Below are 144,179 nucleotides of genomic sequence, written 5' to 3'. Positions count from 1 at the left end.
TCTTCTTCCATCGGTCATTCGCTGTCTTGAGCTGGATTTGCCAGGAAAGAGACGCGTTTGCAGAAAGTTTACAGGACCAGCTCTTTGAGGGGGAGACGTGGGAGAAGGAGGTGTGAAGGAAATGACAGTGAGCAGAGGGAAGGGTTAAACTGACATGCATTCACAACAAAAACCTGAACTGATCCCACTGGGAGCCCTGAGTGGTGTTGGCCCTTTAAAGCAGACCCTCTGAGCCATGGGGGGCTGGGCCTTGTACCCTAGCACTGGCCAGTCTCTGGATAGTGTCTTTCTTAGGAAAGGCAACCCTCTCAAGGAGGGCAGCTTTCAGAGAGTGATTCAGCTCAGAGCTGTCAGCCACCAACAATCCCAGTAATGGGGAAAATGAGTGCCAGTATCCTAAAGGGGGCTATTTTGCTGGGCCATCATGTCATGCGCTACACTCCACCCTTGGGCCACCGAGATCTACTTCTTCATTTGCTCCGTTGTGTGAACAAGTCTTTGGAGATTGTTGAGCTCTCTTCTTCTGGGCAAACTCACAAGAAGAAAATTGGTGGTATAAATCCAGCCCCCACCACCACGGTTGCCTTCATGATCTCCCTCCCCTCTTACCCATTCTGGATGCCCCCTGCCTCAAAACAATCATGCTGATTCATGGCTTACCTAGTGAGGGGCCTGAGCTATCTCACCATGGCCTTCTTGGGCCATGGCTGCTGCATTTACCCATTTACTGACAAATCGGGCAAGAAAGGCCACCATAGATCATCTGAGTGACAAATACATTCTTCCCTGCTCCCATTGTACAGTAGCAGCCTACTTCTTGATGATAATCAGAGACGATTGCCAGGGGCCTGAAGTGACCAGCTGGTGCCATAGCTTGAGGTATATGTAACTCTTGCTCTGGCTTCTTCTTGGCAACACTACTCCCTGCCTAGGAACCACAGAGCCCAGAGGTGCCAGATGCTTATTCCTGAAAGGAATGATCTGGGTAGCATGTCACTAACCCCAGTCCACTCTCTGTCCCACAAAACCCTGCTTTATTTTCCCATATGGCACACTTCTTCTGTTCTGTGGTTATCTCATTAGTATTTCTAGTTGTTGTTTGTCTCTAGTTCCGGAATATAAGTGCTTATTCAATTCTATATCCCAATCCCTAATACAGTGCCTGCCTCAGAGGAGATGCTCACTCAATATTGACTGAGTGAATAAATGGTTGAGAGACTGGACTGAACAACATAGTTGTCTAGTCTTCAAGGGCAGACTCTGCTCCCTGCTCTTCTCAGAGCACAGAGCAGTGACTCAAAGAATACTTGATTGACCCGCCTCTCCCCTCTCACAGGTCACTTATGACACTCCAAATGTGAGAGGACTCCCTACCACAATCACCGGCTATTTTCAGTCAGTCTCTTCCTTTCTGGTCTGTTATGATGGTAAGAAGAGGCTAGCTACCTGGGGCTTGCAGTAGTTCCAAAGAAAACCAATCTTCCTCTCTCTGGAAAACCCTAGGAGGTGTCTTCTATACCAGGCTCCAAGGCGACCGCCATCCAGGCTGTGCCAGCTGAGAGCTGTGTGATTACATTTTTTAGTTTTCTGTCTGGAGGTACCTGTAGAAATGATTATTGAGGTATATACAGGAGCTGGAGTCTCTCCTCCCTCCCACAGACACACAAACACAAGTTTCTCCCTCTCCTTCTATGGTTCCATCTTCTCTCATTAGATGACATTCTGGGGCCTTAGAAGATTTCTCTGATACAGACTCTAAGGGGCCTCTTCCAACTAATTAGATTGTGAGCTGGAAGGCTGACTGTGGACTGTGTTAATAATCCTCTGTTCAGGGCTTAACATGCTCATCTAGTTTGACTATTGAAGAGGAAATTCTTTTCTTCTTAAAGAGAGAGAGAGAGCAAGGAAGAGTGCATAAGGGAACAGGTTTTCTCCTTGAGATTCTTTAAGCACGAAGGACAGATGTAATGATGCTCTTCCCTCAGAGGTTTTAGAAGGGTCTGTGTGTGGCTTGGAAAGATAACTCTAAATCACTGGTTGTAACCTTTCTCAATTATGAGTCACTGTCATGATTCCCTTGAGAGGGAAGGAAGGAGGGAAGATCATCCTTTTTATAAGTAAGAAATCTTGGAAAGACAACCTAGTGTAATGGATCTAGAATCAAAGTGGCTACACTCCTTCCTAGCTGTGTGACCTGTCTTGTCAATAGATGACAGGGATTTGGAACCCCCCAGATTTGAATCCTAGCTCTACTACTTATAGCTCTGTGGGTTTGAACAACTTCCCTCTTCTATAAGCCTCAGTACTCTCATCTATAAAATGGGATGATAATAACACTACCTGGGTGTGTTCAGAGCGTTCAGTTAGAAAATAAATGTGAGGGGCACCTGGGTGGCTCAGTGGGTTGAGACGCTGCCTTCGGCTCAGGTCATGATCCCAGGTCCTGGGTTCGAGCCCCGCATCGGGCTTTCTGCTCAGCGGGGAGCCTGCTTCCTCCTCTCTCTCTCTGGCTGCCTCTCTGCCTACTTGTGATTTCTCTCTGTCAAATAAATAAATAAAATCTTTAAAAAAAAAAAGAAAATAAATGTGAAGTGTTAAGCACAATGCCAGGAACGTAACAAATGCTCAAGAATGGGCATTGAATTTCTAATCTGTGAAATGGGATAATAATAGAACCTGCCTCCTGGGATTTGTTGTAAGGTTTCAATGAGATGATGTACCTGGTGATTTGAACAGTACCTGGCATAGTATGTGTCTTGGTCAGCTCAAGCCACCATAACAAAATGCCATATATGGGAGAGAAATTCATTTCTCACAGTTCTGGAGGCGGGGAAGTCCAAGACAGGTTCCAGCAGGATTTAATTCCTAATGAGAGCTCTCTTCCTGTCTTGCAGATGACTGCCTTCTTGTTAAATGCTCACATGGTAAAGAGAGAGAGAGACTGTGCTCTTTGATGTCTCTTCTTACAAGGACATTAACCTGGAAGGGCCAGGGACCCACCCTCATGACTTCAGTTAACCTTAATTATCTCCTAAAGACGCTTGTCCAGACATAGTCACAACAGGGGTTAGGGTTTCAACATATAAACATGGGGGGAAGGGGAGGACACAATTCAGTCAATAGAAGTATGCACTCAATAAACATTAGTTACTGTAATAACATTTTGTATTATTTTTGCCCAAGGAATTGCCCTGGTGCTCAGATCAAACTGACATCTTAAGTCTGTGATTTCAGTAGTCCCTCCACAAAATTTTCTGAATCACTGACTAACTTCCAGCAAAAACCCTTACTGTTCAGAACCATGTTTGTGCTCTTCAGCTGAGTCTGACTCTACTGGGTCTCTGTCCAAATCCCCTCAGACCCACCAAGTCATTTCTGCACACCCCTCCCCCTCTTTGGATACGTTTCTGCCTCTAATAGCCTCCACCCACACCTTCTCTTTGAAGGCCTGTCCCTGGGCTACTGGAAATGTTCTGTCTGCTCAGGCACGCAGCTGTGATTTTCTGGGAACTTACTCCCCCTGTGGTTAAGACAATTTTGAGATATAACTTATATTGCAGGACTTCCTAATGGCATCAGGCTGAAGCGATCCTCCATGAAACTTTGTCTAGAATTGTACTCTTGCTTGGCAGCTTCTCCTTCCCACACCTACCTCCCCAAACCATTACCCGTTCTTGGGTGCCCTTCCTTGATAAATCCCTTGTACACAGGGGTCCTCATTTCAGAGTCCGTTCTGGGGAACCCCACCAAAACATCAACTCAACCCTCAGACCCTCTGTGTCATTGTCCCTGGCCCTCCAAACGCTTCTACATGTATTAACCTAGCAACGCTTCATAATAGCCCCATAGGTAGAGGCATCAATGATACCCATTTTGCAGATAAGAAAAAAAATGATAAAAAGGAAGGTCAAGTCTGTTGCCCAAATTCACACAGCTAGTGAGCAGCCCAGACATATATTGACATTATCTCTTTTTCTACAATTCTTTTCATGTACTCTTTGCCTAGATGTGAACTCTTTAGGGCAGGGACTCCTTTTGGCACCCCAGCAGACTTCTTAGAAGGTAGTATCCATCAGGAGCTTGGGAAATACTGAATGAATGAATGAATGAATGATCTGAATAGCTGTTCAGCAGCTGCCTGGATCTTCCAGATAAGGAAGGTAAATTATTCACCTGCCCAGATGTCTCATCTCATGTTATTCTCTGTTCATCTCAAAGACATCCATAACAGATAACATTCATCCTCATGGCAAAACCTGCAGAGGATTCCAAATCAACTCAATCATAACACCAGTTGCTATTCTCAGAGCTCCACATTACCAGTTCCAGCCACAAACCCATGCTCCAACCTGACAGGTAGGAGGTAATCAGCAGCAGCAATGATAATGATATCCACGGCTTACTGATTGCTTGGTATGTACTAAATACACCTCACTACAGTCCCATGTAGTGTATTCTATCCTTGTCCCCACTTATGAAGGAGGAGAGTAAGGACCAGAGAGCTTAGATTATCTTCCTGATGTCACACAGTGGGTAAGAAAAGGAGCTGGGGGTTAGACCTAGTTTCATCTGGCTCCAAGGCTCATTCTGTTAGCCCTAAGTCTTTAAATTGAGGCCACAGGCCTAAAAAGCCATCAGCTATGCTTTGTTTGACATGAAAAGCGGTTGTCTTTCATTTTTACCTAATTGGCAACATTCTAAAATGTCTATTTCACCAAAGAAAATCTGGAATTTTAGCTTCTCTTGAAAATAATCAGATCTGGTAACTCAGAACCCACATTCCAGCATAGTCATAGTTGACAGAGCTGAATAGAAGCTGGTCCCTTTTAATGGGGCATTATTTATCAAAGGGAAACCCAGAAACAACCTAAACATCCACCCATAGTGGATTGGTTAAGTGAACTGGGTCACATCACTCGGCAGGAATACTATGCAGCCTTTAAAAAGTACGAAAATGACTCGTTTGCAATGTTATTCGTTTAGCATTATTTGAAAGATAATCCTGAGAAAAACACTCAAATGTCCATCAATAGTGACTGGTTAAATAAAAATTGATGGCATATCCATGCAGTAATGGATTACTGTAGAGTGCAAAAAAGAAATGGAAAAGTCCTCTGTATGCTTGATATAGAGAATTCTTCTAGATACATCGTTCAGTTGAAAAAGCAAGGTGAGGAACAACATTTACAGTGTGCAACCTTTTGCAGAAAAATAAAAACATATATGTATCTCTTCTTACATAATCATCAAGAGATTATGGAAGGATACCCAAGAAATGAAGGACATTATCAGTGAGAAGAGTATTCAGATAGGGTGTAGGAATGAAAGAAATCTCTTCACTGTAAACTGTTTGTATTCTTTTTAACCATGTGAATGTATTCCTTGGTAACAGAAATAAATATTTTTAAAATTTTGAATCATGTTATAGAAGTATATTTAACTACATAGGGAAATGCTTTTAATACATAATACAGTTAAGGCGGAAAGGCAGTTTATGAAACAATGTTTGACCTTGAGCAAGTCACATTCCTCTGAACCTCATTTTCTTATCTATAAAATGACAAAAATGATTACCTGCCTCCCAAGGTTGTGGTAAGGATAAGATGAGATCAGGGTAAGAAAAACATAGGTTAATAAAACCCATAGTTGGTGCACCTGGGTGGCTCAGTGGGTTAAAGCCTCTGCCTTCAGCTCAGGTCATGATCTCAAGGTCCTGGGATCGAGCCCCGCATCAGGCTCTCTGCTCAGCAGGGAGCCTGCTTCCCCTCCTTTCTCTGCCTGCCTCTCTGCCTACTTGTGATCTCTCTCTGTCAAATAAATAAATAAAATCTTTTTAAAAAGCCCCATAGTCAATGTTTAATAATTACAGCTACTAATGACCCCATAAAAACAATAGTAGGTTTACATACTGTTAAACATGGTTATCTGTAGGTGGTGGGATGTAGGTGGTTTTATTTTCTTCTTTGTTCTTTTTGAGATTTTCCAATTTTGCCATGAAGAATATACTTTCCTTTTGTAACCATCTCCAAAGAACATCTCCAAGAACAATGGAAATATTATTTGTAAAGTGACAGAACACAATATTTAAAGTATCTTTCAAAACCCTCCCCATCCCTGTCCCAAGTTTACTAGCAGTTGTCGAGAGGTCTGTGCACACAGATCAGCAGAGTATAGATGGCACTCACCAGGGATATCACTGACCCCACTGAGCTGTGGGGTCACAGGTCATCAAAAGAACCACCTAGAAGGTTTATCTGGGGGGACACCCACAGCTAAGGATGCAGACTCCTCCAGGTGGGGATGCTGCACTGACTCAGGCTCCCCTGAGTCACTCCTCAAGATATACCTTCAGACCCCAAACATATGACAATCATAATCACAGACCCTTAACCAAGACCTGAATGCTGACCAGGTGCTTCTCTAAGACCTTAGGTGCATTAATGCAGCTAATCTTCAGGACAGCCCTGAGGTATTACCCCTTCTACAGATTAAGATACTGAAGTACAGAGTAGCTAACTAACTTGCCCAAGACTGAACAGCAAGGAACAGAACTGGTATTTGAACTCCATTAATCTAATTCTAGAGCATGAGTTCATAAACTCTATACTCTGTTTTGAACAATGTTCTTTGGTGGTAAGGTTCTATGAGGAGAACGATTTTGTTTTTGGTAAGAATCAAACATCACTGAAAATGTGATTGATAGATAGATAGATAGATAGATAGATGATAGATGATAGACAGACAGACATCAATCTGGTGAACAAAGCAAGGTATAAATCCAGATATCACAATTGTGGTTAAACCCAAGTGCCATAGAAACTTGTTGCTTTGTGATTGTCATCAACTGGGAATATGAAAGCCGTTTTAATTTCAGGACTGAAATCAGACATTACCATCAGAGCTCCTCTCAAAAATGCTGCCAAATACTTATCCCATCCACTGGCCAGATGTTTATCACACCTTGGGGCAGCCATGCTAACTTTGGACATCTCTGTGAAAACCCATTATCTCAGGGTCTCCCAAGGAGACTGCTTTCTTTTTTTTTTTTTTTTTAAGATTTTATTTATTTGACAGAGAGAGATCACAAGTAGAGAGAGAGAGAAAGAGAGAGAGAGAGAGAGGAGGAAGCAGGCTCCCTGCCCAGCAGAGAGCCCGATGCGGGACTTGATCCCATGACCCTGAGATCATGACCTGAGCTGAAGGCAGAGGCTTAACCCACTGAGCCACCCAGGCAGCCCAGGAGACTGCTTTCTAAAGAAACCCTCATTTGGGACACATAAGTCTTGGTTTGTTGACACAAAAGTACTGTGGGTTCATGTTTGTTCCAGATGTCCAGCCCAGCAGAGGTCACAGTCTGAATAGAATATGGTCCCAGGTCTCTACTCCTGCCCACTGCAGTCAGATCTTGGAAACCGCACGTGTGCATTTTCAGTTGGTCTTGAGGATGGTGGTTTAGCAACCCTGGCTCTCGCAGCTCAGGGCTCTCATCCCAGGTCCCTTCTCTACCTCTCCTGTGCCTCCCATTTCACTTTGAGGGCATTCTCTCAGTGTGAGCTTGTCAGCAGCTGTTGCGGTCACTGGGCTGGTCGTGTACTTCATTTTTTAGCCTGTTAAGTTTAATGCCCCTGTGCTTGGTGAAGTAGAGGGAACGGCTTCTCCTTGTGGCTGTAATGGTGGTTTTAATCTTGTCTCAGAGATTCTACCCAGATACATACATTTTATATTTATTTAATGCATGCTGTGGATTCCTAGATCCAGTTAGCATGGCATAGTTAAATTGGGGGAACTATCAAAGCAGAGAAGCTCTTTCTAATCATTAACCTCCTGGGTACCTTTTGTGGCAAAATTCTGCACCCTCTTCCTGGTTCCCTCAGTCTACACTGGGAATCAGGTAATCAAGGTGTCATCTTTGACTCCCCTTTGTCCCCCTCAAAGTCCATCTACCATTAAGTCCTATTGGTTTATCCTCCAGAATAGATCTCAAACTTATGCACGTACCTCCGTCTGTATCACCACCCCTTCTCTACCACAACTCCTCCCTGGACTGCTACAAACAGCTTCCTAACGGGTCCCCTGCTTCTACTCCTGCTCCTATCCAATCCATTAGACAAATTGCAACCTGAGGAGCTTTTTGAATTAGAAACAGATCATGTAATCTCTCTCCCCTGCTTAAGCTCTTCAGTAGCTCCCCACATGTTTAAAGTCAAGTCCAAGTTTCTTACCACAGTCAACAAAGTCCTGCATAATCTTCCCTGCACAGCTATCTGACCTCCATTGCCATCATTTGCCCTTTGTGCATCATAATTCAGCCACATGCTCTGTTAGGGTTTCCCCAGAAGCAGTCCTTGAGGCAAGAGTTTGGTTCAAGAAGATAATTTGAGAGAAGGTCCCAGGAAGCACAGTAGGGAGAGGGAAAGTGTAAATGAGTAAATGAAAGAGTAAATGAGTGAGTGAGTGGATTACCTCTGTGAACAAATGGGGCTCAGCTCTGCTGGTGACCCTCTGTGTGGACATGCCTCAGAATCACCCCAGTGCAGAGTGAGGAAGCTGGGGGTTTATCCACCATGTCCCATCCTTCTCTGTTGAGATTCATTCTCAGGACATAACTTCCCAGTGCTCTGTCAGGTGTCAGCTGTCCATCCAGGGCTGAAGAATACTCTTGGACAGGAAGCATGACTGCCTGCATAGACAGAAGGGATCTAGTTGGAATACTACTAGCATCTTGTACTTCAGGACTAGTCAGTGTGTGGATCCCCAAACTGGCTACCATCCACAGAATGTAACCAGTCTGTGATAAGATGAGAAGCTTGGGTCAAATGTCAATCAGCTACATCATTAAAACACATGGCTAGGGACACCTGGGTGGCTCAGTGGGTTAAAGCCTCTGCCTTTGGCTCAGGTCATGATCCCAGGGTCCTGGGATCCAGCCCTGCATCAGGCTCTCTGCTCAGCAGGGAGCCTGCTTCCTCCCCTCTCTGCCAAATAAATAAAATCTAAAAAAAAAAAAAAAAAGCAAACCACACACACACATGGCTAGATTCCACTGACATTTTATTCATATTAAGACTTTCTCAATGAAGGAAGCAATGCATTACTGTATACTTTGGGATAGGCTCCTTACCACGTGTCTGGCACAGTCACAGACTGACACTTCAAATAGCCCTGTCTATTATCCTCTGTGTGTTGCAGAGCACTTGGAGTTTATTCCTACCACCTGATCGCTATCCTCACCATTCCCACTGCCTGTTATTTTCCTCTGGGTCCTTCTCAGCCTTCATATGGTTTACATGGCCCCGCCTCAGCAAGACCTCCCTGACTCCCCATGTAAAATATCCACTAATCTGTTATCCTTTGTCACAGCTTCTTGTTCATCTTCCTCAAGGTGCTAATCACAATCTACCTAATCTATTTGTTTATTGGTTGGAATGTTACCCATCTCCTCATTTGAATGTATGTGCAGTTGGGTCAGGAAACTGGCCTGTCTCCTTTGCCATCATAACACCAACACCAAGCACAGGGTCAATGCTCAATAAACAGAATGGATGAATGGATGAATGAATGAATGAATGGATGAATGGATGAATGAATGGATGAATGGATGAATGAATGAATGAATGAATGAATGAATTTGCAGCCAAATCCATTACAACTTTCTTATGAGATATCCTTCAACTGTCAGAAGGTGCTTAGTGTTGATGTGCCCTCCCCTTAGTGTCAAACAAGAACACAGTTCTCCCACAGTCAAATCATGTTCCCATGTGAGACCCCAAATTGCAACTCACCCATTGTGATATCCACATCTTGACTGCAGTGCTCCAGCATCTGACTTCCCAGTCCTAAGCATCTTCTCCATCCCTGAAATGTAGTATACCAATGTACCAATGTCTTTGGAGCAATCTACCTATGTGGTTAAGAGCACTGGCTTAGCAATTAGACACATACAGCTTCAAACCCCAGCCCTGCCCCATGACCAGCTGAGAACTTGGGTGGCTGAGTTCATCCCTGTGAGCCTCAATTTTCTCACCAGGGATGTTGTAGGGATTAGAGCAGGTAACCTGCATCCACAGGGTTTTTCATCCTGGGCACTACTAACATTTTAACTTGAGTAATTATCAAGGGTAGGACTGGGGCCACTGTCCTGTACAATGCAGGATGTCTAGGAGCATCCCTGGTTTCTCCCCACTAAATGCCAGTAGGAACCCTCCCAACATTGTGTGACAACCAAAATATATCTCCAGACATTGAAAATGTCCCCTGGGAGGAAGGGGGTTACAAAATCCCTGCTGGTTGATAGCCACTGGTGTGGAGTCTTTAACTCAGTGCCTGGCAAATTTATTGCACCATGTACCTCAGTTTCCTTACCTGTAAAATGGGCATGAGAATGGTGCCTGATTCATAGACTGGTGTGAGGAGTTAATGAGATAACATAAAGGATGTAAATGGCTAATATAATATGAAGAAGTAAATAAGATAGTACAATGAAGGGGACTTAGCAGAATACCTTACACATGCTAGAGCTTTTAAAACAAAAGGCTACCATGGGAGATGATGGATGTGTTAATTAACTTGATTGTGGGAATCATTTCATAATGCATACATGTATTAAATTGTCACATTGTATTCCTTTTAAAAATCCCATTGTATAACCTAAATCTGTACAATTTTTATTTGTCCATCATACCTTCTTAAAACTGGAGAAACAAGAAACGAAACATGCTGTTTTCTGTAAAGAAAAATGAACAAATAAAATAGCCATTTCTATCATTAAAGCTCAATGACTGGTTGCAGTTACTGCTATTTGCATGAAATTTGTATGAAATCCCTCCTTTAATTACTCTTCTGAGTTCAATCCAATCACCCACATAGTTTTCCCAGCAGACCTTAGTATTCACACTGCATCCCCCAGATCTGGAGTCCTTCCGCTAATCCCCAGTTACTCTGGGCTTCCCAGATGTCAAGATACCAGATCGTCTTCCAAACCCAGTAGGCCTAGCTGTGTACGGAGCCTCATGGTTATATGTCCCACTCAACTTTGGAGCATTTGGTTATTTCGTCTTGGTCACCTAATCTGACAACTTCCACGGAGTCAGAATTTTAAAGACTGGTGGTTGAGCTTCCAGAATACCATTATTCCTGTCCAGTTGAAACTTCTTCATTATTAAGGCTTACACTGGGCATCATATCCAGGTCCAGTTAGAGTATTTTAGAAGACATTGCTGTAAATCAGTTCAAGAAAGCATTTGAGGATGCTGAGATCTTCTTTACATTTTCTCAAGGGCTCAAAGAATGAGACATAGGTGCCAAATAAAGCAAAAGTCTGTAGTCAGACATAAAAAGAGTCACCAAGGAAATGTAACTTTTAAAAAGAAAGGGAGAAAAGTGGTGGTTCCTTATCTTTGGAGACCTTCCAGAATTGAGCAGTTTCAGATTTCCATGTGCTGGAAGGGAGGGCTGGTACCACTGATCTCTGCAGGCCCCTCCCAGTTCCCTGGTTCTCAGCAGCTTAGCCACCCTACATCCCCTCAGGCTCTGTGCATGGGCAAGACCACACTTCTAGCCGTCCAGCCCAATCAGGCACCCAGCCCACCTCCTCTCTGGCCCCTGCTTCAGCTGATTTTTCTACAGAGTTGAACTCCACCCCAATCCCAACCATGGGTAGTGGCTGCCATGGCCATGGAAGAGGTAGGAATGACAGGCCTCCCAAATACAAAATTCCAAATTCATTCACTCAACCAAACAATATCTCCTAAGTGCCTATGCCATGTCTTGTGCCTTATAAACCTCAGGGTTTCCAGAATAAAGCTTCCATTAATTTTTTTTTATTATTTTTTATTTCTTATCAGCGTAACAGTTGTTTTTGCACCACACCCAGTGCTCCATGCAATCCGTGCCCTCCCTAATACCCACCACCTGGCTCCCCCAACCTCCCCCCCCCCCGCCCCCGACGACCCCCGCGGGCGTAGTGCTCCAGCTCCGGGGCTCCCCTGCGTGTCCGAGCGCAGCCGCGTCTGTGGCGCTGCCAGGTTTACCTTTCCAGCTCTTGTATGTTAACGTTCTTGAACTTGCTGTTGGTTCTTCATTGTTTCCGTTCTCCGCCCAAACTCTGTAATCTTTAATTTCCTGAACACGTGCCTTGAAGTCGGCCTCTGAGGGCAGTGTTAATCTTGCCTTCAAAGATTCAAAACCTAGTATATTTAGAGGTCTTACTGTTTACATGCCAAAATGTGACTGAGTTTATATATGTATTTTTTTAATTATTCCTGGTTGGGATCTTTTTAACATTATGGATGTCACTTGTGTCTTAAACAGAATAGGTGGCTCAGCACAGTCTACATTTTGCCTGGAGCTCTACACTTGTGACTGAGCGCCCCAGATGTGTATGGTCTTGTATTGCAGAGTGACTCTCTGTGTCCCTTCTGTGATTTTTGCCATGTTCTTATTGCTCCTTTCTCTGCCACTATCCTCCTCCACCCACCTGCAGTAAGATTTTGCCTGATCTTAACAAACCACCATGTTTAATGAGCATATATAATAGAGCCACAGCTTGGCAGGAACTCTGCCTCACCTCTCTGGCTCTCCAGATGTGCCTTCAGTATGTTCCTCCATCCATGAGCTCCAGGCTGTGGGTAATATAATGATCCCCATTTTACAGATGAAGAATTGAGTTTCAGGTTAAACAACTTGTCTAAAATCACAGTGGTGGAGCCAGAACTCAAACCCAGACTGACCAGTTCACAAGATTTAATCCTTATCCACTCCCAGGATATGCTATACTACTACTGGGCAAGTGTAACCCTAGCTGGGATGATCAGAGACCTGCTAGGCTCTCTCCAAATCTAGATGGTTATGAGTTTAAAAGCAATTGTGTCTAGATACCTCACAGGTATTTCTTGAGCACCTAGTGCTGTCAGAGATATGAGAGAGCACATCAAGTCCTTGAGAAGCTCCCAGTCTCCCTGGGAACACAGGCAGGAATCAGCCAAGGGACATTACCAGTCAGCCCATAAGGAAGGAGCCATAAGGATTCAGAAGGAAAGGTTCAGTGGAACTGAGCCACCTCAACTTAAGGTTCTGCTCTCCACCATGGATGTGCATTCAGCCCTGAATCAGAACACCTGAAAGAGGGATGGGAGGTATGAGTTCCCTGTGACCGAGGCTGCACAGAGACAGGATATGTAGCTCCAAAGATTCTTGCAACCATTCAGTAAATGGTGATGGAACAATTACAGCATGCCAGAGACAGTGCTAGGCACATGGAACAGAACAAGCACGGCCTCAAGGAGCTTGAATTCCAGTGGGGGAGGTAGTCAACAACTAAATAAGCCAGAAAATTAGAGACAGCAAGAGGCAAAACGGGAAAGGAGCTACTTCAAATGTGGAGGAAGAGGTCAGGGATAGTCCTTCCAAAGAGGTGACATGTGAATTAGGGCAGAAAAGATGAGGAGGAACCATGTAAGGAGAGTGTCCAAGCACATGGAAGGGTGTATGAGAAGGCTCTGGGCTCCCCAAGGCCCATGTGGATGAAAGCTCTCTTCCAGCTGGCAGACTTTGCAAGCAGAGCTGCCCACAGGAAAGAAGTGCTACAAGGAGGGCTTGATAGCAAGCAAATAGGCAGCTGTCTCCTGTGTCACTTTGGTGTTAAGAGCTGAGGAGGGGAGAGGGAAGGACAGAAGCTCCAGACGACTGGCTACAACAGACGACCTGAATATTTGGTAATACATACTGATATATTAATTGATAATCATAATGATAAAATAAGAGAGAGACCAGGGAGTGAGGGGGCAATGCTGCTCCTAGCAAAATATGCAGTCTTTTTCAGCTTCAAAAAAGGACAAGGAAAGAACAGCATTCCTCCTTCTTTCTCCTTCCTATGACATGCCTAAGAAGCCCAGGGATGGGTCTCACTACCCACAGTCAGTCTGTCCCTCACCTGTGAGGGCATTCCTGCTGTTTCCAAGTCCCTACTGGGACCCCAGGCATCATGATGCTCACAGGCTTCCCAATTGCTGGAGACATGCTTTCATCCAGCTCTCATGGCAGGTGGATAGTGGGTCTTGGCACCCCTTGACTGTGAGCCCCATGAGCACAGAAGTGGGTCTTAACAATCCTTGTGTTTCCAGCACCTCCCCTGGGGTCTGCTGCATAGCACACACTCCATAAGTATCAGCTGGAAAGAGGAAGGGAAAGACGGAAGAATGGATGGATAGAGAAATAGGTCAATCGTCCAGCTCCAGTCAGACCAAGCTGCTTACAGCTGTTCAGTAAATAACTGATAGACATTGACAAGCAAATGGTAGACCTCAACGAAATACTCATTGTTGCTGGTGGTAGTTGAGTTAGACTTTGAATAACATTTTCTAAAAAATACTGATTCAGAGTACCCAGAACACCTTCTCTGACATTCAGATCAAATAAAAGGACATTGTAGTATAGTGCAAAAAGCATAGGGACCACAGCTGGGGCCCAGGCCCTATCACTACCAGTTTTGTGATCCTATGCATATTTTCATAAGTTTCTGTTTTCTCCTATGGGAAGTGGGAACGAATATGCCTACCCCCAGGTATGGTGGGAATAAAATGCTAATTTTGAAAGCACTTCTGAGTCTTTGTTTTTTTTTTCCAATCACTGTGCATTTATTGGGTACCTACTGTATACCCATCACTAAGAGAGTGCTGAGGAGAAAGATAAAAGACAGTGCCTCTGTTGGGATTTCACAATCTAGCAATTAAAGTAAATCCTTGAAGGGGGATGGTGTTGGCTGATTTTGTGAGTCAGTGTGGCTGGGCCATGGTGCTCAGCTATTTGGTCAAATACTATTCTGGATGTTTCCGTGAAGGTGTTTTTTGGGGTGAGATTAACATTCAAATCAGTGGATTTGAGTAAAGCAGATTGCCCTCTAAAATTGGGAAGGCCTCATTCAATCAGCTGAAGGCCTGAATAAAGACTGATCTCCCTTGATCAAGAGAGAATTCTGCCAGATTTCGAGGCACCTGGCTAACTCAGTCAGTAAAGCATGCGACTTTTGTTCTCAGGGTTGTGAATTCAAACCCCACATTGGGTATAAAGACTACTTAAAAAAAAAAAAAAAAAAAGAACAAAAACAGGAATTCTGCCAGCGGAAAACCTTCAGAATCAAACCACAACTTTACCCTAAGTCTCTAGCCCATCAGTCTACCCCATCAGATTTGGACTTGACAAGTCACATGAACCAATTCCTTAAAATAAAAAAATATAATATATATATATATATATATTTAATATATATTTTTTAATTTATTTTTAAGTGTATATATACATTCTATATATATTTATAGAAATATTCTATATATAGAGAGAGAGAATGTGTGTGTGTATGTGTATGTATATATATATGTATATATATATATATGTATATTTCTCTGGAGATCCCTGGCTAATGCAGGGAACAATAGCACAATAGTGATTTGGATACTCTAAGAATGATTTTTCTGGACTCAGTGCTACAACACTAACACCTGATGGTGATTGCTCCCCCTGGAGGGGTATGAAGAAAGACTCTGGATATTGGAGTGGGGCCCTGGAGGCTAAGTTTCTACTAAGAGACAAGAAAAGATCTCCCAAGTGTCACTTAATGGGATTCTGCTCACGTCCTCATTACATTAGTGGACATAAAGATTTTTATCTGATCCTCTCTCAAATCTTCTCTTTCCGAGGCCTTTTGAGCCTATTGTCTTATTCAAACACTCAGCTGTGCGACCTAAGCAAATCCCCTAACTTCTCTGAGCCTCAGTTTACTCCTTGCTAACAGCCTATTTCATGGGGTCCGGGAAGGCACCCTGTACATTTGAGGATCTTATATTTTTCTGTCGTTATTAAAGTATTAGGGAGATACATCCCCGAAGGAGCATGAGTGACTCTCCTCAGATTTCTGTCCAAGGAAGCAATGGGAGATGGGCTGACATTATAGCATGAACTATGTAAGCTAGCCATCAGGGAAGAGAAATATGTAACTCTTATATTTTGGAGTTTCATTAAAAATAGAGAAGCTCCTGTGGCATTAGTGTGCAAGGGGCAGGAGGATAGAAGAGATGGTATCTTGCATCCCTCCAGGGGCATAGTTGGATACAAAACCTAGATGTCTGCTCCTAAAATTGGCATCAAAAGGAGGACAGGCAGACTGGCTGTTCTTTGACATGGGGAAAGCACTGACCATGGAAGGATGGGAGCCCTCTGACCCACTCTCCCAGCTAAGCAGAAAAGCACGAGTTAATGGAATAGTATCTGGGACACCAAGGATGACCCTGCAGAAAGCCCCACATCAGTCATCAAGTCCATAGACCCTGCCCACAGATTCTTCAGAATCAGGGTGGTCCAATCCAGGGCATTAACTGGCGACCCACCAGCCGCCTGATGCAGGCTGGTCAATCAGGTGAAAAACTTCCTTACTGGGGGTTCTTTACTTACTCAGACCCTGCTGCACCATGGTTCTTTTCCAATAGCCAGTTTTATTGTGCAAAGATGAGGGGAGAATGCCCCATGGATAGAAGAAACCAAATCCCTACAGAATTCAATTGGCTGCTGAAGATTGAAGATTAAAAATATACCAACACATATTGTTTCCTTCATATGAGGAGCAAGCTACTAACTAGACTACCCCAGGGATGTTCCTTAAGTCTCAGGCCAAATTAAAGTCCAGACACACATTAGGGGATGGAAAAGTTCATACGTCCAGAGCCTCAAGCTGGAAAACAAGAAAAACGAAACAAAACAAAACAAAACTGGGGGGTGGGGGGAAGGGAGGGATAGAAAGGCAAGACATTCACGCAAGTACTCGAGCCCAAAGTGGTATTGTGGTAAGACCAGAGGCCTTTGAGCCTCTGAGACCTGGTGTCAAATCTTTGCTCTACCCCCTTATTAGTTTTGCCACCTTGGTCTCCCTGTTTATCTTCTCTTTGCCTATCTGTGTCTATCAAACCTAGAGATACCTACTCCAGGTATCTGGATCAAATCTGATGAAACCTACTTTCTACTCTTCAACACCATGACCATTAGAGAATAGAGGACATCAGTAGCTATCCTGATGCCTGACATATAGGGACTTTCAATAAACAGTCGCTGTTACTATCAATTCACCAGAAATAGTTCTTTATGTTTGCATGCAAACACACTGGATAATTGTTTCACAATCCAGACACACAGCGATGAGATTATAAGCAAAAGAATAACAACACAGCACGCACAGCATAGAACCTCTAATTCTGTGCTACCATTGGTTTACAATTCAACGTTTTCATCTTTATTTCATGCCCAATGCAGAAATGCCTCAAGTTTATTTACCAACTAGACGCTAATGTGCATTCTAAGGGAAATTACCCTCACCAGGATCCGACGGTGGTTGTGAAACGTTAAATAACAAATCACTTAGGGAAAAAAAATTTTTTTGTTGTTTTATAACTGGAAGTTTGTACCTCTTTAAATAAAGATGAGAAGGATAGTGGAGTTCATAAAATAAGTCAGTCAGATGTGTGCTTTGCTCTCTCTAACACATCACTGCAGCTAAGGGTATGCCTATCTCCATTTATCTTAAACTCAACCGAGGCTCCCAGTTCTTGGAAAGGAGACCACAAATGATCAATTACTTCTTAGTGCAAAAAGTCAAAGGCTAAACATATTATTGCTCACCACAGGCCGACCCTAACCTCACAATTAATGCCATAAACAAAAAAGGAAAAAATATAGTTAGGCCTGTGAAGGTACCAGCTTTAGTCTCCAAAGAATTACAAAAGGGAAATGATGACCCCTACTGGTAGGAACTGGAACAGCCAGCCTGCCCAGGGCGCTCAGACAGCTGAGGGCACTGGAGTTCCCCACAGGGGCTTGTTTTGGTAATGAGGCCCACATAGAGTAGGAGGCTCACTGTGAGAAGCAAACGATTGGATTTTCTCATGTAGGGTTAGAGCTGCATTGAATGCTTTGGCTCAGAGTGTGAAGACCCAGGGCAAGCTCCTTAGGGAGCAACACAGATGAGCTTCTCAGCCTGCAGCTCTGTGGTCTGCCGAGGCTGGTGGCAGTGGGTAGTGCTGACACTCCCTATCCCCTTTCCTTACTAGTTGGCCACTCCTGATCTCAAGCGTATAGCTCACTTTCCAGCTTAGAAGATGGAGGCCCCAGTTGCAGATCCGTTAAAATGAGTTTCCTCAGAGAAGAGGAAATCCATGCCCCAGTGAACCAGTGTCTGGGAAACTATGGAAGGGGCATCTGGAGCTCAGAGTGGACAGAACTGACAGTAATCCTCACCAGAGCCACTCAGAGAAACCATCTGTGGTAGTCCATAGTGCTGTTTGTGAAATAGTTGTGCTCTCTACTGTCTAGGCACACAGTGGAATTACATTTCTGTCCTTCCTTGTGGTTGGATAGGACCACGTGAATAGTTCCAGGTAATGCCTTTTGAGCAGAAGTCATGGATGTGAGACCTTCCAAGGCGGGTTCCTTTTTCTACAATAAACAGGGTTCCCCCAGCTCTAATGGGCTATATATATGGTGTGTGTATATATATGGAGTGAGTGTGTGTGTGTGTATGTGTTATACACACCATATAGAAAAATAGAACTTGAGATTCACGGGTTGTTCATTATGCAGCATGATGTAGTTCATCATGACTGACAGCATCCAAGTGCACAGGGAGGAGAACTTTCCACTCAGAAGAATGTTGAAATCCAAAGAGGATTTGTGAGGTAAGTCAAGGTAAGTCAAGGCTTAGCTGTTTCTTGAACTGAGAACTGTAGTCAGGTTGGTTCTTATATTGGTCACACCCTTGCCTTTGTCACATCATGGCACATGTAGAAAATGTTAATTTGTATATGGCACCCCAGAGGTAAACTGAAGAGAAATTGGGGTTATCCACAGAGGCTTTGATGAAAACGTCATTTTATTTTCCTCACATCACAGAATGATAATATGCCAAATAAAATGCAATGTTTTAGGAAATATATTAATTATTGAATTTGACAAACCCACCCTTTAAGATCTCTGCAATGATTTCATTGCAAAACCTGGGCTTAGTTTGGAAAATATAACTTTCTTGCATTACATTTTATCCTTGAAATGGTCACACACAATTCCTGATAAAGACTCGCTAATGATAATCTCTTCAAATTCTTGATAGTCACCATCAATGAGAAAACTTGTACGCACGGATAGTGGGGAAATTTTTAAATTATCTTTACAATCCTAAAATTGTTGAAATTATACTTTAAAAAATCTAATGACTCCTCTGAATGTTTAAATTTCTTGAAATAATGTGTTTTTAATTCGAGCCAACTTTTTCATCTCGAGTATTTTAAAACCAACGAAACTAATCGGCAAAACACAAAAGACGTGAATTGTTGGAGCAATCACCCTGCGGCTAGGTTGGACACCACTGAGAGAATCACCAGCCACAAATGAACAGAAATATCATGACAGGTTGTATATGTGATCTCTTGATATCAGGGCTTCCTCCTGGAGCTGTGATCTCATAGCAGCTCCTTCTGAAACTCCTCATTGCCACACTATTCTCTTCCCTGCCCAGATAGCAAGGCCCTGCATTCCCCACCCTACCCCTGCCCTCAGCGTCTAGTCTTTTCCATGCCCCACCCTCATTAGCCAGCTTTGACCTGCTCTATCACCCCAAGCTCTCCCCTGCCCCAGGACCTTTACACCAGCTATTTCTTACCTTTGCCCACTACATTCTCACCCAGCTAACTTCCATACATGTGTGCACCCCTCAAAATGCCTTCTCTGACCCCCTAATCAAAATATAGTCTCCTGTTACTTACTGTTTTGCATTTGTTATCTCATTTGTAAAAAATGGAAATAAAAATAAGCTGATTTTACATGAAGACTATAGCTACTGCTGCTGTATGGTATATAGAAACGTTGTTAAGAGAGTGGATCCTAAAGTTTCTCAACACAGAGAATGTTTTCCCTTTTCTTTTCTTTTTTTTTTTTTTTCCTTTTCGTTTGATTATATGTGAGAAGATGCATGTTAGCTGAAACTTTTGTGGTCATTCTTTCACAACACATGTAAATCAAGCCATCATGCTGCATGCCTCAAACTGATACATTAATGTACATCATTTATTTCTCAATAAAACTGGAAAAAATAGTATAAGCAGTTGTTTAAAAATAGGCTTGTTTTAGGGAGCAAATGAGATATAACACATGTAAACATGTGCCTGGCTTACAATAAGTGTTTAGTAAATCATCATTGTATCTTTTACTTTTTCTTTGTAGCCTGTTTTGCAATTACAAATAGGTATTTATGTACATATACGTGTTTCCCACTAGACTGTAAACTCCATAAGGCCAGGCAGCATGTCTTTTTTTTTTTTTTTTTTTGGCTACTGTTGTATACCCAAGACCTGGCACAGTCCCTTTATCAGTATGTTTGTTGAATGAATACATGAATTCATCCAATGAGAATGCACTTGGTCGTGGAAGTTCTACACAGTAGAGAATCCACATAAAACTCTATTGGAAGGTGAATCTGAAAAAGCTGAAAATGTTAATGTAAAAATGCATTTGGCCTACTTCCTCTTGCTACTGACCCACTAATCCCACTCCGTCATTCTGCCTTCCTTATTTACCCTTATCCCTTTCTATTTCTGAATCTGTCTCTCTGGCATTCTGTCACTCTATGCTGTGTACCATTCCCATATGGGATCTGATACACACTAAGCCCTCAGTAAATATGTATCAAATAAATGCTAGGAGGGTTGGATGAGTGGATAGAATAATGGACCGATAGGTAGATCATTCAATTAGGTGAGTGAGAGGATGGATGTTGTACTCCCTCCCTCTTGGCATGGAAGAAATTTCTTCTTGTGATTTCAAAGACCACATCCCCCTCCACTGCCCAAATCTCCACCCTGATGCTCCCCTCTTTAATCCAGTGGAAACAGAAGTGGACACTCTCCTTGTAGTTAAGTTAAAACCTAACATGAATCCAGTCTGATGGGCCTGTGACACTCGAGGCTCCATCTGGGCAGCGTCTCCATTGCTCCTAATGGCTAGCCTTGAAATGGAATTACTTCATTCTTCAGAGTAGAGCCGGGCAGTTTTTCCCTCTCTGAACAGTGAGCACATACTGCAAAGACATTCTGCTTCTATAAATATGCTTTTCTAAATGTTAAAGGGTTAGAGCAATTTCCAAAGGTCTCTGCCTCGAAGGAGCCCTCAGATGATATTTCATTGAACTACTTTTGCTTTCAGAAGTGAGGAAACTAAAATGTAAGAAGTGGAAATGCTTCTTGGTTTTATGTCAAAATATAGTCTTCTAGATAAAATAATGGAAAGAGAATTTTCTGTTATTAAACTCAGAAAAGTGAACATAAACAGCTCAACCAAGGAGAACAAAGTATAGGGTTTTTATAAGGAGGGAGAACAATCTCCTTTTAAACTCTAGTTTCAGGGGTGCCTGGGTGGCTCAGTGGGTTAAGCTGCTGCCTTCGGCTCAGGTCATGATCTCAGGGTCCTGGGATTGAGCCCCGCATCGGGATCTCTGCTCAGCAGGGAGCCTGCTTCCTCCTCTCTCTCTCTCTCTGCCTGCCTCTCTGCCTCCTTGTGATCTCTCTCTCTGTCAAATAAATAAATAAAATCTTTAAACTCTAGTTTCAAACCCTTGACAAATGTTGGAGGCACATTGACTGATACAATCACTAGAAATCTCTTTTCCTCCTTTGGCATTCTGAATTAAACATTAAACATAAGCATGTCTGCTGCAAGTTTAAATATTAACTTCTTTCATAATATCCATATGGTGTTTCCAGAGCAAATTCCTTTGAACAAAGGAAACTGAATTTTGTAAGGGTCTAAGAAAGATCACCTATGTGAAGCAAACTCTCTGAAAATGGGCAAATGATCAATTTGTCATTTTGTATTTGTGAAAACATTTGAATGACAATGGGCATATTTTCCACCCAAGTCACATCACGGAGCCAGCAATTAAATCCTCGCTGTTATTCAATGTATTCAAAATGTTCGTGTAATTCCGAATTTGATGTGATGTTCTCTGAAGACAAAGGGGGGCGCGGGTTGCTGGGTCAGCATTCACAGAATGCTGAAAAGAGAAGGTGAATATGAACTGGTTTTCATTACCACGCAAAGCTGCTGTGCACTGCAGAATCCCAGTGGGCACCGTTCTTGGAAACCACAATGTGAACGGCGCCTCCTAGAGTTCCACAGGGAACAACCAGCGTATCTGTACTTGGTACAGTTTGTAGTTGCGTATTGTCTTTTGTTTGGCTACCTCAGGTGGAAATAGCTCTCCAGTTTGAGGGCAACCCAAACTACAGGAATGCAGGACCCCAATTCCCATTACGATCTCCAAAGAAAATACATATTTCCCCTTCCCCACAGCTTGGATGTGGACAAGTCTCAGTCAAAGTAAGCCACCCCGTGCTCTTGCCCAGAACTCTGCATCTAAACACAGTGACATGAAAATCCAGGCTCAGTGGAGATCATCGAGGCAGCATTAGTGGAGTTGAAGGTCCAGCAGTGGTGAGCGGGGACAGGGCCGCCACTGACTACTACTCTAGGGTGCCTGAGTAAGGAGGACATATGGAGGGCTGAGTCCAGTCCATTCTGCTCACCAAGCTGATCCCCCCAGTGTGTGTTGGCAAAGTGGGACTCTTTCTCTAATCTGCTAAATGAATAGCAGTGGTCCTGAGCAGGGGTGTTCAGGAGGGGCACTAGCTGTCTATTCCAGGGTATAATGCTGGCTATGTCCTCAGCTACCCAGCCTCCCTTGTTCCCTGTTACTCAGCCTTCCTGTCAATCCTATGTGTTCCCCTCTATCCTCTTCAAAGTGTCGCTTTTGCTTAAGTTTGCAGGAGTCAATTTCTGTTGTTTACACATCTGTTGTCTGTCCAGCAGAGCCCTGACCGCACGCCCCTTTTTGCCAGCTGATCCTACCTTGCTCTGTCATGGAAGGGCCACTGACAAAGGCCAAAGTTAATAGGGTGTGTGAAATTAGAAAGGAAAAAAAATGTGTTGGAAGAGACCATTATTCCAGTACCCAGATAATAGGAATCCAAGTCCACACAGAGAATTTTTTAAATAAATAGGTATGTTAGCATCTATCCCAAGCCTTTCATTTGGGCAAGATGAAACCCAGAGGAGGCAGGTGAGTTGTTGAAGGTCACCTAGCTAGTTAAGAGCAGGTTCTATAAGCCTCTCTATCTCAGCTGCTTAATTGAATTATTTATGTGGGCACCATGATGTGGCTGGAGTTAAACAAAGAAGGGCATCAATTCTGCTCACCAAGCTGTGCCTAAACGCTCACAAGATGCTTTGCTAAAATCAATTTTGCCTTCAAACTTTAATCCTGGCCAAGAAGCAGAACTCTGATTTATGAAATCTTAAGAACAATGTTGTGAGATGTTTTGAACATTAAAAAATTAAGATTTACAGTATAGGGAAGTGCTCCCTAGAATAAAACAATGAGGACCTTGAAGTTAGAATGGGAGGTGCTGGGAGAAGCAATGAACTGCCCTTCGGACAGTCCTGTGTGTGCATCTTTTCTCCTAGGATAGAACAGAGTCTTTGTTCTGCAAATGCTACAAAAGGTGTGGGAGAGGAGCATGAATGGCAAACACAGGGGCTGATCCAAGTAATATTTTGTTTCAGGGACTCACTTATCTTAATCTTAGTTCACAGGATAGGGAACATCAGGGAAAGAATAAAAAGATATCTTACATTTTCTCCATTAGTGTGCTTTTCAGTGAGAAAATACAAAAATTCATTGGCAAATTTTCCAACTGTTAATCTCATACACGAAGGGTGGGCTGTAGCCCTAATTTAGACATTTGGAAACGGAGGCCTGGAAAGAAGAGCACAGAAGTCACTGTCCCTCTCCCAGAGCTTTATCCAGCAGACCACAACATCCCTATAATTCAGAGGTCAGCAAACTTTTTCTGTAAAAAGCCAGGTGGTAAATATTTTAGGCTATGCAGGCCATATAGTCACAGCTATTCAGTTCTACCAATGGAGTGAAAATGGCCACAAATGTGAACACACGGGAGTGGATGTGTTCCAATAAAACTTTATTTAAAAAATAGTGGGCCCAATTTGCCCCATGGGCCATAATTTGCAGACCACTGCTACTGTTGATCAGAGTGCATCCTCCAACACCCACACCTTCTATCATCACCATCTCTTTAAACTCAGCCTTGAACACCTTTCAAACAGTAACATCATCTCTCAGATCCAGAGGTGGTAATTACTCCGGTAAGAGGCAACATTTCCAGCTTTTCATAAACAACAACAGGCAGAAAGCCATGTTTACGAAAGGGTAAGCCTTTCCAACACATCCACATTGCCGAGACAATCCTTAGTTACCAAGAGGACAAAGGCCCCCCTGGGGGGCCCCCTAACATGCTATAACATGAATAGCATTGCAATTCAATCCACAGAATTAGTATGCAACATCTCATCTCCCCTTGCAAGCATTTTTGCCTGAAAAACCAGGCAGCAGCCTCATAGTGACAGCACGAGAATAACTTGTCATCCTGGTAATGGTCTAACTGCATATAAGTGTCTGTCATAATGAAAATTGGTGTCTTCCATTTCAATTTATTTTGTCAACAATCCAAATAGAGCCCGAATATATCTTCCAACACCAGTGCACGCAGACCAAATAGGGAAGAGAACTTTAAAATGAACCTCATCATCATACGACTAAATATTTACATTAAAAAAGATTCTCTCTTCTGGAAGACATCCCAGATCTACTGTTCTCCCCTGTCAGTACACCTGCAGCTTTTTGTAACTAATTAAGGAACTCCAGAAAACACATTCAAAAGGGCCTCAGCAAACAGATGCACACTCCATTAATTAAACAAGCTGGAGCAATCACCCAGGCTGTAATTGGAAAATGTGCTTCTTTCCTCCATTTTAAGGCAATCATAGTTATTTGCAAATGTTTTTTGATAGTTTCTCAAAAGAGAAAGTCGGCTAGCAGCAGGTTCTGGCTTCCTCTAGCGGGGAGGGGGAGGGGGCAGATGTTTGGGAAAGGCTGGAGGTATGAGGCAGTCACCCAGGTTCACTAATTAGCTCTTCTGCCCCTCCTCTCCCTCCAGAAGACGGTGCTAATGAGAAAAGAAAGTTTAAGTGCTAAAAAAAGAAAGGAGGTCTGTTCATGCTACTCAAAAGCACAAAAATGTTCCCCTGCAGTACATTCTTCAGAGCTCTAATTGAGGTGCACAGTGGTCAGTGTTTGCAGAGGTAACCACAAATGAGTGCCCCCACCCTTAACTGAGTTCACACTGTCTGTAGGGCCAGGGCTGGGAGCAGGAGGAAGGTGGAGAAGGCCACTGGAGGAAGGAGGATGGAGACAAAACAGCATGGAGTCTCTCTTATATTCTTCTCTTTGGGTTCCAGGACATGTTTTAGGGAAGCCATCATCTTAAGTAAAATTCTTTTAGTTGGGGGGTTATGCCAGGATGTATACCAGACCTTACAGATGCCATAACCTCCAGGAGACAGTATTCAGTTTATTAAGCTATTGTTCTCAGCAACACATCCACTTCAATACTCTTCTCTGTGATATGGGACTCAAATTCTCCAACCTAACATCTCCTTTGCCAGCTGGTTTCCTGTTTGGTTCTGATGAGAGAGAGAGAGAGAGAGACAGAAAACCTGGAAGAGGGAGAAGGGATTTGCTCTTTCCTATTTAACTGTTTCCTGTTGGCATCACCCCAGCCATGGCCCTTCATCCCAAGAGCAACACCTGGTCCCATTTTCCTGCTTCTTCCAGCACTCCCAGAAATAACCTCATTGCATCCTACCCACCCACTCAGATATAACAGGTAACAGAACACCTTTCTCAGAGGTATAACTCCCAGTTCCAGAGGGCTGCTGCTCCAAGAATCTAGGTATCGGTAACTACATCTCTTTAACTTTGTTTCTCAAGCCCTAAGAGTAATCTTTGCTTTCTGCAGTTACTATCTTTTGATACTTCAGTGTTCTCTTTTTGCTTTTCAAGTCCATTTAAAGAGAAAACTTAATGTAGAGAAAATTAGTGAGCTTTCCCCCTCTCGACTTGACTCTGACTGACCCCATATTTGATACCAGGACTAACCCTAGGAAATTTATCTTCCATAATGGAATCCTGGGATTGGTCATGGGTTTGGTCATGTGCTTGGACTTGAATGCTGTGCTGAGGTCCCACTGAGAAATAGGATGTTAGTAATAGTAACCTATAGTGGGCAGTGACATCATGATGAATCGAATTATCACCTGTAACTGATTGTGATGGGGTGCCTACTGAAGCAACTGCCTTGCGGGCTAGGTGGCTACTGCAATTGACTCTTAGAGAAATGACAATCACTTCAAAGACCATACCGTGGGATGGTTCCTTCTAAATGCACTGAAGAGAATAAGAAAGAAAATGACCGGGGAGCCAGCATGGCTCAGTGGGTTAAGCCTCTGCCTTCAGCTCAAGTCATGATCTCAGGGTTCTGGGATAGAGACCTACATGGGGCTCTCTGCTCAGCAGGGAGCCTGCTACCCACTTTCTCTCTGCCCTCCTCTGCCTACTTGTGATCTTTCTCTGTCAAAAAAATAAATAAATAAAATCTTAAAAAAAAAAAAAAAGAAAGAAAATTACAAACTAAGGACTTTAAATACTGAGCGAAAGTCATGGTTGGAGAACCAGAGAGCTTTGATGGCAACCCTAAAAGAAATTCTTATTTCTTTTTTTTTAAAAGATTTTATTTATTTATTTGACAGAAAAAGAGAGCACAAGTAGGAAGAGAGGCAGACAAAGAAAGATGGGGAAGCAGGCTCCCCCCCGAACAGAGAGCCCAATGCGGGGCTCGATTCCAGGACCCTGGGATCATGACCTGAGCTGAAAGCAGAGTCTTAACCCACTGAGCCACCCAGGTGCCCCAAAATTCTTATTTCTTGCACATGCAGATCCCACCTCAACAACAACCACCACCCCAAAACTCAATTATGTGAGTTACAGAATTATAATCTTAATTATCAGTTTCACTAAGTCTCATGTAAAAGTTATGACACTGACTGGGAGGGAGTGGAACCCTGGGCTTAAAATAGGGATATCTGGGTGGGTCTAGAGGAAGCAGAGGCACCTGAGCCAAAATTATTTCTGAAGCTCTTTTTCAAAGAAAGGAGCAGCACCTCCTCCCGTATCTAGAAGACTCATCTTCCCCTACTTGAAGACCTTACAAAAAGTTCACCAGCTGTCTGGCAAGGGTATGCCTATTTTCCTCAAGGGTCACTCAGTATTAGTTAACTATTATAGAACAACAAATTCCTGTGAAACTTATTGGCCTAAAGCAATAATAAACTTTTATCACATCTCACAGTATCTCTGAGTCAGAAATTCAGGAGCAGCTTAACTGAGAAATTCTTCTAATGATGTTGTGGTCAAGGTACCAACAAAGGATAAATTGACTGAAAGCTTGACTGTGAACTGGTGGATCTTCTAAAAAGGTGCACCCTCGTGGCTGGAAAATCATTGCTAGCTGTTACAGCAGATGAGGAAATCAGTTCCTCAACACCAGGACCTCTCCACAAGGCTCCTTGGGTGTCCTCACAACATGGTGGCTGGCTCTCCCAAGAGTGAGTGATCCAGCATGGAGTACAGTGAAGCCACAGCACCATCCCCTAGCTGTGCACGGGTGATTAGACCATGGGTGGACACTGACCTAAGAGGTATCTTGGAAGGAAAAGCTCTGCTAAGAAAAAGTGGGGCAGGGGGTAAAGACAAGGTAGCCTTTCAGATTCTATCCCTCAAGAATCTGATCTGGAAACTTTGGTGGCCAAAACCTAAGTTCTAAGGGTACACACACAGAGGGGTGTCCTAAGGCAGCAAAGGCTATAAATGGCCTGAAGTTATCGGAAGCAGGAGACATCAACAGAAGAAAGATATGAGGGTGGGGAATGGCACTGAGGGAATAGAGAGAGGAAGGATGTCAGTAAAATCAGGAATGATAAAGGCAAATATGAGGAGACAGTACATCACCTTAAAATGGCATATCCACAAATTCCAACATAGGGGCCAAAACAATCCTTCAGTAGAAAGGCCTTGAACCCTTCTAGTCCCTGAACTATGCCTCACTCTGACTGTCTGATAGCTCCTGGGACAAGTCTGCCATATATATCCTCTTAGGAAAACCTCAGTGCTATAGTAATCTTTACAGGTTCTCTTCCTTGCACTAAAATAGTAAAATGAGCTAGGGCTTATAACTTGCATTATTTGCAAGTAACTCCAGGGTGCAAATAACGTAACTTTGAGTTTACACAGATCTCTCATAGCCCATTGGCACCAAGTCCTACAGCAGCCCAGAGAGGGAGGAGCAGTACAGAGTGAAGAAATTGGCGCGTTCACCCAACGAGCAAGGTAAGTCAAGGCAGACTTACCATATCCAGTTCTTCCTCTGAGTCCAGTGCTCTTTCTTTTGTCACCATATAAATACTACCAGATACATACACAGAGGAACTGCAGGGGAAGCTCTGACCCACTGAGTACCCTCCATGTGAAGAGCACCATGCCAGCAGTTCAGAAACAGCAGTGAATAGAAGAAAGAGGCCTGCCTCCTGCAGCTTCCATTCATGTGTGTGGTCATGTGAGGCTAACCACAGGTGTAAAGTGAATCCTGGAAGCCCATCACGAAATGTGCCCTATTATTCTGCAACTTCATTTCAAAATGTCCTGCACACACATACAGTTTTACTTATTTATACACACGATTGCTATAATTGTATGTCATCATCATTATACAGTCTGTACAATTCAAACCAGAATCCGTTTACTGAATATAATACTTCAAGCCTCAGTTGCTTCACCTGAAGAATAGGAATAATAATGGTGCCTGCCTCACAGTACTGTTATGAAGACTCAAGGAAAGGAACATGTAAATCGCTCAGAACAACATCTGACACATGGTAAGTATGTATTTTTTCAGTAGCGGAAGTCACATGATTGAGATAACAATTAATAAAATTTTTACTATTGAAACTTAAAATGTAATCCTCTCCTATGAAACTTGAACTATTACTATTGTTCCTCAAAAATATGTTTTTCTCAAGGAGGCAAGAGAAAAAACTGGGCTAGAAGCCCAGGCAGAACTAATTCAAATCTGCCTGTCACTTGTTGTGGGTCTTTGGGTCAGCCACTGCACCTCTCTGAACTTACCTACGAAAGGGAGTGTAGTAACATTCACATCCTCTAGTTTGTTGTGAGAACTGAGTGGAGCATTGCATTTAGTACTGAGACTGGTACGCAGTAAACACTGAATAAGCAATTCCTACTGTTGTCCTAGTCATCATCATCATTTCTCTTTTCTGCAAACTCTAATGGGTTGTCCTGTCTTCATCATCATTGCTGTTTTCTGCAAACTCTACTGGGTGGCAGGCAAGCAGATTTAATTTTGAAAATATGCACATTTTATTAGGAAAATAAAAATTATGTCCTGCTATATCATTAGATATATACTACTTGCCCCCAGTCCTGATATGGGTATGTTTGGCCAATAGGAAATGTGCAATGAAAAGTTTTTTAATATAGTTAATTAATAGGTTGCTTTTAATTAATTAATATTCAAGACCTCTTTCCTTTCTCCATCTTCTTCCTCAGTTGCTCAGGGAGGAGGAATCGCCATGGACTGGTCAGATTTGTGAACATGGATTGGGCTGAAGAACAGAGACACTGTATATCAGCAGATCTGTGCACATGGGGTGAGGAGGTAAGGAGACCAGAGCTGAGACCCAGCCACCTCCTCTCACCTCTTGCTTCCTGTCCCATGTGGCACCTGCCCTGGCACAGGACTGGGTCAGCTTAGTACCAGGTACTGAAGATTAGTACTTTCTATAGTTCCAGTCCCTGATTAAAGTCTTCTGGTTCTGGAAAAAGTGGAGTGGACCAGCCTTTCCTCTTTGTGGTAAGAACTAAGCATTGAGTCTTGATAGTGGAGGACCACATAGGCAGAACAGGACCCAAAATCTCCTGCATTCTCTTGGTGGTCCAAGTGAAAAAGTTGGTCCATGTTGCCCAGCACAGCTTGGCAGAGTTCTCTGAATTTAGATGTAAGTACCAGTTTCCCATTTGCACTGTTCATTTCCCTCAGGGTACTGGTAAGAAACAACAGGCAGAATTTGGGTCTTCCTGTGTTCTTGGCCAAATTTCACCTTATTGCCACCCAGGTTTCTGACAAAATGAGCAAATAGATAAATGTAAGACACAGTTGCTGTCCTCAGGGAACTTACATGTCTGATTAGGGGAGACCTAACTTCTAGGACAGACACTTGGCAGTGGTCTCTTTTGCCTCAGGGGTTGATAAGACCACACGCTCTGCGTGGTGAAGCTGTAAGACAGAGAGCCCTGGTTCCCTTAACATCTGTGTGTGACAGAGCCCTTTGCAAGTCCACATTGCCCACTTAGAATAAACAACAAAGAACCAACAGAAACACCTTTATTTTGTTGAGCCAACAAGATTTCAGGATTCTTTGTTAACATAACATGACTTAGGCCATCTTGACTCTGTGTTTCAGATATGAACTGCAAACAGCTTAGTTCCAAAGACATGCTGCATGTTGAGTATCGATAAAATCTCCTAAGAATCTAACTATTTGGTCTCTGTTTTAATCTCTTATACTATGCCATGATTATAGGGGTCATAGCTCCTAAATTGGCAGGTCCTAATGATCAAATACAGCAGCCATGATGCAAAAAATAATTAAATATATGACCCTATAAGTTACCAAGACAGAAAAACAAGATCCTGAAAACTGTATTTTCGGAAGACACTTCTTATTCTGATATGAAGATATATTGGAGGATATAGGGACTAGAAACATAGAGAACAAATCAGAGGCTAGAAAAGATAAAGATAAAGAAAAGGAGAGAATCATGGCAGATGGTGGGAGGAGGCCCTGGAAACTCCAGAGATCTATGAGAACCTTGACCTTATATTTGTCCATACTCCTAAAGTCCCCAAATCATTTAGCTTCTCTATATTTGTCCTTTCCTTGTCATCACTACAACCCTAACTAAGCCTAATCATTTTAGGCAAAGCACCATCTTCCCTAGCTGATTAAAAAACTTGCAGTTCATCTTAGTTGCTACTGTCACATAATCTTTGATCATGTCTTTTCCTGTTTATTGGAAATTCAGAGAGCATCCAACTCTGTTTAGGCAGTTTCTATTAACTGAAGTGAACAATAGGACCAAAGGAAAGCTTTCTTCTGAAGACAAAATTTCCAACACAGAAAAATGCCCATCCATTTCCCCTAATCATCTCTCCACATACCTAAGTGGAAATAACATATTGATTATGCATGATAGGCCCTACTGTCTTCAACAAAGAGAAATATTTTTTGGATCAAGCCATATGTTAGCACAGTAGAGCAAAAATGTACAAGAGATGACTGCCTGATGACTTTGTAGAGTCTGGATGTGTATCTCCAGATTTAATTTACATGAGAAAGAAGTTTCTATATGTTCAAAGTATTCTTATCTTGGGTTTTCAGTTTTGTGTGGTTAAATCTTAAATTAATTCTTACTAGTATCATGGGACTTCCTACTTCCTCCACTCTTTGCTGGGGAAAGAAGTAAAATATATGCACTGACCTTTCCGATCACATGGCTAATAGGCAGCAAAAAAGCTCCAAACCAGGAGTCTCTGACTCTGAAACTTGAGGTCTTTCCACAGTGTCACAGAGCTGCTCTAACAAGCATTATGATGAGCATTAAAATGACACACCTGATAGGAATGTCAGCACAAAATACCAAAAGTTGGGAAATCTTCTAGTATTACTGAGTAGCTTTCCTAAAGCTACATTTTATTACAAAAACAGAGAAAACTCTCTTAACCCATTTTTTTTTCAGATGTAAGTAAGGATTTCAACTCAACCTAGATTATCAAAGAGGATATTAATTGGTTCAAAGAAGTGGGAGGTGTGGGGATTTGCTAGCTTCATGTACATATGGATCCAGAGATCTAACAATGTTTCCTTTCATTTCTTCTCAATCTCTCTTTCTCTCTCTCTCTCCCCCAAATATATATATATTTGCCCTTCTTCACTCGGTATGTTGACTTCATATTTTCTCTTATAGCAGTTAATCTTTTTCCATTGAGGCAGAGGAAGATTGAATTTGACAGGCCCAAATTCACATTCTCCCAGCCTTACATACTCAGCCAGAAAAGCATCCCTTTGTCTCAATGTCCATATATCAGTCCCAGAGAAGACTATGCACTGTTGCTATGAAACAAAGTACCAAGATTGGTTAGTCAGAGTGAAGTGTGTAAAGTTGGGGCAGGGGATGGAGACTGACATTTCCTTTAGAATAAAATGGGGGAAGGATGGTTCCCAAAGAAAAGGACAGAAGAGTAGGAAAAAAATAACCCATATATTACTCCAAAAGTCACTAAATATTTTTGAGCAAGTGAGTAACAGAATGAAACATAATGAAACAAGGGGGAAACAAGATAAAAATAAAAATAGAACACTGGGGGAATGGGTTGGTGGGAAAAGAAGGGAACTTTTAGAATAAAGAAGGGAGTGGTGAAGGGCTTAACCTAAGGGATTAACAACAAAATAAAGAAAGAGTCAAAAGTACCAGCCCCATTTCTACTTCAGCCATGAGAGAATAACAATGTCTAGACTTACCATTCTTCCATAAACAACTGGAAATGTATACAAAATATATTTTCAGATATTGCATATCAGAAAACAAAAAGAATGTGATCCCTGAGAGAAAAGAAATAAGCAAAGTGAATTTCATGATTATCCCAGCTTTTTGTCTGGAGTCAATTGCTGGATTGTAGTACAGGGAAGGGGAACCTGAATAGATCACACTAGGTATTGTTGAATTGGGAGGATAGAGATCAGAGTTTGGGGAAACTGAAATAGCTAAAATTTGTGAGACAGACTATCAAAAAGGAGGAAGCAATTATAAAATGAGCTCCAAATATCTGCACAGGGATTCCCTTGAGTCTTTGGCTAGATACCAGACTGTGTATAGTGAAAGTCCATAAAGATGGACAAAACTGGGGGAAAAAATAAACACAGTTCTAAGAGTCAACTCTAATCCTTTCCAGAGACTTCAGAGGACAAACGCTATCTTTGCTTTCTTTTCTTCAACACTCCAGAGTGCTGGTATATCCCAGAAGGGAGTTGTACATGTACCTGGTGCCCCAATTTTTATGTCTGGTGCGTCGGTTTTTATAGCTGCCAGCCAGGGAATGCCCCTTGATCACCAAGCTTTGGTGGCCAGTAGGGTTTGTGTTCATGAGTTCAATGGGATAGTAGCAAAAGAAAAAAAAAATTCTTAATTGTCTATCACTCCAGGTCTCAGTGCATAGGGAATAGACAGAAACACCTATTTTCCAGTCTTCCCCTGAAAGAGGCATATTTACATGCTTTAAAACCTGCTTCCTGAGGTTTTGACTTCCCCATCAGCTTGAATCAAGTGCTGTCTGAGATCCTCCCCTTCAGAACACTGACAGGTCTTTTTATACCCTCTACTATAGGGAATTACTAAAATTAAAGTAAGCTACTTGGGCAACCACAAAGACTTGAGAGACAACCAAGAGGTAGGGAAGAATTGAATGATAAGGCTCATCTCCCACACAAGTCCACTCCTTCACAAGTGGGAGAAGAGGCTGTTTTATCTAACCCATGGAAACCAACAGAGTGTGGAAAATGGAGAAACAGAGGAATATATTCCAAGCTAGAGAACAAGATAAAACCTTAGAAAAATGCCTTAATGAAACAGAAATAAGTGATTTACCTGAAAATTTTTTCAAAATAACAGCCATATAGTTGTTTACTGAAACATAACAGCATAAACATAAACATATAGTTGCAAACTGAGAATTTCAACAAAGAGATAGGAAATACTTTACAAGTACCAGATAAAGTTACAGAGCTGAAGAATACAATAACTGAACTAAGAAATACAAGAGTTCAACAGGAGAATAGATGAAGCAGAAGAAAGCAGCAGTAAACTTGAAAACAGGGCAATGGAACCCACCCAATCAGCAGCAAAAACAAAACAAAACAAAAGGTGGAAAGAGGTAAAATGTTTAAGGGACTTATACGACAACATCAAGCAAAACAACATTCACATTATAGGGATCTCAGAATAAGAAGAAAGAAAGGACAAGGGCAGCAGACTTATTTAAAGACATACTGGCTGAAAATTTCCCTAACCTGGGAAAGGAAGCAGACATCCAGATCCAGAAAGCCCAGAAATCTCCAAAGAAGATGAATCCAAAGGGACCCACACTAAGACATAATTAAAGTGACAAAATCTAAAAACAAAGAAAAAAATCTTAAAAGCAGCAAGTTTGCTGCATACAAGACAACCCCCATAAGACTATCAGCAAATTTTTCAGCAAAAACTTTACAGCTCAGAGAAAAGTGGCATGATATATTCCAAGTGCTGAAAGAGGGGCGGGGGGAACCCCACCAACCAGAAATACGTCCTCAGCAAAGTTGTTCTTCGGAATTGAAGAAGAGATAGTTTTTCAGACATGCAAAGCTAAGGAGTTCATCACCACTAGACCATCCTTAAAAGAAATGTTAAATGGCCTTCTTTAAGCTGAAATGAAAGGGTACTAATTAGTAACAGGAAATCATATTAAACAATAAATCTCACTGGTAAAAGTAAATTTTTAAAACTGTGTATTTATAATAATAATGTAAAGGTGGTGGGTTAATCACATATAGAGCTAGTATGAAAGCTAAAAGACAAAAGTAGTCAAAAATAACTATAACTACAACAACTTGTTAAGGTATACACAAGATAAAAAGTTGTAAATTGTGACATCAAAAACATAAAATATGTGGCAGGAAGTAAAAAATGTAGAGCTTTCAAATGCATTCAAGCTTAAGTTGTAATCAAGCGGGCGTTGGTGGTATAGTGGTGAGCATAGCTGCCTTCCAAGCTTCAGTTGTAATCAACTTACAATAAGCTGCTATAAATACAAGTTATTTTATGTAGGCCTCATAGTAAAGCAAGAAACTATCAAAGATAAACAAAAATATAGATAAAAGAATCTAAGCATATCACTACAAAAAATCATCAAATCATAAAAAGAATAAGAGAAGAAATAGGAATTATAAAACAGAAAATACTAAAATATCATTAAGTATACACATTTACTTTAAATTAAAACAGACTATGCTCATATCAAAAGATACAGAGTGGCTGAAGGGAAAACACACACACAAACACACAAAAGACCCATCTATATGCTGCCTAAAAGAGACACACTTCAGATACAAAGACACACATAAACTCAAAGTGAAGGGATGGAAAAAGACGTTCCATGTAAATGGGAAATGAACAAACAAACAAAAAAAGCTGGGGTAGCTATATTTATATCAGAAAAAGAATTTAAGACAAAGGCTGTAATAAGAGACAAAGAAGATTATTACATAATGTTAAAGGGACAATCCAACAAAAGAATATTAGATTTGGAAATATTTGTGCATCTGACATAGGAACACTTTAATATATATAGCAAATATTAACAGACCTAAAAAGAAATAGACAATACAATAATAGTAGGGAACTTTAACACTCCACTTTCACCAACGGATAGAACATGCAGACAGAAAATCAAGAAGGAAAGTTTGTATTTAAATGACATGTTCAGCCAGATAGACCTACCAAACACATACAGAACATTCCTTCCAATGTCGACAGAAACACATGCTTCTCCAGTGAACATGGAAAATTCTCCTAGCTGGATCATACATTGGGCCATAAAACATGTCTTATAAATTTAAAAAAATTAAAATCATATCAAACATATTTTCCAACCACAATGGTAGGAAATTAGAAATCAATTACAGGAAACCAGAAAATTCACAAATGTGCAAGATTAAACAATACTACTAAACAACCATTGGTGGGGAAAAGACATCAAAAGAGAAATCAAAAAATACCGTGAGACAAAAAAACCTCGAGGCAGATGAAAATGAAAATAAAACTTACCAAAACTTATGGGATAGAGCAAAAGAAGTTATAAAAAGGAAATTTATAGTAATAACTACCTACATTAAAAAAAAAAAGAAAGATCTCAAACAACCTGGATTTGCACCTCAAGGAACTAGAAAAAAAAGAACAAATAAAGTACAAAGTTAGTAGAAAGAAGCAAAAAGAAAAGATCATAGTGGAAATAAAAGAGACAATAATAAAAAAGATCACAGAAGCTAAGAGATGGTTTTTTGAAAAGATAAACAAAATAGACAAGTTTTTAGTTAAACCAACTCACCAAGATAAAAAAAGAAAAGGACTCAAAATCAGAAATGAAAGAGGAGACATTACAACTGGCCACAGATATACAAAAGATCATAGGAGACTACTATGAACCACTATATGCTGACAACTAAATTGGACAACATAGAAAAAAATTAATAAATTCCTAGAAATATACAACTACCCAGACTGAACATGAAAAAAAAAATCTAAACAGATCAGTTATTAATAAGGAGATTGAATCAGTAATCAAAAACCTCACAACAAATAAAAGTTCAAGACCAGATGGCTTCAGTGTTCAATTCTACCAGATATTCAGAGAAGAATGAATAACAAACCTTTTAAACTCTTCCAAAAAATAGAAGATCATGGAACACTTTCAAACTCATTTTATGAGGCCAGTATTTCTCTGATGTAAAAATCAGACAAGGATGCAACAATAAAGGGAAATTATAGGCCAATATCCCTGAGTACATAAATGCAAAAATCTTGAACAAAAATTAGGAAACTGAATTCAGCTGTACATTAAAAAGATCCTAAAACATAATCAAGTCAGATTTATTCCAGATACAAGGATGGTTGAACATCCACAAATTAATTAATGTGATACACCACATTCACAAAATAAAGGACAAAAATCATATGATAATCTCAATAAGTGCCAAAAAAAGCATTTGACAAAACTCAACATCCATCTATGATTTTAAAAAATCAACAAACTGGATATAGAGGGAAGTTACCTCAGTATAACAAAGGCCATAGAAGACAAGCTCATCTCTGGCATCATACTCAATGGTGAAAACCTGAAAGCTTTTTCTCTAAGACTAGAATGTCTACTCTCACCACTTTTATTTAACATAGCATTGGAAGTCCTACCCAGAGTAATAAAGTAAGAGAAGAAAAAAATATATTCAAATAGGAAAGGAAAACATAAAATTATCAGTTCATAGACAATATAATGTTATAGGTAGAAAACCTAAATATTACACACACACACACACACACACACCTGTTAGAACTAATGAGTAAATTCAGTAAAGTTGTACGATAAAAAAATCAACTCACAGGGGCACCTGGGTGGCTCAGTGGGTTAAAGCCTCTGTCTTCGGCTTGGGTCATGATCCCAGGGTCCTGGAATCGAGCCCGGCACCGGGCTCTCTGCTCAGCGGGGAGCCTGCTTCCTCCTCTCTCTCTCTCCCTGCCTCTCTGCCTACTTGTAGATCTCTGTCTGTCAAATAAATAAATAAAATCTTTTTTTAAAAAAATCAACTCACAAAAATCAGTTGCATTTCTAGTCACTAAAAATGGGCAATCTGAAAAAGAAATTAAGAAAACAATCCCATCTGTAATAGCATCAAAAAGAATAAAATATTTAAGAATAAACTCAACAAAGGAGGTAAAAGATTTGTACACTGCAAACTACAAAACATTTTCAAGAAAATTAATGAATAACAAATAAGTGAAAATTCAGCCCATATTCATGCGCTGAAGATTTAATATTGTTTAAAGGTCCGTTCTACCCAAATAAGTCAATAAATGTATTAAATCCCTATCAAAATCCCAATAAATTTTTTGCAAAAATAAAAATCCATCCTAAAATTCGTGATCTCTCAAGAGACCCCAAATAACCAAAACAATCTGGAAAAAAGAATAAAATTGGAGAACTCACTCTTCCTGATTTCAAAGCATTACAGTTACAGTCATCAAAACAGTGTGGTACTGGCATAATGGCAGACTACTGAAATAGAAGAACCCAGAAATAAACCATCATATATGGTCAGTGATTTTCAACAGGAGATCGAAGACTACACAATGGTGCAAGAACAAGCTCTTCAACAAACAAGAAATCTGGATATCTGCATGCAAAAGAATAAAGATGGACCCTTACTTATACCATGGACAAAAAATGACTTAAGTCTAAATGTAAAGCTGAAATTGTAAAACTCTTAGTATAAAACACAGAAGAAAGCTTAATGACATTGAATTTGGCAGTACTTTCTTGGATACAACATCAAAAGCACTGGCAACCGAAGAAAAAATAGATAAATTGGACTTAATTAAAATTAGAAAATTTTGTGCATGAAAGAACACTATCAACAGAGTGAAATGGCAGACTATGAAATGAGAGAAATATTTGTAATCCATAAATCTGATAGGGGGTTAGCATCCAGAATTATAAAAAACTCCCACAGCTCAACAACAACAAAATATCCAATTAAAAACAGGAAAAGGAGAATTCCAGTGTCCAGTTCCACAACTAAAGAGCACAACAGACTGAAAAATCAACAACTCTTCTTGGATCAATAAGAGAGGTGAGGTCAAAGATCACTGTCCCCAAAATTGGAGAGACAAATGGGCAGACATAAGGAATCATGGCCAACTACACCAGACACTCACATGTGGGAACCACTGTGAGAACCAGTGAGAGAGCAGGGGAAAAGTGGGGAGGAAACCCTGAACTGTAATTGACAAATTTCTGGAGATTCAGTGTGGACAACTCTAGAGTTTAAAATACCAAGAGAATCGCATCATAGAGGAGCTCCCACACTTTTGTGAGTTTGACCTCTAGGAGAACCTCCAGGCTCTCACAGTAAATATCAAAGGAAAATTCTTCCATGTTTGCAGCAAAGGTTGGGGGAATAGAACCATTTTGAAATAACCAGAGTATTCTATTACTCTAAATAAGACCTGCACTCAGGAGAAATAGTAAACAAGAGCCTAACTTGCTGGAAGATTGGCAGGGCCAGTCCAGATATCATATTTCACTAAAAGACTGATGAACACTGGGTTTTATATGCAACTAATGAATCATTGAACACTACATCAAAAACTAACTAATGATGTGCTATATATTGGCTATTGAATTTAAATAAGTAAAAAAAAAAGTTGTTGAAAAATAAATTATTTAAAGATTTTATTTATTTATTTGACAGACAGAGATCACAAGTAGACAGAAAGGCAGGCAGAGAGAGAGCGGGAAGCAGGCTCCCTGCTGAGCAGAGAGCCTGATGCAGGGCTAAATCCCAGGACCCTGGCATCATGACCTGAGCCAAAGGCAGAGGCTTTAACCCACTAAGCCACCCAGGTGCCCCTGAAAAATAAATTATTAAGAAATTTAAAAAAAATAAAAGACCAAGACCTAATCATAGGACTATAGAATGTTTCCTCTCCCTGACACCTTACCAACATATTATTAAAGATCTATTTATAGCAGTTTCTTTCACCCAGAACATCATGCCTACCCATCAAGAAAAGATTACAAGGCATACTTAAAGACTAATAATAATAATAATAATGGAAGAAATAGAGCAAGCATCAGAACCAGACATGGCAGTGATGCTAAAGTTATCAGACTGAAAATTTAACATATGATTAATAAATATCCTAGGAGTTCTAATCAATAAAGTAGACAGTGTGTAAGAAAAAATGGGCATGTAAGCACAGAGTTGTAAATTCTAAGAAAGAATAAAAAAGGCTAGAGATTAAAAACACTGTAACAGAAATGAAGAATGCCTTTGATGGGCTCAGGGTAGACTAGAGAGAGGCAGGCATCTCTGAGCTTGAAGATATATCAATGGAAACCCCCAAAATTGAAAAGCGAAAAGAACAAAGACTGAAAAGAACAGAATATCTGAGGACTGTGGGACAACTAAAAAGGTATAGCATGCACAAAATGGGAATACCAGAAGGGAAAGAAAAAGGAAAATTAGAAATATTTGAAATAGTAGTTCCCAAAATCAATGTCAGACAGCAAACCATAGGTCCAGATATCTCAAAGAATACCAATCAGGATAAATGTGAAAAACAAAAACTATACCTAGGCATATCATTTTCAAATTACAGAAAGTCAAAGATAGCAAAAGAATTCTCAAAGAAGCCAAACAAGAAAGAAAAAAAAAACTTACCTATATAGGAACAAAGATAAGAATTGCATGCAACTTCTCCTCAGAAACCATGCAGTCAGTAAGAGAATGGAGTGAAATATCTAAGTTGTTGAGAAGAAAAGAAAAATAAAAACAAAAACAAAAACACCAATCTAGAATTCTACACCCTGAGAAATTACCCTTCAAAAACAAAGGAGAAATACACTTTATCAGACAAACAAAAATTGAGGAAAGTTTTTGACAGTTTGCATGCTGCAAAAACATTAAAATTTCTTCAGAGAAAAGGGAAATGATCCAAGCCAGAAACTCAAATCTACATAAAATAAGAAAGAATAAGGGAAGGTGAAATAAAAACTTCTGTTTTTCTTATCTTTGATTGATAGAAGATAAATTTTTCAAAATAACCATGGCAATAATATATTTGATTATATTTGCTTATGTGTACTTATACATAAGTGAAATGAATAAAGGCAATAATGCAAGGATAGGAAGGAGAATTAGGATTAATTTCTTATTATCAGTATTTGCACTACCCATGAAGTGATATAGTGTTATTTGAAATTGGACTTGGATTGCTTATAAATGTATATTGCAAACTCTAGTATGGGTCTGTCCAGTTTTTCTATCTCTTCCTGTTTCAGATTTGGTAATTTATATGTTTCTAGGAATTTATCCATTTCTTCCAGACTGCCTAATTTTTTGGCATGTTGGCATATGGCTCTTAATATTCTCTTTTAATTGTTTCTATAGAAAAGCAAAAGATTTCTGTATGTTGTTTTTGTGTCCTCTGACTTTGCTAAATTTGTGTTTCAGTTCTAGCAATATTTTGGTGATGTCTTTTGGATTTTCTATATATAAAGTATAATGTCATCTGCAAATAGTGAAAGTTTTACTTCTTCCTTTCCAATTCCTTTTTGTTGTCTGATTGCTGTGTCTATGACTTTCAGTACTATGTTAAATAACAGTGTTAAGAGTGGACATACCTGTCTGACCATAAAGGAAGAGCTCTCAGTTTTTCCCCATTAAGGGTATTAGCTGTAGGTTTTTTTTTTTTTTTTTTTTTCCAAAGAACTAGCTCCTGGTTTCATTAATGTGTTCTGCTGTTTTTTGTTTTTGTTTTTGTTTTTGTTTTTAGTTTCTATGCCATTTATTTCTCCTCAAATCTTTATTATTTCCTTTCTTCTGCTAGTTTTAGGCTTTCTTTACTGTTCTTTTTCTAGTTCCTTTAGGCATAAGGTTAAGTTGTTTATTGGGGATTTTTCTTGCTTCTTGAGGAAGGCCTATATGGCTATATCCTTCCCACTTAGGACCACCTTTGCCGCATCCCAAACGTTTTGAACCGTTGTGTTTTCATTTTCATTTGCTTCCAACTTTTTTTTAAATTTTTTAATTTCTTGGTTGTCCCATTCATTCTTTAGTAGGATGTTTTTTAACCTCCACATATTTGTGGCCCTTCCAAATTTCTTCTTGTGGTTGACTTCATGTTTCATAGCACTGTGGTCTGAAGATATGTGTGGGATGATCTTAATCTCTTTGTATTTGTTGAGATCTGATTTATGACCCAGTATGTGATTTATTCTGAAGAACATTCCATGTGCACTCTAGAAAAATGTGTATTTTGCTGCTTTAGGATGAAATGCTCTGAATAGATGTGTAAAGTCCATCTGGTCCAGTGTGTCATTCAAAGCCCTTGCTTCCTTGTTGGTCTTCTGCTCAGATGATCTGTTCATTGTTGTGAGTGGGGTGTTAAAGTCCTCTGCTGTTACTGTATTATTATCAATGAGTTTCTCTAAGTTTGTTATTAATTGGTTTATATATTTGGCTACTCCAAAATTATAGAGCATATTTACAATGGTTAGATCTTCTTGTTGGATAGATCCCTTTATCATGATATAGTATCCTTCTTCATCTTTTATTTTATTTTTTTTTAAAGATTTTATTTATTTATCAGAGAGAGAGAGGAAGAGAGAGCGAGCACAGGCATACAGAATGGCAGGCAGAGGCAGAGGGAGAAGCAGGCTCCCTGCCGAGCAAGGAGCCCGATGTGGGACTCGATCCCAGGACTCTGGGATCATGACCTGAGCCGAAGGCAGCTGCTTAACCAACTGAGCCACCCAGGCGTCCCTTCTTCATCTTTTAATACAGTCTTTGGTTTAAAATCTAGTTTGTCTGATACAAGCATGGCTACTCCAGCTTTTTTTTGATGTCCACTAGCATGCTCACTTTCAACCTAGAGGTGTTTTGGGATCTAAAATGAGTTTCTTATAAGCAGCATATTGGGTCTTTTTCTTTTAATCCATTCTAATATCTTGCGTCTTTTGACTGGAACATTTAGTCCATTTACATTCAGAGTAATTATTGAAAGATATGAAGTTAGTGCCATTGTATTACCTGTAAAGTCACTGTTCTTATAGATTATCTCTGTTCCTTTCTGGTCTTTGTTACTTTTTGTCTCTCTTTCTGCTCAAAGGGTCCCACTATTACCTCTTGGAAGGCTGGCATAGTGTTCAGAAATTCCTTTAGCTTTTGTTTGTCTTAGAAACCCTTTATCTCTCCTATTCTGAATGAGAGCCTTGCTGGCTAAAGTAGTCTTGGCTGCATATTTTTTACACCTAGCACATTGACTATATCATATCAGTCCTTTCTGGCCTGCCATGTCTCTGTGAATAGGTCTACTGCCCTTATGTGTCTACCCTTATAGTTTAAAGACCTCTTATCCTGAGCTGCTTTCAGGATTTTCTCTTTATCTTTGTAATTTGCAAGTTTCACTATAATATGTTGAAATGTTAACCTATTTTTGTTGATTTTGAGGGGAGTTCTCTGTGCCTCTTGAAATTGAATATCTGTTTCCTTCCCCAGATTAGGGAGGTTCTCAGCTATAATTTATTGAAATAAACCTTCTGCTCCCTTTTTCCTGCTCTTCTACTTCTGGGACCCCTATAATACACATTATTTCACGTTATGAGATTGCTGAGTTCCCTAAGTCTACCTTCATGACCTAATGGTTTTCTTTCCCTCTTCTAATAGTTTTCTTTCCCTCTTCCCTCTTCATTTTCTATAATTGTATCTTCTGTATCACTGATTCACTCTTCTACTTCATTCATCCTCATTTATATGGCCTCCACTTTGGACTGCATTTCAGTAATAGCATTTTTTTTATTTTGGCCTGACTAGACTTTAGTTCTCTTATCTCTATAGTAAGGGAGTCTCTAGTGTCTTCTATGCTTTTTTCAAGCCCAGCTAGTATCTTTATAATTGTTGTCTTAAATTCTAGTTCAAATGTTTTACTTATATCCATATCAATTAAATCCCTGGCTGTGAGTACTAGCTCCTGTTCTTTCTTTTGGGGTGAAGATCTTGTCATTTGGTCCAGAATAGGAAAAGAAGAAGAAGAAAAAAAAAAAACCCACCCAAACCAGAATGACAACAACAACAACAAAACAAAAAAGCACTAGATCCTGGGTGTGTTTTGGTCTGCTTGTGAAATAAACTAGATCCCAAAATAAGAAATAGATATATATAGAGAGAGAGAGACATAGATATATATATATATATAAAATACAATGAAAGGAAACAAAGTAGAAATATATAAGGCATATAAAAATTAAGATTAAGTAAAAATTGAAAAATTAAGAAAATAACTAAAAAAATAATAATAAAAGGCCAAAGAATAAAAATAGAAAGAATGCTCTATACTGTTTTCCCCAAGAGCTGAAACTTTGCAGCACTCTATGGTTAGTAGACTTGGTATGTGAGAGGTGTTTGTGCAGCTGGTCTTCTGGGGGAGGGGCCTTTTGCGCTGATTCTCGTTCAAATGGACTTGCCCTGGTGGAAATGTACCTTCAGTGGGCAGGAAGGCAGTGCTCGGTGTAAGTGGCTCTGGAATCCACTAGGTGGTGCTGTTTTGCTCCCTGAAGGCTTTCAGCACTGATGGGCAGGGATGAAGATGGCTGGGCCCTGGCTTTGTAGTCCTGGAGCTGAAAGTTCACACCCCCACACTTTATTGAGCCCTCACAGAAGACCAATCAAGCACTCTTATCTCCCTGGTTTCCATCAGAGCCCTGCCTGTGTCTGTTTTTATCTTAGGCATGCAACTGAGTTTCAAAACTCCAAATTTTAGGGACTCCCATGGTGGGACCTGCGCTGATCCTCCCAGGGAGGATCTTGCCACCTTTCTACTTTTAACTAGACCTGTACCAGGAAAGCTATCACAGGATGGTTCAGCTGTTCACAGTTTATGGCAACACAGCAGAAAGCTGGCTTCCCCATTCCTATACCTGAGAACTCTGTAGCAATTAGGCACCGCCATTCTTCTTCAACCCCAGGGACTGTCAGACCACGCCCTCACACCTGGGATTCCGCCCTGCTTCACCACCCGAGCACCTTTAAGCCAGGCATGTCTCCCACTGTAGCAAACTTCTAAAAGTTCTGATTTTGCACTCTGCAGCTTATAATATTTTGCAGTAGCCTCCTCCTTAAGCCTCCCTGCCACATTCTCAACTATATCACACCAAATTCAAGTCTCTGCACCTCCTGCTTTCCAAACGGTGGTTGCTTTTCTACTTGTAAATCTGCAGCATTTGTTTTCTCAGATCTCTGATTGATTTCTTGAGTGTTCAGAATGATTTGACAACCATCTAGTTGTTTGCAAGGGATGAGACAAACTTAGGGTCTCCCCCACTCCTCCACCATCTTAATTCCTTCCAAAAATATAGTTTTTAAGCTCACATGGAACATTCACAAAAATAAACCACATTCAGGGCCATGAAACACAACTTAACAAATTTAAAAGAATATAAATCACACAATGTCTGCTTTTAGACCACAGGAAATTAAACTAGAAATCTATAAAAGAAAGATAATTGGAAAATCCTAAAATATGTGGAAATTAAACAAAACACTTGTAAAATAATACATGGCTAAAGAAGAAACTCAAGAGAAATTTTAAGGTAATTTGAATTAAGTGAAAATGAAAACACACCTGTCTACATTTGTGGAATGAAGTAGAAGAAGTACTTAGAGAAAAATTTGTAGAAATGAATGTATGTATTAGAAAAGAAGAAAGACCAAAAATCAATAATCTAAGTTTCTGCATTAGGAATCTAGAAAAAGAGCAAACTAAATTCAAAGTAAGCATAAGAAAAGAAATAAGAGCCCTAAGCAATCTATAGATTCAATGCAATCCCTATCAAAATCCCAATGGCATTTTTCACAAAATGGAAAAAAAAACTCTAAAATTTTTGCAAAATCACAAAAGATCCTGAATAGCCAAAGCAATCTTGAGAAAGAACAAAGCTAGAGACATCACACTTCCTGATTTCAAACTATTTTACAAAGCTATTTTAGTCAAAATAGTACAGTATTGACATAAAAGTAGACACATAGACCAATCGAACAGAATGAGGATTCCAGAAATAAGGCCATGCCTATATGATCACAGTCTTTGACAATGGTGCCATGAATACACAATGGGGGGGAAATAGTCTCTTCAAAAAAATGGTTCTAGGAAAACTGCATATCCACATGCTAAAGACTGAAACTGGACCTTTATATTACATCATAAACAAAAGTTAACTCAAAATGAATTAAAGATTTAAAAGAAAGACCCAAAACAGGGCCGCCTGGGTGGCTCAGAGGGTTAAGCCTCTGCCTTTGGCTCAGGTCATGATCCTAAGATCCTGGGATCAAGCCCCGCATCAGGCTCTCTGCTCGGCAGGGAGCCTGCTTCCCCCTCTCTCTCTGCCTTCCTTTCTGCCTACTTGTGATCTCTGTCTGTCAAATAAATAAATAAAATCTTAAAAGAAAGACCCAAAACAATAAAACTTCTAGAAGAAAACATAAGAGATAAGCTCCTTGATGTTGGCCTTGGCAATGATTTCTTAGATATGGAACCAAAAATATAGTCAACACAAGCAAAATCAAACAAGTAGAACTACATCAAACTAAAAACATATTGTAAGCAAAGGAAACAATAAAATGAAAAGGTGACCTCATGCCACTCACAAAAATTAACCTGAAATGAATTGTAGATCTAAATGTAAAAGTTAGCTCTAAAAGAAAACAAGATTTTAGGGGCGCCTGGGTGGCTCAGTGGGTTAAAGCCTCTGCCTTCAGCTCAGGTCATGACCTAGGCAGGGGGTGGGGATATCAAGCTCCGCATTGGGCTCTCTGCTCAGCAGGGAACCTGCTTCCCCCTCTCTCTCTGCCTGCCTCTCTGCCTACTTGTGATCTCTGTCTGTCAAAATAAATAAAATTTAAAAATCTTAAAAAAAAAAAGAAAAGAAAAGAAAAGATTTTGGAGTGGGCCAAAAACGTTTTTGATAGGACAAAAAAAGCAAAAATCATAAAAGAAAAAAATTGATAATTTGGACTTCATCAAAATTAAAAACTTCTCACTATTATATAAAAACTAGTTGTGTCTTCAAGTCTTATACCTTCAGCTCTGTTGGGTTACCTGAGGTTAACCTCCGCAGAAAGGCTGTCTCAGCCCTGGTCATTTAAGGTAAAACTTGAGGCTGACACATGGACTGTTACACATGGCAATACATTCTAAGCAAGTTTATAATGCACTACAAGAACTGCTATTTAATGGGATTGCTTTGAAAAGAATGAAGAATATCTTGGAATCTGTGGAGTTCTCCAGGCTTATATTTATTGTCGTAACAGCTGAACTTGTCTCCTGGAGAATCTTTGAGATCTTGTTCCATATCTTACAGCTGGAAAGAGGGAGGGGGAAGAAGGCAAGGGGCAGGAGAGATGGACAAGAGGACAGGAGAGAAGTACAAATGGCTACCACCCAACTCTTCCTGGCATCGCCCAACAGACCAGAAGGGGATCCAAAGAGGGAAGAGGGTAAAGACAAAAACTAGTGTTTCTAAGACTGGGACCCCAGGCATATGACTGAGAGGTGGGGCTCTCACAGCCCCACTGCAGAAGAGAATAACTAGGCTTTAGCTGGTCCAGGGAGTGAACACCATGAAGGACTCTTCTCTGCCCAGAGTCAGGACTCCTTGTGGACCATGGGAATGGGAACTATCTGCCTTCTTCCCACAGTGCTGGGCAAGTGAGATCTGAAAGTCAAATTCAGCAAATACTTGGGCATTAAAAGGGACATAGTCCCTGCCCTCAGAGACAGTCAAGTGGAAAGACATATATAAAAAAGATAAAAACTACAAACCAGCATAAGTGCTACAGAGAAAAAGAAGATGATGTTTCTTTTTTTTTTTTTTGAAGATGATGTTTCTAATTTAGATTCACAGTATCAGATGTTGCCAATGCAGGGCCCCAGGAGGTACAACAAGCCTACCCCATTCACCCACCCATGATTCAGCTCTGTGTCCTCTCTCTGGCAGCTGAGATTTGGGGCCAAGGCATGTCTAGCTGCCATCACTAACTGGGAGCCAGTGGGGGAGACAAACAGATCTCTCCCACACAGAGAGGCAAAATATTTACAGCAAGAGAGGCTTGGCCAGAGGAAGTCCGGGGTCCAGGGCATGTTATACAAATAAGTAAATAGCCTTCCCAATTCTCATCACCGAAAGAACATGTGAAAATAAAATATTAAAGATTTACTTAGCAAAATAATAATAATAATAATAATAATAAAACTCTTTTTCATCTAAAAATATCATTAAGAAAATGAAAGGAAAAAAAAAGAAAATGAAAAGGCAGGCCACAGAGTACGAGAAAATATTTACAATACACATATTTGAAAAAGGACTTGGGTCTCGATAGATTTTTTTGAAGGGAAAGAAAAAAAACTCTTACAACTCCAAATAAGACAATACCCAATTAAAAAATGAGCAAAAAAAAAAATGTGAACAGACACTTCACAGAAGATTTATATAAATGGCCAATAAGTACAGAGAAAGATACCCACCCCATGTCACTTGTCATCAGAAAAGGGCAAATGAAAATCAAAATGAGGAGGTACCACTGCATACCCAAGGGAAGAGCTAATATTATGAAGATTGACACTATCAAGCATAGATATGGACGCTGAGCACCCAGAACTCTCAAAAATTGCCAGTGGGAATACAAAATGCCGAAATCACTTTGAAAAATCATTTGGCCTTTCCTTTAAAAGTCACTTGTAGCGATATGACTCAGAAGTCGCACCCTTAGGTATCTACCTAAGAGAAGTGAAAGTAGAGTCTACACAAGATCTTACACAAGGAATGTTCATGACAGCTTTATTCATTGTAGCCAAAAACTAGAAACAACCCAAATGTCCACCAACAGATAAATGAATGAACAAATTGGGGTATATACATGCATATAAATGGAAACTAGTCAGAATAAATAAGTAAATAAATAAATAAATAAAACAGGACCCAGATGAATCTCAAAAACATGATACTAAGAGAGAAAAAGCCAGATATCAAAGAATGCCTACTGCATGATTCTACATCCAGGAAGCTCTAGAAATGGGGAATCTAATGTCTAGTGGCAGAAAAACCAGTGGGCACAAGGAAACATTTGGAGTAATGGAAGTGGTCTATGTTTGAGAGTGGTAGCAGTGTACACCTGGGTGTAAACATTTGTCAACACTCAGGGAACCCCACACAAAGAAGTGGATACATTTCATTGTATGTATATTGCTTCAAGGAAGTTATTTAAAAAAAAAAAAAAATCCCAGGTCTGGTGACCGAAAGTATGACACTGCTAAAATAAGCACATCAGGAGAATTTTCTCAGTGAGATAACAGAGCTGAAAATTGCCTCCTGTCTCCTACTAGCTCTACCCTCGGTGGGCACCCTCTTCCAGTGAGGCCCAGATTTATGTTCTTGAGCTGCCTACACAGAAAATGACACTTCTGTCCGATAGTCCGATATAAAGAGGGCGAAATAGTATGTTGTAACAAGCCTTAGACTGAGGAACCAAAAGCCCTTCAGTGCTGCCCCTGACCAGCCAGGCAGCCCTAGTCAAGGAAGCAGCTTCCTATCGGTGACCCTCGGACTCCTTATCTGCAAGCTTGGGGTAACCACCAACAGCCCTGGTGGATTTTGAGAGGGCAGCACGCTGGAATGATGAGGCAGGAGCCATGCCAAAGGGGATTCTGAAGGGAGTTTCTGAAAAATAAAAATGGTCCGTGTTTCTGATGTTTCCTCCAGCGTGACTGCAGTCCTTAACGACGGGAGGTTTGACTTAATCCATTAAACAGGCATGAGAGCCCAATGACAACTGTTAAGGGCTGAGCAGTTGCAAAAGATTGGCACTTTGTCCCCCTCCTGGATCTCCTCCCTTCTCCCATTTCCTCACTTGATCTTGACAAGATAGTTCTCGCCCCCACGTCTGTGCTGCACTCAGAACAGGCAGGCTCCAAGGGCTGTCTTATTAAGTAGTAATTCCCATTCATAGAGTCCATTCCTTTCCTCCAGCCCTGTTCCCTCTTTCCAATATAATGTCAAGAACTGTGTGATGTAATCCAGGCTGGAGCTAGTAGTTTGCAGCAGCTACCATCCCATTGTATCTAATTATTTTAAAATTCAATGTCATTCCCATAAGCAGGACTGTAGCACTTTGTGGGGGAGGGTACTTGCCGGGGGCCTGCCTCAATGCACCCTCATTTCACAGTCCCCAGCGCAGCACCTCCCCATATACCTTCGTTATTATACCGGAACATATTTTTTTTTAAGATTTTATTTATTTATTTGAGAGAGCGAGAGCCCTACAAAGAGAGAGCAAGCACTAGTGAGGAGGCCGAGGGAGAGGGAGAAGCAGGCTCCCCGCTGAGAGAAAGCCCAACTTGGGGCTCCATCCCAGGACCCTGGGACCATGATCTGGGCTAAAGGCAGATGCTTTAACCCACTGAGACAGCCAGGTGCCCTTGCCAGAGTATTTTGCTGTATTCACTCATCACCCAACTAATTTTCTTTAAATCAACTTCAAATCAGTTTATTATTCTTGAACTTAGCCCATTCTAAATAATGATAATTGTGAACTCATGGGTCTAATGTGTTAGTAATTCATTTTTCTAATTTTAAGAAATTACACATTTATAATTCATACATACATTTACATATATTTATATAATTACATATATATAGTCTATCCCATCAAGGTTCTACATATCTCACTTTGGGTAACACCTCCTAAAGGCACTGTCATGATCCGAGCCTACATCTCAACATTGCAATAACACTCGTCAATCCAGACCCCTTTTTTTGGTTTTGGATTTTTTGGTTTGTTTGTTTGTTTGTTTGTTTGTTTGTTTGTTTTTTAGGGAGAGAGAGCATGAGAGCGAAGGAGGAGAGGGGGAGAGGGAGAGGGAGGAAAGAGAAACTTAAGCAGGCTCACGCCGGCACAGAGCCTGACATAGGTCTCCATCTCACAACCCAGAGATCATGATCTGAGCAGAAATCAAGAGTGGGGGGCACCTGGGTGGCTCAGTGGGTTAAAGCCTCTGCCTTCAGCTCAGGTCATGATCTCAGGGTCCTGAGATCAAGCCCCGTATCGGGCTCTCTGCTCAGCGGGGTGCCTGCTTCCCCTGCCCCCTCTTTCTCTGCCTGCCTCTCTGCCTACTTGTGATCTCTGTCAAATAAATAAATAAAATCTTAAAAAAAAAAAAAAGAAAGAAATCAAGAGTGGGACAATTAACCTACTGAGCCACCCAGGTGCCCCACAGATCCCATTTTTAAATAAGCTGCAGCTGTGTGCGCTCAGTCTGGATTGAGATACTGCCAGTAGGGGGTTGTATTAGTTTCCTAGGGCTTCCATAACCACGCATCACAGAACGGCTGGCTAACACAACAGAAACTTATTTCTTCATAGTTCTGGAGGCTGGAAGTCCCAGATCAAGGTGTCGACAGGGTTAGTTTCTTCTGAGGCCTCTCTCCTTAACCTATAGATTCTGCCTTGTTACTGTGTCCTGCCTTGTTACTGTGTCCTTTTCCTTCTGTGCCTGTCTGTGTCCTAATCTCCTCTTTATAAGAACACCAGTCATACTGGATTAGGGCCCACCTGTATGACTTCGGTTAAAGTTTATTATCTCTTTATTCTTTTTTTTTTAAGTTTTTAATTCCAGTTACTTAACACAGCATAATATTAGTTTTATCTTTACAATATAGCAACTGATAATACCATACATCACCCAGGGCTCATCACAACAAATGCCCTCCTTCATCCCCATCATCTATTTCGACCATCCCCTACTCCCCTCTCATAACCATCAGCTCGTTCTCTAGAGTTAAGCATCTGCTTCTTGATTTGCCTCTCTGTCTGTCTTATATTTTGCCTTTGCTCATTTGTTTTGTTTCTTAAATTCCATATATGACTGAAATCAAAGGTTTGTCTTTCTTTGACTGACTTATTTCACTTAGCATTATATTCTCTAGCATAATCCGTGTCATTGCAAATGGCAAGATATCATTCTTTTTCATGGCTGAATAATATTCCATTGTGTATACATACCACATCTTCTTTATTCATTTGTCAATCAATGTGGACACTTGGGCTGCTTCCCTAATTTGGCTATTGTAAATAATGCTGCTATACACATAGGGGTGCATGTATCCCTTTGAATTAGCGTTTTTGTATTCTTTGGGTAAATACCCAGTAGTGCAATTGCTGGATTGTAGGGTAGTTCTATTTTTAACTTTTTGAGGAAACTCCACACTGTTTTCCAGAGTAGCTGCATCAGTTTGCATTCCCACCAGGAGTGCACGAGTGTTCTTTTTTCTCTACATGCTTGGCAACACCAGTTGTTTCTTGTGTTGTTGGGTTTAGCCCTTCTGACAGGTGTAAGGTGGTATCTCATTGTGGTTTTGATTTACATTTCCCTGATGGTAAGTGATGTGACTTTTATTACCTCTTTTGAGGCCCAATCTCCAAATACAGTCACATTCTGAAGTAGTGGGGGTTAGGACTTCAATGTATGAATTGGGAGGGACATAATTCAGCTCATAACAGGGTTTATGCAGGATGGGCAAGAATGGTGACTTAGGGGAATGGCTGGGAAAGTCAGATCGTAGGGGATTTCAAAGGGAAAGCTAAGCTTTGAAAATGAAATTAGAAGCAAAAAAAGCAACAAGTGAAAAACGGGGCCCAAGCAACAACAAAGCAAGCAAACAAATAAGCAAACAACAACAACAACAATAACAACAAAAATGTGTCCAAACATCTGAAGACATTATTCATAGCCAAGAAGTGTTTATATACCAAAATACTGATGAGTTACTAGAAGATCCCAAATCCAGTCAAAACTACCCGAAAGTTGTCTGGTTACAACTGAAACCAGAAAGGCATAAACAACAGATCAAATGGTCCTTGTCTGAAGAGAATGTGTGTAGGGTGTCTCAGAAGGTAAGAGAGAAACACGTTTCTCCGTGTCTCGGGCACTGTCCAGAAATGAGGTGTAAGGGTGGATGATTGGCTGGGTTGTGGGGGGAGAGTTGATGACTTTCCCAGGCACACCAGTATCTAGAGCTACCTTTGTGTAGCCAGATGCATCAGGACAGCCCAGTCTGATGTTACTATTAGGATGAACCCACTGACTGCCCCTCCTACAAAACTGACACTGGTGGGGAAATGTGTGTATCAGTGAGCATGGAGTTCAGTTAGCTTGATATGCAATGTTTTCATGTTTTATCCATCCATATCCTATAAGAATAGTTAGCAGGGCTGTTATTAGGGTTAGTCGCAAATATTCCAGTCCTCTCCTTCCAAGAACCTGTTAGGACTGCACTTCCCTACTCCTCTGAAATTAGGTGTAGCAACTTGCCTTGCTTTGGCCAATGAAAAGTGAATGGAATTAACACTAAGAGTGAATCCTAATGTACACCATAGATTCTAGGTAGTAATGATCTGTCAGTGTAGGTTCATCAATTGCCACAAATGTACCCCTCTGATAGGGGATGTTGATAATGGAAAAAGCTTGGCATGTCTAAAGGCACATTGTAGATGAGAAATCTATCTTCCATTCAATTTTAGGTGGTGGTGAACCACCTTCAATTCAATTAACCACCATTCAATTAGGTGGTGAACCTAAAACTGCTCTATTTTTAAAGATTTACTTATTTATTTGAGAGAGAAAGAAAGGGCAGGGGGAGGAGCAGTGGGATAGAATTTTCAAGCAGGCTCCTGCTGAACATGGAGACTGACATGGGGCTCAACCACAGGACCCATGAAATCATGACTTGAGCCAAAACCAAGAGTCAGATACTCAACTGACTGAGCCACCCAGGTGCCCTCAAAGTCTTTTTTATTTCCAGTGAGTGGAAATAACATGGTCACCTCCAGGTAAAGAGTTTCAGAAGAAGCAAGGGATTGCATTGGTCTTCTTCCTTCCTCTGTACTTGTTAAGAAGGAACCTGTATCAGCCTGTACTTCTCCAGGGACAATGAGGGACAGAAGCCCTCTGCCAAAGTGCACTGAATATAGAGCATAAGTGAGCATAAGCATTAGTCTCTGTGCTCACTGAGACTTGGGGATTATTTGTTACTGTAGCATAACCTAGCCCATGCTTACTGATAAAATTATGTAAGGCAATACAAATGAGTCTTCTCATCTCTTCTCATCTCATGGAAAAGAAAAATAGAATTTCTGAGTAACAAAGCTGAGAACCATGAGACAAAGTAACCAGTATTGAGTGACTAACTAGCCTTTCTTCTCTTCAACTTGCAACCATGACTACTTGAGGTCTTTCATGTGCTTTAATTATAGCAGCTAACTATGGGATAAAGTCTGTATCACCCCATACACACCAGCTGTCTGTGGGCCATAACTAACCTGCAGACATATTCCTTTAGCTGTGCTTAAAATTCTTAGCTAGTTAAAATAAGAAAATTTTACATAAAAATCCACCTTCCAGATATCTGGGTACTCAGAAGGTATTAGAATATCTAGCCCCCTTAGCCGGCATTCTCATGACTTGAAGCAAAATCAGAGCTACTTCTACACACAGGAAGCAAGAGCACCAGAATGTCACAGTCCCCAGGATTTCCTATTGTCTTAACCTCTGTTAGCTTTGTTGATTTGTTACCTGCCTGAATTCTGGAAGAATTTGTTTATAACTTCTCTGTGTACTGCCATCTCTTGTCCCTTACTTACACATATACACACACACCCTTCCAATCACTCCATCTAACTTACATTTTCTTTCAATCCTCTATGCCTTTCCATCCTACTTCCTCTGTCTAGAATGTCTTCATCATCTCTACTGACCTCTGTGAAGGCCCAGTTCAAAACCACATTCTAGGGCAGGAGATATTAATCTTGAGATCCATCATCCCTTCCTACAGTTCTCTATCTTCCTTTGAGTCAAGGACAACCCTGTACCCAAGTTCTGGCAAATGAGATGAAAGTGGAAATATGTTGTGGACTTTCAGGAAGGCTGCTTAAAGGAAAATGTCTTCACCAGGAACTGGAGTTCACTGCCACCTTTGTTCTGCTCTCAGTCCAGAACACAGAATGTGCCCTCTCTCACCTCCAAGTCCCTTCATGAATGCCACCTCTACGTGAGAGCTTCTCTAACCATTCTATTTAAAATATTGGGGGCACCTGGGTGGTTCAGTGAGTTAAAGCCTCTGCCTTCAGCTCAGATCATGATCCCAAGGTCCTGGGATCAAGCCCCGCATCAGGCTCTCTGCTCAGCCGGGAGCCTGCTTCCTCCTCTCTCTCTCTCTCTCTCTCTCTCTCTCTCTCTCTCTGCCTGCCTCTCTGCCTACTTGTGATCTCTGCCTGTCAAATAAATAAATAAAAATAAAAATAAATTTTAAATAAATAAATAAATAAATAAAATATTGATCCCTCTCCCTTCCAACACTCTGACTACCCTTTACCAACCCTTTCCTCACATGGCACTTACTTTTTAACTTACCATCTAGTGTATAAAATTATACTATTTATTGCCTGCTCTTCCATTAGAATACATGGCTAGCAAGAGCAGGGAGCTGTCTGTGATTTTTTTCCATGTATCCCAAGCATCTAGAACAGACCTGTGATAAACATAAATACGTATCTTGAATGAATAAATAACCCTCCTCCATTTCATGCAATTTGAAACTCGGGCATTTTTAAAGGTTTGGCATTAACCCTATTTTCAGTTTAAAATGAGTCCTATAAACTGCACCTGTATATCACCTCTCAGAAGTGCCCATCTACCCTCTGCCTCCCAAATACCACCTGCATGTGACTCTCCCTCACCTCCCTCTATGAATTACAACAGCACCTTAACCATCTTCCCGCTCCCAAACTTTCCCCTCCCATCTTGCAGAGGACATCCCACATCACTGCCCTGCTTAAAACCTTTCTATGGCTCCATCGCCTCAAACTAAAGTGCAAACTCTACAATCATCCACAAACCTACACAATCTGGCCCCAACTCCTACCATGCCTCCTTATGTTCTCATCCACCTCTGACATATCCCAGACCTAGAGAACGCCTCACTGTTGTCCAAAGAGCACTCCTACACACCTTTATATATTCTGCCCCATCTGCTAAAAATGCTTTCCCCCCACCTCTTTCACCAGGCTTGCTGTGGCTTGTCCTTGGGAACTTGTGTACCGCCTCCTCCAAGAAGTCTTCCCTAACTGCTCCTTAGGCTGAGCAAGCTACCACCTCTTTGTGCTCACATATCACCCCATAATTATCCCCATCAGCTTTCTGACTTTACCATGAGACCACATGTGCCTTGAGATGGAATTTTCCTTATCCTATAACCCCAGTGTGAGGAGCAGCACCAACGCACAGTAGGCACTCGGTAAATGAAAAGGGAAGGAAGGCAGGAAGAAAGGGAAGGAGGAAGGCAGGAAGACAGGGAGGCACGGACAGAGGGAGGGAGGGAGGGAAATCACTGGGTCACAAACACGCAGCTGTCTTCTGAGCCCTTGAGTTCATGCCTGGCCATGTAACCTGCTATGGCCCATGAAATGTGAATGTCACTCACGTGTCACTACTGAGCAGAAGCTGAAGGGGCAGTCTGTTTCCTCAGGCTCTTTTTGCTGCCTGTTGAGATGGAGCTTCTGTCAGCCCAGACCCTGAGGGACTAAGGGGAGCAGAGCTCGGGCTGACCTGAAGTATGCTTACGGCATTAATGAGAGTGACACTTTTCTTTTCAATTGCTGAGATGTTAGGGTTTATTACTAACCCAGCATACTTATGTCTGTTCTAACGCAGCTGGTTTGAAGTATTGAGGGGAAAAAAAAATCACACATTTTTAACCTTTTATTTCCTGAGAATATCTGACATCACCTTGCCTTTCCCACTGCCATGAAATTTTCAACCAAATTTTATGTTTCCCCGGGGTTTCCTTGTATGATTGCGAAGATGCTATAAGATAAACTGCTCAGATCATATTATTCCCTCTCCTACAAACTCAGAAAAACTACACAAATGACTTGCCTGAGACTCCCTGGGCAGGAGAGAGGAGAGCTCTTGCTAGCACCAGCTCTGTCTCTGACACCTGACCGAGTGCTCACTGCCGGCTCTGGGAAATAAAATAGCACCTGTCTAAATATAGTCTCAATGTGGGGGGTCTGCACCAGAAAGGGATCCTTCTCTTGTTACCGAGGAAATATATCAAAACTTACACAAAATGGTAGGCTCTGGAGCCAAGCTACCCTGAGTTCCTTCCAGCCTCAGCCTTTAGGACCCAGGATCCCTGAGGAAGTAGCTATATTTCTCCCCACCTCTGCTCCCCCAGCCCTGCAATATGGGAACAACATTCGTACCGACTTCATTCTCTCCTTGTGAGTTTTACATAATGAATCCATGAGGGGGCCCTGGCATGGTGTCATAACACATAACAAAGGCTCAATACAACTTAGCTATGGCCGTCCCTATTATCACAGATGGAAGGCACTGGTCACTCTGTCCTTATCTTTACCAGAGGGGCTCTGCATGGTAATGCCAGGCTCTTGCCACAAGGTGGCACGCTTATCTCTGGTCACCCTTCCTTCCTGAGTCACTAAAGCTCCGTTTCTCAAAATGCCAAGATGGGCAAAGATGGAAAGGGGACCTGGAAAAGAATGACAAAGTCTGAGCACTCCAATCAAAAAGATGTCTTCTCTGTCACATCAAAAGTGCAGATACTGCTTCATTCATTCATCTCTGCTTCCTCTTATTGGGTTCCCCAGCCTGGCGGATCCCCAACCTTGAGAAGAGGCTAAAGGAGCTAGTAAAATTGTCTTGTCCCCCACCGCCTCCCCACGCCATCCTGCGGGGTCAGAAGTTGCACCTGGGAATCTGATGGAAAAGGGTGTTTGAAAGCCACTATGAAAGAGCAGGGCTTTCTAGGACTTTACAGCGCATGTAAATCACCTGGGCACCTTGCTAAAATACAGATTCTGATTCAGCTGGTCTGGGGTGGGGCCTGGGATTCTGCATTTCTTCTTCTTTTTTTTTTTTAAAGATTTTATTTATTTATTTGACAAAGAGAGAGATCACAAGTAGACAGAGAGGCAGGCAGAGAGAGGGAAAAGCAGGCTCCCCGCTGAGCAGAGAGCCCGACGCGGGGCTGGATCCCAGGACTCTGAGACCAGGACCTGAGCCGAAGGCAGAGACTTAACCCACTGAGCCACCCAGGCGCCCCAGATTCTGTATTTCTACCATGCTGCTGATCCATGCACCATGGTCTGAGCACCAAGAACCTGGAGGACCTGGCCCAGTGCCTGGTGCATGGAAGGGGCAGACACTTTCCGAGTGCTGACCATGTGTAAGCCCCTTCTGTACACTAATTCATTTCCCCCTCACAATAGCCCCTGGCAGAACAGAAACAGAAAACAGAAAACATTAAGTAACAGTTCCAAAACCATAACAGCTCATCTGTAGCAGAGTCAGGACTCACAGTATACTTTTGCTAAATCAGATGTTACTGTTTAATGTTGAATTAACCACCATCCAGCTTTCCTTCCTAACTTCCCAGGACAAAGAGGAAAGATCACTGAAGCAGCATAGAGGAGCAGTGAAGAGGGCAGCTTCCGGAGCCAATTACCCAGATTCACAATCTCAGCTCTGCCACTCAGGAGCTATGTGACTTTGATGGGTGGTGTGACCTCTCTGTGCCTCACTTTATTCATCACAAAATTGGAATGACAATAGCACCAACTTCAGGGAGTTGTTAGGAGGATTAAGTGAGGTAATTGAATACTGTGCTCCGCAGTAGATGGGAAGTACTTGGCACTGCCTGCCCCCAGGTCATTCTTCCAAGGCAATGAGAACTGCAGGGACAAATGAGTCTCCACTTTGGACTTTAAGGAACTCACAGTGTTAGGGGCATCTGGGTGGCTCAGTCAGTTAAGTGTCTTCCTTCAGCTCAGGTGATGATCCTAGGGTCCTGAGACTGAGCCCTGCATCAGGCTCTCTGCTCAGGGAGGAGCCGGCTTCTCTCTGCCTGCCACTCCCCCTGCTTGTGCACTCAAGCTCTCTCTCTCTCTTTCTCTGTCAAATAAATACATAAAATTAAATTAAATTTTAAAAAAGAAGAACTCATAGTTTCATGAAGGAAAGGGAGAGAAAGTGCTAATAAGCGGGCTGTCAGAGCACCCACGGGGGAAAACCATCACCATACAGCACAGCAAGAGGCAGCCCTCCAGCACCCCCTCCACACACAGCTTACATTTATTCACCTGTATGCACCCTCCTCCCACAAGAAGTTTAATAGCTTGACTGATGCCACCCACCAACTGACCCAACAAGCCCAGAGAGGGCCTATGAACCTGCTGGGCCCGCTGTTCCAAAAGCCTCTCAGAGTGTGAGCTGACCACAATGTGGGTCACTGCAGTGTGTAGACACTTGATTTGTACCACAAGGCCCGGAAATGCACACCTGTTACTTCATACAGCGCCATGATCCATTCCAATGCTAGGGGAAAAGCAACCTGGGGTTTACTGAGACAAGGTGGCCAGTCTTGACTGTGGGCCTATCTACTTTATTTTATTTTTTTAAGATTTTATTTATTTATTTGACAGAGAGAGATCACAAGAAGGCAGAGAGGGGGTGGGAAGCAGGCTCCCTGCTGAGCAGAAAGCCCGATGCAGGGCTCGATCCCAGGACCCTGGGATCATGACCTGAGCCAAAGGCAGAGGTTTTAACCCACTGAACCACCCAGGCGCCCCAGGCCTATCTATTTTAAAGGATGAGTGTAAATAACACATTTTACTTTGCAGTCACAGTTTAAACTCTTGGTAAGTTGAGCTGATTCCTTTGGGTGGTAGTTAACAAAGTGTCTTCAAGAGACTGGAAACAATCTCAACACCCACCAGCTGGGGAGTGGTGAGAGAAATTATAGTTCCTGGATGATAGCTGCTATAGCAGCTAAAAAAAAGGAATGAGGTATAGTATTATTTATAATAACCAAGGTGTGGGCACCTGGGTGGCTCAGTTGGTTAAGTGACGGCCTTCAGCTCAGGTCATGATCCCAGAGTCCTGGGATCAAGTCCCGCATCAGGCTCCCTGCTCCATGGGGAGTCTGCTTCTCCCTCTGACCTTCTCCTCTCTCATGCTTTCGCTCACTGTCTCTCTCTCAAATAAATAAAATCTTTAAAAATATATATATATATATATATAATAACCAAGGTGTGGAAACAACCTAAGAGTCCATCAATGGGTGAATGGATAAGGAAGATGTGGCATATACATCCAATGGAATACTATGCAGCCACACACACACACACACACACACACAAATCTTGCTGTTTGCAACATGGATGGACTGTGAAGGTATTATGCTAAGTGAAAGAAATCTGAGAGAGAGAGAGACAAATACTATACGATCTCACTTATATGTGGAACAAAAAACAAAACAAAACAAAACAAACAAACAACAACAACAAAACCAAGCTCATCACTACAGAGAACAGATTGGTGGTTGGGGAATCAGGGGCAAAATGAGTGAAAGAAGTCCGAAAGTGTAAACTTCCAGCAACAAAATAAGTTAAGTCCTGGAAATATGACATACAGCATGCTGAATGTACTTAATAATACTGTATTGCATATATGAAAGTTGCTGAAAGAGGAGAATCTTAAAAGTTCCCATCACAAAAAAAAATTCTATAACCATGTACAGTGACAGATATTAATTAGACTTATCATGGTGACCATTTCACAATATATACAAATATCAGATCGTTAGGCTATACACCTGAAATTAATATAATGTTATATGTCAATTATGCTTCAATTAAAATAAATAAGCATAAATAAAATTTTAAAGGAATGAGGGGTTCTTGATGTTCTGATGTAGAATGATCTCCAAGATATTACTGTCCCCAGACAATAATAAGATGATGATTGGTATGAATGGATAGTTTGCTACTCTTTGTGCAAAAAGAGCCGGGGTTGAGGCTCTTTTTGGTCGAGGTCGAGGATTACCTGTATTGTGTGTATTTTTAAAAAGTGAAAGATCCCTATAAAACTAATAGTGCACATGGTTTCCCATGGTGAGGAGTCACCAGGCAGAGAAAGGACAAAGGCAAGAGAGAACTCTTCCACTGAATGCCTTTTTTCTTTTTACTAAAAGTAAAAAACATAAAAATAGAATATAAAATTCACAATTTTACCATTTGTAAGTGTACAGTAGTGTTAAGTGTATTCACAATATTGCATGACGCTACTGAATATATTTTAGTATTTGTTTGAATTGTGGAACCCCATAATTGTATTGCTTATGTTTTAAAAATTAATTTTAAAATCATCATGCCCAGATAATAGGAATAAAGAGAATCATTGTACTGGAAAAAGGAAAAAGAACATCTGCTTTGAAATCAAAACGGACTGAATTCAAATCTTTGTCCTTGCCATTTTCTGGTCTTAGGCAAGTCAAGTAAATTCTTTAAGCCTTAGTCTCTCCCTCCTCTACAGTGCGCCAAAAAACGGTGAATATCTCCTTACAGCGATGTGATTAGCATTAAGTGAGAATCCTCAGAGAGCACCAAGAACAGTAAAAAAGTAAGCTTTCAGTCCACGGTGGTATTTTTCATGGCATCCGGAAGAAGCTGGACAAAAGAGTGTTTTTTAAGCCTGTGCAAGTGCTTTGTTACCTTAGGAGGATGGGAATCACCCAGGGCACCTGTTAGAAATATACCCCGTCCAAACCCCCCTCCACCACACACCCAACAGACACTTCTCTTTCAACACTACCGTCCCCTTAATTCAGATAGACCAAAACTAGAGAACAACTATGGTGAAAAGCTTCTGTGCACCCAGACGGCACCCCTTGGCCTCCAACTGAAAACTCAGGTGGACTTTGAGAATCTTGGCTCAAAAGTTGCACGATGGAGGAGCTGGGTCCTGGGGAGTGGCTTCCCGGTTAGACTGGCACTCAGATGCTGCATTCTGAACACAGAGGAGTTCCAGCCCCATCACTGAGACTGCTAAGAAAGCGAGCTTGGGGGGAGGGGGGGCCCGCCTGGGTGGCTCAGTGGGTTAAGCCTCTGCCTTCTGCTCAGGTCATGATCTCAGTCGGGGTCCTGGGATCGAGCTCCACATCTGGGCTCTCTGCTCTCTCTCTCTGCCTGCCTCTCTGCTTACTTGTGATCTCTCTCTCTCTCTGTCAAATAAATAAATAAAATAAAATAAAATAAAAGAAAGAAAGAAAGAAAGAAAGAAAGAGAGCTTTGGGAAGCAATTTCCCCACATGTGGGAGCGGAGCTTGCCCTCTGTGCGCTGACACCTTGCAACACCTTCCTCTCTCCACTTAAGGTAAAAACAGAATGAAAAGCCCCAAACAAATTAATTCATCATCCATTTATTGAACCTCTGATGCAGCTCCCTAACTGCTCTCTCCACACCCAGAATTGTGGTGGGGAGCAGACCCAGTTCCTTCTCGTTGCCTCGAGGTGCTTGTTGTAAGCCTTTGTGTCCCTGAAAAGCATGGCCAAGTAGGGCTGTCACCGCTTGCCTATTTCTTTCGGTTCCCTCTGAGGCCCTTCGATCCACGGGACGCTTTTCTGCCAATCACACAGATCCATTTACCTGCATCCCCATTCGGCCTTGACCCTCTGTTCCCAAAAGAACTGTCTTCCCTGTTTCCCCAGGGGATTGTCCCGAGAGAGAGAGAGAGAGAGAGAGAGAGAGAGAGAGAGACAGAGACAGACAGAGACAGAGAGACAGACACACAGAGCGCGCGCGCTCCCTGCGAAGGAAGGCTTGAAATCAAGCCTGCTCCGCCGCTGTCGGAAGATGCATTGGCGCCGCTGGGACAGCAGGTGGCGCCCCGGACGGCCTTCGGTGGCCTAGACCAGGAGCCGGTGAGAAGCAAGTTTTCTTAGAGCAGAGGTGTCTGGGTCGGGGAGGAGCGCAGTAAACACTTGATAAGGGAGCGAGTGTGCGCGTGTAACGTGGAATCGCTTCCCGTGACACTCTGTTCCCTGGTCCAAGCTCCAACGCTAGCAGGAGGGGATAGGAATGAGAATGTGTCAGCTGGAAGGGCCACAACCTCATCATTGCAGAAATGGGGAACTCAGCCCACCGCAGGGGAGGCTCGCCCAGGCACCCACGGAAAAAGGGCGGAGCCAAGACTCCTGCCCTGCGGTCCTTCGGCCGGCCTAGAGCCAGCCCTTAGACCCTCATCTAGGGGTCTTCCTAAAGATTTGCTACTATTAGCACATGCCCTTGCATAAGGGACAAGGGACAGGGTCCCAAAGCACCAACTACCATAAGTATTTCCCACACTTGAGTTCTTTATGTCCCTTGGGTGATTCTGGCCTTTTCCACTCACCACCCCAGTTATCATTCCGTTAACACATTTTCTTGAATCAACTCACATTTTAAAGTTAAATATAATTATAAGGGAAATACTTCATTGCTACAGCTGGAAGTTCAGTATTTCTGCCAAAAACAGGACTGTAAAAAATAAATATATAACAATTACAACTTCTTCGAAGTCTGGCTGTTTACCAATGAAACTCATCTGCCGTTCCATCAGTGGTGTTTTCCACGCTTTAGGAAAAATTGGGCTTCTAGAACTACTTCTCCTGGGAATTCTGAAGGAGATGAAGCAAGAGGTGGTGAGGGGGAGCCAGAGAGCCAGGTGGCCACAATGTTGACTTTGTTGTGAACAAGGGGAACCCTGACATATTCCATGGGCTTCCTGCAGTACACACTAACTTCTGAAAACTCCAAGTTCTTTTTTTTTTTTTTAAAGATTTTATTTATTTATTTGACAGAGAGAGATTACAAGTAGGCAGAGAGGCAGGCAGAGAGAGAGAGAGAGAGGAGGAAGCAGGCTCCCTGCTGAGCAGAGAGCCCAGATGTGGGGCTCGATCCCAGGACCCTGGGATCATGACCTGAACCGAAGACAGAGGCTTTAACCACTGAGCCACCCAGGCACCCCTCCAAGTTCTTTTTTAGTCTGGAAAGCTGGAGGGGAAGGGTGGAGACCTAGTTTCCTGTGAGCCTGCCCCACCCTGGAGCTCTTAGGGAATGCATAAAATAGCATCTCAGGATGAGGCGGTCCCAAGAGGTCACCCAGCCAGTCCCCTGTAGCTGGACTGATCTCCCCTCCCTCCCCGTTGGGTGGCAGGGGTGCTCAGGCATGTACACCAGCACGGTGCCTGCTGCCAGCATAGCAGGAAAAGATGCATGGGACCTGGGTGTGGGGGTGGAGAAAGACGAGGCCCTCCTCTAGACAAGGGTAAGCCTGGCTGTGAAAAAGGTTTGTCCACTCTGGATTGGGCTGTAGGGAAAGACAGTCATGGGTGTGGATAATCCACTTCCCCTCTCTGAATTTCAGTTTTCTCATCTATACAATAAAGAGGGTAGACTGGACAGGGGGTCTTAAGTTAGGGTCAGCCTCAAGCGCCTCTCCAGAGTAAAACTCAGGGGGGTTGTCAGGAGGAGATGTCCCCTGGCCAACTCGTCTTCCAGAGCATTCAGGAGTTTTATAACAGGACGTCCAGACCTGTCTTGCACATTTCCAGAGCACAAACGAAAGACAGGTCAAGTAGGAAAAAGACCTTCAGGCTGTCTGGGTCCTGCAGTCCTAGAATGTGGGACTCCTAGAGATCTTTAGTCGAGCAAGACCCAACTGGGGTCCTGGGCAGTCACTGAAGGAACCTGTCATGTTTGGGTGCAGGAGAGTACCAGGGGAACCAAGGCATGCATGCCCCCTTCTGCTTCTGTGTCAATACTGCAGACCTGTTGTGTCAGTTCTGGCTCTGCCCCTTCCTCCCCTTCCTAGTGGTACAGACTTTAGACAAGTTACTTGAACTCCCTAAGTCTCAGCTTCCCCATCTTTAAAATGGGTATAACACCTACTTCATAGAGTTGCTGGTGGGAGTGGACAAATGAGATCATTTGTGTGGAGTCAGCCAATCATTAATTTGTGGAACACATACTGTTCTAAGTGCTGGGTGCATAGCCCAGTTCCTTGTATTGGTCAAGCATGCAAAGGGGCATTTGGAAAAACAATGTATTTATAGACATATACACATATGCTTAGACAGCATGTCTTCCATGCCAGAGCAATTCCATCCAATCCCTTCCTCATTTGTGAGGTATTTTCCCTTCCTCATTTCCTCTGCATCTTTTGCCTGCCCCTCATCACTTGATTTCTGTCCCTCGTGGTGGTAACAGTATCCTATCTTTCATTATGAAGACATTACTTGCCTTCTCTTGCTCTTAGGGAAAGATAAGCAAAGACCACCTTAGTCACTGTTACCCCTACCTCTCACCCCCACTGGTGACTTTAACATATCCTGTACATTACAGGCACTCATATGAACTTTGTCTGAAATTCCACAGCCCAGGTAGCTCAGACCAAAGGTCTCACAAAGCAGACCCCCTTGTTTGGCCACGTTATCCTAGAAGCTACTGTATCCACCCGGAACGGATTGTGATACATGCCGCTGAGCACCTGGAGTCTCACGCCCGGAGTGGTGGCCTCGCCCACGTGCAGGAACCCAACAGCTCCTCCATTCTGGCTGCAACACAGTTTCACAAACAGGAAACGTGATGACAAGACTTCTGAAGCCCTCGCTGCTCTGTGATTTGCAGAATCTATCGACCAAGGAGCATGGATCACCTTCTAATGTCTTCCCATCACATGTAAAATAAAGTCCGACACTTTCCCAGGCCCACAAGGCCCCATGCTCTGGCCGCTGCCCATGTCTCAACCTCAACCTCTTCTCTTCCTCTCCGTGCTCACCCAGCTCCAGGCACATGGGCCTCCTTGCTGCTCTGCAAACACAGTAACTACACTCGGCCTATAAGCTCTTCTCCAGATATCCCCGGGGCTCCTGACTCCACTCAGATGCCTGCTCAAATGTCAGATCCTCAGAGAGGTTGTCCTTATCCAGCCCATCTAAAGGATCACAAATGCATCTTCTTCATTTCAGAATCCCCATCATTGCTGGTGCACCCTTTTTCTCTATTCTTTATGTTTCCTGTGAAGGAGACCAGCCAGACCCTCTCTCTTGGCCTATGTCCCTACCGATCTCTCCCTCCTCTCTATGGGAAGACTGAATTGCCTGATTGATGAGTTTGGGAGAAGACGCTGAGCATGTGCAGCTCATCCCTCTTCTCTAGGGGAGCCAGCCTTGCTTCAGAGAGCACACCCTTGACTGCTCTCTGACTTGTAGAAAGGGGACTTCCCACGTGTCCAGAGGGTAGGGAAAGAGGAGAAGACTGGAGGGTGACCAGTGGTGCCTGTCACCGGACTCGTCTAGTTCATGAGTAGGTCAATAACTAGTCACAACCTCCACTCAACACCATCGGTTATAAGTTTCAGTATCTGGCTTCTATGTTGCCTACCGATTGGTTATGAATTTCAAGGTTTCTATTTTTTTTAAAGATTTTATTTATTTATCTGATAGATAAAACAAGTAGGCAGAGAGGCAGGCAGAGACAGAGAGAGGGGGAAGCAGGCTCCCCGCTGAGCAGAGAGCCCAATGTGGGGCTCGATCCCAGGACCCTGGGATCATGACCTGAGCCAAAGGCAGAGGCTTCAATCCACTGAGCCACCCAGGCGCCCCTCAAGTTTCTTTTATCTGGTGCTACATAACACACCACCCAAAACTCAGTAGCTGAATTAACAATTTACCATTTCATATAAGTCTGTGGGTTGACTAGATGGTTCTTTTGTTTCACAAGTTGTCTCTCAGCTGGAACCCTGAACCAGCTGGAAGTCCAAAATGGCCTCACTCACATGACTGGTACTTGGTTATTGGTCACTAGCTGAGAGTTCATCTGGGGGCTGTCAGCTGGGAAAATGAGGACCTTGGCCCTTCTCCACATAGTTTTTTGGGCTTCCTCTTGGCATGGTAACTAGGTTTCAGTCAGGACTGTTCCACAAGCAAGTATTCCAAAAGGAAGGAAGTAGAAGCTAACAGTCTTCTTAAGAATTGGTCTTGGATATCCTGGAATATCATTTCTCTAGAAGCTATTGGTCAATGCAATCACAGAGCAGCCCAGATTCCTGATATAAAGAGCAGTATGACCACACGGAGAGGAAAAGCATTGTTGAGGGCCGTCTCTGGAGACTAGCTACCAGAGATGTGGGATAGAATATTGAGCTCCTAAATTCCCACAGCCCCTTCCCAGCACTATACCATTCATTCATTCATTGTCTCTTCCCTTCTAGTGAGTTCATGAAAGCAGATACTTTGCTTTGTTCATTGTTCATTTGTTAACTAGTTGTTAAATGAATAAATGAATTAAACAACCAGTCATTCAATTGCCCATGAAAGCAGATACTTTGCTTTGTCCATTGCTATGTGTTCAGGCAGTGCCTGGTACATAGTAGGTATTCTGTAACTATTTGTTGAATGAACAAATGAATTAAACAACCAGTTATTCAATTGCCCTAGTCAGCTAAACAGGCCAGCATGTTTTCTCAGAAGTGAGGCTTAAGCTGGGCTTTAAATACAGGCGGGCCTGGCAAGAACATGCCCTATAGGTAAGCTGATGAGAAGCAGTGATGGGTAAGGGGCAGCCAGTTGCCGGGTCACTAGCTTGGTGGCCACACACAAGACCAGGACCCTCTTAATCCATGTTGTTCCAAACTCAGTCTACACAGGACAATATATCAGAGGGAACTCAGAGAGCTTTCATTAGATTTGGTGTGTGTGTGTGTGTGTGTGTGTGTGTGTGTGTGTGTGTCCCCTAGAGAGAATGCAGAAGAGAGGAGGAGACAGAATTCTGACTGGCTCAGTTCCAGGGACAAGGCTTTCTCTGAACTGCTGTGTAGACTAGCAGTTCTTAGTAGGGACAGGGCCATTACAAACCGTCTGGAGACGTTTTTGGTGTTGTCATAACTGGGCTGGAAGGATGCTACGGCATTATCTGGCCCCAAATGTCAATTGTGCCATTATTGATAAACCCTGCTGTAAAAGGTGACAGGAAAACACTGTAGCTCCAGAGCATCTCAGAGCTGGGAGGTTGCAGGCAATCATGGAGTAACACCTGGCCTAGAAACTGCGTTCCCTCCTGAGACGACTGAGATTTACAAATGACTTCCCATGCTGTAGCAGGTTAGTAGTTTGAATTAAGGTGAGATGAGTTCCAATGACATGGGTAATAACAACACAGAGGAATTATAAAGGGAAAGAAGCATAAGACCAAAGCAGCAGAAACACTAGGACTTTTCTTCAGCTAAGGAGAAACGAGCCCCCTGTACTTTCCTGTTGAGGTTTTGCCACCAAAACACCTCTCAGATTCCTCCTCTCTGTCTCCACTCCGGCTTCCCTGATCCAAACCACCACAATCCCTCTACTGGATCAACACCAACTAAGTGCTATTCCCAGGTCCACTCTGGTCCTCCACGCTTCCTCTCCCAGAGAAGGCAGGAGATCTCAGAGCACACAATGAATGGAGCACTTGCTGCTTAAAACCCAGGAAGGCTTCCCAGTGTGCTTAAAACACAAAATCTGTGGCCCACCAGGTTGGTTCTGGAAGCTCCAACCTCATCCTACCTATGGGTGTCCCCCTGCCTCAGCACTCTCTAGCCATAAAGCCATGCTGCCCTGCTTTCCATTCCTGAAATACTTCGAGCTAATTCCAGCCTCCGGGACAGCCCCCATGGAGCTGATGGTCTGATGACATCTGGAGATGGATGTGAATCAATCATACCACACAAGCATATGTAAGACTGATCAGTGATGTGAGCAAGAGGGCCACAGTGCCCCCAAGAGCCTGTGACAAGGCAATTTGACCAATCAGAAAAGCCAGTGAATGAATTGTGGGTTGTTGTTGTTGTTGTTGTTAAGATTCTACTCATTTGACAGAGAGAGCGAGCGCACGCGCGCGTGCAAGCACACCACAAGCAGGGGGAGCTACAGAGGGAAAGAGAGAAGGAGGCTTTCTGCTGAGCAGAGACCCTGGGTTCATGACCTGAGCTGAAGGCAGATGTTTAACGAGCCGAGCCACCCAGGCGCCCCCAGTGATTGAATTCTTAAAAGAAGTGGCTTTTGAGCTGAAATGATGGAGAAGCAGGCATCAACTAAGTAAAAAGAAGATAGGAGGAAAAAAAGCCAGCCTGTGCAAATGCCCTCAGGCAGTGTAAGTAAGGCTAGATGGAGAGAAGAGTACAGGAGGAATAAGCAGGAGACGGTTCTTGCAAAAGCTGAAACCTACAGTAAGAAGTTTGGATTTGGAGGTGCCTGGGTGGTTCAGTGGGTTAAGCCTCTGCCTTCTGCTCGGGTCACCATCTCGGGGTCCTAGGATCGAGCCCTATATCCGGCTCTCTGCTCAGCAGGGAGCCTGCTTCCCCCTTTCTCTCTGCCTTCCTTTCTGCCTACTTGTGATCTCTCTCACTGTCAAATGAATAAATAAAATCTTAAATAAAAAAAAAAGTTTGGATTTTATTCTGAGCATAAGGGAAAGCCCTTGAGGGGTCTTAAGAGATTGACTGATGAAATCTGCCATTTGAGAACATACTCTGGCTGCAGCATCGATATTTGTAAATAATTTCTCCCAACTGGATGGCAGTTGTAGCTCTTGAAATTGGGAGAGAGGGCAGGAAGAATGTGGGGGCTGGACCCCACCGTTGTCAAAGGGAGAAATGATAGTGGCTTGGACTAGTGACAAGGGAGATGAGAAAAACTGAACAGTTTGTAAATATATTAAAATGTGTGTGGCTAAGACACAATTGTATTCCTGTTTCTTACTCTAAAGCTGTAGGTGTCATTATACAAAAAAAAAAAAAAAAAAAAAGAAAGAAAGAAAGAAAAGAAAAGAACCCAGGAGGACTCATCACTCTAGAGACTGATGGCTGGAGGGCATGTTGAACCAGTATATCAGATTGGTTGATTGTGCCAAGAAATGTTACTTGTGCAAATCTGTCTATTTTTGACAGCATTCCAAGGCAAGCAGAGCCTAAGAGTTAGTGGTGCCCCAGCACAGAGGGTCTGGATTCAAATTCCTATTCCTATCACTTAACTTCCCAGATCTGTGAAAAACTCCCAAACCTCTCCAATCCTCTATTTCCTCACCTTTAAAATAGAAATGATAATAATAGCAATCACTGTTGGCATTTTAGAAGACCAATACACACTTTCTGCCCCTCCTGCATTCAGAACTGAGAAATAGAAAAAGGTGTCAGACAGGTGGAAGTCAAAAGGTCATTTTTTGTACTGAGTAAGCTGGCCTGGAGGATGTGGCTGAAGTGACCCAGTGAACAACTGCAGACAGCACACAATAACACACCTTCTCTGGGGGCAGGATGGTCCAACTTAGTCCTCTCAGAAAGCCACTGGTCTGTTGGATCCAGTAAGTCTTCCTCCTGCCCTGGGGAAGAGTGAGGGAGAAGTAGATGGAAGCTGGGATATGTTCCTCCATACTTGTCTCTGCTAGGGATAAAGTAGGAATCCACCCCCACCTCCATGATAATACGAGAAGGGGAAATAAGAGATTCTCTTAACACTGTTTCATGGGATATTAGAGAAAAAAAAATAGGTAAAGGATTTGGAATATAGACTCCATAAAGGTCTCATCCTTGGCATCAATTGTCCTGGGCTGATGAGACTAGCCAAGATAGGCTAGGCTGGTCAACTGAGGAAAACTGTGGTTCAGAAATTGCAGGAATCAAGGGAGTTTCTTAAAAAGGGGATTTCTCTTTCTCCCTCTCTCCTAGTTCCCTACACTCAGGAAACCTTGAGAGTTCCCTAAAAGGAAATGCTGACCAGATGTGAGTTGACAAGTCTTTTAAATAGGGGGGAAAAACCCCCAACAGCTCTATGTCCGGTGATACACTCATCCAGTGACTTATGAACACAATATACATTATACATGTAATGTATCAGCTATCTTTTATGGGTGTGTGTGTATGCACTATTTTTGTTGGCATAGGATGGGTTTTTGTTGGGGGACGGGAAGGAGCTGTTGTGTGTTTTTCAAGGCAACCTCTCCTCACCCTTTACAATTAAGCAATTAAGAATCACTGGCCAGGAAGTCACTGGGAGCAAACAAGAAAGCCCGGGGGAAAACCTTGTCCAATCACTGAACAATAGCAATTCCTTTTAAGGTGAGTACAGCAAGAAGACAGGAAATAACATGTGTTGACTCTAGCTCTGACTGCAATCTATCAGCAAGGCCATGCTCACCACCTGCCTTGTCTCAGCCAGTCTCAGGTCACCTACCTGAGGAGGTGGAGGAAGATTGGAGGAAGACTTCTAGTTGTGTAGACACCAAGGGAAAAGCCCAGGGGAACAGGAAGTCATTGGTCTGTGAGCCTAAGGTTCTCTTCCCTGTGTTGAGTCATCTCTCACTGGAGCACCAGGGAACCACACCTGCCTAAATTTCTGATACAAATGGAAAACCCCAGCAGCCAGGATCCCTGAGAGGTTTTACCTTGGGTAATCCCTCTTACCAAGACCGTTTACCTTTGGCATTTCCAACTGTAACATCTTTAGATCCTCTTCTTTCTCCTTAAGGGGAAATCTACACAGATGGAGGGGGCTCCCAAGCCCACAAGTTCAGCACGGTTGTATAATCCATACAAAGCTTTCCCATGAAAATAGAACCTTAAATGCATTGCTAATTCAGCAATAGTAATAGCTAATACTTAGGGATCACTTACCGTGTCCAGGTAGTGCAGTAATTTTCACAACAACAGGAGGCACTATTGTTGCCCTCATTTCACAAATCAGGAATTAAGACACAGAGAAGTTAAGTAATATTCCCATGATTCTTGTCTATCTATCTACTATATCCATGACATTTAGCCCAGGGAAAGGAAACCAACATTTTATCTTCCATATCTTGTTATGGACTCAAAGAATGTAAGATCTGGAAAAGTCTTTAAAGATAACTGAGTAAACCCATGATTTTATAGATGAGAAAACAAAGTTGGAGCGGGGTTAGGGCATATTTATTCAAGTACCACAGAAAAACAGATGCATCCTTAGTCCCCCACTTTTTGTACCTCTATTATGATACATTCCCCTTCTTTCCTCCCAGAAGAAATCACTCTTCTGAATTTTTTAATCATTTCTTTGCTCTTCAATTCTCCATATTTATTATTCCCATTTTTTTCTCTACTTGTTACCATTTTTACCGAAAAAGCAATAGGAAAGAAAAGAAGGAAGAGAATGTAAAGGAAGAAGATGGGTGGGGAGAGAGAGAGGGGGGGTGAAAGAGAAGGGAGGGAGGGAGGGAGGAAGGAAATCTGCCTAGCAATTATTGAGAATCTGGAAGGGGTGGAGAGAGGGTGGAAAGGATGGAGAGAAGGTGGGAGGAGAGGAGAGGAGAGGAGAGGAGGAAGGTGGGAAGGGAGAGGAAGAAATGGAGAGAGACCATCTGCCTATCAATTACTGAGAAGCTAGAAAACTTCAATTGCTAGAGCCCTAATTTGGGCTTCTAGATGTAGGAAGACAAGCCAAATCTCTTGTGATACTGGGTCAGTCCTGTCAGCTGATTCAGAGCTTCAATTTCCCCAACCTTAAAACCAGAGATTCACCATCCATCAAGACGCCCCAAAGCGTTCTGCCCTCACCAAAGAAGGCCGCCCAGGCCCCTCTCCGCAGCCGTCGCCTTGCCCTCAACAAACACGGCTACTGCGCGTGACGTCCAGTTCCGTCGCCTCCGCCCTCCCTCCTTCCCTCTGAGGCGGCGAGCATCAATGACGGCGGCAGGCTGAGCGCATGCGCGGCGGCGGGGCTCGGCCCGCGGCAGCGGCGGAGAAGGGGCGGAGGGGTTCTCTGCCCTCAGTTGCCAAGCTGCGGCGGCCGTGCCGGGATGGTGTAGCTAGGCCTGAGGGAAGGCGGCGGGGCGCGGGCGGGGGCGAGGCGGCCGCCAGGGCCGACGCCTCCTGACGGGCTCCGGTGTAGCGGCAGCACGCTGAGGGGGCGTCGGCGCCGCCGGCCCCCGGCGCCGCCGCGGGAGGCCGCGCCCGCCATGGCGGCCCGGGCGGTGCTGGACGAGTTCACGGCGCCCGCGGAGAAGGCGGCGCTGCTGGAGCGGAGCCGCGGCCGCATCGAGGGCCTGTTCGGCGTGAGCCTGGCGGTGCTTGGCGCGCTCGGGGCCGAAGAACCGCTGCCTGCGCGCATCTGGCTGCAGCTCCGCGGGGCGCAGGAGGCGGTGCACAGCGCCAAGGTGAGTCCCGCCGCCGCCCCCGCGCGCCCGCCTTCCGCGGCCCGGCCCCCGCGGCCTCCGCTCAGCCGAGCTCCCAGGGCGCCCCCACCCCCTTCCTCCCTGCTCTTCGTACTGGGACGCAGCGAACGTGGTTAAGAGCGCAGTCTCCAGAGCCCACGGACCTGCGTTCTCAGCTTTTCGAGCCATGTGACCTTGGGCTAGCGGTTCAGTCCTGGGGCGCCTCAGTTTCCCCATTTGTAAAGTGGCGCTGACGAAAGCACCTACCTCAGAGGGCTGTCGCGAGGATTGGAGTAGATGCTTTTGTAAAGCGCAGAGCTCAGTGACTGGCCTGGGGTGAGCGCGCTGCGAATGTTGCCTGTTCTCTTTCCCCTCCCGACCCTCAGGAAGGTGCGCAGGGCCTAATACCAGGGCCCACCGCCTCCTTAACCACCACATCAGCCACCCTTCTCTTCCCAGGTCTCCAGTACAGTGGTTCTGAACCTTTTTGGGATTTCAGTCCCTTTTGAGAATCTGACAAAACCATTCTAGTGGTAAAATGCACAGAATATCAAGAAGAGATAGGGATGTTTAATAATAGTGTTAAAAGAGCATTAATCATTGTATCGATATTATGTTCAACTAACATTTATTCAATGGTTATAGCACATCAGACGTTATGCTAAACACTTTTTAAGGATTATCTAATGCAGCTCTTAAAAAATCCAGTGAGGTGGATTTTATTATCTTCCTCTCTGTAAATTAACAGCTGGGGAAACTGAAACTCTGCAAGTGGTGACTCACCTTCTCTCAGAATCAGCATTTCAGGCTTATACCTACGCAACACCTTCAACTATTGCCCTTCCTTCCCGAGCCAAGAAACAGTAACAAAGCACATACCCCCCTTTTCCCAGGGTATGCAAGTTTCTCTAGGTTTTGCCGTCCATTACGTGGAGGCGCCAGGATTCAGACTTAGAGCCCTTGTTCTGGATACCTGGCTCCCAAATGGTGAGCCCTCTGGCTGGGAAGAAAATGATCTTTTTTTGGCATCTGACTTCAGAAATTTCACAGTGTCCTTGGAGAATTGGACAAGCTGTAATTCCTGACTCCCTTTGATTAAAAAAAAAAAAAAAAAGCCTGGGTGCTGTTTGTTTTAATATCTTCAGAAGAGATAGGACTCTGTGTGATTCTTCTCCACAGCATAACTTAAAACATTGTAGATGTTCTATCAGTTTTACTTTCCTGTAGTTAATTTTTCCTAACTTTAAATTTTCTAAGTTTTTTTAAAATTTTTAATTTTTTAAGGTGGGCTCCATGCCCTAAGTGGGGCTTGAACTCAAGATCCTGAGATCAAGAGCCACACGTTCTATGGATTGAGCCAGACAGGCACCCCCTAACTTTTAAATTTTAACTTCTTAGGCCCCTCGTTCTTTTCTCCCTGGCGACTGAATTTCTTCCCACTCCCCAGAGCTAAAAGGTTTGATGTAACTAAGTCCTGTCAGTGCTTCTGAAAATCTCTTAGATGCAGTCATTCCTTTCCTTCCATTGCCTCTGCTGCAATTAAGACCTGCATTCTTGGGGCGCCTGGGTGGCTCAGTAGGTTAAAGCCTCTGCCTTCGGCTTAGGTCATGATCCTGGGGTCCTGGGATCGAGCCCCACATCGGGCTCTGTGCTCAGCAGGGAGCCTGCTTCCACCTCTCTCTCTCTCTCTCTCTGCCTGCCTCTCTGCCTGCTTGCTGTCAAATAAATAAAAAAATAAAATCTTTAAAAAAAAAAAAAAAAAAAGACCTGCATTCTTGGTATGTGCCCCTCCCTTAGTTCATTGCCCTCACTCCATTCCTCCCTCTTTCCCTCCTCTCTAGCACAACTTGCATTTAACTGATCCTCCCCCAGAAAATCATTTTCCTTCCCTGGGAACTACTAGAAGTCCTGCTGGCTATCTCATTCATTCTAAACTCCTCCTCTGGAGATACACAAAACATTTACTAATCCAGTCCCATCTTATTTTCCCAACTCTCAAGCTTAAACCTCTGCTGTCTTCTGCCTAGTCTCATTGCTTTTAATTCTGCTTCACCTGTTCCCAGTTCAGTTTTACTCAGTATTCATTCCAAGTGTGGAAAGTGCTTCTTTTGCTCTGCAGAAAAACCTGGCATATTCTGCCAGACCCTCCCAAGGGCTGTTCTCTTGCCTATCCTGCCCTGCAGGTTAGCATAAGCTATCTGGAAAAGGTGTGTCTTACAGTATCTTGGAAGTAGGTGTCACTTGCCCATATATCTTTGTGATGTGTATTACTCAATCCAATCCTCCCACTTGTAAGCAATCCTTTTCTTTTCCCTTGAGAGTCATGGGTAGGCATTGAATGCCATAGTTCGTTGGTTTTGGAGTTTGTTTTACATTCTTTTGAGGAAGAGAAAACCATTAACTTAAAAATTAAGAACAGGAAGCAAACTTCAGCATCTACAATATTTTAAGTTAAGTTGTGGAGGAGGAGGAGGTTTTCGGGAAGGAAGATTTAGGGTAAATAAGTATTTAAGCTAACTAGTAAGTAGGTCTGATTAAAATAAGATGCAGGTTACTGTTTTGGGTCCCTTCAGGTGGTTTACTTTGTTTTCCTGCTTTTAAATGTTAAGTCACTACAGTTAGCTAATGCTAGGGAAGAGGAGAATGTGGAGATTTAGTTAGGGCTCCATTGGCTAGAGAGAATGGGGCCTATAGGTAGAAAGTGATAATGCCCTAGGAGGTTAAAAAAAAAAAAAAAAACCGGCACACTCTAGAAGAGTGGCCACTTTTGTCAAAGGGGAAATGTATTGGGGAAAACCGTACTTGAGCTGGGCTTTGAAGAGCCAGTAAGATTGAAGATCCGGAAAGTGTCAGACCCTCGAGGGACCCTAATGCCAGGTTAAGCCGTTGGGCCTTGGTCAGTAAGGAGTCAGGATTTTTGAGAGGAGAACTTGTCTTCTTTTTACTTGGAAAGCAGGAAGATCCAACTGTGGAAGAGACATGTTTTAAGCTGGACATGGGTGGGTGACAAAGATTTCACTGGAATTTGGCAACTGAGTGGGTGTAGGGATTAAGGGGAGGGGTTTTAAACCTCGGTGTCAGGAAGATTGGTGGGTATGTTTTTTGTCCTGTTGGTAGGCCCAGGTAGCCAACATTTAAAGAAAATTTATGTGCCAGGAAGTTCACTGATGGTTGCCTCTGGGCCTCAGGTAATCCACAGCCTAGCAGGGGAGACAAACTTGGAAACAAATAGTACAGTATGACATACGAGAAAGGGTTGTTCTGGCTAATTGGGTGTTAAAGGATGAACAAAAGTTCTCCTGAGGGAAGAGCATGTGTAAAGTCACAGGGATGTGAAATAGTGCCAGTTTATCACTGATTTCTCAAGTCTAGAAGTAGATTGGTAGAAAGGGGCCAAGTCACAAACACCTGGGGCCTACAGAAGAACATGGGTTTTTACCAAGCAGGCAGGTAGTAGGGAGTCAGGGAAGGGTTGTAAGACCAAGAGTGATGCCATCAGATTTACATTTCTAAGAAATCTCTCCATGTCAGTTTTTATACACCTAGGCTTGTTTTTCTCAGTGTGGTGGTTTGTGTTGATGTAAGGGCAAAAATTGGAGACAAGTGTTCAGTGGCTTTTATGGCAATGTGACATTACCATGAGGGCTGGAGAGCCAGTGTCTCAAAGAGCAGAATACTAGTAGAGAGCATTCTACATGGGGACCCAGAAGGAGGGGGTTGAAGTCAGGGGTGGCTGACATGGAATCAAAGGAGGATGAGGACTGAATTTTTGAGAGGAAGTGTAGGTGCTGACTTGATGCTACCTCATTCATAGAGAGATCAAAGATGCAGTGCCTCTGAGGGATCCTTGGAGTCAGACAGTGATGGGGAGGGGTGAGGCTGAAAAGATCTCAGCCCTGGGAGCAAGAAAATAGAACTCTTCTTTAGCTCTAGGTGGTACGAATTCCATGCTCCCTGGGTCCATGTAGGGAGACTGCATATCGAAGCAGCTGGTTGATAGGGAGGACCTGGTGAATAAGGAAGGTGCTTATGCTCTGTGCGAGAAGGTGACTGCCAATGCTTAGTATTAGCCAATGACATGGTAGAGGCCCAGTGATATCTCATCTCATTATCTGAGAAAAGTCAGGGGTTTAGATTTCATAATGTGAAATCTATTTTGTTTTTTAAGAGGTAACTAATTTCTGCTTTAAAAACCATTCATGCGGGGCGCCTGGGTGGCTCAGTGGGTTAAAGCCTCTGCCTTCGGCTCAGGTCGTGATCCCAGGGTCCTGGGATCGAGCCCCGCATCGGGCTCTCTGCTCTGCGGGGAGCCTGCTTCCTCCTCTCTCTCTCTCTCTGCCTGCCTCTCTGCCTACTTGTGATCTCTGTCTGTCAAATAAATAAATAAAATCTTTAAAAAACAAAACAAAACAAACACAAAAAACCATTCATGCTATGAATGATATCTCAGTAAAATTTGCATTAATGTATCCTTGTTAAAAGTGTATGTTCTGCGGGGCGCCTGGGTGGCTCAGTGGGTTAAAGCCTCTGCCTTCAGCTCAGGTCATGATCCCGGGGTCCTGGGATCGAGCCCCACATCAGGCTCTCTGCTCAGCAGGGAGCCTGCTTTCCCCTCTCTCTCTGCCTGCCTCCTTGCCTACTTGTGAGCTCTGTCAAATAAATAAATAAAATCTTTAAAAAAAAAAGTGTATATTCTGGGGAAAAAAAAAAAAGAACCATGCATGCTAAATGAAACATGTCAGAGGACCAGGTTCAGTTTTTAGGACCTCTTCTAGATAAAGGAGACAGGATGAGTGAAGATATGCTCCCCCCTCTCCCATTTGGTGAAGAGGGCAGTTGAACACCTTAATGGCCTATAGTATTGTCTCAGTAAAGTAGGAAACCAGTTCATGCCTGCAGAGGGAGGGTGAGAGCTGGAAGATGGTGGAGTATTTTAGGGTGGATGCAGTGGAGCTTTTGGAAGTACTTTGGAAAAGAACAAAAAGGGATTGGAACTGAAGTAAGGACCAGGGGAAGTTAAATGGCCTGAATTTATAGTATCACTTGATCCAGAAATTCTCCAGTAGGTGATGATTTCCCCCACTTGGGGTATTGGTAAAGCTAACACACCAAGGACTAAAGGAATCCAAGATGTAATCGAACGAGGCAGAATGGGGCCCAGGAAATGCTTCTGAGTGGTCAGCATTATTTGGGTTAGAATAATCCAAAAATGTATAAGACTTACCTTCTACTTTTAGTGACCTGACAGCCATAAAGGTTCAGACTGGAGAGGAGAAGGCAGAAAGGGGCATAATGAACTGTGAGAACAAGTGAAGGAGTAAGACCTTAGACCCTGTCCCCTCCTAGACTCTTGGAATCATACAGATAGGGCAAGTTCAGTGAGTATTGGGGAATTGTAGAAGTTGAAGTGAGGGAGGAATTTCAGGTTAGAATCTTGGATATGGAGGAATTCTGAGAACCAAGGAGTGGTGCCTCAGTAGTCTGGGTAGGAATGGAAGTGTGAGGCATCTGGAGATAATACGGTGCTAAGTTCAGCAAGGTTCATAGCAGTGATTTGGGTGCTAACGTTAGTTTAGTTGGTTGATCCCTGAGCCTGTCCTGGAGGTTAACAAACAAGAGGGAGTAATGGGAAACAAATGGCTTGGCTGCTTTTACAAAACTGTCCATCAGCTTTTCGGGGGCTACAGTTGCCTGTCAGTTGGTGTTTGGGGCATTACCTCGTGACAGTGAGGAGCCACTATGAGCCATAGCCGGAACACCAGTCTGGAGGACTTAAAGAATAATTTGGAAGACTGGGAAGTCTTGGTGGTTCAGTTGGTTAAGCGTCTGCCTTTGGCTCTGGTCGTGATCCTTGGGTCTTGGGATTGAATCCCGCATTGGGCTCCTTTTTCTGCTTCTCCCTCTGCCTGCTGCTCCCACTGCTTGTGCACGCTTGCTCTCTCTCTCTCTCTCTCTCTCTCTGACAAGTGAATAAATAAAATGTTTAAAAAGGGGGGAATGGCATTTGGAGGACTGATTAATCTTAAACATTGAAATTACAGTACACTCAAGAAGCTATGCTAAGGTAAACCAAAAATCTGGTCCATTTTAATTTGTGAGGAAGAGAGAAAGGGAGAAAGAGCGTCATATGAAGAGTTGGCAATCATCCTTAGGGTTTTTACTTAAATGTTTATAGAGTAAGAGAGGAGAAAGATAAGGATTAAAAAAAAAAAAGGAATTCGAGTAGAAGTGGCTCATTACTGCATTGACTTCAGAGAGTTAAAATGGACACTGTATTGTTTCATTTCCTTTTCTGTTAGGAGAGCTTGGTACCTGGTTTCATGAATGAATTCTTGAACAGTTGATTTGTTCATGGAGGAAATAATTTGTAGATGTAATACTGGGTAGTGACATGGAGTTTTTGTTTTGATTTTACCAGAAAGGAGGTTGGTGGCCTCTTTGCATTTCCTAGAATGATTTTTTTTTTTAACTCACTATGGTTGTGAAAAACATCTTCTTAAGAAATGGTGGTTTGTTCAGTTTCTTTTTATGGTTAATACTTTGGGGTTATACCAGAATGTTGAAATAAAGGATACTCAGACTGGTTATCACTGGGGTCAAAGTGGTTGCTCATGACCGTAGTTTCCTCTTCCCTATTTACCAGCTAGTATTGTAGGGTTTTAATTAAATCAAGGACAACATTCTTGTTCTGTGTTGGCTTTTTACTAAATTAATATAACTGTATTAAATTAGAAGTCTTGCATTTCAAAACCAAAGATGGGGGGAGGGCAATACTTAGAGTAATTAATTAAAGAACTGTTTGGTTTTTTTTAAATTATGTTATGTCCAGTGGAAACAACATAGGAAACGTCTTTGTTTAAAGAAACTGAATTATTATTTGTTATTTTATGAGGTTCCTTTCAAATTGGAGGGTTTTGTTCAGTTTAGTACTGAGAGGATTATTAATTTATGTTAGTTGGTAAATAAAGAGTCACATAATAAATATTTTAGATTTTGTGGACTGTACCCAGTGTTTGTCTCTTACTCTGTTTTTGTTTTTGCTTTTTTACAACCTTTCTGAAGGTAAAAACGATTCTTATCCTGGGGGCTATATAGAAATTGTCCAGAGGCTGTATTTGCACTGTCCAGTATGTAGCCACTACAACATGTGGCTATTTAAGTTAGCCAGAGTTCAATGAAATTAACTATTTACTTCCTCAGTTGCATTTCAGGTGCTCTGTGGCCACATATAACTAGTGTCTGCCAGTGTGGGCAGTGCAGTTACAGAACATTTGTGCTATTTTGTCCAGAAGTTCTGTCGGACAGTGCCACCCTAGATAGGAACTAATCTTTGGTTGGGCCTCCCTGACAGTTCTCTGGTATGACATTGAAAGGACATGCAGCCATCCTTTTACCTTGTTTCCTGAATTTCTATAATTTTTGTTAATTGTGTCCCTTGTAATCATAAATAACTTCCGAGGATGACTCTTGATCATAGAGACACATGAATACACGGACTAGCTTCATTGTATTTGGAATATGGTAGGAGATATTAGCAATTAGTAAACCTGGAGAATTATCCTCTGAGAAAATTTCATAAGGAACCTTCTGTTGCATTTTTAATAGCCAGATGGTTTTTGCTCTTAATTGCCTTTTATGGCTCTCTTACTCTAAATGAGGAAGCAGACCTCCAAAAAAAATCAAGAAAGTCATGTCTCCATATTTAACCCATAGTATTTGTACATTTGCATGAATTCTTCTCTTCCCAAGGTTCCCAAAATATGCTAACATTTCTGGCCTGTCAGGAAGTCACTTTCTTTATACTATATGCAAGGCTGGGACCCTGTATGCCACAGAACAGGTACCACAGCAGTTTCCTAAGCATTGGTTCTATGCATGAACTACAGTCCTTATTTTGTAATAGTGATGTTGCCATAAATGATTCAGCGGGATTTGTAAATATGACATTCTAGTTATGGCCTGGGTTGCACATTGAATTTGTCTAATTTTATCCTAGTCAAAATGAGGCCAGATTGTCACTGATCCCTACACAAATGACTACATTGCCATGAAAAAGTAAAAGAAACCAGACTTATCTTTTGACACAAATTAATGGTGTTACCCCACGTAAGAAATAGTTTTAGCATCCTTCTTGTTGGAAGGTAAAAGACAAATCTTGGGGCGCCTGGGTGGCTCAGTGGGTTAAGCCGCTGCCTTCGGCTCGGGTCATGATCTCAGGGTCCTGGGATCGAGTCCCACATCGGGCTCTCTGCTCAGCAGGAAGCCTGCTTCCCTCTCTCTCTCTGCCTGACTCTCTGTCTACTTGTGATCTCTGTCTGTCAAATAAAATCTTTAAAAAAAAAAATAAAAGACAAATCTTTGTGACTGATTGCTGGGGACCTTTGGAAAATCCCAGAGATAATTTAGGAGTTAATGCTTTCAGAGTAATGTACTGCACAGCACTAATGTAGATGAAATCTAGAGATAAGTCGAGTGAAAGAAGATTTACGTAAGACAATTCTATATATATGAAACGCTAGATAGGGCAAAAAATTGTGTAATTATGGTGAAAAAATAGAATAATTAGAGCAGAACAGCTGGAAAAGGACATTAAACATAGACTGAGTATTACCAATACTAGGGAATCACTGTTCATTTTGTTGGGTGCTGTAATGACATTGTGGCTATATTAGAAAGCCTGTATATGTATGTGCTTACATTGCATTTGGTGTCTGACTCATTTGGAAATTAACGATGTATCTGAAGAGGACCTTAGTTAACCATTTACTATTAGTCTAAGCAAGATTTTAAAGGTAACTGAGGATATTGTAAATTATGCTTACGCTGATAACTGAACAGCATATAACTTCTAATACTACAAAAGTTGTCAGTGTTCCAATTCAATTTAGTTGAACATATAAGCTTGTGTTTTTCATAATTATAAATGTGAGTAATCATGAGTAATATAGCTTGTTTGACCAGCAAGCCAGCAAAGTTTAGAAAGTTCAGATGTGTCCCTTCATAGGAAGAAAAATATATTTAAAAAAATATATACGAGTGCATTGTGTTCTACACTGATGAAATCAGGAAAAGGATATCTGTTTTTAAATTAACATTAGAATTATCAAATCAAACTGACCTAAGGATTATTTTCATTACGTGAATGGGATTCTTAAATAAAAATTCCTTTGAAGTGTCAGTTTCTGTGAGTTTGTGGGATTTTTTTCTTTTGGTCCTTAAAAGACTAACGTAAGTATTAGATGTTTAGTTCCTTTATTTTCTAGGATTCTAGGTGTATGAATTTAAGTAAAAGCTTGTTACTCTGTATAAACCAATTAGAACAGTGGTTCTTTAAGAAACTTTTTAATCTAATTTATTAATACCCCTGGAGGTAGGAATATATTTCATACTCACACCGTGAGAAATAAAGGCTTTCCTCATTTTATAGATACAAGCATTCAGAGAGCTTTCAGTTCTGATTCCACAGTGTTAGACATATGTCAAAAGTAATCCAAAAACACGAAACTGGTACAGATTTCAAAAAGGTTGTTCTTCCAGTGGTGCTGAGACTTGTTTTACACAAACAGAAAAAACGAAAAACAGATTTTCTTGTAGTCTCTCATCCAACAGAAAATAGATCCATTATCCACTGACAGATCCCTTGGTCAGACACTGCAAAATCGAATTCCTATAGTCTAGATTTGTGTATATCAAGGATGTAGTTGAGGCTGACCTGGTAGTATGTAACCAATGGTGTAGGTGTAGAAAGGGACATGTGGCCAAGAACTCTAAAGCAAAAACAAAATCAGAAGAATAAAAAACAAGGAAAGAGCACCAGTAAAAATCTCTTCCTGCTTGGGATTCACTCTGGGACCCAAAATGAGACATGGTTGGGCTTACACAACCATGCACTCTTCTTTGTGGGCCATTCAGTTTAATAGTTCCAGGCAGAGGAGTCTACTTGGACATCTCCATGAGTCCTATAAAGTGCCAAAGTGTAAATTTAAAAAAAAAAAAGCTGTAAACATGATTTCAGGTAGATAACTCATGAGTGAGGGAACCAGAAGGAATGTAAAACTGGTTCAGAGAGCATTTGAGGATCTGAGTATTGATCTACACTAAAAGAATAGTGGAGTAAAATTATTTGATGAGATACAGATTGCTTTATATCTCTTAGAGCAGTATAATCATAATATTTTTTTCAGTCAAACGGAGATACTGACATCTCTGCTGGACAAAAAAAAAAAAAAAAAAAAAAATCTACATTTTAATATGTAGCATCCCTGTTTAGGCCCAAATGAGTAATGAATGGTGTGTCAGACAAAACTAAATTTCCCAGAGAATTAAATACTCTGTGGGTGGGCCAAAGACAGTGCTCCATTATGATTGAAAGGCCATCCTTTTGCCTTATTTAGGAGTATTTAGAACTTTTCTTAACATTATACAAACTATTAAAATGGGACACCCCACCCCCCACCTCCTTTTGGTCATCCTGGCCATTTTCTCTTTGACAGCATTACCCAGTCATTGGTACTAGGCTGGACGTCAACCTGTGTTCTCCAACTTCCTAATTTCTGTTTGAGTGCATATTTGTTCAGCGTTTATTTTTCAGTTCAGGGTTTCTCAGTAGCGGCACTATTGACATTTTGGTTGAGAATATTTTGTTGTTCGGTTGTATTGTGCCTTCTAGGATGTTTAACAGCATCCCTGACCTCTACCCCCGAGATGCCAGGAGCACCCTATTAGTGTGACAATCAGAAGTGTCTCCTGACATTGTCAGTGCCCCCAGGAAGAGCAAAATTATCCATGGTTGAGAACCACTGTTTTAAATAACCAAGGCCAGGCCCCACACTGTCTCGTCGAGTTGTGTAAATGCTGTAGTTCAAATAATGAGATAACTGGTGTGCGTAGAAAACATTAACATCTCCCTCACCCAGTTCTTGGAAAATGTTTTTGGATGAATATAAGGAAGGCAAGGTTAAATTAGGCTGCAGAAATAAGAAAATAGACTAAAATCCAAACTACAGGGGACTTTGAATATGGGCCTGAGGGTCTTGAACATTAATGCTTTGTAGTGAGGATCTTTAGAAAGTTTTTGAGTAGGAAAGTGAAACAGGTAGGTTTTCACATGTCACCGATACTGTTACTCGGGGGTGGGGTCTGACAAGACCCAGAAAGAAGGGTTTAGAGTTGGTTGCAGTAATAGTCACATGAGACAGGATTTGTGAAAAATTGCAGGTGATGAGAAGGAAAGAAAGTTTTGAATCCAGGCAACTGTGTTTCATTTTCAAGGGAACTTGGACTAAAGACAAGTGGAGAGCTCTGAGCTCTGATGCAGATCATTAAATTTGAGGCACTTGTGGGACAGTCTGGTAAAAGTGTCCAGGGGATGGATAGTTTGCAGCCTAATAGTATTAAGGGCTAGAGATGGAAATTTGGAGTTGACATCATAGAAATAAAAGTTATGGTAGGTGGGAGGGAGACAAACCATAAGTGACTCTTAATCTCACAAAACAAACTGAGGGTTAATGGGGGGGGGGGGGGGGGGGGGGTGGGATTATGGACATTGGGGAGGGTATGTGCTATGGTGAGTGCTGTGAAGTGTGTAAACCTGGCGATTCACAGACCTGTACCCCTGGGGATAAAAAGATATTATATGTTTAAAAAAATAAAATTAAAAAAAAAAAAAGTAATGGTAGGAACCTCAAGAGTCTCTGAGAGTATAACTGAGGGAGAAGATCAGAAAGGCACCTTGGGGAAGGCATACATTTAAGGTGCAGTAGGAAGTGGCAGCAGAGGATTTTGGGAAGTAGTCAGAAAGATAGGAAGTGGACGGCTTAGCGGTATTTCCAAAGTATGGGGAGGAAATAACTTGTCAAGGAGAAGTTGGGCAACCACATCGTGCTACAGAGAGCCTGAGTAGGAGAGTACAGAAAATGGGCCTTTGCATTTGACAGTAGTTGTCGTTGTTGGCATTTAGGAAAGTGGTTTCAGTTTGAATGGGGGCAGAATCCAGATTTCGAAGGGTTGGCAGTGAAATGGAGTTTAGGCTACTTTTTTCAAAAAGTGTGGCTCCACAGAGGTGGAGCAATCCTATGCCAAGGCAGTAAGGCTGAAGAAAGTGTCCTGTAGGATCAGGGAAACCCACACAGGTTTGTATGTGGGCAGGGGTGAGTAAAAAGAGAGTGATGAATCAAGACCTGGGAAAGGGGCATGGCTTTGAAGCAGAAGGAAGGAAAAAACAAAGTCATGAAAGGTAGAATTTTTTAGATGAAAAAGGAGAGGCAGTTGAAGACGTTCACAGTGTTGGCTTTTGGACTGTGATAAAATAATTTATTTTACTAAGAGTGAGACGAGTAACAAATGAAGTTCAGTACCTGGAGATACTACTTGGGTTAAGAACGAAGAATAAATTGACCAGGAGAGCTGAGAGTTTTTTGGAAGCTGTAGAAATTTCAGAGATTTACAGGAATGGGGATCAAGTCAGGGGTAAATATTGAGTATGGTCCCTGGTCCTGAGTCAAGAAGTACACTCAAGAGTGAGTACGAAGGAAGTTCTTCCCTGTGGAGCTGTTAAGGCACCCCTCCTGGGAGAGCACTTGGTAGACATTTTAGAATGAGATGGAAGAGAAAGATGGAACAGAAAGCAGATGTTGGAAATGCACTGGAAAAATGGCTAATATGGTTACTCATTTTATAGCAGTATTATTAATATAGATAACCAGATAGAGACCTAAAATGGATCTGTTACAGATTTGTAAATTAATGATGTTAAAAATCTTTTTTTTCCTAAGTCTTATATGGTGCTTTGAAATTAGACATATTCTGTGCGATGCATGTCAGTGCCTAAAAATCATATTACTTCTCCTTTCTTTTCTCTTGGAGATAATATACAGCACCGTCTATGTAAGAGTCTCCTAAGTATAAGAAATCTTTAGAATCCTAAAGTGTGCAGCCAGAGATGGGAAGTGTTTCAAAACATTTTAGGAATCTCTCTATAATGTATTAAGAGTTTCCTTGACTGCATAGTTTCTTTTTCCTCAATGATTTGTGGTCCACTTGAGTGTGTTCTGTTAGCATAGTTATGCTCCTGGCAGCTCCCCAAATATGTTAGATCCGCACTCACGCTACCTGATCTTGAGTTGCTGTGGCTTCTAACCATTATGTCTTCCTTAAATTTGTTTTTGCACCTGTGCTGTCAGTTGTCATTTGCTGTTACGGGCTCTGCAAGTAGTACCCTGTGTTGTTCCTTCTATACTTTTAACCAGCTGCTTCAAACCATATGTGACCTGGGAGACAAGCTGACAGAGCCCCACACGTGTGCGCCCATAGTAAACGATGGTAGATGGTGAACAGTGGTTGAGAGAAACCTTTCCCTGGTCAAACCTGTGGACTCTTGAGTAGCCACTCTGATCTTTTCTGGTTTTAGATATGTTCTGAATGGCACAGGTTGCCAGGAACTTCTCTTTGGTTTTGTGAAATGTTAGAATAGGGTTGAGAAGAGCTGGTTTGTAGAGGGTAGAATAATAGAAAGTCACTTTACTCTATGAAAGGGAAGTTATAATTATATATATATCAGATGCCCCCTCCCCTCCTTTTTTTATTAAAAAGCCTGAGTAAACAGCATATGAATATTGCAAGGTGGGGGAGACAGTTTTTGACTAACATTCAAATGTTGAGATAACCAGTTACAGCCAAATGCAAATAATGGATACTTGGGTCCACAGATGCTCATCCATGCAACTGACGGCTGGACATCTAGACTGCAGTGATACTGCATACTTGTATACTTTATTGCTCCCTTCTGAATTTGAACATAAAAGTCAATTGTTGCTACTTAGTAATTCACAAGAGTAAATTATTAATGAAAAAGTGGGAGTCTGAGTCTCAAGGGATAATTACTCCTTTCTTTTGGGAGTACACACAGATTTGTCCATGTGAAGCTGTAACAAGCTCTTAGCACAACTGTCCCTCAAAACTATGCATTTAATCTTGTAGTAATGGTTTTAGTTTCTTAGCAAATAATGTCAGATGACTCTGCTTGTGTTGGGCATTTCTCTGCCAGTCCTCCTGGTGCTCACATACTGAGAGCCACCCGAGCTCTCCTGAGGCCTTCTATGATCTTTTCAGAGAATCTAACTTTTACTTAATTTTTGTCTCTGAAAGACGGTAATCTAAATAGTATCTGGATACCTCCCCAAGAATACTTCTTGCTGTGAAATGATTGCATAAGCAATGAAAAGTAAATTGATTTGTTTGTAAATAACACATCAGATTTATAATTTTAGAGTGTATATTTTCTATAGGTTCAAATGTATAAAATCGATGAAGTTGATAAAAACATAGAGACTTCTCTGATCATCATTAAACAAATTATATGTGGGAAATCTGTATACCTTCTCAATTTTGCTGTGAACCTGGAATTGCTTGAAAAAATAAAGTCTTTAAAAAAAATCAAAGTCAGGATTATCACTCATCTTTGCAGTTACCTGTCTTGTGTCAGCATCCAGTTTAATTTTACTTTCTTTTTTTGGTTGCATAGCATTGAGAACATCCTAAATCAGTCAGTACAATTACAATTAATTAGTTATAACTCTTCTTGAAGATTATACCACTCCAGAAAAGTAACAGAAATAATGGAAAATGTTTGTTTCAGAGATGAATCACTAACAATATTTCAAAATTGCTAACATTTCTTATCTTAAATGTCAGATAAGAATCAAGCAAAACAAAACACCAAAGCTATCACCAATGTAGCATCACAGTATGTTATGTATCCATTTTAAACATTTTTTATTTAAATTAGGAAATAAGGAGAATACCAAAATAATAGTGTACACGGTTAAAACAAAAAAAGTAGTACTGAGTGTTTTTGTAAGAAATAGTAACAGTCCCTTACTTTCTAAAGGCAACTACTTTTTACTGTTTTTAGCTGTTTGTTTTGATGGTTACCTAAAGAATTATAAATAATATACTGCTATTTCTTATAAATTTTAGGCATTATCTACTTTCTTTAATAGATGAGGTGGGGCACCTGGGTGGCTCAGTCAGTTAAGCATCCAGCTCTTGGTTTCAGCTTGGGTCATGATCTCGTGGTCCTGGATCGAGCCCCTCACTGGGCTCTCCACTCAGTGTAGAGTCTGCTTCAGATTCTCCCTCACCCTCAAACTTACTCTCTCAGTCTGACTCAAATGAATAAGTAGAATCTTCAAAAAAATAAAAAATCAGTGAAGCAAAAACTACCCTCCATTTTCCCATTTGCTACGGTCTGAATCTTTGTGTTCTATCACAGTTCATATGGTGAGATCCCAATGCCTGATAAGATAGTATTAGGAGGTGGGGCCTTTGGGAGGTGATTAAGCCATGAAGGGCTTGAATGAGGTTAATACCCTTATAAAAGAGGCCCAGGAGAACTCCTTTGCTTCTTCCACCACATGGAAATACAACAGGAGGTTGTAAAGAGAGCCCTCACCCAAGCACACTGGCACTCTGATCTTAGGTTTCCAGCTGCCAGAACTGTCAGAAGTTTCTGTTGTTCTGCGCCACCCGGCTGGTATTTTGTTACAGCAGTGTGAATGGACTAAGACACCTATATAGTTCTTTTGTTTTTCGCTGAAGCAAGAAGCAAAGTTTATATAGTTATATGACTTACGTAAATATTACTGCAAAGCCCAGTATTGTATTACATTATGTATTCCTTCTGATACGGCTTTTAGTTTTTACTGTAATTTATCTGCCCTGTTTTCATTTACTCGTGAAACATGATTTAAACACATCCTTAATTTTGTACAGATACTCATTGAGCTTCCTTTTCCAGGAGAACAGTCCTTGAGCCTCCTTCCCTTTTCCACCGAGCTAGTTCCTTAGCTTGTTTGCTGCACAGCTATAGTCTTTGGACATCTATTTGCCAATCTTGGATTGGATTTACTAATTACTTCATCTCCCTTATTTTTGGTGGCCTTCATCTTCAAATAGTTTCTCAAGAAACTGGAGAGTGATTTTTTTTTTGGCTTTTAGCATGTCTAGAAATGTCTTTAATATGAATGGTTTAGAATTATAGATTGAAAATCACTTTCCCTTAAAATTTTGAATGCATTGCTATCCTTTTTATCCAACCCAGTTGTCCAGATCTACTGTTGAGAATTTCTAATATTCTGATTGGGATTCTTTTATATGTGCCCTGTTCCCATCCTGCCCCCAGGATTTTTTTCTTATAGGCCTTTAAGAAGTAATCATGCTTGGATATTCTTTGGACCCTTTCAAGATAATATCTGTGTGCTTTAGTGTCCAAACAGGATTTGATGTAATTTTTTCACTAATCATACATGGGGTCTTATGTATTTTAGTTCTGGGAAATTATTTGTTTTACTTCTTTATTAATTGCCATTCTGTTTTTGTTTTTGATTTTGATTTTGTTTTGGAGTGTCACTTATTTGGGTTTTGGATATCCTAGATAGACCCTTAAAGTTTCTTTTCCCTCCTGTTTTTCAGTTTGTTTTTGTGGTACTTTTGGAGAGGTTTCTTCCAGTGTGTCTTTGAAATTCTTCTGTTTACTTGTATTCTGGCCATCATATCCTTAATTTACTAGTACTCTTACTTTGATTATTTGTCTTTCTTTAGCATCTTGATTTCTGTTATATGAACTGATTATCAGATTATATGTTTTTGAAAGCACTAATTAAACTTTGGTTGAACTTTTCTTTCCTACCCTGCATTTATTACCTGGTTTCTCTCTAGTTTATGTTCTACTCTGTTGGTTTCTGTCTTTCATATTTGAGATATTAATCTGGCAGGGGTCCTTTTTATATTTCATGTGGCATCTGAAAAACTAGTTGGAAGCCTTGTGTCTGGGCAGGATCTGTTGATATGTGGGCTTTACAAATTGGATGAATTGGAAAGAGAGCCCTTGCTTGAGAGGATACTTGTTTCAGAAGCTTTTTATCTGGAGAAGAAACCTCTTCTCTCTGGGTTGGCTAATAATTGCTGGCATTCCACTGAGTGGGTGTTATCAGCTTTTTCTCATCTGGTGGCTGCACAGTAGTCTCAACAGTATTCGACTCATGAATTCAACCATGCGCTTATGCTAAACAGGCAGCATTACTTAAATATTAACAGGTAGCCAGGAGATTCCCGTTCTGAGTAAGATAGAGCAACCAGACTCTACCCTGTCACTCCTACTGAATATAATTAGAAAACCTGGACAGAATCCATGGAACAGCTAATACGAGGGCTCTGAAAATTAAATAGTAGGCAGACTGGGTTAGAAAACCAGAATTCAGAGCACCACCAAACCAGTGGCGAGTTTGCCATTTTTTCCTCTTTTTGGTCCCTCATCCTGAATTCAACGTCACTCAACCTGAAAGTAGAAATGATCACCAGCGCATAGAAAGAGCAGTAGGAGAAGCCCTCTGGTTCGGGCTCCAGGGGCAGAAAAGGGAGCACCTAATACAGGGCAAAGGCCATTTTCTTCATTCCAGTGCATACCAGCTTCCAGCCAATCCTGTGATGGTGACAGGGGGAGGTTGCAGGAACCAAAGTTCTGAGGGAGGAGAACCTTCCTCTCCATTTGGTGCAGTTGTGGTCCCAAGAGGATGGGGGCCAGCCTCGTTACTTTGTCTGTGTGTATCCTCTGGCATGACCCAGGCAGAGCTGCAGAAGTGCAAGACAAAGTGGGGTAACCAAATCCCCAGCTTTCTAACTGGAAGACTGAAGAAAAGAGCCTCAGGGAACCAGAAAGCAGAAAGAAACCATAAAAATATGGCAGAGAGGGTAGAGCTCAGAAAAGTGACTCCGTAAAGTTTTGATGATCTCCTGGGTTTATCCCAAAGCTACACATGTGTGTATCTGCTTTTCATCAGCATAACAAAGACTTAAAAACTGAACTAACAGAAAAACTACCATCTAGGTCCCAGGCTGGCCTCTGGTAGCACACGTGTGGGACAGATAAGGATAACATTGCAGAGACTTTAAAAACTGAATTAGCACTAGAATCACAGCTTACTGAAGACAGGTTGCAGCTTGCAGCCTGAATCTAACTAGGTCAATTACCTGTTAGAACAGAAGTATCAAGATTCATCCTTGGATTTAAATAAGACTCAGAGTCTCATAATATTTAGAATGAATACAATACAAAATCACTTGGCATATGAAGAACATGGAAAATATCAACTCTCATGAGAAAAGACAGCAGACTCTAATGCCAAGATGACACAGATGTTAGAATCAACTAGCAAAGACTTTTTTAAAAAAATTTATTTATTTGAGAGCATGCCCACTAGTGGGGGGTGGACAGCATGAGAGACTCTCCAGTAGACTCCCTGCAAAGTGTAGAGCCCAACCTGTGGCTGGATCTCCGACCCTGAGATCATGAGCCAGAAACGAGAGCTCATCCCTCCCAGAAACAACCCTCATCCGACTGAGCCTCCCAGGCATTCTTTGTCTGTCTGTCCTATCTCCACACCCATTGTGGAGCCCAGTGCAGAGCTCGAACTCATGACCCCAAGATCAAAAGACCTGAGCTGAGATCAGGACTCAGACACTTAACTGACTGAGCCATCCAAGTGCCCCATCTAACAAAGACTTGAAAAACATCTATTATAAAGATGCTCCAACAGACAATCACAAATACTCTTAAAAGTAATTAAAAAATAGAAAGTTTCAGCGGAGAAATAGAAGATACAAAGAACCAAATGGAAAGGTTAGCAGTGAAAAATACAGTAACCTAAATTAACTCACTGGATAGGCTTGATTTTAAAGTGGACATGACAGAAGAGTCACTGAGTTTGAAAACAGAAAATAGAAGGTATCTAGGAATGTCCAGTTGGCTCAGATGATTAAGTGTCTGCCTTTGGCTCAGGGCATGATCCCAGAGTCCTGGGATCAAGCCATCATTGGGCTCCGTGCTCAGTGGGGAGCTTGCTTCTCCCTCTCCCTTTGCTGTTCCCTCTGCTTGTACAATCTTGCTTCCTGTATCAAATAAATAAATAAAATCTTTAAAAAAAAAAAAAGTAGAAGTTATCTAGTCTAAATGAGGGGAGATGGGAGTGTGGTGTTAAAAAAAAAGATGTGGAGAAATAATGCCTAAAGATTTCCAGAACCTGGCAGAAGATGTAAACACAATTTAAGAAGCTCAGTGAACACAAATGGAATAAGTTCCAAGACTTCCACACCCAGACATCATAACCACAGTGCTGAAAGCTAAAGACAAATGAAAAATTACAAAAGCATTTAGAGAAAAACACATGTAGAATAACAGCAACTAGAATGAGTACAGGTTTCTCATCAGAAACTACAGAGGCCAGAGAAATGACATAATATTTTTGAAGTGGTAAAAAATAAACCAAAAAATGTTACCCAAAAATTCCCTGTCCAGTGAAGTTAATCCTTCAAGAATGAAAGTGAAATAAAGCATGATAAAAATTCTCATTTGAACAAAAACTAAAATGAAATCATTGCCAGTATCCAGTTCCAAAAGAATTGGTAAGGGAAGTTCTTCAGCCAGAAATGATAAATACATGGATAAATGTAATAGATTACTTTAGCTTCTTGAGTTCTTTAAAATGAGTTAATTGTTGAAAATAAAATTTATAATGTAGTATGATGGGATTTCAAATGTGTATACATGTAGTTTATGTGATAACTGTAACGTACAAGGGAGGGCAGAGAAAATAGAGACCACGGTAAAGGATGATAGTGATGTTCTAAAATTTATACCCAGGAGCTTTAAGTTAAGGAAGTGACTGAATGATGGCCCAGAGAAGTCAGTGTCACCAAAGGAAGATTTTGATTATATCTCTCGGGAGAAGGGTGCATACTTGACTATGCTGGGCTATAGGTGAAGCATTGGGCTTTGGTCAGGAGGCAGAAGCAGGAGCAAGGGGGAGGGCAAGGCAGGATAGAATAAACCATTTGGAATTAGCTAGTTTGGGTAATTTCAGTGGCTTTGGGGCATAAAGGCTGGTTTTAGTTGTCTGGTTCCTGGCCCAGGCTTGATACAAGGTAAGGGAAATACTGGCTTAGTGTGTGAGTTCGATAAAGAGATGGTTGTGGGGGGCATAGCACTAGATCAGTCATCTGGACACATGTTCATCCCTGCTGGAAATAAGAGTTAAGTTTCTCCTCCGGTCTGAAAGGCTCCCTAAGATGTCAGAACATCATAAGATAGAGAAAATAAAAGCATGACTAGTGCAGATGATAAGGTTTATACATTCTTGAAATGATAAAATACTGACTTTGAAGTGGATCAGGTATGGTATAATTGATAGCATGACCGCTTTAAAAGCTATACAAAAAGATATAGTAAAAAATACAATAAATAATAATACTAAAAAATATTTGTATAGTGCAAAAGAAGGCCATGTAGGGAAAAAAGGAATTAAAAGTCAGGAACAAGCAGAAAATAAATAAATGGTGGACCTAAATCCAACAATTTCATTAAAAGTAAATAGTATAAACACACCAATTAAAAGAGATTGTCAGAGTGGATTTAAAAAACATAACCAAACTATATGGCGTTCTTCATGAAAGTTATTTCAAATATAATGATACAGATTAAGTTCAAATGAGGATAAAACATCTGTGCAGCCATTAATCAGAACAGAGCTGGAGTGGCAATATTACTGTCAGACAAAGCCTTCAGAGCGAAGAGGAATATTTACATAATGATAAGACGGTCCATTCACCAAGAAGAGGAAACAGTGCTTAAATGTATATATTCCTAATAGTATAGCTACAAAGTATATGAAGCAAAACCTGGGAGAACTGACAGGGGAAATGGATACAATTATAATTGGAAACTTCAGCATCCTCTCAACAAATGACAGAACCATCAGAAGATCAGTGAAAATAAGAACTCAACATCATTAGCCAGCCAGATCCAAATAGTTGTTTTTTGAACATTGCCCAACAATAGCAGAATGCACGTTCGTTCCAAGTATCCACAGAACATCTGTCAAGATAGACCATATCCATAAAACAAATCTCAACAAATTTAAAAGAATAGAAGTTATTTAGAGTATGTTCTCTAATTACCAAGGAATCAAACTAGAAATCAATAACAAAGATAACCAGAAAATCTTCAATTATTTATAAACTAAGAAGCACTCCTCTGAATATTGAATAATTTCTAGAGAAATTTAAAAAATACATTGAACTAAATAAATGAAAATACAGCATATCAAAATGTATGGGATGTAGCTTAAAGTATTAGTGCTGAAAGAGAAATTTATAACTACTTCAGAAAAGAAGAAAGTCTCAAATCAGTCACTGAAGCTCCCACTTACAGGAATGAGAAAAAATAAAAAGAGCAAAATAAGTGCAAAGCAAGCAACAGGAGGGAGTAGCAGAAGTCAATGAATTTGAAAACTGAAACAATAGAGAAAAATCAATGAAATAATAAGCTTGTTCTTTGGAAAAAAAAAATTGACCTCTTAGCAACCCTTAAGAAAGCAGACAGAAATTACTAATGTCAGGAATGAAACAGGGTATCAACTGTAGAGTAGACCCTGCAGACATCAAAAAGATAAAGGAAACACTGCAAACAACTCTGCAGGCATAAAGTTGACAGCTTAGTAAAAATGGGCCAATTCCTCAAAAAGTACAAACTACCATAACTTACCCAAGATGAGATAGATCATTTGAATAGACTTATAGCTATTGAGGAAGTTGAATTAATAATTTGATAATTCTTATAAAGGAAATCTCCAGGCCTAGATTTTTTCATGGGAGAAGTCTACAAAATGTTTTGGAAAGAATTAATGTCAATACTACACAATCTTTTCTAGAAAATACAAGAGGAGAGAATACCTTCTTCACTCACTTATTATCCTGATGCTAAAACCCGACAAAGATGGTACAAATGGAAACTACAGACTAAAGTTCCTCATGAATATAGTTGCAGAAAATGTAAAAATTCTTAACAAAATATTAGCAGGTAGTATTCATCAATGTATTTATATATCAGGACCAAGTGGCAGTTATTCCAGGGATACAAGGCTGGTTCAGTATTCAAAAAATCAGTCAGTGCAACCTACCATATGAACAGGCTAAAGAAGTGAAGTCACTTGAGAACATTTGATACAGTAAATAAAGCATTTAACAAGTTTCAATACCTATTCATATTCCTGTTCCTAGATAAGTAGGAATACAGGATGACCTCCTCAACATGATTTTTTTAAAAATATATAAAAATCTAACATCATAGGGGTGCTTGGGTGGCTTAGTTGAGTGTCTTCTTTCAGCTTGGGTTGTAATCTCAGGGTCGCCCCCGACTTGTGTGTGCTCACTCTTTCTTTCTCAAATAAATAAGTAAAATCTTAAAAAAAAAAAAAAAAAAAAAAAAAAAAGAGAAAGAAAGAAAGAAAATCCCAAGGAGTCTATAAGAAAAAAATCCTAGAACTAGAAATAGGTTTAGCAAGGTCACAGGATACATGATCAAAATCTACTTCTATTTATTAGCAATGAACACAGAAATCAAAATAGAGTGCCATGTTCCATCACTCCGAAAATCAAGTATTTGGGTGTACAGGGCTTGTATGCTCAAAACCATAAAACACTGATGAAAGAAAGCAAAGATCTAGAGAAATAGACTTTATTCTTACAGCAGGAGACTCAGCAACTGTCTGTTATCCTCAAGTCAGTCTGCTAGTTTAACAAAACTGCTAAATGATAGCTAAACAAGATTATTCTAAAATTTATATGGAAAGGCAAAGGAACTAGAATAGCTAAGAACAATTTTATAATGAATAAAATAGCAATTACTATTACTATCCAATTTCAAGACATTCTGTAATTACAGTAATCAAGATTGTGTTGCATTGGGGCACCTGGGTGGCTCAGAAGGTTGGGCCTCTGCCGTTGGCTCAGGTCATGGTACTGGGGTCTTGGGATCAAGTCCCACGTTGGGCTTCCTGCTCGGCGATGGGGGGGCCTGCTTCTCCCTCTCCCTCTGTTGCTCCCCCTGCTTGTGCTCTCTCTCTGTGTGTCAAATGAATAAATAAAATCTTTAAAAAAAAAAAAAAAAGATTCTGTTCTTTTGCATTGATGAATAGATACCTAAGCCAGTGGAACAGAATAGGGAACCCAGAAATAGCCCCACAAAAGTATGACCAACTGATTTTTGACACCTGCAAAAGTACTTAGAGAAAGGATATTCTTTTCCAGAAATGGTGCTGGAGCAATTAGATATCCATAAGCAAAAACATGAACCTCATCCTAAATCTCATATCTTATACAAAAGCCAACTCAAAATGGGTTGTAAATTTAAATGTAAGACTTTTGGAAGATTAACACAGGAGAACTATCTGGGATCTGGGGCTTGGTGAAGAGAAAGCCAATGAACTAAACTTCCCTAAAATTAAAAACTGTCTCCTGTCACAAAAGATCCTGTTAAGAGGATGAAAAAGCAAACTAGAGAACAAAATATTTGTAAGCTGCGCATCTGAGAAAGGACTCCTATCTTTCTAGAACATATCAACAACTCCCAAAACCCAAATATTCCAGTTAAAAAATGGACCAAAAAATTGAGCGGACAGTTTGCAAAGGAGGGATATAGATGGCAAATAACACATGCAAAGATACTCAGTATCACTTGCCATTAGGGAAATACAAACTAAGACCATGATGAGATACACTATACTCTTAATAGAACAGCTAAAATAAAAAATAGTAGCACTATCAACTGCTGGTGAGGATGAGGAAAAACTGGATCTCTTGATCTCATACATTGTTGTGGGAATGGAAAATGTTACAGTTACTCTGGAGCACAGTTTGGCAGTTCCTTGAAATCTAACCATGCACCTACCATATGGCGCAGCATTTATCCTAGAGAAATGAAAAGTTAAATTCACATGAAAACCTGTTCATGAAAATTGTTCATAGTGGCTTCATTTGTAATGGCTCCAAACAGGAACAACCAAAATGCCACTCAGTGGATAGTGGTTAAAAACCTGTAGTTCATCTGTATCATGGAATAGGACTCAGCGATAAAAAGGAAAGAGCTTGATACATGTAACAGCTTGGGTGGGTTTCAAGAGCATCATGTTGAGTGAAAAAGGCCAATCTGGAGGGGCCTGGGCGGCTCAGTCAGTTAAGCGTCTGCCTTTGGCTCAGGTCATGATCCTAAGGTCTTGGGATTGAGTCCCGCATCCAGCTACCTGCTCAATGGGGAACCTGCTTCTTTTCCTTCTGCTGCTCTGCTCTCCCAGCTTGTGCTTTCTTTCACTCTCTATCAAATAAATATGTAAAATTTTAAGAAAAAGGCCAGTCTCAAAAGGCAGAAACTGTATAATTCTATTTATGTAACATTCTTGAAGTCACAATATGATAGAGACAAAAACAGATGAGCAGTTGTTGGGGGTAGGGATGGTGCGGGTAGAAGTAGGGGTAAATAGGACTAATGGGTGGCATGAAGGTAATCTTTGTGGTGATGGAGTCATTATGCTGATTGAAGTGGTATTTGCTTGAATGTGATAAAATGGCACAGAACTGTGTACACCAGGTTTTGATACTGTGCTGTAATTAGGTAAGATACAAGTAGTGATTAGAAAGAACTGGGTGAAGAGTACACAGAACCTTTATGTCCTGTCTTTGCAGCCTCCTGGAAACCCATGATTATTTAAAAATAAAAATGTTTTTAAAGAGAAATAACTTAAAAACACAATGCAGCATAGTTTCAAACAAGTGGTAGCAAAATGTCCATTTGGATGTGTTCAGGGAGGCTGACATCAGTATTTAGCACTCTGCTCACACATTCAGGAAAAAAAGATGTTTGGTTACTATACTTTGTGTTTAACGCAGTTACCGTGTCGCAAAATTAGCAGACCGCTCTAATAAACAACCAGCACACCTCTGTCCTGCACCAGTCATCTCCCATCTTCACCACCAAGCCCACCTACATGCCAGGTTTATCCAGAGGACCTAAGAGGATCTTGTGATTGAACATAATACTTAAATACATAAATACATAAAGCTTAGATCAGATGTTTCCTCTCCGACATTTTCCTCCTGTTTCTACTCACAGGGATACGTACCCATTGGTATATGAATTCTCCCTGAAGCTGTGTGACCCCTGTGACAACAAGCAGGCAGCAGGGGCAGGGCTGCCGAACCTCACCGGAGCTCTGCAGTAGCAACATTTGGGGGAGCGCCGTTCTGATTTTCGTGTCAAGTATGGGTCATGTGTTTCCAGGCTCATTTCTTATAAATGTCCTTCCAGAAAATTTGCACTAATAATTTAGGAGTGTTATTATTTAGGAAGCACTTACTAGATACAAGACACTGTCATCAGAATTTTACTATCTCGTCGAATTTCCTCAAAACACCTGGGATTGCACCATCTTCTTCTCACTCCTATACGTGGGGACATGAGGTTAGAGGGGCTGTGGAACTGTACCAAGGCCTCCAGACCCCCAGAGCTGGGGTTTGAGCCCAGGAACAGACTCCAGCACCCACATTACTAAGTGTATCCTACCATGCCTGAGTGTGTGCATGCGTGTTCATTGTTCACATCATTCACACTTTGGCCTCTGGGAGCAACCTAATTGGCTGGAGAACCCTGTTCCCTTTCTTACCTCACTGAGGCCTTATTTAATACCAGATTTACTAGAAACTCGGTTTTCTATCTGAGAGGGGGCAGTACTGTCCAGCACTCTCTGGTTCTTTCTATTTAGATCTACATTTAAACAGTCTGCCCTTTCTATTAAAAAAAAAAAGACATAAAATTATATAGACTATGCATTGTTCTAGCCAGCTAGGGAATTTATTTTATTTTATTTTTTAAAGCTTTCAGAATCTCTGTTTTATCTGGAAACTAAGGGCAATAGTAGCAAAGCAAAAGTCAAGGTTTATTCTGGAGTAAACTGTTTGACTTGATTATCTTATCTCTTAATTATGTCATTGTATCAATAAATATCTGGTGGCAAGCAAAATGTTTGTTCTTTATAGATGTAAATAAATCCAGTCTTGTCCTTACCCACTGTGCAGTTGGGCATACCCCAAAGATGATATTGCAGGATACATTATTGAAAATGTTAACACGGGCTTTTTTAGCAAAATTTTCAAGTCCAACAGAAACGATTAAGCAACTTACATCTGTTATCTTGAATCTTTTATTTAAAATGTGACATTTTTCCCCCAAATTATTAGCATGCTTTTGATTTTTGTACATCTTGACATTTGTCATTATGTGTAACATAATAGGTGCTATAAAGAGCTTTTGAAAATTGATCTTACTTCTTAACTCCTCTTTACAGGAATATATTAAAGGAATCTGTGAACCTGAACTAGAAGAAAGAGAATGTTACCCGAAGGCCATGCACTGCATTTTTGTTGGGGCCCAAAGCCTGTTTCTGAAAAGCTTGATTCAGGACACCTGTGCCGATCTCTGCATTCTGGACATTGGTCTTCTTGGCATCAGAGGAAGTGCCGAAGCTGTAGTCATGGCTAGGAGTCACATTCAGCAGTTTGTAAAGCTCTTTGAGAATAATGAGAACCTACCCAACAGTCAGAAAGAATCCGAGGTGAAAAGGGAATTTAAACAATTTGTTGAAGCTCGGGCTGACAACTATACAATGGACTTGTTGATTTTGCCCACTTCCTTGAAAAAAGAGCTTTTGACACTCACACAAGGTGAGGAGAATTTCTTTGAAACGGGAGATGATGATGTTATTGAAATTGGAGATTCTAAACAAACAGAGTTTCCACAGAATGCTGCCACAGGGCTGAATATTTCCAGAGATGAAATTGTTTTGCAGGAAGATGCAAGAAATAAAGCTGGCACTCCTGTTTCTGAGCTTACAAAACAAATGGACACGGTCTTTTCTAGTTCACAAGATGTACTTTTTGTTCCAATAAATGGTCTAAGCCCAGACGAAGAGACATTATCCAAGGACAGAATTTGTCACAAAAGGAGATTTTCTGATTCTGAAGAAAGGCATACCAAGAAACAGTTTTCTTTGGAAAATGTTCAAGAGGGGGAGCTTCTCGATGATGGTAAGACATTAGCTGGAAATGTAATCATTGACTTATCCGATTCTTCTGTTGATCCTGAAAATTTAAGTCCCGATGTAAAGGACACTACTGAGGAAATGGAATACAACATCCTCGTAAACTTTTTTAAAACCATGGGCTATTCCCAAGAAATTGTTGAAAAGGTCATTAGGGAGTATGGGCCGTCTACTGAACCATTATTGCTCTTAGAAGAAATTGAAAAAGAAAATAAAAGATTCCAAGAAGACAGAGAATTTTCACCTGGTACTGTGTATCCAGAGACTAACAGAACCAAAAACAAAGGTGTTTGTAGCAGCGTAAATGAGCTTACAACGGATTCCACTCCAAAGAAAACACAAACTCACACACAGCAAAATATGGTGGAAAAATTTTCTCAGTTACCATTCAAAGAATCAAAACCATGTACCTCAAATTGCAAAATTAATACTTTCAGAACAGTGCCAATAGAACAGAAACAAGAAATCTGGAGTTCAAACCAGAATTACGTTTGTAACATGGACCTTGAAACTGATGGCCTTTCACCATCTGTTATTCCTTCAAGTCCCAAAGAAGTTGTCAGTTTTGTTTCAAGAGGAGCTTCAAGTCACCAGCCCAGAATTCCAGTTTTTCCTGAAAATGGTGTGCAACAGCAAGCAGAGCCCTTACTTCCAAGTAGTATGAGGTCTCCTTGTGAAAACCGATCAGGGTGTTGTAGCTCTCCCCAGTCTAAGCCAAATTGTCCACCCCTTTCTCCACCAATGCCACTGCCCCAGCTGTTACCTTCCGTTACTGACACAAGGTTGGCAGGACCGTCTGATCATATTGATTCCTCCGTCACTGGCGTTCAAAGGTTCCGAGATACTCTGAAAGTACCCTACAAGCTGGAATTAAAAAATGAGCCAGGGAGAACGGATTTGAAGCACATTGTTATAGATGGGAGCAATGTCGCAATTACGTAAGTCCACTATTTGCAAGTTATATTATAGTTGTAAATAGGACCCTAAGCAGTGTCTCAGAATTACATGCAGTTGAAGGAACTTATGGTATGCATCTGTTTAGCTGATCTATTTTCTTACCTGGAAAAAGAAAACATGAAGCAGCTGTTTGGAAAGTTGTGTTATTCCATCTTCTGGAGTTGTAAACTTTGCTTTTCATCTTGCTGAACCTAAATTTCTGAGGGTGAGAGATAATAGAAAATTTGTCTTCACTTTTGCATTGCCTAGTCAGTGATCACGGTATAGAGATTTTTACAGCATTAGCTGCTGTTTTTTGTGGTTTTTTTTAATCATTAGGTTCTTAATACCATGAATTCCATTAGGTTCTGAATATGAGGATGGAGCTTAAAGCCAAAAAGATTTTTCTGTCTCTTTACGCTACAGTATGTTGGGGTTCTAGGGAAGAGTGCAGTGATAATGGATGTGCTGTACTTCTGTTGTTCTTTGTTGATAGAGTGATAGCAATTTCCTTCCTAAGGAAGTTCATCAGTTCGAGCTTCTTCATGGTCCTCTGCTGCTACGAAAAGCTTGTATATTTGCTTTTAGCAAAAAGAGTTAAAAGATCATTTCTATTTAACCTGTCTTAGAACCCTCTGAAGAGTCTGTATTTTATGTATCTGGTACAAGGTTGGGTTTCTTCTCTAAGGGGAGGTTTAATACAATGACTAAGAAGAGGAGAGGGGATCAAGTGGGAGTCTCTGACCTGCTGTGGACCAGCTGTTTGACCTAATGTAGGTTTCTGTCTGCTGGGTTTCACTTGCTGTAATCTATTGCCTTTGCCCTATCCTAAAGGGCACCTTTATCATGCCATTTCAACAACTGGTAGGTAAAGTCTCTCTCTAGTTTTCAAAGTCAGTCACTCCGTTGATTTTGAAGAAGCCTGCAAGGTCTGGCATTTTAAGTGGCTGTCATTTAAGAAAAGGGGCATCTGGACGCCAGATGAAGACGGTGAAACTCTTCTTAATTTTAGCGAAGGTGTATGTGACCTCTCTCCTAGGAATTCTATAAGTGCTATATATTTTTTTGTTTTGTTAATTTTTTACTGAGTTTTCAAACAAATACATAAAAAGGTAATAGGATGAATCTCTTTTTGAATTTGGGATTTCCATGTGCCCATCCCCCACCTTCAGTAGTTCTCAGCTCATGGCCAGTCTTGTTGAGCCTATACCCCCACTACTGCCTTTCACCCAAGTTATTTTAAAGAAAAGCTCAGATATGTCATTTTATCCCTAAATACTTTAATGTCTGTTTTTTAAAATAAGGATTCTTTTTATTTTTTGACTGAATTGTTGATGCTGTATTTTGCTGTCAAAAGAAAGAAAAGAAAGAAAGAAAAATCCCAGCATTCCCCATGTTAATGTTTGAAGACAGGCTGGAAAAATACATAATACACTTGTCTTCATTTCTAAATAATACTGTTTGTTGTCATTTCACTTTGCTTTTTGGCAGTTCTTTTCGGGGAAACCCAGCAAATGGCCCACAACCGCATAGCATTATCTAAGTAAAAATGTAAAGTGCAGTTTCAGTCACCCACAGTCCAAGCCCAGCACCAGTTCCTCGTTGTTATGATTTCTTTAGCAAGTGGTGATAATAAAATTTAGGTCATGATTGTGAGTAATAGTAATCCTTTTTCAATTTTTATAACTGGAAAGATTTCCAAATTGGTGTTGAAGGACTAAGAAATGTAAATTAACATAGAACGAGCGGTGATGATGCCACTATTTAAAAACGTTTGGGAGTAGTAACTAATGTATTTCTCAGAGGGGTCACTATTGGAATTTAGAGTGGTACTGCTAGAGTGGTACTGCCTTTCATGACAGGATTTTTTGCATATCTAGTCCCTCCTGCTTTGCCCATAGTATGACACCCCAGAACACTCGCAGATATTCCTAACACCCATGGGTGCAGTGCCATTTCTTTTGAAAACCACTGAATTAGTGCACTAAGGGGAGCCATGAGCAGACTTTCATTACTTTTCCTTTTAAAAGCTGATTATTTGGGGAGGATTCCAGTTTTCTTTGAATTCACAGATGTCTGTGTTTGAAGCAACATTTATTTATAAGGATGTATTATCCAAAAAAGACAGACTTATACTTAATTTGATAAAGATTGATCTGAAAATATCAGTAACTAAAATTAACTCTTATCCTGGGAGGAACTGCTTAATAGGACAGGGTCTTATTTTGGAGTGATGGCATGTTTTAGAACAAGATCTAAATGGTGATTGTACAATACTGTGAATGTACTGAATGCCACTGAATTGTTACTTCAAAATGATTATATTATGTGAATTTCAACTCAACATTTTTTAAATTTGGGAAAAAATTGATCCTTGTTTGAGATCACTTTGATAGTAAATGTGGATTCTAGATTGTACATTCCATGGAAGAAGTGATTTGTATGTGTCCTGTTAACTGAAATACACCCAGGGTCCATGGTGATGGCACATGGTAGGCACTCAGTAACATTCTGTTGAATGAATGACCTAAAGACTTAAATATTAGGATTTTTAAGATGACTTTTCCCCACTCTTTTATAACTTCCTATTCCAGTGATCAATTTAAAGTTTAACTGAGACATTTTTCAGCAAATATTTGAAATCTTAAAACTGAAACATTTATTATGTTTTAGGTACTTTTCTTTTTTAAAATGTAATCTTCACACTGATTTTGTGAGATAAAAATTATCTATACTTTTATAACATAAAATGGCTTAAAAATCTTATCCAAGATTTCACAGATAGGAGATGTGGGCCCACAGGCTCCCAGAGCCATCATATATCCTGCCTCCTCCCATCGAAAATGAGGTTGGAATTTTCAGGCCTTGGCAATGTAGAGTACTTAAGTCTTGAGTTGCTTAAGCATTGCTGAGTAAACCTCACTTATTTGACCCAACTGGTGCGGAAGTAGTTAAAAAGGAAATTTGAACTCTTAAACAATAGGATTTGTTGGTTTGATCCTACTCTGGAGCAGCTCAGACCTACCCATCTCTGGGTGTCTGCCAGTCCTTTATTATATTAGCCTATCCAGCATGCTGTTTGCAATTCATATACACTGTGAGAAATTCCAAAATACCCACTTCATGCTGCTAATTATGCGTATCTCTACTTGGTTTTTCCCCTTGTCACCATGAATGAGTCAAATGATGAGTAAATGGAAATTGTTTGTGGCGCACGGCTAGACATCACAGTGGTGGCTAGATAACACTCAGACTCGGTCACTCTGAAACTTTAGCATTAGGACACCTGACTCACCTGGATAGATAATTTTCTGTGTAGATGAGGTTTGCCCCTTCACTTTTCAGCACTATGTATTTTCAGCATTTTTTTCATGCTAGTCTTCTGTACCAGGGTCCCATGGCTTTTTTTATTAGTGGAAACTATAGAAGGAAATGACTTTTTTCCGGGGTAACTCCAAAAGAGTTTTTTCACCATTTCCCCTACATTGCATGGTCTGGTTCTATCACTACTGTGAGTTTTTATCAAGCGTCTGTTGCCCATCTCCTTTCTGTGTGGGACATTCTTCCTTCCAGTTTAATGCCTGCTATAATATGGAAAACAACCAGATGATGTAACTTGTTTCCAACTACATGGAATAGGAGTTTAAATCTCCCTTGAGAGCCAACACACCTGGCTCCTCGGGCCTATTAATCTGTTCATTCTGCATTCGGAGCTGGAAGCCCCAGACCTTTGGCCTTCCCAGAAGTAGAGGAGAAGTTACGGTATGTAAACCCTTTGTCTCAGAGTCTAAATAGACAATTGGTCTGGGTCTACCTGTCAATAGGTTCCTCTGACTTGACTGCAGGGAGGTGAGGAGGCACATTTCTGCCTAGCCAGGATGTTGGGGAGTTGAAGTAGGAAGCAACAGGGACCTTCTGTATTACTCGGAGAACACGAATTTGGCTGCACTTGATTTTCTTGTATAGTTCCATTTTTTGGCTGAATCTGTGTGTTTTCCACCAGAATTTTGAACTGCCGTTTTTATTCCTAAAACAGCTCTCAAGATTTTTCAAGGTACCCACAGTGATTTGATCTTATCACTAAGGATAACACTGGAAATTAGTACAGAGCTAATGTTTACGGAAATGCCATTTCTTCCACTGTAAGTTTGTGCGTGGTATAGCGCAGTGGGATTGCATCTACTTGCATTTCCCTTCCTTTTCCCCTAGGACCCCGTGGGACAGAGCTGGATTCCACCTACTTTCTACTGTTGCACTCCAAAGAAGCTTTATAGGGAGGGAAAAAGTTAGTACACGTTTGTAGCTGATGAATAAGCCAAACTTTACAAGCCTTTTCAGTGCATTTCTCTCAAGGGTTTTTCTTTTCAGGACTTAAATAACATACATATCCCTTGGTTTTTCTAAGAACCAGTAAGCTGTTTTTTTTGTTTGTTTGTTTGTTTTTTGTTTTTTTTTTATTTTATTTTCATGTTAAGGCTGTGGTTGACATTAACTCTGGGTGTGTTCTTGCTGTTAAGCAGTTAGAATGGTTTTTAGAGATTTTTTTTCTTTTAAGATGACGCCTACAAAAACTACCTCCAGCCTTTCTCCAGTAGCAGATGTCCTGTTGCTACATTCTTGCCATGTTTTGAATGCTTTTAGATAAACAGATCACTGCTGAGTTACTTCATCAAGAAGGTTTACTTGCATATGTTTTCTGGAGCAGAGCTGATGCCGGTGCAGTCTCTTATTTGTGGCTCACAGAGAAGAGAGAGTGGGCCTTAGACTCTTAAAGGAGAAGTTTCTGAGCTGTTCTTCTGAGTGTTAGATGTTTATTGAATGTCCAGACCATTTCTCCTTCGTGAGAATATAGATTTAGCTGGGGACAGTCCCAGTGTAGGGTGGTAGGAGGGGCACTGGCTTAGGAGTGAGGAAGCCTGAGTAATCCCAGCACAACCACCCTGTGGCAGTGCAGCCTGGGAAAGTTGCTCAGCCTCTCAGGGCTTTCGTTCTTTTTATCTAATAGGAATCTAACTTCGTTCCTTCTTCTAAATTCTGTCATTCCGGTAGACGATACAGGATAGCAAGACAGGAAAGAGGAGAGATGATTGAGGACCTGTTTCTAGAAATGGCGCCATAGAAGAAGGTCTGGAATTGTGTGCCTAGAGCATTGGAGAAAGGTATAAGAGAAGGTCTACAAAGATAGCAGCAAAAAGAAAGCTCACTGCCGAGGAAGAGGGCGATGGCAAGCCCACCTGGCCAGAAACGAGTGTGATAATGCATGGTGATAGCTAGATCCCTCCTACTAGAGAGGTATGGAGGGGACCTTGAAGCCGTGCCCTGAGTTTGTTGAAAGGAATGCTGCCACTGATGACCCTGAGCAGGATAGAAGACCTGGCGGCTGTATTTCAGGGTCTCACTGGAGTTTTGAGGAGGGATGGGAATTAGGAGAGCCTGGGGTTTACTTGGGACACGTTGTGCCTGAGGTGGCAGGACTTCTAAGTGATGGAATTCTCCACCGGGTAATTTTGATATGGAGACCCTAGATATGAAGAGAAGACAGGACTGAAGATGCAGGATTTCCTGTCACTAGAACCTAAGTAACTATTGAAATAGTGAAGATAGATTATGCTCATTTCATAAACTGTAGCTTCACAGTTTGGGGTTTTGAGGTTTTTTTTTTTTTTTCTTTCTTTCTAATATTCATGGTTAGAAAATAGATCACCACCAACAAAATGTCAAACTTTGAAAACCCTTTTTTTTTTTTTAAGCCTCCACTTTTACTTATATGGGAAAATACAGTTTAAATATTTTTTCTCATTTCTTTTGAAATTTGTTACCACATTTTTGGGTGGGGTCAGTTTTTAATCCACTATACCAGGGGTTGCAAACTGTGGGCCAAATCTGACTACCACCTGTTTTTGTAAATAAAGAACACAGCCACCCTCATTCATTTCCAGTTGGCGGACTTGAGTGGAGCAGCAGAGACCATATGGCCTGCAAGGCCTATCTGGTCCTTTACAGAAAATCGTATCCTGACTTACATTCTATACAGTTCATTATTTGTTTGCATCTGCTCCCCACACTTTCTGTTTCCTTCAGTAAAAGCATCTGCCATGGCCTCCAGTTAGTTCCACTGGAATTGTGTCCTCAACTTATCTCTGGGAAGCTGTCAACTGAGTAGGTTTCACAGTTCCCTAGAAAGGGTATGGAGCCCTGGAGCTGGAGGCATCTGTAGCCTTTGGAAGTTGTGAGGACCATGGAAGAGTCATGTCTACTTCTGCTTCAGCAGCAAGTTTCTTTTTTCCTTTAAGATTTTATTTATTAGAGAGAGAGGGAGAGAGCATAAGCAGGGGGAGCAGCAGAGGGAGAAGGAGAGGGAGAAGCAATCCCAGAACCTTAGGATCATGACCTGAACTGAAGGCAGATGCCTAACCAACTGAGCCACTCCAGTGCCCCCAGCAACAAGTTCCTTAATAAAATGTGTAAAATGCTCTTAGAGATCAAATGACCAGGCAGGACTTTTTGGAATGGGCTCTCTAAAAAGAGCGAAAACAGAATAAAAAGTGCAATAAACAAGTATTACGATGAAGCTCAAACTGCCTTCTATCCCAATAGCATGTTCAATTAGATTGAACAAAGTACAAGAAAAATCATAAAGCTATTAAGAATCACTCTCATGCAAAGTCTTCTGTCTTGGCTTTGTAAAGTCATAAACTATGCAGTTTGGTGCCAAAGAATATAAAAGCGTATTACAGGGAATTTTGTTGCAATTGTTTTTGTTATATATGGAGTTCACCTTTTCACTTTTTCATGGTGAAACTTAACATTAGTTTAAGCTGAAATAAGTTTTGTTTTTTTCTAGCCACGGTCTGAAAAAGTTCTTTTCTTGTCGTGGAATTGCAATTGCAGTTGAATATTTTTGGAAGCTTGGCAACAGAAACATCACTGTATTTGTCCCACAGTGGAGAACAAGGCGTGATCCTAATGTCACAGGTAAGGCAAACTGATCCTTCCAGATTTCTCCTTTTCTAGATGTTTAACGAGTTGGCTTCTATTTGCAACACATGCTACTTAGAGCAGAGCCATGTGCCTTAGACAGCAGCTTTAAAAGCAAAATGGTAAATCTGTTGCGCCCAGTAGAACATCAGGTGGAGTGTGTTACAGCATAAGAAGTACTTGGGGGAAGGATGGAAAGTTAACATAGTTGTTTATATGGAAAGTTATGTTAGAGTTCTTTATACATAAAAAATTTTCCCAACTTTCTGAAAACTAAGTTAAATCTATCTTTCCATTAGTCTAGGCTTCTGCCTCATTAAACAGTCTTTTTTAAAATGGTCACTTGATAAATTTGGGAACCCCCATAGAGAGTGTTTTTTGAGCAGTCTGTTTAATAGCTTAACATAAATTACGTTTGTTAATCGTGTGGTACTGTTGACTGTGGGCCGCATACAGAGCTTTGAGCTTAGTGAATCATGCAGCAGCCCAGAGAAACCTAAGGTGGTTTCCTCGGTCATGGTAGGAGGAGTGTTCAGACTGTGTCAGACAGCTTAACACAGCAGCGCCTCAACACGAAAGGTAGATTGGGAAGAGAAAGGGTGTGAGTACAGAGCTCACCCAGCATTTGAACAGGAAGTGAAACTTAGTCACTGTTGAGGTGGAAATGGTAAGACCACACATTTCTCAAGTGTCCCAACTTCTCTCGTTTTGGAGAGCATATTTGTCTTAACTGAGGGTGCTTGAGGACTGAGGCAGAGCCACTAATTTTTGCAGTAGGACCTGTGAGAGCATCTTGTGATCCTCCTGTGAGCCCTCCATGCTGTGCATCTCTAGGACAGTAAAACACTGGCCAGGGTGGGGGAGGGGGGCAGTATTTCGGTCTAAGCCAGTAGTGAGTACTGTTGCAGGGGATACTCCCTCACCCCGAGCTACGTTTAGCTGCTTTTTGCCCATTGATTGGTTTTCTACAGTTTGGCTTTGACCCTCTTTTCTTCTGTGTCATGAAAGTCAGTAAAGGTTCGTGCAGATATCTGAGAGTGGTTGGATACAGTGCCAGCTAGAGGGATATTTTGACAGACTCTTGCAATGGGGTCCACACAGGCCTTCCTTGGGATGGGGCAGAGCCTCGTGTCCCTGCCACACCCCCTGCTTCCAACCCTGTTTCCTGTCCCACCCCAACCCTCTCTCTGGAACTTGTGTAATGTCAGTCTGTCTGTCCTACTGATTGTGATATGAGTGTGAAAAATTCCTGGGTGGTAGGATACATTAAATACAGGTTTATGGCCTACTCTTAATTTCAGGAGCAAATGAGTTGAACTTTTTTATATTTAAAAATTAGCTAAGGTCACTTTTTACATTGTATTTGCCTTAGTTATGTATGTTCCTTGTTTTCTATTTTTATTTATTTATTTTTTTTCCCCTATCCAGTGAGTTAGTACATTGAGTCTTCTTGAGTCAGTAAAGGTTTTCCTAACTCTCCAAGTGAAACATTTGGGGGTAGTTTCATTTATTTGAACATCTGGGAAGATAGCCTTTTTCTGAATGTGTATTCAACTTATTCCGTGAACAGAACAGCACTTCTTAACTCAGCTCCAGGAGCTTGGAATATTATCTTTAACTCCTGCCCGGATGGTCTTTGGAGAAAGAATTGCTTCTCATGATGACAGGTATGAAAGGCTGTTTTCCTTCCTGAGATGGGTGAGGGGTGCTGAGGAGCCCACCACCTGTTCCATTGGACAGTTCATGGTGCTCTTGGACCCCCATGCATAAAGGGCTTAAAAGATCCAGGGGTTTGAGAATTTTAATGTTTATGGTCATTAAGGTTATATACTCACTTAATAGGTTATTATATATTTTTTTTGTTATTTGGGTTTAGGAACATTACCTTAAGTCTGTTTGGTTAGAATGTTTGTTTATAAGCTTATTTGTATTCTTAATAAAACATAACTGAGAAACCATAAGTAAAAGCAGACATTGAGTTCTCTCTCTCTTTTTTGTTTTTTTTTTTTAAGATTTTATTTATTTATTGGACAGAGAGAGAGATCACAAGTAGGCAGAGAGGCAGGCAGAAAGAGAGGAGGAAGCAGGCTCCCCACTGAGCAGAAAGCCCGATGCGGAGCTCGATCCCAGGATGCTGAGATCATGACCTGAACCAAAGGCAGAGGCTTAACACACTGAGCCACCCAGGCGCCCCTTGAGTTCTCTTTTTTGATGCATACTGAAAGTAACGTTTGAGTAAAGTTTGTCTTGTCTTAGGGTGTCAGCCTCAGGAATGCTTTTCAAACATGATTCATCTCCTCCTGGTTGATTTTGGCCAGTGACTTAGTTTGTCGTTGCCATACTGAGCCCTTAGTATTTCTTCCACGTAATAAAAGATGGTCTCAGCTGACGCAAAGTGTGATAAGAGTAAGCTGCATTTCTTAGGTTGGTGGGTCACTCAGAAAGCAGGTGTTAGTGCATTGGAGACAATTAAAGCCTATTGTCTTTTTCATTTTTTCTAGCAGTCTTACCAAGTACAATGCACAGAGCTAGGCTCTGGGGACACGTGATTTCAGACACGTGTCCTGCTGTAAGGAGCTTGTGATCTAAAGAAGGCACACAAATAAATAAGGTGGGGTGGGTTGTTGTGGTTGAATAAGAGAAGGTCCCAAACATGACCAGTGGCGTGACAGCCAGTTTTTCAGACCCTCCTCTTTGGAGTGAACTCAGTAGTAGCAACCCTACCGGTATCTGGGAACCTAAATAGTGGCCTCTTGTTCTTTCCACTCCTGCATTCACCCCCTTTATGGTATTCTGGCCCGAAGCACTTAGAGTGTGTTGGTGGTTTTGCCTCAGTATTCCACCAAAGTGGTCCCCCTACATTGAAGACAGTGTTTAGTTTGTAACCCGGACTAGTGAACGACAGTCAGATGGGTGAGAGATGAAAAGAGGAGAGCCCCACAGTAGGGAGTTGGGGGAGAGACTAGGGATGATAGCAGATGTTCCTTAAGCAAAAGGTTCAGAGGGCCTTCTCACGGACAGCCCCTTGTCCTTCTCCAGGCTGGAATGAGAGGCCAAATCAGATGGGAAGAATCAGAGTTGATGTGAGAGAATAGCATGAGAGGAAGTGGAAGGAGAACAGCATGTCGGGTGGGGCAGGGGTGAGAAAGTACTGGGAGACCAGGTCCCACTCCACTTCCGTGGTACTGGCCTCAGACCGTGCAGTGCTCGGGTGGAGGGTCAGGTGGGCTGCGGGGCATGTGAAGAGCCTTCAGATCTCTAACACTGTAGCTGCACACCTGCAGAATTTGAAGTCCTGTGTAAGTATGCAGACTAAATAAGCTTGTGCTTAATTTATTATTTTTTTTTAAAGATTTTATTTATTTATTTGACAGAGAGAAATCACAAGTAGGCAGAGAGGCAGGCAGAGAGAGAGGAGGAAGCAGGCTCCCTGTTGAGCAGAAAGCCCGATGTGGGGCTTGAACCCAGGACCTGGGATCATGACCTGAGCCGAAGGCAGCGGCTTAACCCACTGAGCCACCCAGGCGCCCCTGCTTAATTTATTATGACTCTGTTTTTTTTAGCAGACGTGGATCTATGTCTGGATTCATAGTACACGCACTCAGAAGCCTTAACTACTTTTGTTAATACCTATGAGTGAACCGCATCACTTGCAATTCATGCCAGCTAGGAGTAGTTTATAAAATATTCAGTAATAAATCAGAATGTGTATTCATACTTTCCAAGGCATCCTAAGACTTCTGAAACTAATGAGGCTTTTTTTTTAATTCCTTTGAAGTTTTCACTCTCACTAATAAAAGCAGTTGTTCGCACCTTCGATTCTAGTGATTCTCTTAATGTATTGTTGTCTTTGTCTGCATTGCCTTAGACAGATGCGGTCACCCTGACTGAGGGATAAAACTCAACATTATTATCCTCACAAATCTCTCATTAAGAGGGTTTGAGCGTGAGTAATCTGCCGCAATGAAATAGAATTCTCAATATTGAATTCTTACCCTTCCTTATCACCAGTGCAGCTTCTCGTAAATGGCATTTGAGTGAATCTCTAACTTGGGCTAAACACAATAATAGTTCTATACATCACAAGTCCGAGCAGAAGATGTGAACCTGTGGGTTTTTGTTCTTGTTTTTTTAATGCAAGGCTGATTGTACCAAGTAGCTAACCTCAGAACCAGAGTACTGTAGCTTAGCAACCAAAACTTGAATAGTGATTTCATAGGCTTGTCAGCTCGAATTTATTCTCAACTTTAGTCCTCATGGATCATCTGATGACCGCTATCTGTTGATAATACAACTTTTCTAGAAAAATGTGTAAATCATGGTTGAGATCATTTTTAAAAAGAGAATAATATTGTATGAAAACCAGACCTTCATTATAATCACACTAATAATTTCAGAGGTATTCAGTATTTCAGATTGATCTTCAGCTGACAAGGACTTAACTTTTCTACCTCCTAGCCATAGTTAAATTCTTTGGTGATTTTCCTATGAAGAGGAAATCCTTCTGTTTTCTTGTAACATAGCTTCTATAAGCCAGGAATGCCTGCTTTGCCCATTTTAACCTCTTATATTACTATAGGTTTCTACTACACTTAGCGGACAAAACTGGTGGCATAATTGTAACAAATGATAACTTCAGAGAATTTGTGACTGAGTCACTCTCTTGGAGAGAAATTATTACAAAAAGGTAATATTTTCTTCTTTGTCTTTGGTAAAGTGTTTTTTGTTGTTCATTGTTCGGTTTCGTTTCGTGTCCACCTTGGCCCTGCAGAGAGCACTATAGGGAAACAAGAATCATCCCCATCCCGTACTAAGGCTGGTCCCTCTAGGTAAGTGGGGGTCCCAGTACAAAGCCACAAAACCAGCAGGGGATGTATAGGCACGCTGTGGTGGCTGCAGGGTGTCTTTGAGAGATCCGTGTTCCCTGACAGGAGGCACGAGGCCCATGTTTATGGTGTGGTTAATTCTTGTTAACAGTGTAGTGGAGCAGAAGTGGCCCCTACCTTGGCCTTGCACTGGATGCCAGGAGAGACTTTGGCAGCTCACTGGGCATCCGTACTTGACCAACCATGAAATACGAAGGTTGGATTTAATGACAGCTGTGATTCCAGCAAGAGGTTGGGACCAAAATCAACCTACTGGTTGAGTTTTTACTTCTTGGGAGTGGGAAGAATATTTGTGCTTTTTTTTTTTTTTTTAAAGATTTTATTTATTTATTTGTCAGAGAGAGAAAGGGAGAGAGAGCAAGCACAGGCAGACAGAATGGCAGACAGAGGCAGAGGGAGAAGCAGGCTCCCTGATGAGCAAGGAGCCCGATATGGGACTCGATCCCAGGACGCTGGGATCATGACCTGAGCCGAAGGCAGCTGCTTAACCAACTGAGCCACCCAGGCATCCCATATTTGTGCTTTTTAATCTGTGATGCTTTTCTTGACCCTTTACCACAATAGTTAAATCACGTACATTGAAACTATGTTTGATTATCATCCAGAATAAAGTCAAGAGTAGAGCATTCACAGACGTGTTTTATTTGTGATGGTACTCTGAATGTGTCCGCCTGCCTGAAGATCAGCGAACACTGGGTTCCAGGACTTCTCGTTAACAGGCATCATCTGATCGAGTTACCTAACAGCACCAATCTGTGATGGTGCCATGGAGGAGGCCCAAATGCCACAAATCTAAAAACGTAAATCAGCATACCTCAAGCTGTGTGTTGGTAGTAGTGTGTAACCGCTACAACTGGGTATTTACCTCTGTTGGGGTTTCATAGTTGCCCCTTATCTGATATTTGTATTTTGCTAAATCATGAGAGGATTTTGGAAAATAATTCTTTACTGTAAAATGCCCAGGTGTGAGATAAATACTCTCTGCATTTTGACTCACATGCTGGTAATAAGCTGTTCATGAGAGCTGAACTGAGAATGGTCTTTGACCTTCTGGGCACACTTAACAAGCCATCAATCTTCGAGGACATGTTTCTGTTGGATCTTTGCCCTGGACTCATTGTCAGTATTTACTGGCCACTCCTCTGTGTCTGAAAGGTCTAAATGCAATCAGGACTCATGTTTGTACACCAACCCATTGCCTTCAGAACTCACGAAACAAGGCAGAAACTGAGGTCTAGACAACCAACACAAGCACTTGGCCTTCTTTTCTTTCTTATATCTTGCCCAGACTTACTAAATCATATTGAACTGATCTCAGATTTTCTTTCCTTGTAGATCATATTGTTTTGTTGTTTTAGAGGTTATCTTCAGTGGGTTTGCCTGTAGACACAACTATTCAAAACAAAAGTAAAACCTTTGTTGTGCACCTGCTGTGTCCTAAGCTGACAGTCTTTAAATCTTGTTTTCAAAGTTGTATTAGGAGAAGAAGCTGCTTCCAAAAGCCCAGATAAAAAAAGTCTGCAAGTCTCATTAAGAAATGTGAGGGCCAACTGATTAAAGTTTCTTACTTTATTGAATTTGTATCCAAAAGAGAAATTCAGATGGTTTAACTTGGTTGTTTTTTTCCGTTAGGCAATTAAGCAGCCTTACAATTTTATAGGTGACTGTTGCCTTGGAATTAGGTGGCCACTGCTACTTTCTTCTCAGTTCCTGCAGCAGTAAAAGCTTCATGTTTTCTCCAGCATTGTAATCATACTCTGTTGTAGATTGCTTCAATATACCTTCGTTGGGGATATATTTATGGTTCCTGATGACCCTCTGGGAAGAAGTGGACCTCGATTAGAAGACTTTCTTCGGAAGGAAGTCTTCCTTAGGTATTTGCTTTTTTCACACTGTTTTGTATTTACAGACTTGTTTCACTTCTTTGTGCTTTAGTGTAAGTGATGTCTCTGAAGGACTAAAGATGGCACTTTTAAATTTTTTATTAGCCTTATACTTGGCGCGGGTGTAGTATATTTGAAAAGCTAATCAGACACTCACCTTAAAGACCAGTTCTTCATTTGTGATCCTTTTGGTTTTAATCCTAGGACAGGATTTAATTTAATTTAATCCTAGGACAGGTCTAAAAAGACCACAGATTTTGCTGGCAGTCACTTATTAGCAAATGCCACTTAGGTTCGTTTTGACATGTGAATATTCTTTTATATTCATTTTCCAAAATCATTTGCTTTTTTAAGTTGTTATGCTGCTGTTAATTTACTTACTATTCAGGAATCACTACCTGGGGAACTCTTTATCTCAACTGAAAGGAGAAGCCGGTATTTCATATTTTTCTGAAATTGATTTGATAGTGTGGGTTTTCTTTATTGTAGTTTGGGTCTTTGTTTTGTTTTTTTAAAGATATGTTGCTAGTGGTTGTTTCTGTTTTTAGAATTCTCAGGTAATGGATATTGTTAACTAAAGTATTCTGTGTGCCCAGCTGGCAGATAGTATGACCCAGTGACAGCTGATCTTTTTTATTTATAATCAGATCCCTTTGGAGTTCTAGGTTTGGATTTGGGGGTAGTTCACAGAGAGGTACTTCTACAGAGGAGACCAATGTAATTTCAGCTCCCTGGTCTGAGAAATCATGTCTCCTTTGAGCCTTTGGGTTTTATTACACAGATGAGGGCTTACTTCCCAAGGTTCTGCTTCTCTCCTTACACCAAGGGAATAGCAGCCATTTTAACATCCGCTGAGTGTTGTTGCATCGCTGCTGGGCCTTTAAGACCTGGTGCCTGTGTGCAGGCATCGGGGCCCGTGGATCAGACTTCATGGAAAGACAGTTCTCTGACTCCTTCCACACCTCAGCAGCTTGGCAGCAGGGTCTGTCCTGCCTGCACGCTTAATCGTTCTTTATAGTGTGTTAACTAATGAGTAAGAAGTTAAAAATAATAACCCCTCACCGAGGGTCTAGCTTTTGAAGTTGGGACAAGTGTTCAGCCAGCCTCATTTCTTGGCTGCAAGTCCGAGTCACCTGGGAAGCTGCTTAATGAGACAAATGCCCTTTTCACACACACACATACCCAGAGAACATGTAGGTGTGGGCACCAACACCTCGCCCAGACTGGTGATGGGGACGGGTGGAGACTCCAGGAATTGGAAGTGGCTGCCTCTCCCCAAAGGAGGCCCTTTTTCTAAGCCCTTTCATCCAAGGCCCCCACACAGAATTAGAGTCCCCAGAAGAAACTCAGGCTTAGAGCCAACAGTTGGCTGGGGTCCGTTCTCGTAGCTGTAGATCTGGGATGGTGGGGTAGCTCGTGGAGAGCTGTCACTCACCGTCATGACCAGTCGGGGATGGTACAGGCGTCCTCCCCGTGGACCCATCTGTGGGCAGCTTGCCTTCAAAGGTCATGGAGCAGCACAACCTCAAGGTCAGCGGCAGGTCATTTTTGACAGCTTTCTCATCTTTCCTAACCCAACTCACCAGACTCACTCTGTTCACAGAGATATGCAGCCCCTACTCAATGCCTTGCCAAATGTGGGCATGTTTGACCCCAGCTTCAGAGTCCCCGGCGCCCAGGCAGCCAGCACCAGTCACCAGCCTCCCGCCCGGATTCAGGGCACCCCGCCCAGCCACTGGCTTCCTCAGCAGCCCCGCTTTCCAGTTCTGCCGAACCTTCCCAGTATGCAGCAGAGTGTGCCCATGCCGGCACAGAGGTCTCCTGCGGAAACCAGCGAACTGAGGGAAGCCCTTCTGAAGATCTTCCCTGACTCAGAGCAAAGACTGAAAATTGACCAGATACTGGCGGCCCATCCGTACATGAAAGACCTGAACGCACTGTCTGCCATGGTTTTGGACTGAAGGTCACACTCTAGCTCGTGTCTGCACGTGGCAGCAGGAAACGACATAATGTGAAGAGACCGATTTCCCAGTGGAAATACTGTTGTAGTATATAGAAAACAGATGTTTTGTGTATAAAATCTGGGTTTTCAAAACCAGCTTTTTCTATATATAAATTATGCTGCTATTACAGATTTAACATTTTCTGTAAAAGGAAAGTACATTTTCTGCCTGTTCAGAACTGTTTAATAGCAGTTACTCTTGAGTGTATTTACATTTTTATGTTTTTTAAACTATTTTCCTTAAAGCTGAAAATATTGACAAATGGATATGATTAGCCTTTCTAAATAAAAAAAAAAAAAAAAGAGTTGCTTTCTTAGGGAAAGCAAGACCTCTTAAAGTATATTTTCTTGAAGATGAATATGTAACGTCCACTAACATGAAGTGTGCTCACCACCCCCAGCCTCCTCTGCCCTCACCCCTGAATTAGAGTCAGAGGAGTAGGTTTTGCTCCTGTGAGTCTTTTGTTGGAGCCATTTGTGAAAGGGGGCAGGTGGTGCCACTAGATGGCACCTGTGCCTAGCCATTGTTAATGACCAGGGCACAGTTAGACTCCCAGAATGTCAGGGCAAGAAGAGATTCTAGAACTCATGTAGTCCCACCCTACTTCCCCTGCCCCCAACAGAAGAGGGAACTGAGGCTCAGCACGCTTGTGTCCACACAGCCCAGGTCCACAGCTGTGGAGCAGCTGGGCAGGGACCGGACTCTTTGTCCAGTGCTCTGACACGCTCACCAGGCTGAGGCCTCACTACTGAGTAGCAGTCATGTCTTAGCCTCTGAAAATAATAATGGGATGTGAGGAAATTCCATGAAAGAGCCCCATTGTTAAACATAATTTTGTGTCCACAGCCTCCATGCGAAGTTCGTTCAGCTTTGCCAAAAAGTGGTTTTCTATTCTCAAGAATGACCCAAGCCAATAAATAGCATTAGTAGCTGCCGTGGGGGCTCAGCCCCTTATTTATTTCTCCTGGATTTGTCTTTTTAGTGTTGTCAGCTGTCCTTCCAGTGAGTCTGTCTCAGCATTGGGATCTTAGTATTGTGTTTTCAGTGCTCAAATTCTGTGTCCGTGAAGTTCTTTTCCTGGGTAATTATACGTAACATCTTTACTGTTCTCTGGACTTTCAAAGGGCTTTGTAATTTCTACCTTTCTCTTCCCCGGCTGCTCACGGTCAGTTTTGTGTCTGCCCTGTGGGTCGTGCCCCTCCCAGCCCCCAGAAACAGCTGCTGTGGACTCGGGGCCAGTCTGTTCTTCATGGTGAAGGGACTTTGTTGGCCACGAGCAGAGCTGGTGCCTCCCCAGGAGCCTCCCTCCCGGTGTGTACGACCCTTGCTTCCCTCAGGGGATGAATCCAGAGTCCTCCAGGTGGCTGGACTTGTATTTTTCAATCATGTTTTCTCTCTAGATGCCTTTAAGATGCCTCCTAATGGGGAACTGGTTGTCAGCTGCTGCTTTGGGGCAGGTGGCCAGAGTCACCCACCAGCTGTGGGTTTGGAGGTAGGAGACTTGGGGCGGGCAGGAAGTGATGCAGTCACAGCCCCGTGCCTCAGCTTCAGAACTGGTGGTTTATAAAAGTGTGGCAGACGTGTGAGGGCTAGGGCCGTCTCGCACAGACTCTGATCTGGCCTGAGGTTTGGTCTGACAACCTTCCCAATCCAGTATTTCTCCTGTTTGCAGAGAAGGACTCAGCAGTAAACCTTACTGGCCCAGGCTTAGCCACACAGGTCTTCCTGGAAGGGGACTAGGCCTCAAGTGACACCAGGTGGGGCTGGCTAGACTGGGGGTTGCAGAGTTTCCTAGGCTCCAGAAGTGACTTGACCCTTGACCTTTGGGTTATCTAAGCCTCTCTATTTTTAGTATTGTTTCTGAGGGCTCTACCTGCCCCTTTCCTCTTTCTAGGGTATAGGAAGGAAGGATGCAGGAAATTAAGTGGGTCAGTTACTTGCCTTGATAAATTACAACATAACACAAAAGTCACAGTTCTTTCTGAAACTTGAAAATTTAAAAACCCAATTTTTTTTTTCAAAGATTTTATTCATTTACTTGACAGAGATCACAAGTAGGCGAAGAGGCAGGCAGAGAGAGAGAGAGGAAGAAGCAGGCTCCCCGCTGAGCAGAGAGCCCTATGTGGGGCTCGATCCCAGAACCCTGGGATCGTGACCTGAGCTGAAGGCAGAGGCTTTAACCCACTGAGCCACCCAGGCGCCCCTAAAAACCCAGTTTTCAAAGCATTAAAAAAAAAAAGTACTTGTTCTCAGCCTGCTCCTATCCTAGGTTGCGTGTTGGCGCTCCTCAAACGCTGCTTGACGGTCTCCCCCAGTGGCTGGTTTCTGAACCGCCGCGCTGGTGTCGGCAGCCGTGCTCCCTCGCGTGTGCCGAGGGTCCACATCCTGCACTTCCTGGCCTTTCTAGAAGGAGGTGGCAGGGCAGGGGATGCCACCTCATTCAGGAGACAGGCGTCTGCTCCTCTGAGAGTGGTTGTCCAGGGTTCGAGAATTAAGTAAATGGTGATACGGGATGATTCCTGGACATACCTTCTGCCCCAGGCCCCCGCTGCCTTCTCTGGGAGAAAAAAAACCTTGTTTGACGCTTCTGTAGGGGAGCCTGTGTTTGAGACCTTGTAGGCTGAGGGCTAGAAGACAGTGGGAAGGCATCTCAGCCGTCCTGGATGGCGGGTCAGCTTTGTCTGGCAGGCTCAGCTGTGGCTTGGCAGAGTCACCAGCGACTCAGGCCTGTTGCAGCGTTTGGTCTCTGAGAGGAGGGCTAGGGCCGGTCTTGCTTCCTTAGGTTTGTTGTGGCACTTGTGGAATAGGATTCACGGAGAAAGCCATGCTCCCAAGTACCCTTCTCCATCACAGGAAATGCCCCGGGCACTGGGCCTCCTGAGTTTGGGCCTGGGCACCCTTCTCCCTCAGCTCCAGCCTGCCCCCTCCAGGCACCTCCGAGATGTGGCCTTCCTACTTGCAGCTCCACCAGCACTGCCATGTCCTCCCCTGTCCTCCTTCCTGTGTCCCTCTCCTCTCCTAACTGTGGTCTGTTCCGTCAGCCACTCTGCCTCATGCCATTTGTTTCTTCATGATCTACCTCCCCATTATTCCCCGTTATTACAGTTCAGATCCTGTAAGAACAGCACCTGATCTCAGAATCCTCTCCACGCACTGCTGCTCTCCCTCACCTTTCCGCTCTTCACTTCCTGTTTGGCAAACTTGGCCTTCATCCCACCACATGGAAATAGTCTAGAAAAGTCACAGGGACCATGTAATTGCCAAGTTCAGAGGCCTTTTCTTAATCTTCAGTCTTTGTGTCCATATCAGTGACCAGAATATTTGATACTATTGCCCTTATTTTCCCCATTTTCTGAAATTTCCCTCCCAAATGTTCTTCATTCCTTTCTCTTCTTTTACTTAAAGGCCAGTCGTTGAGACCCTTTTCTTTCTTGACAGGTGGTTCTCAAATTTTGGACCAGCCATGGAATTCATGGTGGGGTGGGGAGGGCAGCTCTTACTAAAAATGGTGATTACCGGGCAAAGCCAGCCCCCAGAGCTGTTTATTCGGTGGCCCTAGAGTAAAGCGTGGAAATTGAAGATTTCATCAGCTCCCTGGGTGTGTCCCACGCAGGCTATCTGGGGACCACATGGCAAGAAAGTGCACTCACCCTTAGGGCTCACTAACTTCAGCCTTCCTCCTCCCTAACTTCTCTAGCTCAACGTGTCCCCCCCACCCAGGGCATCGACTTCTAGTCCCACCTCTAGGCCTCCCCTGCAGGAGCATGTTTCCAGCTCACCTGGAAGCCCTATGCCGTCCTCATACTCTGGCCCCAGACCCCCTGCCTACATCGGCCCCTTGCTCTCCACCCCCGCTCCACCCTGCCACAAAGTCCCCTCCATCCACCCATGTCCATGGCCTGACAGTGCCCACCAGTCATGCTCTCATGGTCTCCCGATGGGCGACGGTCCCTGACCAGTCAGCTCACCTCTCCCTCCCAGACTCCGCAGTGCTCGCAGATTTATCCAGCAGAACCACACCACTGGTCACGCCCTCATCTCTGTTCAGTGCTTCAGTGCCTCGCGACCAGAGCACCAAGCTCAGCGCTCCGGAGTGTAGTATCTGTGCCATCCACCTCGTGGCCACGAGTGACTGCCCCACTTGGAACAGCCCTTCCCCGGACGCCTGCTGCAGCCCACACACATTTCCTCAGTTACCTGTGGGCTCCTGCTTCCGCGTGCACCTCTTTGCTCGAGATGCCCTTTCTCCCAAATGGCTTCCCCTGCAAAGGCCCAGCCTGCATCCTCTTTGTCCCCTTGCCCAAGCTTCTGACCAGAAGCAACGCCATGGCGCTCTGTGACCCACAGCACTTGTGTCTGGCTTTTGGCACTTGCCGCGCTGGCTGGTGTCACCGCAGCTGATTGTGTACTGTGTCTCACCTCCGTTTCTAGACTGTGAGCTCCTCGCGGGCAGGGACCGTCTGTGTTCACTCTTTGTATTTCCCATGGCACCTAGCACAGTGCCTTGCACTTAATAGGTGCTCAATAAACGTCTGCTCAATTGAACTGGACAATAGTGCCTTCTTGATGTGGTACGTGGCAGCCGTAAGACCTTCAGAAGTCACACTGTCGGCATTTGCACCAGGGAATCCATACTCCGCTGTGGTAGACCGCAAGGGTGGGGGGAGGTACCTGCCTGGCTTTCCGCTTCTCTCCAAGGCTCCCAGCACCGCTTGCGTCCCAGGGGTCAGCACCGGACAGGCTGAGCCCAGCCACGTGCTCACCTGGCCCAAGCTAGGCGAGTCAGAGCCACTCCTTGGGTTCTCCCCCTGCTGGTGGGACTGAGGAATGTCCTGCCCAGGTCTATTGGAGGCCGTTTCCTGCATGGGGGAAACGGACTATGGTAGCGAAGCAGGAGCAGGACAGCGAGATTCCTAGGCAGGAAGGCCAGGCTGCTGTTGTCTCGGGAGCCTGATGGCACCCATGCCTTTGCACAGATGTCGAGCAATGCACTTCCTTTCGCTTAAGCTAGTTCAAGTTGGGTTTACAACCCTTGAAATCAAGAGTCTTGAGTAAAATGGGTATCACGGCTCCCAGACTCAGCAGATTAAATGGGAGAGGCCCATCGTATCTTTAGAAAGATCCCAAAGACGGGTGCAAACAGAACTTAGGAGTGTTCACCCCAGTCAGAAAATGGTAAGAGGCTGACAGTTTCTGACTTATTTGAAACTTGACCTTGAGGAGAGCTCCGCTCCCCCCTTCAAGCAGGCTGTTTCCTGGTGCTGCTTTTCCTTCTTAACATCCCCACTTCCTCTTGAGGCTGTCTGGAAAAATTCCCTGATGTGAATTTCTTTGTTCAGTTCCCGGGCTTGGCAGACGCCAGGCCTGTCCGGAGCCCGACCTTCCCGTAGCCTTCCACATCCCCATCTGTAAAACACGCGTAATGGAATCCCACGTCCTACGCCAGGGGCATTGTGAAGAGTTAGGTGTGTTCATACCCATGAAGCATACACGACAGTGCCTGACACTGGGCCCCGTTCAGTGACATTCAGAGCCATCACTGTGGCTCTGATCAGCGCAACCCCTCTAAGACACCCATACTGTTCACACCTTTACAGTTCACGCCACATCTAACCAGGGGTTCGAGAGCTTGTCTCCAAATGCTCAGGTTATCTTCCAGATTTCCTGATGCTCTTCTGTGTCTGCCAGCTCACTAGGGGTGTGGACCAGACTTCCCTTAGAGCCTCAACAGGGCCATGAAGTCCAGCTGTCACCTCTCTAGGACACTGCTCCTAAAAGCTAGGCAGCCAGGAGGCCCCCTCTGATATCACCCCCAGGGAGGGGAGAGAGGGAAGCGGGCAGAGCCACCGCCTGGCCACAGGGTGCATGAGAAGGCAGACCCTGACAGCTGGTACCAAGCACCCACTGTGCCTAATTCTGTTTGTGATCCTCACCACACTTCTCTGGGGTCTCTGGGAGGAGCTGGAACACAGGGCTACAACGAGATTTGCAGTTCTCCAAGCCAGCGTGTCCCGGATTCGTCACCTTCCCCAGAGGTGACGGGGCAGCCAGAATGGCACCTGAGGTGATGCCCTGCCCCCACCCAGTGAACAGAAGGGGGGCCCATAGGAAGCTGCCTCTTGCCTCCCCTCTCCCTGCGCAGCGAAGCCCATGTCCAGCGCTGTTCCTGTGAGAGGAGCACAGTTCCAAAAAGGAAAAGTTGACCAGCATTGTCCAGAGTAAGCCCATGTGTGCATCCCACCACCTTCCACTTCACTTAGGGCAACGCAGATCCGTAGGAGGAACTTCGAGGGGTTTTGAAACCTGAAAGAAGTCTTTTTCACAGCTCCAGTCCTCCGACATCGTGGTTCCTGGGCAGGTGGCCGTGACTGGCCAGCAGGGATTTGCCAGAAACAAGGCAGGAGTGCCCACAGCCACTGCTGGCGCTGGAAGCCCAGGGGCCTTGGGACTTCTTGACTCAGCCCCTCCCACTAGACTCCATCCAGCACCGGCCTCAGAGTCCAGCTTGGGGGCTTTCCTTCCCACCCCCACCGCGGCCCCAGGGAGCCCTGCTGGGCCCCACAGCCTGAAACCCAGTCTGGGGTCAGCCTGGGCAGGCCCTGCCCTTCCCCATCCTGTTCCCAGAGAGGAGGAGGCCGCCCTGAAGAGAATGCGCTTGTCTGCCCGCCTGTCTGGCTCCAGCTTCCGTCTAGAGTTTCACACCAGAGCAGGCTGCAGGAGGGAGAGAGCCTCCCACAGCCCGCACCAAGCCGCTGCTGGGCCCCCATGCCTTCCCCGGACCAGAGTGTCTCCACAGCAGCAGGTCCCTCTCCCCTGGCCAGCCCAGCACCCCAAGGGTCCCCTCCAGGATGGGCAGGGTGCCGTGCTTCCTCCCAGCGTGTGGCTAGGGAATCTGAGGCCGGGCTCGTGGGGGTGGAGGTGGGGCGGAGTCTCGGACACTCGCACCTTCTCTGCCTGCTTCTGCTTCCCACCCCCGCGTGATTCCCGCAGCTCCTCGTCCACCGGCAGTCCTTGAGCGGCTGGTGTGTGCAGGGGACAGTGGGGGAGGGGGAACAGTCAGATGGCCCCTTTTCTAATCCTGGCCTGGCCACGAGGGCTTGGGCCCTGCTCGGGCCCTTCTTGCTGTGTGACCTTGAGAAGGTTACTCAGCCTCAAGGTCTGTTTCCTCATCCAAATGGAGGCAAGCTGTTGCCCTTGGAGATGGAGTCTTGCAGCCGTGGCTGCACATTTCAGTCGGCCGTAGGGAGAGCTTCTAAAATGCTTGTGGCCAGGCCATGCCCCCAGACTACCAAGATCTGAATTTCTGTACCTCTCCAGGTGACCCCGGGGTGCCCTCAGATTGTGAACCGACACCCTCCCAGAGAGTTGCTGCAGCTGGGATGAAAGCCCACGAAGCGGGCCTGGCCCCCAGGCGAGTGCTGCTCTTTCCTGATCCCCACTGGTAGGAATGCACCTTGAAGGCCTCTCAGTGCCCCTCACGATGCACACAGCTCCGGCTCCAGTAAGGCTTCCTCCTCGAGGCCTCGTCTTACCTTCGGGGATTTTCAAACCCAAGACGCTGCTGAGGCAGGACGCCATGGGAAGCACTGAGCCAGGGGAGCCCCAGGAGCCCCTGCCAGCATCCTCCTGTTTGCAGGACTGACCTTGATTTTCCCCCACCCTCGGCCCAGCTGTGTATCCGCTTCCTGGCAGAAGCTGGCTCCGATCACATCCCGGGACAGCTTCTGAAGGAGGACAAAGGGAGGGGCGCCTGGCCCCCATGAAGCATGCTGCTCTCCCCCAAACCCGTGCCTTCACACTGCCCATCACGCACACCCCCGAGGGCCCAGTCACCGTCCAGCAGAGCGCAGATGGGGCCTGGGAGTCCCAAGGGGGCAGCACACACTGTCAGGAAGGACAGGAGTCGTCCAGCCTGGGAGGATTCCTATTTCACAGGGTGTACAGAGGCCGGCTTGGGTTCCCACAACCGTCGGGCATTGGATGAGGCAAGACTCAACTGGTTCTCCACTGCCTCCCTGGAAGAGCCTCTTCCAGGGACACCGCCAGGTGCACCCCTTGCCCAGGAGCATTGGCATAGAGGACCGGCCTGAGACGAGGTCCCCCTGGGGTGGGGATGTTGGACAGTCACTGCCCAAGTGCCCTGGTTCCTCGGTCCCAGATCCCCGGCCCTGGGAGGGCCCTCTGGGATGGCTGCCGGGAAGAGGCCCTCCCGCACACAGCAGCCGTGGCAGTCTCCCTCCGCCGTTCCAGCACCCAGGCCTGGGTCAGTCTGCTGCTCTGACAAGCCAAGCCCCCATGCCACTGTTAGAGTAATCACCAGGGAACTCTGCATGATGGGGCCAGGGACTGGGCCTGAGAACCAGCCCCAGCAGCAAGGGACTTGACACAAGTGCCTGCCCAGACTGGAGATCAGGCCCCCTCTGGTCCTTCCAGGTGTCCCTCACAGCTACCCCCAGTCTCAGCCAGAGCTGCTCGCCAGCCTCTTACTGGGACCGACTCCACGGCAGCCAGTGGGTAGAGTGGTTATCCCACCTTGCACGTCTGGAAACTGAGGCAGAACCATTCTGTGACCTGCAGAGCCAAGACTTGAAGCCAACGCTCTGCACTCAGCCCCTCCCACAACGGCTCAGGAACCGCTGCTGGGTGTCCCAGCTCACCCACCCGTGTAGTTTCTACTCAGACCTGCCCGATTCTGAATTTCTGGTGGGAGGAGGAATGAGGGCCGGAGAGCCAGAGAGCAGAAGTGTGAGTGGGGTGGCTGGGGGGGCGGCCAGTGGGGACAGGGGAGCTGTGGATGGGGAGGACTGCCCCTGTCAGAGGAAACAGCACATGGAAAGGGAGGCCAGGTGGAGGGACTCGAGAAGATCAGGGAGGAGGGTTTGGCTCTGTCCTAAAGGAGGAGTTCTGCCTTCTTTTCTGGTGGTGGCCCATGGGGCCAGCAGGGTAAGTCTCTGCTCTTTGGAAAAGCCCTTCTGGAGCCTATGTCTGAGCCTGGCAGATAACCCTTGATCCAGCCCTCGCCGGCTCTTGGAACAGGAGGGCAGCCTAAGATTCCTGCGAACCCATCTCCATTCCTGTGGGGAACAGAGTGGGTGGCAGGATGGAGACTGGGGACCTCCTGTGCCTGAGGGGTCACCACTGGGCCCCCAAGTGCCTGTCTGGGGAGGCCCGGCCTGTCAGGGTCACGTGGCGGCGTGTTACTAAATAGTCAAGCATAAGTCCTCCTGGAGACCCCTAGGCTGGGATGTCCCCTCTGCAGCAATGCCTCTGGCCCTCCATTTCCAGCTTCCTTGAAGGGCCAGCACCAGGGGGCCGGCCAGTCCTGTCACTTGGGACCAAAATTCCACGCCCTTCCTGGTATCAAGAAAACATGCCCCACCCCCATCTCCTCCTCCGCAGTGGATTTGTTTCTCGCGGCCGACCCGGCTTCCCTGCTTCTCTGTGCCTGCAGCAAAAATAGCCATGCCAAGCCTCTCTGGCCTCACAGCCCCAAACTCTGCACCAGGACCAGCTACAACCACGAGGCTCCACTTCCACGCTATAGGAGGTAGACTCTGAGGAACCGGCTTGTGTCAAGCGGCCCACTCCTGGCCAACCGGCTGTGGCCCAGGGGTGCAGGGGCAGCCCGCAAAGCAACGGCCATCACAGCTCGCCTTTATTGATCTCCCAGTGCATGCTCAGTGCTGTGGGAAATGCAGTACACACGAGGGGACTCTCCCTGAACCAAGGTAACAACATGTGGCAAGGGTTACCCCCGCTCCGAGTCCAGAACCGCCAAGTACCCAACCTGGGAAGGGCTGTCCAAGACCGGGGCTGTTCCAGCTTTCAGCAACACAGGTGCACCACAAGCGGAGACGAGGCCCCAGGGAGGTGAGACACTGAGATGGTGAGGGGTTGCAGCTGGGGAACTCCAGGAGCAAGGAGCTGAGGACCCAAGAGCCAGGTGAGGCCAAGAGAACCCAAGAGGTGCCTAAGAGCAAGGTTTGCAGGGATATTTGGGGAAGTGGTTCACCTAAGGAGGTTCTCAGGAGGAGAAGGAGGGATGCAGCAGGGGCCAGGGACAAAGTCTCAGCGGAGGCGGCTTTCCCTGACCCCACAGGAGGCTGTGGGGTATGAGATGTACTCGAACTAGTCCACCCTTGCCACAGCTCTGCACTGAGATGGTGGGTCACGGAGCGTAGCCGTCCACACAGGCAGCCCCGATCCAGGCATCAGCCAGCACGCGTGGCCACAGGTGGACACGCCGGCCCAGTCACGGGGTGTGGCTGTGGCGCCACTGCATCCCCTTGAACGTAGCCCCAGCAGCTCTCAGCACCCATGTGGTCATGACATCTGGGAGGGCGTTCCCAGGAAGGTCAATGGGATGAACTCCTACAGCTGGTCCAGGGGCCGTACCTGCTTCTCATCATCTCCCTTTTGCATGACACATGCTGAATTCCCATCCTCCTGTTGGCCTCGATGACTTGTCTGCTGCAGGCACCCAAACCATCACCCCTGTAGGGACTCATGCCCTTCCCATTGCTGTACTTGCACACTCCCAGTTGAAACTGGGTCTGGCAGGTCGAAGTGGGGCTCCAGCAGATCTGGGCACTAAACACATGCCTCCCTACCCTTATGATGTGGCAGAAGTCCCCTCTGCCCTTGATGGGCAGGGTCCCCCACCAGCATGCTAACTCCTTTCTCTGCCTGCAGGCCCCTGGGTCCATAGGGCCCTAAGTGACCAGACAGCGGCCACAGCTTGAAGTCAGTAGGGCTCTCACTGTGTCTCTGATGGAAGCACCACCTGCCATGGGAGCCAGGACCTCCAGATTCAAGATTGGAAAATCACGAGGACAAAAATCCTGAGCCCTGAAGTAGCTCACTGGAAGGGATGGGGCCATAACGACTTCCATCCCTTGGCTCCCAGACCCATCTCCTCTACCTTTAGAGTAGCTGTTGCTTTAAGGAGTACACCACAGCCCAAGGAAAGCCCCCCGTCCGGACGAGGTGGTGTCACCAAGCTTACCTGTACTTTTAAGGGACCATTCCACTATATTGTCAGGATGAAGCTTCTGGTGGAGCAGGTGGGCAGGACAGTGGCCGCCATGGTCACATGCCCACTGCTGCTCCTTCTTTGCTGCCGCATGAGTCCCTTGGCCTGCAGGAGGTCTTTGTTGAGGGATCTCAGAGCCTGGGACAGTGGAGCTGGCTGAGGCCCCGCGGGCAGGGAAGGCAGACCCTCACCTCCCCCAGCGCGGTCCGCGTGGGAGCAGACACCCAAGACAGTCTAACTCTCCCAAGTCTCATCTCTCTTACACCCCCAAAGAGGGTCTCTTTGATGTCCTAAATGGGGGAAAGAAAGAGTAAAACCAGGTTTAATCTCTGACAGGGCACTCTGCTACACATGGTATTTGGGAATATGATTTAAACCAACCAGGCCAGGGTTAGGGTTTATTTCCAGTAAATGGGGCAACTTTCCTCTTGGAAAGACATGATACCTCTGTCTCCCAAGCACTGGGCCAGAGTCTAGACACCAGTCCTGGTTCTGGCTTTGTCCAGGTCTCACAGAGGTTCCTTGGAGGAACACTGCCCCTCCCTGGATCTGTGTCCCTATCTCAGGATGAGGGGTGGAGGGCTGACCTCTGAAAGCTCTTCCAGCTCCAAACTCTCCTGTCTCTTGGAATCTCTTTTTCTTATCCAGAGCAGAGGAGGCCAAGAGTAGGAAGAACACCTGAGGCTTCTTTAGAAAACAAACCAGAAGATACGCAAGTGAGGTGTGTATCTACCCTATGACCCAGGAATCCCACTCCTAGGTAATGACCAAAGAGGATGAACACATATGTGCACAAAAAGACTTGCACACGAATATTAACAGCAGCCATATTCCTAAGAGCAAACTGGAAGTAACCCAAGTACCCAAGAGGTGAATGGATAAACTAATCGTGGAACATTGATATGACGGAATTACTCAATAGGTACCTGGACCACACTATCCCAACTGTATGCCAGACACAACAGCAGGGACAGATGAGTGAAGAAAGCCAGACATCAGTACACACTGTATGATTCCATTTATATGAAGTTCTAGAAATGACAAAAGTGCTCTTTGGGAATGGCAATCAGAAAGCAGTGGATAAGGGGAGAAGACAGAGGGAACTTCCCGGGCTGATGGCAATGTCCTTTATCTTCTTTGAGTGCTGATTATACAGGTGCATACAATTGTCAGAACATTGAAAAATTAGGATCTGTGCATTTTAATACATGTAAATAATGCCTTAATTTTATTTATTTATTTTTTAAGATTTATTTATTTATTTGACAGAGAGATGGAGATCACAAGTAGGCAGAGAGACAGGCAGAGGGAGAAGCAGGCTCCCCGCTGAGCAGAGAGCCCGATGCGGGGCTCGATCCCAGGACCCTGAAATCATGACCTGAGCGGAAGGCAGAGGCTTAACCCACTGAGCCACCCAGGCACCCCAATGCCTTAATTTTAAAAAGTTAATTAAAACTTTAAAAAAGGAAGAGAGAAAACTAGCCACACAGGGAAGCTGGTCCTGGGGTTGCTAGCTGAGGCCTGCCGCAACCTCTAAGGAGCCTGTTTGTCTTGTTAATGTTTAGCCATTTCCAGGCCATGGACCAAGGGTCCTACCTGGCCACTTTCATAGGCATTTCATTAAGGGAGGAGACCACAGGGGTAGAGATGAGCGGGGAGGAAGGTCATGAGGAGCAGCTTATAAGATCATTAGCTACAGCCTGGGAAAGTCTCTTTGAGCATTCATTGAGCATCTACTATATGCTAGACACTGTGGTAGGCACTGGAGATACAGCAATGACCAAGGTCCATGAGTTACTCTTATGGAGATCTCTGGCAGACAGAGACATTGAACAATTAATCACACCAAAAAGCACTTCACCCCTGGGCCATGGTCTGAGAAGAAGCACAGGGAGCTCCAAGTTCACATGCCTGGGGTTCCCCCATCACTTGTGTCCAGGAAGGCCTCTCACAGGCCATGAGTACAGAACTGAGTTCTGAATGATCAGAAGATGTTAACCAGGTAAAAAGTATAAGTGAGAGCATCCTGCCCCAAAAGCCAGAACATAGAGAACCTGAAACAATAATCACAAAACAAGGTGTCTAGGAGAGGCCAGGTGAGCAACAGCAATGGGGGAAGGTAGAGCGTTGGACACCCAAGTCACTGTAGTGGTGGGGACCTCAGGTGCACTGAGCATAGAAGGCCCATATGCATAGAGAGGAAGTGATTAATACCCTGCAGGACTGCAGGCCTTAAGTTGCCCCAACATCCTGCGTTTTTTGTTTGTTTGTTTGTTTGTTTAGTTTAAAAAGATTTATTTATTTATTTGAGAGAGAGAGAGCATGAGAAGGGGAAGGAGCAGAGGGAGAGAATCTCAAGCAGACTTCATCATATTGAGCATGGAGTCCAACACGGGTCTCAATCTCATAACCCTGAGATCGTGACCTGATCATCCAGCTTTCCAAGAAAACCTAGAAATCTGGAGTTTTTAAAATGCAAACTCAAATCAATTTTTAAATCATGGCTCAATTTTTTAAATAATTTCTATAAATTCAAAACAATCCCAATCAAAATTCCAGCAGGATTTTTTGTAAACTTTGCAAGCTTGTTATAATATTTATACAGAAAAGCAAAGGACCTAGAATATCCAAAAGCTATTTTGAAAAAGAACAACAGAGAAGACTCACACTACCTGATTTCCAAATTTAGTATAAAGATCAGAATTAGGACATTATAGTTTGACAAAAGGACAGATGCATAGATCAATGAAATGGAAGAGAGCATGCAGAAATAGGCTCACATATATAATCCTTTTTTTTTTTTTTTTTTTTTTTTTTTGCAAAACTGCAAAGATATTCAATGAAGAAAGGATATTCTTTTCAGAAATGGTATGTCCATATACCCTCACTTCCTGGTCATGTAACTCTCTCTCCTTGAGTGTGGGTGAGACCTAGGACTTGCTTCTAACCAAGCGGTTATGGTAAAGTGGTGGGATGTTGTTCCCATGACTGTTACATTGTATAAGACTCCATCCTGCTAGCCACTTTCTCCAGACACTCTCCTTGCTGGCTTAATGGAATGAGCAGTTGTGTTTGGAAAGTCCATGTGACAAGGATCTTTGGGCCTTCTAGTTGCTGAAGGTGGCCAGCAAGAAGCCAGGGTGGATAGTCCCACAACTGCAGGGGAATCCTGTCAACAACTTGAATGAATTTGGAAGAGGATTCTTTCTAGTCAAGCTTCCAGATGAGAACGCAGCCCAACCAACACCCAGATTGCAGCCTAATAAAACCCTAAAAAGGCAGCCCAACTAAGCTGTGCCCAGACTTCTGACAGAAAATATGAGATAATAAAATGCGTGTTGTTTTAAGTCACTAAGTTTGTGGCAATTTATGATGCAACATAGAAAAATAATAAAATCCGTAAGCCAAAATGATTCACCACCTATAGATCATATCATACACAAAATTTAGCTCAAAATAGATCACAGGTCTAAATGTGAAACCATAAACCTAATAGAGGGTGAAAAGAAACCCTGAACTTGGGTATATTTGGACAGGCAGTGACCATGGTGGGAGCCATGGAGTGCATGGGAACAGTGATGGAGAAAGAGCACAATTGTGGTCCACTAGGACCTGAGGTCAGAGCAACTTAAAGTAGCATGGAGACAGCCACAGCTCAGCTCTGGGATATCTGGTGGCCTTTCTGTTCTCTTGCTCCCAACAGCCCAGTTGCTCTGTATTCTCTAGTCTGGTCCAAACCTGATTGGCTTAGCTAATGCCACCTCCATGGGTCAGAGTATTTTGCCCCAAGCCCTTCTGTAAGTGGCTGAGCAGCTTATGGGTACCCAGTCCTGGGTCGGTGCTCACTCCAGTTCTAATTCATTCCCACCTCTGTGCACAGTCGGCCACGGCCACCTCCTAGTAGGGCCACGGAGGGCGGGGGGAGACACTGTATAGGTGTAGGGATGGACACGTCTGAAAGCTGTCTGCTCTCTCTGCCGCGAAAGTTGGTCTGCTCTTTCTGCCTCAGCCTCCTCTGCTGCCCACAAGGTCCCCGTCCCTTCCATGCCCACATTTCATGGTTCTTTGTGGCCCTCCAGTGCCTCCTAGGTCATCATGCTTCGACCACCAGCTCCTGCCAGGCTGCTGGGACTGCAAGCCCGGTGGAGCTGCAGCCACCCAGAAGCCCCAGCTGTGGAGGCTGGAAAGCAACTCTGCAAGGACAGGTGTGGGGTAGGTGCAGAAGGCTACCTGGGAAGTGCATGGCCCATTCCTCTCTAAGAAGAGCCTCCAGGGAAATAGGCAGCAGAGCCCTCAGTCACCACTGACAACTGGCACCAGTCCCCTGGGTGGCGTAAATTCACAGGCACCTTTATGGGCCAGAGCTGTCCAGAGACCAGGAGATGGGAAAACTTTCAAGTAAATGAACAGGGCGGCTCATGATCCAAGCAAGCGTCAGCAAGGACCCCTAGCAACCTCTGTACGGGGAGGTGCAAAGGGGTACTTTTCAAAACCAGAGCTCAGTGGAGGGTGTTGGGCACCCGGATTAAAGGAGGGCTTAGCTCTACGCTGCCTTGGTTGACCCCCAGATCAGTCCCTGACACAGTCCCCAGCAAGACCCTCCTTTGTTCTTTCATCTGTGGACAGAGCCACCATGGACTGTGGGTAGGGACAGGGCGGGGTGGGGACCATGATTCCTGGAATGTCCAAAGGACACCAAAACTGTTTTAAGAATTGCAAAACGTAAATCTCAGTTCCTTTTCGCCCTGCAGTGCCATAAACGTGCCAACGTCTTCAGCAAGCTAGAAAAGTAGAATAAAGGAGACTGGGACAGTGCAGGAGAAGGAGGGCTATGCTGGGCAGCTGACCAGTTTATGCTCAGAAAAGGTGGTGAAAACCTTGGAGGGCAGATGGAGGTCTAATGTCCCCCTACAGTGCCTCTGTGGCTTGTCACCAGATGTAGGTTGCTACGGTGTTGAGGAGAGAAGGTCCAACTGAGCAGAGCATGAAAATGTCTCCTGGGGAAGAAGTTGGGGAGGCATTATTTGCTTGTTCTGTTGTGCACCCAACAGAAGTTTTTGTCAACTTATATTCATTTGAGGTGTTTTAAGGATGTCACACTGCCTCACCGACCAGGGGCCCCCAGGTTCTTAAGTCCTAACGTGACAGGTGAGAAGCATGACCCGATATAGAGGGCTCCATCCTGGGAGGCTTCCTAGCAGAGAAACATGTGGGAGTGGGTCTGAAAAGTGGCGGTGACTGTGGGTGATGGAGGCCTTGGCACCTCTGCAGGAATTAGCAAGCTGTGTCCGATGGAATGAGAAGAAACCAAGGGCGTCCCAGCGATCAGGAAGAGCTGCCACGTGGACCAGCATCTGACAGAGAACCCGAGTCTGAAGTTTATCCTGCTCCAGCGGCTACTGGTATCTGCCCTCAGCTGCCACCCACTGCATCCCCTGACATGTGGAAGCTCACTGACATCCATGGGGTCTAGCTGGGACTGTCATCCAAGGCAGTCTCCTGTGGCCTCGCTATGTGACTTGGGAGTCCTCACAATGTGGTAGCTGAGTTCTAAGAGAGAAAGAGCAAGGAGGAAGCCATATGGCTTTGTTTAGGCTTCAGAAGTCACCCAGAGTCACTTCGGCCATTCCTTATCCATCGGGCCACTTACAAAGATCTAGTGGGACTATGGCATATAGGAAACCTAGATGCTACCTCTTGGAAGATGAAAATCAATGCCATCTTGTAAGAGCATGGGGGATGGCAGCTATCTTTGGAAAATACTGACTACCTCCCAGAAGCAAGCAAAATTTATTTCAGCCTTGAAGGATGAGCTGCAGTTCATCAGGTTATGGGAAGGAGCATTGCAGGCAGAGAGAAAAGCAGGGGAACCACTCTGAGATGCTCTGCATATCTGAGCACCGAAGAGAAGACCTGTGTTCTTACAACAGGGTGCGCATGTCCAGAAAGTGGGGCTGGAAACGTGGGTAGGGCCAGAGGGTGCAGGGCTCTGGGAGCCAGAGTGGACTTAAGTTCTGCACCCAAGGGCACTGTGAAGCCACCAAGTGACTTGATCAAGCAGATACTCTAAAATGCTTAATGGGCTGCTGTCTGGAGAACAGGTTGGAAGGGGTAAGAGTGAATGAATGAAGAGAGATGGGTTTGAGAACCTGAGTGCCTGGGAACAGAGGAGAGAGGATGACCCGCTTCCGGGGCATGAAGAAAGCAAGGTGGGAGAAGGCAGGGTGGACGGCGGGTGCTGCCAGGCACAGAGGGAGAGCTGCCTCCGAGGGGGACAGGAGCCACTGCGAGCAAAGAGCTGGCCCTGAGAAGCCCCCTTCATGTGCTGATGGAACCTTACGAATTATGAAGAACAGGTACCAATCCTCCCGAGGCCCTCACAGTAAATGTCTTGTTTCTTGGCACTTCTCAATGACATGTCTTGGTCCTTCTAAATAAAATACAATCCGTTTGGAAACCCTGTTTGCCAAGGTTGCAAAGATCCAATACCAGCCACGGTTTGGCGGCCTCTTCCCCTGCCTGGGGCCATCCAAGGACTCCAGGACTCAGCTACCTAGGATCTGGCAGGCAAGACCCCACTTCTCAGCTGGGGTGTCCCATGCTAGCGATCCGGGTTTGGAATGAAGAGACCCATTTGAAGATAGATTCTCTAGGCCCAGATGGGTCACAGAAGTGTGGCCAGTGCTGCCAAAGACAGGATATCCCAACATTCCTGCCACCCAAGACCAGCCACGTCTTGGTTCTGAGTCTCTCCCATGTGGAAAACTGCCATTTTCCCCCAAGCCCAGCTCCTCATGCTGGGCCCTCCCCTCTTGCTCCTTCAAGGCCCACAGCCCATCCTCTCCCCACCAGAGCTAGCCAGTGCAGTCCTGCCAATGGGTCCCTATGTTCATAAGCAAAGCTTCTCTGAGATCTGCCTGGAAACCAGCCAAGCCACTCATTTCTTCCTCTCGGATTAAGGTGAGTCACAGATCTGACCTCTGCATTCCGGGGGACACTCTGACATTTTGCAGTGTTGACAGCCATGGAAAGCAGACCCCAGGAACACAATTAAGTAAATCATTCTGCTGCACAGCCGGCAGGTGTGGCAAGGCCCAGTTTCCCCGTCAGTGGAAGGAAGGGACGGATGCCTTAACTTGCCTCTGAGGGTGCCTCCGGCCCTGCTACTTGGAGAGTCCAGGTGAAGAGAGCCAAATTCAGCCGCAGCCACATCGGTGTCGAGGGAGCCCCCTTCCCAGGCCTTCGGGCAGGGCCTGACAGACAGTCCCGCCAACTACTCCCAAAGCAGCAGACAGCCACCGCCCAGGGAGACTACAAAGGCTGCCTTTGCTTGCCTCCCCACATGTGCTTCTAAAACAAAACCCAACATGCTCTTCACAGCCATTGGGTGCCCCAGCAAGTCACCCGGTGGGTGCCAGAGAAACCTGAAGGATCCTGGCCCTTCAGGACCTGAATCTGGCTGGAAGCCAAGGGCTGATCTGGATGGTGGATAAAGAGGGTGGGTTTTAAGACCCTAGGTGCTCTAGGTCATCTGGCTTTGACCTAGTGGGAGCCAGGACAGCACGTGGCTTCACAAAGCTGGGTGAAGTTTCCCAGTTAGAGTTCTGCTCTGGCCTTCCAGCCAAGCCTCATTGCTAAGACTGACTCATAGGGCCCTGCGTGGGCTCTAAGGTTCCAAGCGGTCTCTACATTTACAGCGCAAGGTGTCTCTCTTCTCTTGACCTCCCATCTGTCACTGTCACCCCCCACTCTAGGGGACTGCTTTCTCCTGTATATGCTCCCACTCCACCCTCAACCGGAAGTCACAGTCTTCCCTTCCTGTAGCCGCCTGGGGCTGGGGTCTGGGGTGGGGGTGGGTGCCAGGGCAATGTCAGCAGGCTTAGACTCTGTCTTGGAACCAAACGACAACTCCTCACTTACTGAGCATCTCCGTGTGTCTGATGATCAGGTGTCACGGAATCCCCACTTCACCAAGGAGGACTCCCAGGCTCGGTGGGGGAGACCCACAGTCATAAATCAACTCAGGCCTGTCTGGACCCAAAGACCACACCCTCTCTCTCCCGCACACCCTGTCCTGTCTTCGTCCCCACCACTGAACTGTGAACCTTGGCGGGGCTTCTCATTTGTCGCCTCCTTAGGTGGGACAGGAGGGGGTGAAAGGAGCTAGAGTTTGTGCATCTCTTCACCCAGGTTGGTTAGGTTCTGACAAAATCCCAAGGTTTAAGCCCTGGTCAAGCAGTTTCTCCCAGCTTGTCGAGAACCGAGTGCTATGGAGGATTTCGACACGGTTCCTTTGCCCATCCTTCTGCCACACGCACGAGGGAATTTTTTCTCTGACAGTCCCTGTGAGAACCTGGCAGAGTATCTGGAGGTAAAACTCACAAAAGCCTTAGGAACCTCCATGATGGGGTCCCCTTAGGGTTTTTAATTCTCAGACTTGTCCTCATGGAGCCTCCAGCAGTCCAGTCAGGGGTTCCTGCTCTGGCATTGGTCCCTGCCCTGGGTTCTGCTCTGCTGAGTGATTCCCAGTATCCAGCCTGCCTGTCTCCCCAGTGTGGATGGGGGACAGCAATTTGCCTTGTGACCTTACTTCTCTGACAGATCAAAAAAGAGTCGTCAATTTTTAGTTTGTTCAGCAGTTTGCTTGTTGTTGATGGAGGGGTGTCTTGTAAGCGCCTTACGTGCTGGATCGGAGACAGGAATCCCTTCCTTCCGATGCCTGCCCCCACATACACTGGGGAGATTACATCTGACTGGGGACGTGGACTAGCAGGTGGCATAGCGAACCACGGTCACCCCCACTTCTCTCTCCTCTCTTTATGGCCTCGCTGCCTTCCTGCCCGAGGCACTACTGAGTTCTAGGACATGTGCATGCTCAGTCTAATGCACTCTCCCAGCCCACCAACTCACCTCAGGACCCTCCTAACTGTCCTCGTGAACTCCAGAATAACTCTGGCAACGTGGCCCCCAGTCTAGTGTGGGGCTTTCTGAAACACTGTCATGGAACACAGAAGGTCTGGCACACAGAAGGTCTGCAATGAATGTTTGTGGCAGAAAGGAGATCATGGCACCGTGTTCCCTTCCTTCAGTGGGTGTGGTTCCCACTGTAACCAAACATGCATTGGGATGCTGTGTATAATGTCCATCTTATCACTCGCCCTCTAGGCCACAAGGATTCATTTTTTCATACTGTATTCCCTACACTTAGCACAATGTGGCATACAGTAGGTGCTCAATAAATATTCGAATGACTGAAAGGATGATGAGGCATGACGGAGTCCCTCAGCCAGCAGAGGATCCAGATGTGTGCAGGAGGCCACATCATACACACAGCAGCAGGGGTGAGGAAGCACTGACCTGGGAGGATGAACTCACTGGGTTTCCAGGGAGACCGTCAGGAAGACAGTCCTGCACCTGGAGGCCAAATTCCTTGTGGATTATGCAAAGACATGTTTTTTAGTGGGTGCCCTGGGGTGGCAGGGAAAGGAGACATTTTGCTGCAGTCAGTAGTTCATGTCAAAGGGAGGCATCAAGGCAGCAGGCAGGCACAGTGGGAGGACCAGACACCCGGCTTGTCCTGACCAGCTTGCCCAGACCAGAAAGACACCCAGAAACCAGTCAGCATTCCTGGTAGTTCCTGACTCACAGACAGCCTCTAAGCAGGGGGCAGAAACAGGCCCTCTGACCCAGGGTCTGGGGCTCCATGTTGGCGGGGAAGGTTGGGATCCTAGACAGCAAGCTCTAGGAAGCTAAGCAGGATGATGGAGGCTTGTGGAGCTCTAAGTGAGGTGGGGGTGAGGATCCTGGCCGGGAAGGCTGATGTCAGGAACAGGTCTTCCCTGGCTGGTCAGAGCCCTCAGAGAAGGGGGATGGAGGACAGGACCTTACAGAGCTCACCTTAGTCTTCTACCATCCCCTGGATGGAGCTCCATGCTGGGAACAGGAAGGTTCTTGCTCTTCTCAGTTGTGTGACCTCAGATTTGTCATGGGAACCCCAGAAGGTCAGAGGAGAAAGGACCCATAGGCTTAGTGTACAGATGGAAGGATAGGGCCGGAGTGGGTAAGACAATGTCTGGGTGCCACAGGAGACCAGTAGTCATCTGAACTTGTGACTGGATGTACCAGGCCTCCAGAGTCACCATTTACTATCTTTCTGAGGTGGATTTAACCTCTCTGAGCCTCAGTGTACTCATCTATAAAATGGAAATAATAACATCTACCTCAGAGTGGTGTCATGAGGATTAAATAGAGATCATCCCTCCATAATATTTATTGAGGGCCATGGCAGACACTGCTGGTTATCATCCCCCTCCTGGAAACAGAATCCAAGCTTTTAGCTGGGAACACCTGGAAGAGAGTACATCCCTCCACTTTCCTTTACATATAGTAATGGGACTTAGGAATATAAGTGAAAGTGGTCTGCACTACTCTTGGGAAGCATCCTTACATTGAGGAAGCAGGGTCAGCATCCCTCCCTTTGCTGGCTGGAATTTGGCAGGGATGGCTAGAACAGCCATCATGGACCATGAATGACATCAGAGCCAAGGGCAAACCATGCAGAGCAATAAAGTAAAAGACACCTGGGTTCCTGATCATCATGGGGTCCCCTGTTCCATAGTCACAGGGTGAGCAATGGTTCTCCTTACCTTTGGGCCTTGTTTGATGAGGCAAAAATAAACATGTATTTCTGTAAGTCATTGCTGCCACACCAAATCCTAGTTGATACAAGAGCCATGTACTGGGGATAACATGGAGAGCCAAACCAGATGCAGCCTCTGTCCTCCTGAAGCTTCTGATCAGTGGAGGCAAGAAATAATTAGAAAAGCAGGTGCAGAAGTGAAAAATTATGAATACGCTAGGGAGTAAGCAGCACAGGGACTTGACCTCATTGGGGCACGAAAGTATCCCGAGGAAGCCACATGTGACCAGCAGTCTGACGGGTGAGAGGATTTTTCTGGGAGGCGGAGAGGTGAAGCCTGGTCTAGGGAAAGGAATAGCTTGTGGCAGGAGGGACGGTAGCAGAAAGGAACAGTAGAAGAGGGTCGGGAAGGACAGAGCCGAGTTGGGACTGCATGGTGGAGGCAAGGCAGGGGCCAGAGCAACGGACCACGGCAAGTTCAGTCTTGTTCTATTGTCCGCTGTAGATAATAAAGCAAAGAAAGTACCCAGCACAATGCCCACTCACGATTAGTGCCTACTCTGTGGTTCTTACCATTGTGTTGACAACAAAAAATCATATTTGCTGTTTAAAACCGCAGATATCAGCATGTCCATACTCGCAACAACATGGAAACAATCTGAGTGCCCACCAATGGATGAAAGGATAAGGAGAATGCGGTAGAGAGATACAGCGGAATGTGACTCAGCTGTGACTCTCTGAGAAAGAAGGAAATCCTGCCATTTGCAACAACACAGAAGGATCTTGAAGACATGACACTAAGTGAGATAAGTCACACAGAGAAGTACAAATACTGTATAATCTCACTTATATGGGTAATCTAAAGAAAAGAAAAGACAAACTCATAGACACAGAGAACAGATTAGTGGTTGCCAAAGGCAGGGAGCAGATGTTGGGGGTGACATGGGTGAAGGTCAAAAGGCATTAAAAAGAAACAAGTGTTTTCCAACGCACCAGGACTATAACCAACAGAGGAGCCACAACGGAAAAGAACCTGTCAGTGCTGGCGAGGATGTGGAGCCACTGGAACTCTGCACCACAAACTGATGGCTGGAGTGTGAACTGTTGAACCGCTAGGGAAGATGGCGAACAGATCCCCTATTCCAGATCCCCCGGCCCAGCTCTTTCACTCCCAATAACAGCCCCAGACTGGAAACCACCCCAACGCCCATCAGGAGTCAAATAGATCAAGTGGGATATAGTCACATAACGAAACGCCACAGAGCATTGAGAGCTGAGGTATGCACAGCCCACAGCATCATGAGCCTCAACAAGAGCAGTGAGGTGAGGAGGACAGACACAGAGGAGCACATGGGGTGTGACTGCACCGATGGGAAGAACAGAGCCAGGCAAAGTCAGGACAGCCGTTGGGGTTAGGGTTAGAGTTAGGGTTAAGGGTCAGGAGCAGGGTTTCTGAGTACTAGCTCTCCTCCATCTTTTGGTCAACATAAATTCACCATATTACACACTCATTATAAATTATGAATTCCTCAAATGATGCACATAGGACATGTGTCCTCTTCCCTCTGTATGACCCATTTCATACAAAAGGTTGAATAAAATGCAGCAGCCTCCAGCAGGGAGCCTCCAGCGGCTGAGCTGTTCGCGGTGCCTTTCGAGAAGTTTGGATGGTGAATGGGAGAACAGGACCTCGGGGGAGCCCCCGGCCAGCAGAGTAACGGAGAAGATGGCATGCTCTGAAACAGCAGGGGGCAGGGCACGGAAAGGGGGGAAGCAGAGACGGTGCAGGGGAGGAGAAGGGAGAGGCCCTGAGAAAGCCCTCGGTTATTTTACAGGGTTGGTGAAAATGTGGTGTGCAGTCCACAGTGCAACCTTCTCTCCTGATGCAGCAGAAGAGCCTTCACTCGTGAATGTGGGTGAGGTTGGCTTTTTTTAAGAACCCAGACACTGACCAAGGTGCTGAGCTCCTTCAAGGATCCCCGAGGTGCAGAATAGACAGCAAAGGCAGGAGAAAGAGCCAGGGCCAAGACCAGCCGTGAGATAGTGAGGCCCCTGGGAATCAGCCTAAACTGTGGGAAGAACTTTGGACTCCTCAGAGCAGAGGGGGTCCAAGCCTTGTCTGGACCCCAGAGACCAGATGACCCCTCCCTGACAGGAGGTGACACAGCTTTGAGCTGCTTCTCTTGGGTGACAGGGGTTGGAGGTGATTCATTGAGGACTTGGGAGAAACTTGAAAAGCCCCAAGACAAGGCAACGGGATATTTTGTCCTCTCAGTGCTTCTGAGTCACCCACCTGCCGCTGGCTGGACTCCTGCCCTTGCCATCAAGGGTGCAGCTTTCCCGGGTGAAACGGAGGCCCAAGATGGAGCTGCAGTTGGAAGCTCAGGCCCTTCCTCAGGCTCTGGGGCAGACCTGCACAGGTGTTTGAGAAGAACCCAGGTCGCAGCAGGAGACTGAGACACCCCTGCCCTTCTGAGCACTCATTTAGCAAGAAGGTACTCAGACCCCTCTTGCATCCCCTCCCTACTCAGCTGATGGCTGCCCTGGTTTGTGTTTGCCCGATGCGCCTTGGAGTTTCTTTCCTTCTGTCTCTTCTCTCCTTTCCTTCCTTTCTTTCTTTATTTTCTTTTTTTAAAAAATATATTTATTTCAGAGAGAGACAGCAGAGGTAGGCAGACCAGCGGGCAGAGAAGAGGGAAAAGCACACTCTCTGCTGAGCAGGGAGCCCGATGCAGGGCTCGATCCCAGGACGCCAGGATCATGTCCTGAGCCGAAGGCAAATGCTTAACAACTGAGCCACCCAGGTTCCCCCTTCTTTTCTTTCTTTTCCTTTTCTTTCTTTTCTTTCTTCCCTCCTTCCTTCTCTCCTTCTTTCCTCTCTCTCTGTCTCTTTCCCCACTCTGCCTCTTTTGTTCCCTTCCCACCCTTTCTTTCTTCAAATTTAAAATTTTTATCATAGTAAATAACAAAAATTACCCAAAAGAATAAAGGAGAAAGTAAAGACGTCTAAACTCCCACATTCCCTGAGATAATTACCGTTTTAGGGACAATCTTTTCGTTTTGAAAACAGGCATGTTTTAAAGTGTGTGTTTCAGGTGTATGTAATACATTTGTTACAACCAATGAACCAATACTGACACATTATTATTAACCAAGTCTATACCTGACCCAGATTTCTTTAGTTTTACCCAATTGTCCTGTTCCCGGTCGAGGAGCCCCCCACGGGCATCACTACCTTTAGTCATTGTGTCCTAGGCTCCCCTTGGCCTGTGTCGGCTTCTCAGACTTCCCTCGTTTTGGATGACCTTGAAAGTTTTGAGAACTGGTCATATATTTTACACAATGTCCCTCAACTGGGATTGACCCAATGTTTTCCTCAACTGAGGGTATGAGGCAGGTTTGGGCCCCTTGGGAAGGGGTGGCCTCTTGTATGTGGGGGAAGGGCAAGGCCTGGCCCTTCCCTTAAGCAGAGGGGCTGGTCTGGCCCCTACAGACTCTCCTGGCATGAGGTTGATTTCCTAGGCCAGTGATGATGAGGAAAGAGGATGCAGCCAGACTGGAGGGTCCCCCCAAAGGTACTGTCCACCCCCAGGCTTCCTTCCTAAAGGATTCCAGCTCATGGTCTGAATTTGATTATTAAAAACTATGACTAGCACGTCTGCAACCCTTCAGAGTTTACAGAAGACGATTATTCATAACAAAATGAGTCACTGGAAGAGCTGCTCTAGGGCCAAGCTACTGCTAGAGGCCCTGAAGGGGCCCGACCCCAAGTCCATTTCACAGATGGGAAACATCTTTACTGAGGTTAAGTGACCTGCCCAGTCACAGGGTTGAGAAGTGAGAAAACAGTGGCAAACCCAGCTCTTCCCTAACTGCGTTCCAGTGCCCTCTATTACCCTGTCATTGACCTGCCCTGACATATAACCCTGCTCTCACGCAGGGGAAGAACAGAGGCTCACAGAGGAGAGGCACCTCAGTGCTCAGAGGCCCAGCCTGTCGTCACCCAACAGAACTGGGACCAAAGCCCAGGTGCCCTGATCTGCCCAGGGCTGGCCTGGGGGCAGGGCTGGTGCTGGGGCCCTGGGGTGCAGCCTGGGGAGCACTTCACAAGCAGCCCAGCCCAGTGGCATTTCAGAGGGAAGGTGCATGTGTACAGAGTCTTGCCAGGGCCCTGTGGGGTTGGCATCCAGTGCCGGGTTGCCCCCAGACCTCTGCAGGAGTACAGGGTCCAGAAACGACTTCCAGGATAGCCACTTGCTTGATGCTAGACGGCTGGGGGGTCTCCAGCCCTCAGGGGTTCCTTGGCACAGTCCCAAGCCTGGCCTAAGGCAGTTGCTCGCAGGACAGAGAAGGAAGGAATATGTCAGTCCAGAGCAACCCCCCATCCCCGGGGCTGAAAAGCCATCTGTGCTAGCCCTGGGGTGCCACCAATCTCGCCTTTCTCCCATAGCTGGGATACTAACTTTCCGCTCCCAGAGCACCTCCCTTCTCCTTTTGGACCTCTTATCTCTTAACATACTAGTTTCCCTTCATGGAACAAAAACCTCCACCCTTTGGCTGCAGTTCAACTTTCTGGGCCACACAGAACAGAAGGACTTTCTTTACTTCTCTTCATGTTCAGCTGGGTGGCCCCACTGCACCCCCAAATAGCCTCTGCTTCATCTCCAGCCCCACTTCCCCCGTAACCTCCCTCTTCCCCTCCTGTTCCGTCTGTGATGGGTTGAGTTGTGTCCCCCCAAATCCGTGTGTTGACATCTTAACCCCCAGTACTTCAGAATGTGACCTTGTTTAGAAACAAGGTCATCACAGATGTAATGAGGCGGTAAGGTGTGTCCTAATCCAGTATGGCTGGTGTCCTTATCAAAAGGGGAAATTTGGACACAGACGCAGACATGCACAGAAGGAGGACAGTGTGAAGACACAGGGAGAAGATGGCCATCTGTGAACCAAGGAGAGAGGCTTGATCCTTCCTCCCATACTTCAGAAGGAACCAACTCTGCCAACAGCTTGACCATGGACTTCCAGCCTCCACCGTGAGACAATACATTTCCATCAAGTAGGCCGCCCCGTCTCACTGGGCCTTTGTTACAGCAGCCCTAGCAGATGAATATGGCCCCCGCCCTGTTTCATTCATTCAAAAATACTGAGCCCCTGACTAGGGATAAAGCAATGAAGATTAACAGAAGGCTTCCTGGGCTTACACCCTGGTGGAGGGAAAGGACCAGCAGATAATGAGTACCTAAGACAGGAGAATTCTACATGTGGTAAGAGCTCAGACAGAAAAAGACATGGGCTCCTTTAATTCTCCAGCAATTCTCTGTCCCCATCAGCCTTTTCCCCTCTTCCTAGGTAAGGACTCAGGCCTCTGTCCTAAGTAGACTTGGCCCAACCTCTCTGTGCTCCCCTGCTTGTCCACCTGTCCTCCATTCTGTCACTGGAGAAAACTTTGAAAGGGTACCCACCACCCCTGCACCCCCTAACCTCAGACACTAGCAGCATCCTCCCCATAGCTCTTCAACCACCCCTATGTCCCTGCCAACCTCCACCTTCCCACGATCTCCGATGCCTTCCTGGACTCACATCCCCTTTTGACGGCTAGGACCCTGCCCTCTCCCCTCCTCTTCTCTTTTGCCACCTCCTTCCTCTGCTCCCACTTCTCTAACCTTTCATCGGGAGGAATTTCAAGCCTACAGAATAGTTACAAAAACAGGACCATGAATACCCTTGTATCTTTCATCGAAATTCACCAATTGTTAACATTTTGCCACTTAGCTTTACCTCTATGTATGTATACTTAGTAGGATTAACCGCTGATCCACAGGACAGAAAGTTGGAGCCATCACAACCCATCGTCCTGAAATATTTTGGCTGAATCTCCTAAAAGCAGAGCAGTCTCTTACATGACCACAGTTTAAATATTAAGGACATTTTACATTGATACAGTACCATCACTATTACGTAAAATATAGTCCATACTCAAATTTCATGCATTGCCCTAATTAACGTCCTTTGAAGCATTTTTCTTTTCCTGATCCAGGGGCGAACCCGGAATCTCACACTGCGCTGCGCTGAGTCATCACATCCTCCCCTTCAGAAAACCAACAGTGCCCGCCCTCAGGTCATCACCTCTCTGTGGATGGCTCAGGGTTCGCATCTACACCAGCATTTCCAGCCTCCTTTGGTTGGTTCCTCCTCCCTGCACTGCCAGCTTCTCTGAAACGGGGATTCTGGTCCATCTCT

At 43.7% G+C, this 144,179-nt stretch overlaps 1 protein-coding gene across 1 annotated transcript; it reads left to right on the top strand.

Annotated features, from left to right (window-relative positions):
- Positions 1–72,406: 72,406 nt before the first annotated feature.
- LOC111157318 (NEDD4 binding protein 1) lies at positions 72,407–118,300 on the top strand. The gene is made up of 7 exons (XM_022518622.1): positions 72,407–72,604; positions 98,830–100,520; positions 107,363–107,493; positions 109,067–109,163; positions 112,076–112,183; positions 114,149–114,256; positions 115,869–118,300. The coding sequence occupies exons 1-7, from the start codon at positions 72,407–72,409 to the stop codon at positions 116,224–116,226; spliced, it is 2,691 nt and encodes an 896-aa protein (XP_022374330.1). The 3' UTR covers positions 116,227–118,300.
- The last annotated feature ends 25,879 nt before the right edge of the window (positions 118,301–144,179 follow it).

Source organism: Enhydra lutris, unplaced genomic scaffold (genome assembly GCF_002288905.1).
Source record: "Enhydra lutris kenyoni isolate GAN:26980312 unplaced genomic scaffold, ASM228890v2 scaffoldscaffold54, whole genome shotgun sequence".
Classification (NCBI taxonomy): domain Eukaryota; kingdom Metazoa; phylum Chordata; class Mammalia; order Carnivora; family Mustelidae; genus Enhydra; species Enhydra lutris.
This window is presented reverse-complemented; position numbering and strand designations above follow the sequence as displayed.

Coding starts and splice junctions, on each gene's coding strand:
- LOC111157318 (XM_022518622.1), top strand. CDS start 72,407: ATGGCGGCCCGGGCGGTGCTGGACGAGTTCACGGCGCCCGCGGAGAAG. Junction 107,494..109,066: donor GCGTGATCCTAATGTCACAG/GTAAGGCAAACT, acceptor TTCCGTGAACAG/AACAGCACTTCTTAACTCAG. Junction 114,257..115,868: donor CGGAAGGAAGTCTTCCTTAG/GTATTTGCTTTT, acceptor CTCTGTTCACAG/AGATATGCAGCCCCTACTCA.